Source organism: Malus domestica, chromosome 07 (genome assembly GCF_042453785.1).
Source record: "Malus domestica chromosome 07, GDT2T_hap1".
In the NCBI taxonomy this organism is placed as follows: domain Eukaryota; kingdom Viridiplantae; phylum Streptophyta; class Magnoliopsida; order Rosales; family Rosaceae; genus Malus; species Malus domestica.
In genome coordinates, this window is record NC_091667.1 from 6,432,003 (window position 1) to 6,541,891 (window position 109,889).

Below are 109,889 nucleotides of genomic sequence, written 5' to 3' on the forward strand. Positions count from 1 at the left end.
CCTCGTAAATTTCTCGGTGTCTTTATTTCTTGTATTTTATTCTGTTCAACTGAGTGTGATTTTGGTGAGGTTGTAATCTGAATCTCGTTTCCGCACTAATGAACGGATCAAGGCACAACAGAAATGTGTATCACGATTGGTAGGGTTCCATTGTTTTTCCACTGTCTACTAATGCATTAAACTGAAAATATGAGTTTAGCTTTTGAAATTTAATTTTCTCCACATCCGAAAATTCATTAATTATGTTTGACTTTACACAATTAAAAATTTTTGATGCCTAAAATACTCATATTTGAATGTTTGATGTACACAATTAATTCTACACCATGTTTGATATCACATGATGTGGGTTGCATGAAAGTTGCAGACAAAGTAAAAGCAAAAATTTGGTGGACATCATCATGAGTAAAAACATAATGATGATGTCTTACTTTTACTTTAATGATGATGTTTGTGGAAAAAGGGAAAGTTGATTCTTTTTTCTTTTGCTATTTATTTTTGTTAAGAAACGAATGGATAGTATTCGGCTCTCTCCTGAGAAAGCATCAGAGAGCATCCAAGGGGGAGAGCATTCGGCTCTCCCATGGGAAAGCATGGGCATGGGTGAGAGAAAATCAAGAGAGCTAGAGTGAAAAGTATTCTAGTGAAAGAACTCTTGGGGTAAAGTGAGGCTCTTGGGAAAATTCTATGAGTGGGTGTGCAAGGGATTTGGGATTGTGTTATATTGATTTAACTAATGTGTACTTGTACTGTTATTCTCATAGTGAAGAGCAATATCTCTCCGAGGACGTAGGCAGGATTTTTGCCGAACCTCGTAAATTTCTCGGTGTCTTTATTTCTTGTATTTTATTCTGTTCAACTGAGTGTGATTTTGGTGAGGTTGTAATCTGAATCTCGTTTCCGCACTAATGAACGGACCAAGGCACAACAGAAATGTGTATCACGATTGGTAGGGTTCCATTGTTTTTCCACTGTCTACTAATGCATTAAACTGAAAATATGAGTTTAGCTTTTGAAATTTAATTTTCTCCATATCCGAAAATTCATTAATTATGTTTGACTTTACACAATTAAAAATTTTTGATGCCTAAAATACTCCTATTTGAATGTTTAATGTACACAATTAATTCTACACCACGTTTGATATCACATGGTGTGGGTTGCATGAAAGTTGCAGACTAAGTAAAAGCAAAAGGTTGGTGGACATCATCATGAGTAAAAACATAATGATGATGTTTGTGGAAAAAGGGAAAGTTGATTCCTTTTTCTTTTGCTATTTATTTTTGTTAAGAACCGAAGGGAGAGTATTCGGCTCTCTCCTGAGAAAGCATCAGAGAGCATCCAAGGAGGAGAGCATTCGGCTCTCCCATGGGAAAACATGGGCATGGGTGAGAGAAAATCAAGAGAGCTAGAGTGAAAAGTATTCTAGTGAAAGAACTCTTGGGGTAAAATGAGGTTCTTGGGAAAATTCTATGAGTGGGTGTGCAAGGGATTTGGGATTAGGTTATGTTGATTTAACTCATGTGTACTTGTACTGTTATTCTCATAGTGAAGAGCAATATTTCTCCGGGGACGTAGGCAGGATTTTTGCCGAACCTCGTAAATTTCTCGGTGTCTTTTTTTCTTGTATTTTATTCTGTTCAACTGAGTGTGATTTTGATGAGATTGTAATCTGAATCTCGCTTCCGCACTAATGAACGGACCAAGGCACAACAGAAATGTGTATCACGATTGGTAGGGTTCCATTGTTTTTCCACTGTCTACTAATGCATTAAACTGAAAATATGAGTTTAGCTTTTGAAATTTAATTTTCTCCACATCCGAAAATTCATTAATTATATTTGACTTTACACATTTAAAATTTTTTGATGCCTAAAATACTTCTATTTGAATGTTTGATGTACACAATTAATTCTATACGAATTGTAACAGAGAATTAATGAATTTACAAAAATAAGAAAATAATAAATTCATTGCTTAATATATAATAACAATAAAACGTGCCTAATATATGTAATAATATATGCTTAGTTTTTTTTTTTGAACAAACGATGTGATTCAAATTCTTTTTTGGCGAGAATCGAACCTAAAACCTCTCACTTACAAGTGAAAAGAAATATCATTAGACCGTAGTACTAAATGACAATAATACATGCTTAGTTAAGTCAATAAATTATATTTTACATATAAATGTAGGTAATTATTTCACACACACACACACACACACACACACACATATATATATAACAAAAAAATTAGACCTGACATTCGTGTCGTGTTTTCCGTGTTCATGTTGTTTTCATGTCATACCCGATATCTTAACAGGTCATGTCGTGTAACACCCGTTAAAATAAACGGGTAAAATGACCCGATCAGAAATCGACCCGATAATATTAATAGGTAATATGACCCGACCCGTTACCCGTTAAGGAAAATATATTTTAAACCAATAAATAATCAAATGAAAAACATAATACTAAATAAGTATATACATAACATATTGTCACATCCAAAACATAAAAACGTATTTTTCTTTTAAGTATATTTTTACTTACCTAAAGTCTTTAATAGTTTTTTAATTAATGTAAAAGTGTAAAAAAAATATATAAACGCTCGTAATGACAAGCTTTACAACTTTCCTGAAGAGCTTAACTTCGAAATTCGCCACTATAATCATATAAATCATAGATCAAAATTTAACCGTTGATTGTTGTTTATATTTACACTTCATTGTTCTCATCAAATTTTGTTTTTTTTCAGATTTTGTTTTTTGAAAACTTGATCTATTAGAGGATGCAAGAAGATGAACGATTTGGATCGTTGATATTATATTCAGAGTTTTATGGTTAGTGAAAATATTGCTTGATGTTTATAAAGTTTCTACAAACTATATGACATCGACTCATATTTCAGTTAATTGAAAATATCGAAACGTGATATCAAAGATCTAAACCGTTCATCTTCTTACATCCACCAGATGATCATGTTTTCAAAAAAGAAAATTTTAAAAATGAAATTCAGTAAGAAAAATAAAGCGTAAATGACAATCGACGGTTAAATATAAATTTAAGGTTTATGAAATATAGTGTTGGATTTCGAAGCTGACCCCTTCATGAAAGTTGTAAAGTTTGTCACTATGAGTGATTGTATAGTTTTTTTTTTTACATTTTTTACACTTCTACAATAATTATTATTAATTTTTCCCTCAAATAAAAAACATTATTCATGAAGGATTGGAGGATTTTTAAAATATAAACGATAATGTAAATGTAACCATTATGATTATCTACTCGTAGAGGAATAATGATGAATCACGAGTGTTTATATATTCTTTCACATTTTTCATACTTGTATGTATGTCTTCTTAGTTCTTGCCTATACAAATATTATATTAGTTTATTTTAATTTTGGACAACATGTTAAGTAAAATTTGTCCTAGTAATGATAATAAGGAACTCTCATAATAAAAATAAATAATGACTAATTTTTTTTTAAACTTATATAGAATAATAATACAAAACTATATATTTAATATAGAATATATTGTATATATTAATATGGCTATTGTATTTTATAATAAATCTTTTAGTAATTAAACTTTAAAATTATCAAAATAATTTTTTTCTTAACGGGTCGAAACAGGTTATCCTTGTGTTGCGCGTGCGTACACCCTTTAAGAACCCGTTAATAACAGGTTCTCACACGTAGACCCATCTCAATTTCTCTTATCATTCGCCCCTCAAAACCCAAATCCCAAAAATACCCAAAAGATTTGTGGTATTTGCGAACAACGGCAACGGGTTGGAGCAGGATTCGAATTCCAAGGAGAGGGTAGAAGAGACGGCAAAGATGAAGGAACTGGATCTGACGGTGGTGGCAGTGACGATGATTTGGGGAAGAATCAACGGCCTTTATTCGGCAACATCAGATGGGGTGATCTCCTACTGGACCCAGATCCTAACAACGTCTTGGCCGTCGGATTGACTGGGCTGCTGACGTGGGCGAGTGTGCAGGTGCTGTCCATCACATTGTCTATGCTTGTTGCTGCTGGTAAGTATTCCTTCATTGCTGCTGTTCTTCTCTTCATTCTCATTACCCTTCTTTGGCTCAGTCTTCTTCCAATTTTACTCCCAAACTTCTGGAAAAACAAATGAAGGGATTTTGAACTTTAATTCTTAAAAAAGATTAAACTTTAATAAAAATCTAATGTTAAATTACATATTTATTTTAATCTTTTAATGGGTACATAATTCAAATTTATATTGTATTTTTTAAATATTTAATAGATATCTTATTTAATGTCGTCACATAAATTTCAAATTTGTTATTATACGTTTTTTAATTTTGTTTAACTTCTTTTAATCAGTGAACCTAAACGTTTGTATCATAATTTACTGAATTAATATACTAAAATGTCCGTACTTAAATATATTGTAATGAATTAGTGGCACATAAGAAAATATGCAAAAACATAATTGCAATGAAAAGTTCATATCTAAACATATTATACTAATGTATCGAAATATCCGTAACTAAATATATTGTACCAAACTAATGTACAAAAATGTCCGTATCTAAACATATTACACTAAACTAGTGTATCAAAATATCTGTACATATAAAAATGGCAATTCAAACCGTTAAACTCGATAATTGTGGATAACCGTTTTAATGGAGCAGATTTGGGTATGAAAATTCCAGTATATTATGGATATGGGGAAAAACCATGAGCTTTATTTGGTTATGGTTTTAGATTTGGTTATTGGGATTCCCAATCTGTATTTGTCTCCGAATTCGAACCGAATAATATATATATATATATATATATATATATTTATATAATATAATTTATAAATAATATATAGTATTATAATATATATATATATATTTATTTATATTTGAGTTAACCTATACCATTATTACATATTCATTATTCACAGCATAATATATTTAGTATAGTATAATAGTATTCACCGAACCCTATACTATATTCATTATGCACCAAACATCATGTTTATAGGAGACATCAACAACCAACATCATCAATATTTTATTCAATACTCTTATTTTTGAACTCTACAAAATTCATTTATTGTTATGTTTTGTATTATTGGATGTGGTTATTTAATGACAAAATTAGTATCTATTAAATTATTGTGCATCAATTGGATGAATATAAATTTTTGTTTTTGACGAAAATGGATATAACAGTTAACTGATGGGAAATTCGTTACTCGGTTGATATGGTTATGGATACTCCTCAATGGTTAATTTGCAATTATGAATACGGTTAATTTTCGTGGTTATGAGGATGGATACAACATTTCCGTCTCCAAATCGAACCGTTGTCATCTCTATATACATAAGAAAATAAGCAAAAACATAAGTGTACTAAAACATTTACCAAAATATTTTCTTTATTGTATAAGATACTCATAAAAAAATTGGTGATGGTAAATGCCTACAAATAAAGCTAATTGATTTGAATTTCAAATGATATTAAAATGGGTAAATTACATAGAAATCCCTCAAGTTTGAGGTCTATTACAAACCCATACAACATCTTTAAAACATTTCACTTTCATACCTCACATACTATTTTATTTCAAAATAACACATCCGTTAGATTTTCCATCCAATGGTCTCTTAAATGCTGACGTGGTTGCCACATTTGTGCTGATGTGGCTGCCACGTGGAAAAAATAATAATTTTTTATACATTAACAATATTATAATATTAACCCTATTATTAAAAAAAAAAAAACCACAAAAACCCGAACCCAGATCCCCTTCCCCTTCCCCACATCCCACCCCTTCATCTCTCTGCAACTCACATTTACAAAATCCCTTCCCCCCACCCCTACACACGACTTACCTGAATACCCACATGACCTACTACCCTCTCCCCCCCCACCTGCCTTCCCCCCTCCCCGGCGCGCGACGACCCACCTGCCTTCTCCACCCAGGAGCACGACGGTGCTCGGCGACTGGGTCAGTTTCATCACGGGAGCCCTTCTCTCTCTCTCTCTCTCTCTCTTCCTCTCTCTACTTTCTCTCTCTATCAAATGCACGCCTGTTTGAATTGGGTTTATGAATTGTATGTGAAATTGATCGAATTTATGGTTTTTTTGGTAAATTGGGGGTTTGAAAATTGTCTTTGTAGGTGGTAAAGGTGCAATACTGACAGCTCTGTGTGTTGGTGAAGAGGAGAAAGGGCTTGGGGAAGGTGAGGTGGGGTGGGGGGGTTGCGGGGGAGGTGGGGGTGGGGTGGGATGAAGGGTGTGGATGGGATGGATGGAGGGGTGGAGGGGACGAACAGACGGATGGGAAGGAAGAGATGGGTGAGGGGGTGGGGGTGGGATGTGGGGAAAGGGAAGGGGATCTGGGTTCGGGTTTTTGTGGGTTTTTATTTTGTATTTTGTATTTTTTTAATAATAGGGTTAATATTATAATATTGTTATGTATAAATTTTTTTATTATTTTTGCCACGTGGCAGCCACATCAGCACAAATGTGGCAGCCACGTCAGCATTTAACAGACCATTGGATGGAAAATCTAACGAAGGTGTTATTTTGAAATAAAATAGTACGTGAGGTATGAAAATGAAATGTTTTAAAGATGTATGAGGTTGTAATAGACCTCAAACCTAAGGGGTTTCTATGTAATTTACCCTATTAAAATTTACAATATTTTACATAAAATGTAATTCTGGACACCATAATATTTTTTTTAAAATGGGACATTAAATGCATATGCTAAATTAAATATAATCTAAGGATTAAAATCAGTTTTTGATCTTGTATAAGACATTTTTCTAAACTTCATCTTATTCAAAGATTAAAATCTAGTCTTCTAAACAAATTATATACTCTGTCGTTTATTGTTTTAGTCAATTAAAGGGTCAAGGTTGTTGTAACTCAAGCAATTAAGAACGTCATTCTATATGCGAACTGTGTATCAAAAAAGAAAAATATAGGGGTTTTTAGTGTTGTATAAATGCAATTTGTGCTGCTGAAGAAAGATGAATGCAAATTTGTGCCGAAAAGCAATTATTTATTTGATTACTTCTAGTGCTGAACATAATAATTCACAATTTATGGTATCTTTAATAGTTTAGAACTATTCTAATTTGAAATGACGTTATCATGCCACTCAGTCACTATAGAAAATGTTTAGTTGTTGAGCTAATGCTGGGTTATGCCAGTTGGCGAAGCCATAACACCTGCCCTTTGCGTCCAAGTTCAAATAGCCTGTGTAATTTGGGGATGATAGAAGATAGTCGGAAACTTAAGTTTCCGTTCACCGAAATTGTAGCGCGTGGCGGTGCGTGGGGGATTTTGGCGAATTGGATTTTTGGACAGCAAGATGTCCTCAATGTTCTGGATTTGGTTCCAAGGTCTGTTTGTTGATCATTATACAACGGTTCGATTACTTTGATTGAAAGGAAATCGTACCGGCATTCGAATTTCGTAGTTGATGTCGATCCAACCGTTGGATCGCTATGACATTTTAATATATTATCATGCAAGACTTACGGATGGGAAATCCGATGTACGAATCTTTTGCATTGAAGAATCTTAGATTGTAGACTCTTGTATGGTAGTCGATAATCCAACTATTGGATCATCATCAAATTTTAGTATGTTATTGTACGTATTAGTTAAGGACCTTAGAATCTACGGATCGGAAATCCGATATACGGATTTTCCGGATTGAAGGAAATCATAGATCATTGACCTTTGTAGTAGACGAAGATCTGACCGTTCGATCATTATGAATTATAATATGTTGTTGTAGGTATCATTTGAGAACCTTATAAATTTACAAATCGAAAATCCAACGTCCGGATCTTCCCGAATTGAATTTGTAAGTTTGTAGAATTTATAAAATAAAAATGACTAAATGTGACATGGAAGACTATTTTTAGTTTTTAATCTTATATACAGTATTATTGCAAAAATTATCTTATTTAGGGATTAAAATAATGTTCTTTTATTTATCAAATCATTTCCTAGGCTTGAAGAATTTCAAAGTTGAACAAAAGTACAAGTTGCTCCTTTTGGACAAAGATTTAGGATTTGAGCTAGTGTATGCGTATGACTTTGTATGAACTTGCTCCTGGAAGTTCTTCTGGTTTTTCACCCAGTTAAATAGGGGTTTTCGGGCTCGTGTGTGAATTTTGTTTTTATGGACCCTTATTTATTGTTGTGTGAACGAACTTCATGTATGATTGTTTCAACCTTGGATTGCATCTAATACATATTAGATAACTCGGATATTTCATATGTGAGTTGCTGTGTTTTTGCTTGACTAGCATCTTTGGCAGTTAAACTGTTTCTAATATCTATCTGTTGTTAAATTTGGGTTTACTTTCGATAGAATTATGAATTCTTGTTCTATTATTCCATACATAGCAAATGATTCTGCCCGGTACCAGTTTCATTTCATCTTACAGTACAATGCCGCCTCTCAGCTGGGTTTGTACCTTTTGTGGAACTAATATACCATATTACAAAAGGAAGACATAACATTAAAAAGGAGTACAAAGAAATAACATAAAACAAGCAAAAAACAACACCAAATGCATAACCTGATAGTGGACTTATGAATTTCCTATCATCAGCTTGATGGTTTTAACAATCTCAACAAACCATTCATGCTTCTTTGTGATCACCACATCAGAAAGAACAACTCCCACTACCAAACCACTTCCGAGACCAGCCAATACAAATTTCCAATCAAATTCAAACGAGCCTGAATCATTTTCTTCGGTTTTTGAAGGTGACAGGTGAGGAGCCTTAGGATCTCCGCATTTCTTTGGCAAAGGATCACCACACAATCCAGGATTTCCTTCATATGAACTGCTACCAAATGAAATAAGTTGGGTTCCATGTGGTATTGGACCTGTCAAATTGTTGTTAGAGACAATGAATATTGCAAGGAATGTAAGCTGCGTGAGGCTTTGAGGGATTTGTCCTGAAAGCTTGTTTTGTGAAAGGTCAAGTGATTCAAGCCATCTTAAATTCCCGAAAGATGATGGGATGGGACCAGTTAGGAGGTTACCAGATATATTGAATGAGATCAACCCTTCTAGGTTCCCAATAAATTCAGGAATCCTCCCTTCAAATTTGTTGCTAGAGATGTCAATCACTGCAAAGGCTTCGTGAATCTTCGGATAATGTCTCTCCACACTTTTGCTAGTTATCGTGATTGAGTAATATGTATGAAAGATTAGCTGAAGAGTAGGAGCATCGATAAATGTGTGTGCCTTCATATATGTCGACTGGTTTCGAGTGACACCCCTCATGACATTCCCGGAAAAGATGTTTTGAGATGGAAACTTGCCTCTGAAACTATTAGAAGATAGATCCAGAATTCGCAACTCAGGGAAATATTCAACATTGTCCCGAGCAGGTTCCTCTATCAGACCGTAGAACGCATTCTGGTGCATTGCCAAAAGTTTTAACTCTGGAAGAGCCCCCAACCAAAAGGGAAAAACATCGCTGAATTTATTGTATGACAGATCAATAAACTCAAGTCTTATGCAGTTCCCCAAAGACCTTGGTAGTTGCCCTCGCAATTGGTTATGACTAACATCAATCAACATCAGACTGCTTGTGTTGGTGTATGTTTCAGGAAGAAAGCCGCTGAAAGAGTTGTTTCCAATTCTTAAAACTCGCAGATCAGCGCTGAAGTTTCCGAGACAGGGGGGAAGCATTCCACTCATATTGTTGTTGGAGAGATCAAGGTGCTGAAGAGAAGTCAGACTACAGATCAGTGGTGAAATTGTTCCATTTAGATTGTTGTTTGCAACATGATAGCGAACTGTGTGTGGTGGAGGCATCAGTAGCGGCCCATGTAGCATGTTATGCTGGAGCTCTAAAACTTGTAGATTAACCCAAGGAAAGGCATTTGAATGCTGGACAATGCTTGAAAGGGAGTTGTGAGAAATGTCCATGTACGTCAAAGTCTTTGTGCTTGTGTTCAACATCCATTTTGGCACTTCACCATGCAAATGGTTGTTGGAAAGGTCCAAGTACACCAATCCTTCTTGATACTGCAGGAAACTTGGGAACTCTCTTATGTTGCACGAACCCAATCCTAGAAAGTTTAACTTTGGAAGTAGGCTTGCATTCATACTTTCTGTTTCTGTCAAAATTTTCAAACTGTTACGAGATAGTTTTAATTCGGTGAGCCCTTGTAACTTATGAAACATGTGGAACTCCACTGTACCAGTCAGATTATTATCAGTTAGATCTAACGCCTCGAGACTGATGAGATCGAATAAGGAATTAGGAATTGGACCGGTTAACTGATTCGAAGACAGAGAAAGTTTGGAGAGGTGGGTGAGATTTCCTAGAGAAGGAATTTGACCGGTTAACTGATTCGAAGACAGCGAAAGTTTTGTGAGGTGGGTTAGATTTCGTAGAGAAGGAATTTGACCAGTTAACTGATTCGAAGACAGCGAAAGTTTTGTGAGGTGGGTGAGATTTCCTAAATAATGAATTGGACCAGTTAACTTATTTGAAAATAGAGAAAGTTTTGTGAGGTGGGTGAGATTTCCTAGAGAAGAAATTGGACCGGTTAACTGATTCGAAGACAGAGAAAGTTTCGTGAGGTGGGTGAGATTTCCTAGAGAAGGAATTGGACCGGTTAACTGATTGGAAAACAGAGAAAGTTTCGTGAGGTGGGTGAGATTTTCTAGAGAAGGAATTGGACCAGTTAACTGATTTGAAGACAGAGAAAGTATTGTGAGGTGGATGAGATTTCCTAGAGAAGGAATTGGACCAGTTAACTGATTTGAAGATAGAAATAGTTTTGTGAGGTGGGTAAGATTTCCTAGAAAAGGAATTGGACCTGTTAACTGATTCGAAGACATAGAAAGTTCTGTGAGGTGGATGAGATTTCGTAGAGAAGGAATTTGACCGGTTAACTGATTCGAAGATAGAGAAAGTTTCGTGAGGTGGGTGAGATTTCTTAGAGAAGGAATTGGACCGGTTAACTGATTTGAAGACAGAGAAAGTTTTGTGAGGTGAGTGAGATTTTCTAGAGAAGGAATTGGACCGGTTAACTGATTTGAAGACAGAGAAAGTACTGTGAGGTGGATGAGATTTCCCAGAGAAGGAATTGGACTAGTTAACTGATTCGAAGATAGAAATAGTTTTGTGAGGTGGGTGAGATTTCCTAGAGAAGGAATTGGACCAGTTAAATGATTCAAAGACAGATCAAGGGACGACAATTTGGTCAACTGTGAAATTTGGTATGGGATTTGGCCAGAAAATAAAGAATCAGAGAGATTAAGATAGATGAGCCTTGGCAAATTCCTAATGCTAGTAGGAATTCGAGAGGAGCTGAAGTTGTTACCAGCAAGGTTCAGCACTTGAAGCTGATCAAGCCGGAAAAGGCTGCTGTTGGAGTTGATAGAGCCCAGGAGACAGCTGCTACTAAGATCAAGGCCAATCACATGACCCGTCCTCTCGTCACACACAATGCCATCCCATGCACAGCAGTTGCCATTTTGTCCCTCAGCTGGTTTCCATTGCAAAATCTTTGGATAAGCGTCATCAGAATACAAGGCAGATCTGTTAATGATGAAGCTTTCCTTGAATTGCAGCAAGGCAGACCTCTCCTCGTCACGACAAGATTGCTGCAATGAGGAAACTGATGAGCTAACAACCATGAGATGAAACAACACAGCTTTTGAAAGTATATAACACATATTGGACACAAACAAGCACCGGCGGGATCCCATTGTGTTTTGTTCTGCACTCTTTGATATTAGCAATTTAGCATGGGAGTGAGGTTGTGAGAGAGGTTTTTTATAGACTGGTGGTAGGGGTTCCGCACCTTAGTGTGTAAAACTTTTCTAACATGAAATGTGTATCACGATTAGTAGGGTCCATTGTTTTTCCACTATCTACTACGTTGAGAAAAAAAGTTTGTACACAAGATGTAAATAAATAATTCACTTGAAAGTTTAAGTGGTATTGGCGCACATGCTTTTAAGTTCAAATGGTAATTGCGCAAAATTCCCTAAATAAAATTGATGGATATTTTTTATAAACCACCCATTAAACTTTGAGTTTTGACCCTCTTCCCCTTTTTCTAGCGGCTCGTCTCTTCTTCGAATGGGACTCTTGTCCGTGTGAATTAACCATACGATAACTCCGTAATAGGGGTTGACAATTGACTTGACTTGGGGAGGAGGAGCCGTTTGGCTGCTTCTTTGCTCCTCTGTGTTCAACTTCAGAATGCTTGCGTTCACTTCTATATATGGAAGCACTTTAGTTAGTCATCTTCATCCATTAGCTAACATGTAATTGAAGAAAGTTGAAGTTCCGCTATAAAATCAATTGGTAATAAGGGGAGTAGCCCAACCTCTTATAAGCTTATGCAAGGTCTCTCCTCCCAATAATGTGGAAAATCATTCTCAACATGCCTCCTCACGTATGACAAATTTCAAGCCTAATGCGTAGACAACAGAACCGGGTGACGTGAAGCGCGTGTGGCCGTTTGACTTCACATGTGGAATAACCTGCTTTGATACCATGAAGAAAGTTGAAGTTCCACTATAAAACCAATTGCCAATATAGGGAGTAACCTCCTCCCATCAATGTGAGACTCATTCTCAATAGTAATTACTACAAAATGAAGACATCGTTTTCTTTAAACATAGCTGCACCATCTTTCAAACATAGTTGCTGCTTTTGACATATAGTTAAGCATAGCTGCTGTGCAGCATCCTTAGATTCCTTCCATAACTGTTGCCTCACGAGAATTTTCACACGGAGGAGGGACCAACGATTTCTTGTTGCTTCTGCTTTCTGTTTCCTTTTGAATTTCAGAAAAGCCTTTTCCATGGGATTAGAATCCCACTCCAATGCTTTTTCTTTTTCTTTTAAATTCAATGAACTATTTTGAAATCCCATACAAATGCATCTTTTTGGGATGGAATCCACAAATGCATTTTTTGGGATGGATGAGTTTCACCTTTTTGGGATGGAATCCCATACAAATGCATCTTTTTCTTTCACCAAGAGTTTTAATGCTTTTAACCACCTTGGCAGCGCATCTGTGAAATTTGGTCCCGGAATTTCGTTATTTAATTACGTATCTAATTTTTTTAATTTTGTATTTCGTATTTATGTTATTTTAATTTTAATTTCCGTTAAATTTAGATTTTGAATCGTATAGTTACAAGATATGAATTTTCGTAATTAATCTTTTAAAATCTGTATACGTTTCGAGGTCACAATTAATATTTTTGAATAGAGCTCGATTCCACGAGTGCATAGCCAAAAGGCGTTTGCGAATCGGAGATATAACGAAAAGTTACGTTGAAGTCAAATATAAATAGTAATTTAGGAATTTCTATAAATGGGATTGGAAATGACCAATCAGAGAGGGGATGGTCCTATTTATTAGGGGAAAGAACCAATGAGAAGGGGAAGAGTAGCCCAGTTGGTGGATCCCACATTATCCACGTGCAACCCAGTCTCTAACCCGGTTCTTGCACCAAATTTCCAACCCTATTTCGGTGAACCAAGATGGCCCATTACCAACAAACGGCTTAGCGGCTTACCATCTTGCAACTCCATATCAACTCAAGTCGATTTGGCCCTGGTTCACGATAAACAGAGTCATTGGGCTTCCACGAGCGCATGGCTATGATCTCACTATTGCCATGACTTTCGTCGTCATCCACCACCATCATCTAACTCATCTCGACGTCAGAAGCAAGACTTAAGCAAGGATCGAAGCATTGGAGGTCAGGGGACGTCAAATCGAAGATCACACATTTCTAGGGTTTCTGATGAACTATGTTGGAATTCAGGTGTTTCCCAGCCGAATTGGACCTCGTCCCAGGTATGAAATTCATCCTTGTGACTTATTGTACCAGCCTGTGCAATTTGGGGATGATCAGAGATAGTCGGAAACTCAGGTTTTCGTTCACCGAAACCACTAAGCGTGACAACACGTGGGGGACTTTGGTGTATTGGATTTTTGGACAGCCAGACGTCCTCAATGTCTTGGGTTTGGTTCTAAGTCCGTTTGTTGAATATTATACGATGGTTCGATTATTTTGATGTAAGGGAAATCGTACCGCCATTCAAATTTCGTTGTTGATGTCGATCTGACCCTTGAATTGCTATGAAATTTAAATATTTTATCGTGTGTAGTATATGAGGACCATAGAGACTTTGATGGTCTTGTGTTGTAAAGAAACGAGTCAAAACCTTCATGTCTCCCGTTTTTTAGTTAACGAGAACTATGCCCAAAGTATCACGGAGGAAAAGCAAGTCTTATGGAATGCTTTGTTCTTCTTCCAACAGCTCCTCGATGCTTGGTTTGGTGTTATGTTAAGTGTTTCTAGTGCTGATAAGATGCTTCCCTAGGTGCTAAGTGTTTCCCTGGGCGCTGACGAGTGTTTCCATAGGCGCTGACGATTGTTTTCCCTTGGCGTTGATGAACTGTTTTCCTCGACGTTGACGAGTGTTTCCCTAGGTGATGATGGGTGTTTTCTGCCCTGATTCTGGGGGATTTGAGGAGTATTTGTTAAACTAACAAACATAGGAAACAGCTGAGTAATCACAATAAGTTATGACTTGCACAAATGATGCATGGTGTGGAAGCTAATAGCTCAATAGTTTGGCATGAGAGAGAGGTTGTTCTTGGCTGTATGGTATCGAAGTAGCTAATCTAGGGTTCTAATGGTTTGGTGGTCTTACAGGAGTTAAAGAAGATTATTGGAAGGCTGAGGATGAAATGAAGAATTCTCTACAAAGAATTAGTGTTTCCTACACTTTGAGGAAGCTTGCTCTGCATGGTGCATTATTTCCCTTGTTGTTCTTCTTCCATCACGTGGTTCTGTCTTTCTCCCCTTTACAACGTGATGTATTGTATTTATAGAAATATGGATCCTTCTAGGCTCCAGCTGGAGAACTCTTAGTTTCTTCACCTCTTCTAAATCAACTAAGTATTCCTTCATCTTTCCATGGCTGCAGCTACAAGTTTTCTTTTTGGTATAACATTGCAGGGACTAGCAGCCCCGTGAAGCCTATTTGAGCACACTTGTCCAAAGTTTCTCCTTTTCTAGACCAAGTCTCATAACACATTTCATAGACCAAGTCCCACAACATGAGTCCATCTTTAGTAACGATCTTCCCTACTTTCTCTCTTCCTTTTCCTATGTGAGCTTGGAAATAAAGGATTCCTTTCTGCACAATAAAAAGGGTTTGCAACTCTAGATAAGCATGTGATTTGGTTAGCATGGCTTTGGGTTTTGGTTATTTCTTAAGTACTCTAGTTGGTTTGCAAGGGAAAAGGTATGGCTAAAGCTGTTCTCTCTCAAGCCTTCCCACGTGAAGCCAAAATCATGGGCTTGGGCATTTGGTGCTCCCAAGTAGCCAAAAAGTCTTCCATAATTTTGATTCAAAGTAGGCCCAATGAACTTCTGTAACCATCCACACCACAAACCACTCGATAAGCCCTGTTAAGTGGCTTGGGCTTATTTAAGTAGGGCATGACTCGTATTCTAATATTAATGAATTAATATACAATACGGCTTAGCATGATAAATATGAAGTCCAATAAACTATTATTTTATTAACGTGGCATGATCGTAAATTTGCTTACTCTTCATTTTGTATTTATGCATGGATCTAAGCTTGGCTTGTGACGCTTCCACAATGATTGGGTTTTGAGACATGCTTGGGCTTGTAGGTGACATTTTTGGGCCCCAACATTAGCCCCTTAGAATATTTAGGCTATGAAAGAATTGAATTAGGCCAAATAGTCAAACCCTGGCCCAAAACTCCAAAGCATGTTCTGCTCGGTAGGACTCTTTTGTTGCGTGCAAACTGACGATAGCATGATGATCTCTTTCATAGTTTCCCGTGCTTAGCTTATTATCCTAGTGAAACTTTGGGTATCCCTGTTGATTGATATGTAGCAGTTTATGTTCTTCTTTTCTTAAGGCAGATCCCCGTTCTTTCCCAACTTCCTCTTGTTGGTTTCCTTAGGGAAATTAGGCTTGTGCTTCCTGCAGTGGAGTTTGTATAGGTATAATGACTAGCTCGGCATGATTGTAGTTAGCTTGACATGATTAATTCTTCATGTGTTTATTAGCTTGCTTTTGACAAGGCCATCCGTAAGGCATGCTTCATGTTCCCTTCAATGGTTGTTTAAGTGCTTATGGACATGGCAGGAAATGAGAATTATAGGATGGATGCATGTAAGTTCCCTTGATACCATCTTTGTAGGCATGGCACTCTAGCAAAAGTCAGTAGAGCTTTCACGCTATAACAATTTCCTCCCTTCTATGCTTGGTTGTCATAAAATCCTTGGCATGTCAAGCTTTGGCTATAGTAAAGCAAGTTTGGGTCATAACGATCAAGTTTGCTCATGCAAAAAGTTTACATTGTTATTGTAAATATTTGCTTGGACTATCTTAGGAAAGCATAATTTTGAATTTTGAATATGATTTCTGGTGAAAATGGCAGGTAGAAAAGGTAGTCACATAAAGTAATTGGTGGAAATGGTTGCTTTAGATATGAAGGCATGAGGCTGCTTAGCATGTAAAATGAGTGGAATCAGTTGGATAGGGAAACAACTAAATATAGGCAGGGAAATGACAGTTATAGTAAACAATCGACATATGAGTTCACTACATCACGTACCAAGTGGGCATGGTAAGCATTGAAACCATGAAATAAAAATGTGTGATCATTTATAGAGCGAACAATGCAAGTCTTAATTATTCAACGATAATTAGACATGATAAGTATGCGTGGAGAATGAATTTACGCAGGCTTCTGCACTTTCTTGACAAAACAAACTAATACACTCTGTTGATGCACAAAATCAGTGAGGACTTTGGTACAACAGAAAGTGTCAAGTTTGTGATCTTCGCTAGATTGCTCCGGTCACTAGTGTGGATAAGTATGTAAATGGATAGAGACAGGGAAGCAAACACAAGATGTACGTGGTTCACCCAGATTGGCTACGTCCACGGAGTAGAGGAGTTCTCATTAATTGTGAAGGGTTTACACAAGTACATAGGTTCAAGCTCTCCTTTTGTGAGTACTAGTGAATGATTTAGTACAAATGACATTAGGAAACATTGTGGGAGAATGATCTCCTTTTATAAAAGAGAGTTTCTAGCTTTGTTCTGACATTGACATGTGTCGTGTTGTGATTGGCTTTTGATGTTGACACGTGTCGCGCTATGATTGGCTTCTGATGTCGACACGTGTCGTACTATGATTGACCTCCTAGTTAGAGGGAAACTCTTCTAGGTCTTTGACGGTATAACGTTGACCGGTGCTCAGTAGTTTCGGAATTGGTCAAGTATGGTACAAAGAGTGCTCCCCTAAGTTCCTGAGTGAGGGAAGCTCATCGGTTGGTGACTTGCAAGATCTAAGCCGCTGAGTAATCACGAAACTTTTAAGTACCGAAGTATGGTATCGTCTTTACTTGCTTTATCTGTCTCATAGGTAGATGTGGCATCTTTTTTGGAAGTACTTTTCCTCATCCAAGGGTGGTATCTTTACCCGGTGGAGATGCGAAAGGTAATGTATCAATTTGACTTGAAGCTTACTTGTAGTTTCAGGCTTGGTCAAACGCGATACAAACTATGTAGTAGGAGTCCCCCAAGTCGCTGAGCTAGGAGATCCGCCGAAAGAGGTGACATACAAGGTAAGTAATCAGAGCTCCCAGCAATCAGTCCCAGGTCAGAAGTTTGATTTTGAGTTCCGGATGATTGTTCTCATTCTCCCTATCTTGCAAGCAGCAGGAATGATAAAGAGAAGAAAAAGGAGAAGAGCTGATATAAGATACTTTTGCTTTTGAAGAAGTAACTTTCCACAAGCTTATTCTTGAACTGAGCTGGAAGGTTTTCTGGTTTCCTCCAGAGTATAAGGTCGACTCAAGAATTTGAGGGTCAAAATAAGTCCATCAAATCAAAAGTGTGTTCGACCTTGATGATATAAGATAATTTTGCTGTTGACAAAGTAATAGATGAATCGGCATGTGTTCTGTTGCGCTTGTCTCCACATGCTTCCTTGTATCCTTCTTACTTGCCCTCTTTGTTCCTCAGGCAGATGTGGTATCTTTTCTGGAAACATAAGATGTTGAAGATAAGTACTCGAGAGCAATGCTAGGTAAGTAATCAGGCAAGGAGTTACAGGTAGTCAATTCCTGACTGGAAGCTTGATTCTAAGTGTTGACTGATTGCTCTCTTTCTCCGTGTCTTGCAGGTAAGAACAAGGCCAAAGGAAAAGACAGGGAAAAAACATGATATGGGATACTTTTACTTTTAACCCTGATGATATGAGATACTCTGGTTCTGGTGTGGCTTGTTTGCAGAGGTATTATCGGGGGAAAATAAGCTGAGTATTTCGAGAGACTCTGCTGAGAGTGCCCTCTTGGATGTGAAGAAAAGTTGAGCATTTTTTTTATTTGTAGCTTTGCCTGGCTGTGGAGGATAAAGGTCGACATATATAGGAATTGTCCCAACATTGAGTAGTAACGTTGTTCATTTACCCTTCTCGGTTATAGCAATGTGGGAGCTGTAAGATTCACATGTTTTAACTTTGTCAGAGCACTTTGAAAAAGTGGTATGTGGTATCTGGAAAGCTGATGTTGCGTGTGAAGATTCCAGATAAGCTTTATCTAAGGAAATATGGTTCTCGAAGTTCAGAGAGCGGTGCCTCTTCTGTTTTCGAACAAGCAATCCTGTCGGGGACCTGGCTCTCGAGATTTGGAGAACGGTGCCTCTTCGATTTTTGAGAAAGCAATCCTGTTGGGAGTCTAGCTTTCGAGATTCGGAGAGCGGTGCCTCTTCGATTTTTGAGAAAGCAATCCTGTTGTGAGTCTGGCTCTCGAGAGTCGGATAGCGGTGCCTCTTCGATTTTTGAGAAAACAATCCTTGTGGGAGTTTGGCTTTCGAGATTCGGGAAGTGGTGCCTCTTGGATTTTTGAGCAAGTAATCCTGTTGGGAGTGTTTTCTCGATGTGAGTAAAGGTTGGGTATTTTTGCCAATCTGCCTTGCCACAGAGCACGGAAGTTGACACACACAAGGACTTTCCAGTTATCAAGCAATGGTGTTGTTCCTTTACCCTTGTGGGTAATGGTAGGGTAGCTGGACCTTCAAAATTTATGTGTCTAAACTTTGTCAGAGATCTTTGACAAAGTTATATGTGGTACCCGAGGAGCTGATGTTGTGTGTGAGGATTGTCGACATATTTTACTTAGGAAAATCTGCTTCTCAAAATCTAGAGAGTGGTGCATCTTCGATTTTTGAACCAACGCCCATGTTGCCTTTTCTTTTATAGGGGCATCAATTGTATGCAAGAAGTACGTTCAGAGAGTTATTGCTTGCAGGAATTTTCCCCTTATTTTTGTACTTCCGAGATTTATTGCACCTCATTTCTCCTTCATCATTTCTGAGAATGTTTGGCCCATCCGACCGTCGTTTTGACTTGAACTTTGGTGAAGAGGCAACCATGCCTTCTTAAGACAACACATGGCGCCTATCATTCTTATCCCTTACTGGTCCTCTTACCGTTGGGGACTCTGTGACGAAGAATGATATAACCGCTGCGGTGGTGGCCAGGAACCTTCTCACTCCCAAAGATAACAGACTACTTTCCAAACAGTCTGATGAGTTGGCTGTTAAGGATTCTCAGGCTCTCAGTGTTCAGTGTGCAGGTTCTGTGTCTAATATGGCCCAACGCCTATTTGCTCGAACCCGCCAAGTTGAATCATTGGCGGCTGAAGTGATAAGTCTCAAACAGGAGATCAGATGGCTCAAGCATGAGAATAAACAGTTGCACATGCTCGCACATGACTTTGCTACAAACATGAAGATGAAGCTCGACCAACTGTAGGAATCTGATGGTCAGATTTTACTTGATCATCAGAGGTTTGTGGGTTTGTTCCAAAGGCATTTATTGCCTTCGTCTTATGGGGTTGTACCGCATAATGAAACTCCAAATGATCAACCTTCGGTGCCTCATCCTTCTAGGGTTCTGCCCAGTACTGAGGCTCCGAATAATCACCCTCCGGTGCCTCCTCTTTCTGGGGCTCTGCCGATTGCTGAGACTTCTCCTGAGCAACATTTGTGAAGGCTCCCTCTTGTTTGTTTATTTTGATTCATGTATATGTACATATTTGTAACTTATCGGAGATATCAATAAAGAAGCTTTGCTTCATTTCAACGTATTGTGTTAAATACACCAAAGCCTTCTTCACTAAGTTCTTTGAATTTTTTCTTTTGTTGAAGCTTGTATGTTGAAGCTTTGTGAGTGAAGCATGTATGTTGAGGTAGTGCTCCCTTAATTTCTCGAGTGAGGAAAACTTCTCAGTTGGAGACTTGAAAAATCCAAGTCACTGAGTGGTCGTGAGACTTCCGAGTATCAAGGTGTAGTAGCATATGGTAGGAGTCCCCCAAGCCTCTGGTCGAGGGGGTTGACGAATGAGGCATTTCCTTTCTAAGTGGTAGCCTAAAACTCCTCCTTCATATATATTTGTTATGAAAGTTGTTAGACCTAAATAAGAGGAGGCCTAGGCAATTTATTTTTTTTTTCTAATTTTTTTTTTGATTTTTTTTTCGAATTTTTGAATTTTTGAATTTCCGAAAAATATATATATATTTAAGCTTTGTGGGTGAAGCTTTGGTGTTAAAGCTTTGTAGGTGAAGCTTTGAGGTTGAAGCTTTGTTGGGTACCATGAATTGATTTTACTTCACACTATCTTGATCAAGATAGTGTGAAGCTTTTGTAGGTGAAGCTTTTGTGGGTGAAGCTTTTGTGGTGGGTGAAGCTTTTGTTGGTGAAGCTTTTGTGGGTGAAGCTTTTGTGGTGGGTGAAGCTGTTTTGGGTGAAAGTTTTGTTGGTGAAGCTTTTGTAGGTGAAGCTTTTGTGGTGGGTGAAGCTTTTGTTGGTGAAGCTTTTATAGGTGAAGCTTTTGTGGGTAAAGTTTTTGTAGGTAAAGCTTTTGTGGTGGGTTAAGCTTTTGTGGGTGAAGCTTTTGTAGGTGAAGCTATTGTGGGTGAAGCTTTGGAGTTGAAGCTTTGTAGGTTGATAGGAGCATATTTATGCGACTTAGTGAGCTTGTTCTTGTGCATTTACGTTGTGTTTTCTTAGTTAAGTTAGTCTTTTAAGCCACTTTCATGTGTTTTCAGGTTTTAAGGGCAAAGTATGTAAAGAAGTGTATTTTTGGAGCCTTTTGGAGCAAAATTGAGCTTGGAATGAATGGCACGTGTTTGGAGCAAAAAGAATGGACGAAATTGAAGAGTTGAAGATGTGAGGAGTCCTAATTGAAGAAGGATTCCTAATCAACGAAGGACTCCTAATTGAAGAAGGATTCCTAGTCAAAGAAAGAGTCCTAATTGAATATGGATTCCTAGAAGAATGAGGATTCCTACTCAAACAAGGTTTCCTACTTGTAGTAGGAAAGTTAAGCCTAAAGTTTCCTATTTTGGGTTAATCTTTCCTAAACCTAAATGGCCTTAAGTTCTAGCAACTTTGAAGGTTCCTAAGCATTGAAAGACACAAAACAAAGGTTCTAGAACACCTAGGACCCTTTGCCGCACATATCCCCTTCTAGAAACCCTTTTCCTTGCCTTGCAAGGCTTTCTAGAAGCCATATCCATATTTGCCGCACCTCCTATACCTTTTCCCTTTTGGATTTTGATTGTTTGGGCCCTAATCCTTATTTTTTGCTAAGTCCAAGTCCTAACCTGATTTCCTTAGGGTTTTATGTGCCTATATATACTCATATTTCATTCCTTGCCGCACCATCACCTCCCATATTCACAATTCAACCCAGAAATCATTCTCCCATCTTTGCCGCAACCATCCTTCACCATTCTCCATAGTTTCTGACCTAAAACACCTCTTGCCGCACCTCTCATCCATCCTAAACACTATCCTAGCCTTAACCCCATCCTTCTACACCATTCACAATCCCCACAACCTGAACCTTGTGACGCAACAAAGAGGAAGGAAGGAAGTTTGTAGACGTACTTGCTGTTCAGTGTGGATCGCTGGAGTGTCTAGGTGTTTTCTTTCTTTTGTTTTCAATGTCTAAATTTGTTTATCTTTGCTTTGTGAGTATGAGGAACTAAACCCCTTTTAGCTAGGGGGAATTCGAAACCATGTTCATGCTTGCAATATGATTTGATTACTTTCAGTTGTGATTCATAAGTTGTGAATTCAATTTACTTATCCGTTTGAATTAAAACTGATTTGTGTGTGTTGGTTGAAAGTGCACGCTTAATTTTCATGCATAAATCTGATGCTAGGATATAAGGGAGTTTCACCTAATCGTTATGAACTTATATTCACAAATAGTGAAGGTTGTTAATCACAATCGCGTTAAGTAAATTCTTGGCATAAGTTTCATACAATTCATAGTTACAAGTGTTTCGTCAATGCTTATGATTTTCATAGAACTTAATGATTCTTGCTTGTATCTCTATTATGCAATTCATGTAGGGAACTTGTGAGGAATGCTTTGGGTTGTTGTAGGCAATCATCCAATTCAATAAAATTAGGAAAATCTAAGGGTTAATTAGTGCAATTCACGGTTAATCTGGGGCGTTGGGAATTCATGGTTTATTGAAAAGCAACTGAAAATCGTTTTGTTTGTAAGTGTGTCATGTGTGGAGAAGAACCTCCTAGCTAGCCTATCATCCATAGTTTTACCTAAATTTGTGCAAATTTCATTAGTTCTTTAATTTACTTGTTTTGTTTTCAAATTCGTCAAAACCAAACCCCCCTTTACTTTAGAGTGTCTAATTAGTTAGAATATGTTTTAGATTGTGTTTTTAAGTGTCTTGAGTCAAAGGAAAACCAAAATTCGTCCAAAATTGTGTTTAGAGTCCAAATCTGCCCAGTTTGTGTTTTTAGCCAGATTTGAGCGTTTTTAGCTTGTTTTGAGTCTTTTGAGTTGTTTTAGTGTTTTGTAGTTTAGTTTTGTATTCTTTGAGTCTAGCTTAGTGTTTTAAACTTTGTTTTACGTTTTTGAGTCAGTTTTAAGTGTTTTAGCAATCCCTCCTAATCCCCGGCCTAGAACAATCCATACTTACATTCTTTACTACAATTGATAAAAAGAGGGTTTAATTTGTGTGCTTATATATTTCGCATCATAGGTGAAGCTTTTGTGTTGAAGCTTTTGTAGGTGAAGCTTTGGAGTTGAAGCTTTTGTTGGGTACCATGAATTGATTTTGCTTCACACTATCTTGATTAAGATAGTGTGAAGCTTTTGAGAATTCGTAGTTATCCTTCATTGATGAAGCTTTTGTTGGTGAAGCTTTTGTGGTGAAGCTTTGTTGGGTACCATGAATTGATTTTGCTTCACACTATCTTGATCAAGATAGTGTGAAGCTTTTGAGAATTTGTAGTTGTCCTCCATTGATGAAGCTTTGTTGAATTTCCCTTTTTTTTTTTTTTTGGGAAACTAGAAATTTGAAAATGTGGGAGAGATAACATATACAAATTTTGCTTCCACACTGTTGAGCAAGAGATTGTGATGCAAGCCACACCTTGTAGTAGTCGAAGGTTTGGATGAACCATATAAATTGAATTTGCTTCGAACAGTCTTGATCAAGAGTGTGTGAAGCTTTCTGCAAGTTGTAGTTGCCCGTCATTGATGAAGCTTTTGTTGGCACTATAAATTGGTTTTGCTTCACACTGTCTTGATCAAGAGTGTGTGAAGCTTTTGAGAATTGTGGTTGAACTCCTTTGATGAAGCTCTTGTTGGCACCATAAATTGGTTTTGTTTCACACTGTCTTAATCAAGAGTGTGTGAAGCTTTTGAGAATTGTGGTCACCCTCCATTGATGAAACTCTTGTTGGCACCATAAATTGGTTTTGCTTCACACTGTCTTGATCAAGAGTGTGAAGCTTTTGAGAATTGTGGTTCCCCTCCATTGATGAAGCTCTTGTTGGCACCATAAATTGGTTTTGTTTCACACTGTCTTGATCAAGAGTGTGTGAAGCTTTTGAGAATTATGGTTGAACTCCTTTGATGAAACTCTTGTTGGCACCCTAAATTGGTTTTGCTTAACACTGTCTTGATCATGAGTGTGTGAAGCTTTTGAGAATTATGGTTGCCCTCCATTGATGAAGCTCTTGTTGGCACCATAAATTGGTTTTGCTTCACACTGTCTTGATCAAAAGTGTGTGAAGCTTTTGAGAATTGTGGTTGAACTCCTTTGATGAAGCTCTTATTGGCACCATAAATTGGTTTTGCTTCATACTGTCTTAATTAAGAGTGTGTGAAGCTTTCTACGAGTTGTAGTGTTTGCATTGTTACAAAGGAGAAATGTCTGAAGCAGATGCAAGAGGGCTGAATAGCTTGATCTTCGTATGCCATACACTGAAGTTGTTGTTGGCTTGCAATAAGACTTTGTTGGTGACTATAACTCTTGTTGGGCATAAGTGCTCCCCTAGTTGAGTTGTCAAGCTTGAGGGTTTTTGATTATTTGTGAATGTTAGGAGTTCACATGTACAAGTTGTACCACTCGTCTTCTGGTAGGTGGAATGAATGGTGAGTTGCTTTCATCACTTGGTTGGTGGTACAAAGGTGAGTTCCTTCATCACCTTTCATCATATTTCATCACCTGGTTGGTGGCACGAAGATGAGTTCCTTCTTCACTTGGTTGGTGGCATGAATGGCAAGTTGCCAAATGATATTAGAGTACGGGTTGTACATTTCATCACCTGGTTGGTGGCATGAGTGCCAAGTTGCCAAATGATATTAGAGTACGGGTTGTACATTTCATCACCTGGTTGGTGGCATGAAGATGAGTTCCTTCTTTACATTTCATCACCTGGTTAGTGAGAATAAGGGCAAGGCGTCGAGGCATATTGTAGCAAGTGTCGAATGACACAAAGTATGTTGAACCCTTTCGAAGCACAGTTGACTTATGTATGAATGTGTTAGAATACATGATTGAACGAATATACTGTGAAGCTGTTCGTTTATTTGTATAGTCTTGTTGACATATACTTAGACTTTGTTTCATGTTGGAAACATTCATTTTGAAGCTTTGAACCCGAGTGTTTCATTGCTAGGAATGTAAGAGGATTAGGACTGAGTAGTCTAAATCACCTTTTTATTGAATGCATGCCAAATAGTCTTCGTTACATAGAATGTCGAACGGCTGAAGCTTAACACTTGTACAATGTGAGTTTACTTGTAATAGTACTTCAAGTATCATCGTTCTATGGATGGCCAATGGTCTTGCCATCGGAGCTTCTAAGCTTGCAGGAGCCAGGGCGACTGATGCCAACAACTTCAAACGGTCAATCCCAGTTTGGACTAAATGTTCCTTCACTCGGGATTCTGTCATAGAGTAATATTTTATTCAATACCCAGTCCCCCACTTTGAAAGAACGAGGTTTGACCCTTGAGTCATAGTAGTTGGAGATGCGCTGCTTGTAGGCGACATTCCTCAAGTGAGCCTGGTTTTTGTGTTCCTCGACTAGATCTAAGTTGAGGGTAAGTTGTTTGTCATTTTCACTTTGCACGTAGTTCTGGACTCGGAACGTTGCTTGCTCAAGCTTAACTGGGACAACTGTCTCTGTACCAAAGGCAAGTGAGAACGGGGTTTCTTATGTTAACGTCCGATACAAAGTACGGTATAACCAAAGAACTTGGGGTTCTACTTCAGCCCACTTTGTGAAGTGGTCAATTGCAATGATTGCATAGCGGACCTTGCCCTTCTCTGCAGGCATTGGGCCGATCAAATCAAGTCCCCATTGGGCCAAGGGCTAAGGGCTGATCATAGGAGTGAGATGCTCGGGATGGGAGTGGGGAATAGTTGCGTAGCGTTGACACTTATCACATGAACGGGATATTTTGATGGCATCTTGGTAGAGTGTTGGCCAGTAATATCCTTGGCAAAAAGCCTTGTGTGCTAGGGATCGAGATCCAGCATGATCTCCGCAGACTCCTTCATGTATTTCCCGAAAGACAATTTCCTCCTCCGCGGGCGTAAGGCATCTTAGGTATGGTAGGTTAAAACCCCGCTTGTAGAGTTAGTCATTGATGATCAAGTAACGGGTAGCCTTGTATTGAATCTGCTTAGCTTGGACTTTATCATTTGGAAGGGTGCCATAAGCAAGGAATCTATAAATCGGGGTAATCCAACTATCCCCCTGTTGTAAGTTGCACACTTCCGCAGCCATGGTGCTTGGTGCTGCCAACAATTCGACCTGAATTTTTCTCCCAATCTTGTCTTCCACCTTTGAGGCGAGGCAAGCCAAAGCATCTACATGACTGTTTGCCACTCGAGGAATTTGGGTGATCTGGTAGTGGAAGTGCTTGAGCAACAATTGTGTTTGTGCCAGATATGCTGCCATGGAGCTATCTTTAGCGTCAAAGTTGTTGGTGACCTGGTTAACCAACAATTAGGAGTCACTAAAGATATCAATTCGTTTAACCCCAAGGTGTTTAGCTAAACGTAAGCCTGCTAGGAGGGCTTCATATTTGGCCCCATTGTTCGACGCCTTGAATTTGAAACGAAGAGCATACTCATTCGATACCTCTTCAGAATGGTGAAAGTTTCAGATAGGTTGGTGATATGTTGGTCAGCATGTTTTCTCTTGACTAGAATATCATCAACGTAAACTTCCATGCTCTTCCCAATCTGTTCTATGAACATCGAATTGACTAGTCTTTAATAAGTCGCCCCTGCATTCTTTAGGCCGAAGAGCATGACTTTATAGCAATATAGTCCCCTGTCAGTAGTGAAGGCTGTGTGTTCTTGGTCATGAGGGTTCATGAGGATTTGGTTGTATCCAGAGTAAGCATCTATGAAGCTCAGGAGTTCACACCCTGCCGTAGAATCTATAAGTTTGTTAATGAGAAAAAGTGGAAAGCTATCCTGTGGGCATCATTTGTTTAGGTCGGTGTAGTCGACACACATTCTCCACAAGACCTTTTGGAGCAGGAGACTTTCTTTGGCCCGATTTTTCTTAACAAGGACCACATTTGCCACCCATGTTGGGTAATTGAGTTTTTCAACTTCTACCTTCATTGCTTCGTATCGTTCAGCGTCATAAGATCTTCGCTTTTGTCTCATTGGCTTGGTCTTGGGGTCAATACTCAAGCGATGACATATGATATCGGGAGAGATGCCTGACATGTCCTCGTATGACCAAGCGAAGATCTCAGTGTTCTGTTGTAAAAAAGAGATCAATGCCAACCGAATGGGTGGTGACAAAGTGGTGCCAATCTTCACCATGCGATCTGGATAATCTTTTGATATAGAAACCTTCTCCAGCTCTTCAGCGGGTTGTGCTTGCTGGGTGAAAGAGTCATCTCGAGGATCGTCAGGTTGACTGTTGCCACCGTGAAGATCCAAGTTGGCTTCATCCGGGCTGGTCTTTATGACTTGGTCATGTATAGAAAATGTTTCCTTGGGCACAGACAAGTGTTGTTGCTTGACCGAAGTGTTCTAACATGACCGTGCACTAAGCTGATCTTTTCTGATGTAACCATTGCCATAGGGGGTTGGAAATTTCATCAACAACATATGTGTGGATACCATGGCCTCGAGATCATTGATGCCTATGCATCCAAAGATGACATTGTATGTTGTTGGGCAATCAACTACCAGGAAGTTAGTCGTAATGGTAGCTGTGTAAGGGCATGTACCAATGGTGAAAGGTAAATGTATGCTCCCTATAGGTTGCACGATATCACCAGAGAAGCTTATCAGAGGAGAAATCGAGCGATCGAGCAAGTGTTCAGCTACATTAAGTGCCCTGAAAGCTTCAGAAAACATGATATTGATCGAAGCCCCCGTGTTTACCAAGATTCGTCGTACTTCAAAGTTTGCTATGTGAGCCTTCACGATCAGTGGGTCGTTGTGAGGGTAGATGATACCTCTTTCTTCCTCGGGGTAGAAACATATTGGATCCCAGTTAGGCTTTTGACATTTGCCTCCCCTGATGTCTTCCACGTGAAACACTTGGTGGCCAGGCCTTAAATCTCGTTCGTTGTTTTTCATGGCCCTATTGGAAGATTCAGATTAGGGTGTGCCGCCACTTATGGAATATATCACATTCACTTGGCGTTGGTTACGGTTATCCCTTGAAGGGTGAAAGAGGAATTGATCAATTTTTCCTTCACGCGCCAAAGCTTCAATATGATCACGAAGGGTGATACACTTCTCGCCGTCATGGACGTTATGCTCGTGATAGCAGCAAAACGTACCCATGTTCTTCGTAGGCTTGTAACCCGACTGCCTCGGCATTGGCTTCGGTATCAGGTATGCAATGCTGGGGTAAATGGCCACGCATGTGGCGTTCAAAGGTGTGTATGTCTCATACCTCAGGGTAGGGCTTGTCCTGACACGTGCTTGGCCCACTGTGTTGACTGCCTGGGGGCGAGCATTATCGTTGCGATACCCTTAGTTATCGCGATAGTGTCCCTTACTCATTTTACTAAAATGAGACTGGTTTTGCCCTGAGATTTATATGTCTGTTGACTTGGCGAAGTATTAAGTAAGGCAGGGGGAGGCACCGTTGCCGTTTGGAAGGTCGAGGTTTTCTTATTTGGTTGGATCTGACTTCCACTCTCTACTTGCTGATAAAGGGTGGCTGTGAGAGGTTTCCCTTGATATGTCCTTGCCTCAGCGGAGGCATGGTTGTAAGCTTGTGCCATCACCTCAAAGTAAGTCTTCCAAGTGTTGGCATTGATCATGTACTTGAAGAAACAATCACGTAGCCCTGCCGTGAAGGCTTTGAGGGCAATCTTGTCGTCTACCTCGGCACAACGGGAATTCTCATGGCTGAAGAGGCCAGCATACATACGTAATGACTTGTCTGGCTTCTGGCGAATAGTGTACAAGTCATCCGCAGAGTGCAAGCGATCAATCTGGAAAATGTGTTGAGAAATAAACAGTTTCCTCAATTCCTCAAATAAGTCTACCGTCTTAGGTGGAAGACGGCAATACCAGTTTAGAGCTCCGCCAGAGAGGGTGGAGGGGAAGAGAAGACATCGCTCTTCATCGGTGTACATCTGGTATGCCATGGTGGATTCAAAGAGGTTAAGGTGTTTAATCGGGGTCCTCTTTTCCAGTATAGAGTTACAAGCCAAGCTTCTGCTTTGTTTTTGCTTTGACGGGGGTGTCGAGGATCCTCCTTGTAAGAGGGCCAGGCCTAGGTTGGTTCCAATCAGGTATCTCAGCTTGTCGTTCGTCCTTCAACTTGTTTACTTTCTTAAGGAGTTGTAGGACAAGAGGGTCCTGAGTGGAGTCATATACCACTGGAGCTTTCTTTCGTAAATCTCTATCTCCTCTTGGAAGTAGGAATGTTTAATCAAGAGCATGTGATTTTTCCCTGGACTCATCGTACTGAATTTTAAGGTATGTCTGTTGGAACATCTCTGAGTCCCCTATACCTTCATGTTTCTCTAGGACTTGTTGTCCCTTCCCCAAATTGGTAGCCAGCCCGGGACATGAGAGGGGACCGAATCTTTCAGAGACCCTTGGGTCATTGATCTTCGAGCTTACATGGATGAGATTGTCTCGACGTTGCTTTAAAAAGTCTCGATAGTCGCGAAAGACGGTTTTCGATCCTTCCACTCCTTCTGTAAAGAGGTGCCTTCCTCCACTCCTCATGCTTCGGGTCGAAGCAGCTGGGTTGAGAAAAGTCTCATGTTGGTCGCCATTTCAATGAGTAGCTCGCTCCTCAATAGGAATACCCATGTCGAGGGCAAATGACCCTTCGTGTTAGGGGGTACCCAGTTGATGGTTGACTTCCACAGGGGTGATAAGCTCGTGTGTTTTAGTATATCTAGCCTCGTGGAGCATCTCGAAAACCTTCTCATACTGCTCTTGGAGGATCTCATTCTTCATCGCTATCTTGTTGTTCTTAGCCTCTATCTCATCGACTTTAACCTGAAGAGCAAACTTCTTTTGTTCCTTCTTTCGTTGCTTCGCACCAGGTGCAAGAGAGGTGTCATTCTGTGGGTTGTGGCTTCCTTCGCTCCCCATGTTGGAAATGGATGCCTGGTCAAAAGAGAGTGTACGAATGGTGAAAACCAGCTTAACAAAGCTGAAGAGAGTGGGAATAAGTGTCGTTCCCACAGACGGCGCCAAATGTTGATGCACAAAATCAGTGAGGACTTTGGTACAACAGAAAATGTCAAGTTTGTGACCTTTGCTAGATTGCTCCGGTCATTAGTGTGGATAAGTATGTAAATGGATAGAGACAGGAAAGCAAACACAAGATGTACGTTGTTCTCCCAGATTGTCTACGTCCACGGAGTAGAGGAGTTCTCATTAATTGTGAAGGGTTTACACAAGTACATAGGTTTAAGCTCTCCTTTTGTGAGTACTAGTGAATGATTTAGTACAAATGACATTAGGAAACATTGTGGGAGAATGATCTCCTTTTATAGAAGATAATTTCTAGCTTTGTTCTGACATTGACACGTGTCGTGTTGTGATTGGCTTCTGATGTTGACATGTGTCGCGCTATGATTGGCTTCTGATGTCGACACGTGTCGCGCTGTGATTGGCCTCCTGGTTAGAGGGAAACTCTTCTGGGTCCTTGACGGTATAACGTTGACCGGTGCTCAATAGTTTCGGGATTGGTCAAGTATGGTACAAACACACTCCAAATTAGAACTTAGGTGAATTAATGGCATGGCATGGCATATATAAACTCGATTGTACCTTGTATTAGAAGCATGCTCTATGTGTATAACGAGCAATTCATGCATTAAAGATAGGCATGTGATTGACTTCGTAAGCATATGGTAATGAAATGAAATCAATGGAAGATAAGGTTTAAGGATTTTATTTAGGGAACTTTAACGAAAAGCTCCAGGTACTGTTCACTTTAACGAAAAACCACATTTTTACACTAAAAAATCAATCCTGGTACTATTTATTTTACCCTTTATTTTGTCCTTATCGTTAAAACTCAAAGTTTTCAAGCCATTTTCATTAGTTTTCCTTTTTTTTATCTCTTGGGGTAAACATAGGTGATGCGACTGAGGTCTACCAGTGACAGCGGCCAACATGAATAACTTCCTATCAAGATTATCTTCTGGACAATCGGCTTGTTTTCCTGAGATGGTGGCCATGGGGCCTTTTGCTTTTCTAGTGCTAGGAAGAACATAGATAGCCTTGATGCCTTATTTTCTTTTCTTCACTTTGTTTTAACTTCAAATTTGATGATGAACTTGGCTTAATGATTGAGATTCTTGTTTGTGCAATGATGCAATGATATATTGCATGAGTGATGTGTTCTCTTTAGGCTTTGAAATGCAGTTTGACCCTTTGCTTGTTTTCCTAGGCAAGGCTAGCCGATTCTGTTACCTTGCACCTTGCTTGTGAGTTTCCCTAGGGAAAAGAGGGAATGATATATGCTAGTTTCCCTAGGGAAATATAGTGTGCTAGGAACCACACTATTAGGGACATGTCTATGGTCCGGCCTGGTTAATTCGTGTTGGGGTATCTCTCTCACATTTGTGGTAGTAATCAGATCTGATAATTTGGTAGACTTTCGCTTTCTATTTGCTGCTCCAGGAGCAAGTCAGAGACATGGAAGGACGAGAAAATTCTTCTCCAGTCAAAATTCGATCGAATTTTATAAACTTCAAAATTGTACCTATTCATGGACTTAAATGTTTCAATCATAGTTTGCTTTAGGCAAGATCATTCTTCATGATTAAACAGTCCACAGAACGAGCAAAAATGTCATGGAATCCTCGTTAAGGAGGTATTTCCGTTTGTAATGGTTTGAGCATAAGTCTTCATATGAAGATCATGGTAAAGGCTTATTCAGCTCTTCCATACCATTATTGGTGTCAATAATTTCTTAACTTATTGATAGTCAAGTGGAGTTACAGGTCTTGTGCCCACATAAAGTAGTTTATGAGAGAAACGTCCAAATTAGCAAAATCAAACTTGTGATGGTTCGTCAATCCACTAAATAAGGGGACAAGATTGTGATTGGTGTTATGGGAAATAAAACCTCTATAAGCATCACAGTTAGAACATTCGGGTTCTAAGACATGGTTTACATGAAAAAATTCAGGTTTCCATGGGTGTATTGTTTTATGAAAACTTCGGGTTTCAAAGACACTAAATTCGAACCCACAGTTTCGAGTTTAGTGTGAACTTCCGAATCATAAAAGGAGGTATTTGTAAGAACCAGGGCCGTCTCTGAGATTTTGGGGGCCGTGTGCGAAATTTATAAAAGCGCCTCTCCTTAAGATAAGTCTTAAAAAATGTAGAACAATGTATTGACGTTAGAAAACAATCACTTAAATCAAACAAAGTTTAGTACTCACTGATTGCAAGTTTTAAAATGTCATTAATAATAAGTAAAAAGAGCTACAAACATAACGTTCACTAAATAATCAAAAGCAGTTCAATCTTAAACAACCAAACAAGAAAACAAACTTCAAAAACTCTAACTTTAAAGTTTCACTTGAATATGTAACATTATTATATAATAATATTGAAAAAATACCGTCTTTTATTGTGTATTATTAACACTCAAAATATCTTATTGTCCTCTAATTTTTTGTATTTAGAAAGAAAAAAAATTACGCTTATAAGAAGTGTAAGACGAGATTTTAAAGTGCTAACAAAATCAATTTTTGAATATAGAACATTATGTCATAACAAAAGCAATTTTAAATATAGAATATTATTACATATAAATGTTAGGTGACAAAAATTTTGAAGGCCCCTTCAAATTTAGGGCCCTGTGCGACTGCACCTTTCACACCCCCTCAACACCCCCTCTGGTAAAAACACATAATACAATATACAACTAAATTGCAGTAAATTTGGATTGCTTCAGAAACTCAAGTGTGAGTCGCTTCGGGACTACGAAAGGATGTCAACAGTTCAAAGAAAAGAAAAAAAAAATATTGAATCATTAATTTTCAAAAGTGGACTTTAGGCCAATAATTTTGAATTTTTATTAATGGACTGATGGTTACTTTTAATTAATTCAATAGATCGGAACCTTTCGGGTTCGATAATGAAAGTAAAATAATGACATGCAGGTCATAATAGCTTTGGTTGTCTTCTGACCTAGAAGCCCCCAAAAATATTTGGGTATGGCTAAGAAGCGGGGGTCACCAAAAGGTGGCGTTGGGTAGAAAAAATATCGCAACCCAGCAAAAGTTGCCAGTGCACGGCCCTGCAGGAAGCGTTGCATACCCTTGATCTCTCGGGACGGGGGCTAGAACAGCCAGCAGGCTGTAGAAACAGAGGGCCGAGATAGGCAAAGCGCATCAAGTATCAGGCTTGCTGGCAGGGTGAGACGCAAGGCGGGCTTAGCAAGCAGTAGTCTTGTTAAAGCGGGTCAGGGCATTAGGGTAAGCCCAGCAGCGCAAGGCTGTCCGAATGGGCAGAGCGAGGACGAAGCCCAGCAAGGTTTGTTGGCTTCTGGTGTGGGCTGAAGGTTGTAAGCCCAGCAAACTAGAACCTAGGCCTTCGGCTTGGTTCGTCACACACGCAGCATAGTCGAGAGGGCTGCTGCACCAGGCCTCAGCTCAGCCGCAGAAAAAAAAATTAGGGTTTTTTTTCTTTTCGAATTCTAGGGTTTTAGAGAAAACCCTAAAGTGCTTCTATTTTATTTCGATTTTTTTACTCATAAATTCCACATAGCAAATTTATAATTGCGTTATGCATGAACATATATATATATACTAACAAATATATGAAATATACAATATATACATATATATATATATATATTATATATAAAGATAAATATAAATGTACGGGGTTTATGCATCATGAATATTGTTTTCATGCATCATGGTCGTTGAAAATATCAAAATTGCATTTTAGGAGAACCTAATTGGCAAAAAACAGATTGAGCCTTTAAACTTGTAGAAGATCATTCTCGGAAAGCCGGAGTTTCATCTCCATTACGTTGTATCACATTCAACACAGAAAAAAAAATTAAATTTTATCACTAACATGTAGATCAATTTAATAAATAATAATTTAATCATAAAAAGAATGATTAAAAAGTAATACTCCCCTGATTGAAGATGGAAAAACTCTCATTAGCACAACATCAAGAGTGTGTTGATAACGTGTTGTAGGCCTATTTGACTGTAGAATTATAGAGAGAGTGAGAGAGAGGGTGCACCAAACATAGAGATAATTGGGTGAATTATGCGGTGTGATTTCTCACCCTATTGTGTCTTTATTTATAGTAGTATGGAAGATTAATTCCTTACCCCAATAGGATTACAACTTTATTAGGATAATATCTAAAGATAAGATATGGTAGAATCTCATAAGGACATCCCAATATATAATAGGATTTATAAGATCACAGTCCTAAACTGTTAGGACTGCAACATAATTTTGATTTTACTTTTTATTTTTTTAATAAATACTAGTTAAATACTTAAATAAACACACATTATATGATTATTCCCCATATTTTCATGAAATTATGTATTTTTTCAGTATAAGCAAACACTTATTTATATGATATATAGTAAATTTACTTAATCCACCTAAACCGCCTAAGCCCTGCCTAGTCGTCTAGGTGCTAGGCCCTAGTCTGCTGTCAGACTACCGCCTAGCGTCTTTTCAAACCTTGGCTACTCTATCTTTTATTTTATATTAGTTTGTAACATAACTTCATTGATTTTTCGTACAAGTTAAGATTAATTATAAAAATGAAATTTGCTTTGTCTATATATTAAAAAAGAAACTTGTGTGGGCCTTAGCTTACCACTGAACTTAGCTGAGTGGTGCTCCACCATCACTAAGAACTTGGCATATATTAAGTCAAATTAATATAAATTTCTCTTTATTATCTCAAACTCACCTCATCCCTCTCTCCCTCCTCCCATCCCCACTAACCCAACCCATTCATTAAATCAATGATCAATTCATCATTGCCCAAAGGCTTAATTGGATTAAGTCCCCACGGTGATAGGGTGGTTATAGTTGGAAGATAGCCCCTATAGTAAAAAATTAGGATTTAAGCTTTTGTGGTGAAATCTGTTAGGATTTATACCCAAAATTGAAAATTCCGTCAACTTTATGTAATTATTAGCACGTGTGCCAAATAAATAATAAATCACAATGATTCTAACTCTTATTCTTAGTAAGTAAACATGTAAATCTTAACTCACAATTACCTTGTGATATTTCAGCTTTTATAAAATTAATTATAAGTTGTTTAATAAAAATATTATAAGTTTAAAACTTATTTTTATTTTAATATCTGTGCTAGAGAATTTGTCTGCTACAGGGAAAGATATCAATGGAAACACATGAAAAAGGAAGGAAATAATCTACTACGAACCTCTCCCAAAGTAAACAAGATCTTGTTTCCTCCTCCTCAGTGTCCTCATTGATATTGGAATGCAAACAAGTAAGTTTACATGCTCCTACTTAAGCAAGTAGTCCATCTTACTAGTATAAATACTTCCTTCATGAACAATACAGCACGCAATACTTTGAACTCTAAGTCGAATTTTTTGGTCCAAAATTATACGAGTTTACTTTGGTCTTTAGCCGGTACCATATTATTGTCTTTTTGCCTTTAAGAATTCCACGGTTAGTTTGTCAATTAAAATCGTAATTTAAAGAAGTGGAAAATTTTGACTACAAAAAATATGAGCCCTGCGCACAAAAAATTATATGTGCCTATAAGGCCTAAGGCACCAATATATGTGCTCTTAGACCAATAGCAACAGTGTAGCAACCAAAATCTTATGGGAACTTAAACGAAAAGCTCCTGGTACTGTTCACTTTAACGAAAAACCACATTTTTACACTAAAAATTCAATCATGGTACTATTCATTTTACCCTTTATTTTGTCCTTATCGTTAAAACTCAAAGTTTTCAAGCCATTTTCATTACTTTTCCTAAATCGTTATATGTGCCCTCTCCAAATGTGCCCTTTGATCATAGGGCACAATACTATGTTTGGTGCTCAATGATGTAAGCACAAATGAAGGGCTTTTTGTGCCTCCATTCTGACAAGTTGCCAGATTACTTTCCCATCCATGTTAACACAATTTTTATTATTGTGTCCAATAGGTTAAATATTAAAAATAAACATAAAATTCAAATATTACAAAATAAAATCAAATAGTAATACCATTGGTAAGAAATATTCAGCTTGGTTTTACATGCACGTCCAAGATACCAATAAAACTATGAGTCGGGCTAAAACGAACAGGAATTCAAAGAATATCTCAAAATAGGCAATTTCCTACAACGTTTAGCAAACAGGAATTCAAAGAACTTAGGAGATTAGTAGTTGGTCTGGACTTTAATTGATAGAACACATAAGTGTAATGGAAAAAAAATGTACACCTCGCATGGGCATGACAATTAACTGTAAGACATAATCAAACCTTAAATCTGAAAGCGGAAAGCTTTTTATAATACCCAAGCCTGCAAAGTAATCCCAAACCATGTAAGCACCATGTAAGCACACATCAAGAAATACCCAAACTTTAGAAAGCTACAAAAAGGTCTACACATATGGACATGCACTGGGGAATAAAAAAAAAAGAAGAGATTTGGTACAACTATCAAGCCCCAAACCATTACTGTGGACGTTTACAAATTTAAGATGCAGGCGCTGTTCAATAATTAAAACTCAAAAATTAATGTTTCACATGTTCCAGATTTAGTGTAGTATCGAAAAGGTAGTGCAATATCTTTAATTTGGCAACTCAACATAACAAAGTCAAATATAATTGAGGAAATAAAGATGCATAGATGTACTTACACTGAGAGAGCAGAGCAATTGGAGACATGCACTTTACATATTCAAATCTCCTCTTCTTAGAATTAAGATGCATGCACTGTACCCAAAGAATCAACGACCTCAAAAAAATAAAAAAAAATAAACTACATGTTCAAAAATACAATAGAAGAAATTCGAAATCGGAATTGCAAAATTCACTAACCCATCTTCCTTTCGAAATTACTACATATTTCTCTCAGACCCTGTTTCCTATAACACCACAAACACGCCAAATAAGTAAGAGTAAGGTAATAGGACGCAAATAATTAAAACTCAAACCCTGTTTAACCCATTAAAAATAAAACTTAAATTAAGAAACAAATGAAGAGATCCGATATCAACACCCTTACCAAGAGTAAGGTAATAGGAGGCAAATAATTAAATCAAAAATTAAAAAAAAAACAAATTAAACTAAAAATTACCCATTAACAAAATGGAAAAAACCAACCCATCTCTCTCGGAGTGACCACAACAAAAGCTCAGGTCAAGTATGGATTGTGTGCCGTCAGCTAGTCAAGCAAGTGGAGGTCAAGCTATTGATGGAAGCGGCGTTGAGACGAAGAAGGAAGATCCATCCACTATAAGAGAAGGAGAAGGGGAGAGAGAGAGAGAGAGAGAGAGAGAGAGAGAGAGAGAGAGAGAGAGAGAGAGAGATGCTGGGGTTGAATTAGATAGGGGAGAGGGACATAGAGAGAGAAAGGAAAGGCGAAGAGAGTGAGGTGTTAAGATTGACACAAATAAATTAATAAACAACTGTGGGATTGGAAAAGTAAATATGTAAAGGACACGAAAATCTACTTTTATTTAAATATATTAAATTAAAGGGCACATAAGCATTTATTGTGTCTTTGCAAATTAATAATAAATTTCTGAAAGGCCACATGCAAGCTGGACGGACATTAAAGGCACAAAAGTCATGGTTTCAGTGCCTACTAATGTGTTTGTGTCCAATTTTTTTTTTATATTGGGCACAATACATGGGGCTCATCATTGAATGAGCACTGTTCTACCCTAGATAGGCACAAACTTCTCATTAGTGTCCTTTATTTTGTACCTAAAGCCCATTTTTCTTGTAATGTTTACTGTAACAATGGCGTCGGAATCGAATTACAACATTCCACGGGAAATTCCTGACACTGTGTCATTGTATACATTTGACAATGGACCCTAAGAGAAGAAGCAATGAAAAAGCAAAGAGTAGTAAAACAGAAAATAACAAGGAAGCGAGCTCCTCGTCAGCCAAGGAAAAGAAGAGCAGATCTAATAAACGACGACCCACAACTACAAAATGAACGTACGAATCTTTTAGCAAGGAAAAAATGACATCAAAACCCTTGAGTTTATTTTTAGATATAATAAAATTGTACGACCAGTTTTATGCATTGACATGTTGAAGTACGTATTATAAACTTCGACAGATTTTTATTTTCTCTTTGCCAAGTGTTTCAACTAGTAAATGTTTAGTTTGAAGTTTTAAGAATGTTTGGTTTAATTCAATAAACAGTTTCCATTTCTTGTGTAATCAGTTCATTTTTATGTTCAAAAAGGTCATTACATAGAGTAGAGCTCTCTCTCTCTCTCTCTCTCTCTCTCTTAAATAGGTCTTGATTAGTTCAGATGTTGCGACATCTACCGTAATCCGTTCGCTAGTTCACACAAATCCAAAGAAGTTATCATGGACGATCCACAACCATGCAAATTCTTCAGGTTTTTATTTTCTGTTTTTTATAGTAAACCGGACAAAACCAAACCATGCCCACCCATAAAACTCACTAACAGGCTCTTGACTTTGCATGATAACTTACACTGATGTTCACTGTTAGGATGCCATACCAGATGGCACAGTATGGTGATGACAAGTGTACAAGAGGCTGTTATTAGTTAGTTGGGATTTGGAGTTAGCTATAAGATAGTGGTTTGTAAGAGAAGAAGGCAGTTAATGAAATGATATTGTTGTTCTGTTACTATCTCTCTGTGCAATTGTAGAAGATGTGGAACTAGGTTCTAACATTCACTAGGTGAATGGACCAAACCGTCATTCTCTAAAAAAAAAACCAAAAACTAATCTGCATATGCATCCTTCGAATGTATTTACTTTTATCATACGTGACACACGGGGTCCTTGTTGCTGCTGTTAAATATTCCTTCCTTGCTGCTTCATTCTCATTTCCCTTCTTTGACTCCACTCTTCTTCCAATTTTACTCCAAACTTCTGGGGAAATAAATCCTATACTCTGCCATTTATTTTTTTAGTCAATTAAAAGGTCCAAGGTTTTTTATAACTTAAGCGGTTAAGAGCGTTTTTCTGTATTCGAACCGTGTATCAAAAAAGAAAGATATAGGTTGGCTTAGTGTTGTACAAATGCAATTTGTTCTGCTAAAGAAAGACGAATGCAAATTTGTGCCGGAGAGCAATTATTTATGTAATTAGTGCAGAATAAATAATTCACAATTTCTGATATCTTTATTGGCTTTGAACTATTCTAATTTGAAATGACTTTATCATGCCACTCGCAGTCACTACATTAAATGTTAAGTTAGGCTAATGCAAACTTGGGTTATGCTAGTTGGCAAAGGCATAGTACCCGCCCTTTGCGTCCAAGCTCAAATACCTATACCCATATGTTAAAGTTGTTTTAAGTATCACCTTGTCAAAAGAAAATTGTTGGGATAGAAACCTTAATGTGCATAATTTTTATCCTGAAAAGAAATTACTTGAGCTTCTGTACTTTCCAAATTGAGTTCAACTGTATATGCCCTAGTCGCTCAACAAAATAGCCAAAACATTATGACATTACAAAAGGATAAATGTCGTATCCAGTGCACAAGGCTCCCGCTTTACGCAGGGTCTGGGAGAGGTGAATGTCGGCTAGCCTTACTCCCATTTTATGGAGAGGCTGCTCCCAAGTCTCGAACCCGAGACCTACCGCTCATGGGCTAAGGCACTTGCCATCGCACCAAGTGCGACCTCTACATTACAAAAGGATGCATAGCAAAAAAAAAAAAACGAAATATAAGGTCAGTAGCAACTACATCAACCGCAAAGCGATGCAGGACCGCTGCCCGAATAGATTGGTATAATTCTGGGCATTCAGACTCGATGTACCAGCAGCCTCAGTACTCTTTCGACCGTTCAGATCTCTCTTCTTAATTTACTTGGGCAACTCCCTGCACTCTTTCAATGTTGTTTCATATCAATATCATCAAACCATGAAAAATTTAGGGATGGCCATCCAAATTAGATGGGAGATAAAACCAAATGAGTAAACCTGCGAAAGGTTGTTTTTCATATCTGCACGGATGCCCTGTCATGCTTCCTTTGGGCACAAGGCAGGTTAATTTTTAGCACAAAAAGAAAAACAGAGGGAAGCTAGAGAAAAGAACATGCTTCCAGTTTTTTATTTTATTTTAATATAAGCAAGAATCATAAGGAGTCTTAGACATGTTTACTTAATTGGAATATGAGAAGTCGTGAATTAAGTTTTAGGGAAAAAAGAATGGGAATGTAATCAACTAGTTACACAATTTATCTTATTCTTAAAACCTCTCCTAAAGTAAACCAGATCTTGTTTCCTCCCCTCATTGATGTTGGAATGCAACCGGGAAAATTTACATGCTCCCACTTAAACAAGGAGTTGGAGTCCGTCTTACCAGTATAAATAGCTCCTTCTTGAACAATACAAGGCACGCAATACTTTGAGCTCTAAGTCGAATTATTTGGTTCAAAATTGTACGAGTTTACTGTGACTATTGGAGGGGCTCTAGCTGATACCACATCATTGTCTTTTCGCCTATAAGGACTTCGCGGTTAGTTTGTCGATTACGATTGTAATTCAAAGGAGTGGAAAATTTTGCTATAACAATGGCATCGGAATCGAATTACAGTATTCTAGAGGACATTCCTGATATTGTGTCCTTGTATACATTTGACAATGGACCTAAGAGAAGAAGCAGTGAAAAAGCAAAGAGCAATAAAACAGAAAATAACAAGGCAGCGAGCTACTCGTCAGCCAAAGAAAAGAAGAGCAGCTCTACGTTCAAATCGTTAGCCTAAAACTTTTATTCAACATCAATAAGCTTATACTTTTATCCATAACCAGAAGTAGAAGGGAATGACCAGTCTGTCATACACCGAACAATAACATTGAAACAGATTAACTTTACTAACTTCTGCAGTCTCACCGGCACTCCGCAAGGAAAACAAGCGATCATTAGAAAATGTCACTTTGAAAATAATTTAATTTGTATAGGAAATAACAATAGAGGGGCCAAAAAGGTTAGCTCGTTGAAAACCATACTAAGCATCAACTCTAGTAAAGCACGAACTTGTACTAACAGAAAGTAGAGTCGTAAATTCCAACAGCAAACAGAAAGAGAACTATGGGAGGTTCTATCAGTCTGGGACTCTGGAAAAATTAAAAATTACGTAAACGAAAAACCAAGAGCAGATTACATCGAATTGCGAAAGCAGCAAATTAACAAGATTAAGCAAAACAGATCAGAGAGGACAGAGGGAAATAGATAAGGATAGAGAAATACACTATGTTTTAATTCTAAGTCCAGCTTCTGATATTGCAAATATTGTTCATCTTCACATGATAATTAACACTATTCCTAGACACAGCGTTGCCCCGTTAAAATATATAGTGTAATATATCAATGCATTCCTCTGTTATCAAATGGTAAACATGAGCAATTAATGCAACCTTCACTAAGAAGGTCAAAACACTAGCCACTGAATCTCGGAACTCAATCTCCTTATTGCGTACTGAATTTACAGATATGAAAATTATACACCTAAGTAATTATTTCTGGATATGAGCAACCAAAGAAAAAATGATTTATGCTTAAAATAGATCATCTATGGATAAAAAGTAAGGCTGACCAAACGGAAGTCATCTAACAGCACTCAGCACATCAGCCGCCATAACATTATAAAGCCACTGTCGAATTCTAGAGACTTCTTCAAGGTAATTCTTGGAGCCAGAGATAAAAAGAATCAAAAGGGGCAAGGGGACAAGAATTCCTTCATTTCTAAACGAAATTTGAGTAACGTTGACACTACTAAATGATTCAAGAAAACTGAGTTCTAGTGTAAACAGGAAATTGTCTTTCAAAAGGTCCACCAAGGTGCCATTGAATAGACAAACCAATAAGTTCAACCTTTGTTTCGTCCAAGCACAAAAATTCTCTCTAGAAATACATCGCCTATATTCTTAATGATCCACGGAAACTATGAGTTGTTGGTACAGGGACGTTTTTTCCTAAATCCACAGAATTAAATTCCTCCTCTCCTCTTCATAACCTTTCTCCTTTGAAAAATTCCATACAGATTGCTAAGTCTAGTGTTTTTGGAAGCAGAAGCCATTTTATTGTTTTAAAAGAAGCATTTGCAAAAGAAACTTATTTATCACATTCGCATACAGTTTCTTCCTCTATTTTTCCTGAAAGTTAATTATTGAGCTTCAAGGCTCTTCTCTGTTTCGGGCCACTATTTCCTTTCTTCTAATTAGAACATATTTCCAATTCCATCGTTTTCAAACACCACAACAAACTTCTAGAAATGGTGACAACTGCCATCCAAGACGGCCAATTTTCGAGCTTGTATACACAAGCTCTCGACATTGCTGGCAACAGGCTTAGCAAAGAATTCTAAGCTGTTGTATCAAACAATACCGTATAATCTCATCCACATTGACATTTTTAAGACTCTGACACTCACAACCGAAACTTCTACAACTCAAAAACTTAGCTTCTTGATAATTACCAAGGTTTTCATTTCCCAGTTAAATATTTTCGCCATTTCCTCAGAGCATCAAATCTCTTGCACAGCACTCACGTTCCAATTCCGTAAGAAACCCATTTCGGTAACGAAGAAATGACACATAAATATTCAAAAAAATTGAAAAAACATAAAAATTAATAGACATGAATTACGGAATACGCACAATTTCGATTTCATGACGATACCCATTTCTGAAAGCGAAGAAATTGCAAACAAAAAAAGAGAAAACAATGGAAACGAAGAGCTTGGAGGCGCACCGTTTTGGGAGGCTACCAAGACGCTTTCTTCACGCCATTGAGCATGCCTTTGGAGGCAAGAGAACGGAAAACGATACGGGACATACGGAAGGTCTCGTAGACGGCGCGTGCGCGGCCAGAGAAGATGCAGCGGTTCCGGTGTTAGGACCTTACTGTTGGGCCTTACCCTCTTCTTCAGTCCCAGTCCTTTTTGTTAATATTTACTTAGTCTTGGCTTCAAGCCCAATCCCCGTAGCTAGGGTTTTCCTTTATTGGCTTGATATATATATATATGTTAAACTCAGCCCAGGGGGGTATGCAATGAAAAGGAACCTTTCTCTTTCCTATCTTTGACTTCTCTCTTTCTCTTCCTTTTAAATTCCTGCATTGTTCTTTTATTTCTATCAATATCAGCTTCTGAGCCGATTGGGGCGTACCAATTGGTATCAGAGCCCGTCGACCGATGGGAAAGAACACACAATCAGCCAGCTCTGACCCCGATGTTGTGGCTGCGGCAGTGGATGTTCGCCATGAACACCTCCGAAACCAAGTCGAGGATGTCTGTGACACCATCAACCTCTTGGAAAACCAGCAAGCTTCTTTTCAGAAATCTCTTGACCTCCTCAACGAATCCAACACAGCATTTCAACAGACCATGAACTCCCAGATCACATCCTTCCAGACCCTAGTCATCGAAGAGCTCCGCCACCTAAAATCCGCCCTTCCACCGATTCCATCCATCCCGGCGACCACCGTTCCACCCACCGTTACACCCAACCCACGAACATCCTCCACTCCCATTCTCCAACACTCCTTCCGCTCCCTCTTCCCTACACCTACCACATCCTACACGGGCTTGGGTCTTTCCCACCCACCCACTTTACACCCACACCCTACTTACACCCTCTCAACCCGGCCCACTACCAGCCCTAATACCATCACACCCAGGCCCATTACCCACCCTCAAACCCACCATGCCTCTTCCTCAAATTACTCACCTCACTCTTTCACACCCGGCCCACCCCTATCCCACTCTTTCCATCTCGCACCCACCCCTAATTCTACTAACCACACCCACCCACCACCTTATACACCCCCACATCCTTCCCACACCCTCAAACCCATCAAACTGGACCTCCCTCGTTTCAATGGAGAGGACCCCTATGGATGGTTGGCCATGGCTGAACGTTATCTCGACTATTACGAGGTCCCCCCTCAACAATGGGTCCTTGTAGCAGCATGTAATTTTGGTGCAGATGCCTTTATTTGGATGAGGGGTTTCGAACAAAGACATGGCAGAGATAATTGGAGTCTATTTGTTGACCTGTTGCTCCAACGTTTTGGCGGTGGTGATCGAGCTAATATTGAATCCCAGCTCACCCACATACAACAAATAGGCACTGTGGATGACTATATACCAGAGTTTACTAAACTCTCCTGTCGGGTGATTGATTGGACAGAAAATCTGCTCAAACATGTTTTCTTGGGGGGACTGAAAGAGGATATCAGACATGATGTCCTAGCCCTCGAACCTGATTCCTTACACCAAGCTCAAAAATTGGCCAAAATTTTTTAAACCAAAAATCATTCCAAAAGAACTTCTCGCCCAAATTACTCGCGGCCATACCTTCCTCAGAACTTTCCCAAACCAGCCAACCCCAACTCCATCCCTGCCATCTCCTCCCCCAAACCCCATCAAACCCAAACCCCCCATTTCAAACGATTAACCCCAGCCAAGGTTCAGGAAAAAAATCGCAAACGCGAATGCTTCCATTGCACAGAACCCCATGTCTCAGGACACAAGTGCAAAGTTCCTATGATTGTAATGCTTGATTCTCCTACCACTGAGGATGAATCTCCTGAATTTCATGACTGCCAATTGGAGGAAGAGATCCCTCCCGATCCTCCATGCCACATGCTAGAGCTCTTTCAGCTCCCTGGACTTAACATGGGTCAACCCATGCGATTGCAAGGCTCCATCAACTCCCGTCCGGTTACGGTCTTAATCGATTCCGGAGCTGCTTGCAATTTGCTCCATACAGATATTGCACACCACCTAGGCCTGACAATTCAACATATTGCCCCAGTCCATTTCACCACTGCCTCTCACACTCGAGTTGCTACTTCCTCACAAGTTCATGATGTGGCTGTGAACATGCAAGGCTACACCCTTCGCGGTTCATTCCTCATTTTGCCCATACCTGGCTATGACCTTATTTTGGGGTCTGAGTGGTTGAAGTCTCTCGGTTGGATAGGGTGGCACTTCAAACATAAAACTATGATATTCAATGTCCAGGGCCATACCCACACTCTTCAAGGATTAGTCAAAGCCACCCCACCTTTTCGCACCTGTCACTCATTGCAACCCATGTACCCACCCCACCATCCCCATTCCCAACCAATCCCACCTACGAGCCCCTCTATCTCTCCTCCACCCAATACCCCCCCCAGCCATTCTTTCCCTCCTGACACAATACCACCACCTTTTTGACATACCATTGGGCCTCCCACCCCAACGCCACATAGACCATAAAATTCCACTATTCCCCAACTCTACACCTACCTCGGTCCGTCCCTATCGGTATCCACACTCCCAAAAAGCTGAAATTGAAAAACAAGTGCAGGAACTCCTACAATCCGGAGTAATTCGAAATAGCAATAGTCCATTTTCCTCCCCTGTTATCCTTGTCAAAAAGAAGGATCACTCATGGCGACTTTGTATTGACTATCGCTCTTTGAATGCAGCAATCATCAAGGACCGTTTCCCAATACCAATTGCGGATGAGTTATTCGACGAATTACATGGGGCAGCTATATTTTCTAAGCTTGACCTTCGGTCTGGTTACCACCAGATCCGAATGTGTGATGAGGATATCCCCAAAACAGCATTTCGAACACACGACGACCATTTCGAATTCTTGGTGATGCCATTCGGCTTATCCAATGCTCCATCAACCCTTCAAGCTTTGATGAATTCCATTTTTAGGCCATACTTACGTAAGTTTGTCTTGGTTTTTTTTTTTATGATATCCTTATCTATAGTCCCTCATTGGCTACTCACCTCTCCCATTTGGAGAATGTTTTTCAAGTTTTGTCCACTCACAGCTTGCGGCTCAAACTTAGCAAATTTTCCTTCGGGCAAACTAAGATTGACTATTTGGGGCACTCTATCTCGGGCCAAGGTGTAGCCGTGGACAATTCTAAAGTTCATGCTATCACAAAGTGGTCTCAACCGCAGTCTCTCAAAGGCCTCCGTGGGTTCTTGGGTCTCACAGGTTATTATTGGAAGTTCGTACGTCATTATGGCTTGATTGCCAAGCCCTTGACTGAGATGTTAAAACAGGGCAATTTCTCTTGGACACCCGACTCCATTGTTGCATTTAATAAGCTCAAGCAGGCTCTCGTAACCACACCCGTGCTTGCTCTCCCCGATTTCACCAAACAGTTTACAGTGGAAACAGATGCCTCTGGTATGGGTATAGGTGCTGTCTTATGCCAAGAAGGTCATCTCATAGCTTACCTTAGTAAGGCATTGTCCGGTCGGAATCTCGATCTCTCTACGTATGACAAGGAAATGCTTGCCATCGTCTTTGCTGTGCAACATTGGCGCCATTATCTCTTGGGTCAACATTTTCGAATTGTCACTGACCACAAACCCATCAAATTCTTCCTTGAACAACGGATCACAACTCCACAACAACACAAATGTCTTGTTAAGTTGCTTGGTTATAATTACACAGTGGACTACCGACCGGGATCTCAAAATGGAGCTCCAGATGCACTATCTCGCCAACATGAGCTGCTGCCTCTTATGGGGTTGTCTTCTCCAGTGTTTGATTGTATACCGGAACTGCAACAATCCTATGCTACAGACCCCCAGGTTCAAACACTTTGGCCTTCACTGCTCCAAACACCAAACAGTAGTGTGCACATCTTCACACTTGTCAATGGTGTCCTTCATTACAAACAGCGAATTTTTGTTCCTCTTACATCCCAATGGAGTCCAAAGATCCTTGAAGAATTCCACTCCTCGCTGCAAGGTGGCCACTCTGGCTTTCTCCGTACTTACAACCGAGTCTTTCGCAATTTTCTTTGGCCAGGCATTCGTAAGGATGTAAAGACTTTTGTCGCCACATGCTCGGAATGCCAACGCCAAAATCATGAGACTATTCACCCACCAGGTCTCCTGCAATCGCTTCCCATTCCCGCTGGCATATGGCAGGATATCGCTCTTGACTTCGTCGAAGGCTTACCGTCTTCACATGGCTACACAGTCATTTTGGTCGTTGTAGACCGCCTCACCAAATATGGCCATTTCATCCCACTGAAACATCCATACACGGCTGCAACAGTTGCTGACACATTCATCAAGGAAATCTTTCGTCTCCATGGCATGCCAAAATCGATTGTCTCGGATCGTGACCTAACTTTTCTAAGTCACTTTTGGCAAGAGTTTTTCAGCAAACAGGGCACCAAACTGTGTCGTAGCTCCGCATACCACCCGCAATCTGATGGCCAATCAGAAGTCCTCAACCGCACACTCAAGCATTTCCTCCGCTGTTTTTCAGCAGATCGTCCTCACAAGTGGGTTGCTCTTCTTCCATGGGCTGAGTGGTGGTACAACACCACTTTTCAATCTTCCATAAAAATGTCTCCCTTCCAAGCACTATATGGACTACCACCCCCAACCATTACGTCCTACCTCCCTGGCACTACGGCTGTTCACTCGGTTGATGTGGCGTTGCAGGACCGTGACAAGCTACTCCGTCTCTTGCGTGCTAATTTGCAACTGGCACAGAATAGAATGAAACAAGTTTACGATAAAGGATGAACTGAACGCCAATTCAATGTAGGTGATTGGGTCTATCTCAAGCTCCAGCCCTATCGCCAGCAATCTGTGGCCACTTGACACTTCAACAAACTTGCACCCAAGTTTTATGGGCTGTTCCAGGTGAAAGCTCGTATAGGTCAGGTGGCTTACCATTTGCAATTGCCTCCTGACTCCAAAATACATCCAGTCTTCCATGTCTCTCTGCTCAAGCAGAAGATAGGCGCTGCCATCTCTCCTACTCCAATCCTGCCACCTCTTGACTCTACAGGCCACTTGCATTGGCAACCTGAGAAGGTTTTGGACAGAGAGATGTTCAAGAGGAAGAACGTTGCAGTCACCAAATGGCTCATACAGTGGTCCGGCCTTCCTGTAGAAGACGCCACATGGGAGGAAGCCGACGAGATCATCGCCCACTATCCCGCCTTTCGAACCTGAGGACAGGTTCCTTCTCAAGAAGGGGGGAGTTGTTAGGACCTTACTGTTGGGCCTTACCCTCTTCTTCAGTCCCAGGCCTTTTTGTTAATATTTACTTAGTCTTGGCTTCAAGCCCAATCCCCGTAGCTAGGGTTTCCCTTTATTGGCTTGATATATATATATGTTAAACTCAGCCCCAGGGGGGTATGCAATGAAAAAGAACCTTTCTCTTCCCTATCTTCGACTTCTCTCTTTCTCTCCCTTTTAAATTCATGCATTGTTCTTTTATTTCTATCAATATCAGCTTCTGAGCCGATTGGGGCGTACCATCCGGACGCGTGTGAATGAGCTGTTCCGGGGCAGTTTGGAGAGCTTGAAGCGATTCTCCTCGCGCAGATCGCTGGGAAGGCTTGGGTCCTTGTAGAGGGCCTTGTACAGGTTCCGTCTCAGCTCGTATTTCGCCGCCAGCAAGAGGCGGTGGTGGTCCCGTATGTTGGCATTTTCCTCAGACACTGACATCGCTTTTTTGGGTCGAATACTTACCCGCACTCTCTCTGATTTTGGTTAATGTCGGGTCCTAGGGTTTTAAGCTTTGGAGACCCGTTTAACCGGGTCGGATTTTGACGACTGGCTTTTTCTGAAACGAATAGTAGCAGCCCGGGTAAAAAGATTGAGAAATGCTAGCAGCACTCGCCTAAAAAGCGAGTCCGCAAGACTCTCCCTACAGCACCTCCACGTGTATTTCCACTTCCTCGGTTAAGCTTTATATTAGTTCCATAATTTTTCTTTTTTAAAATGATATTATTTACCTTAAAAGAAGTGGGATTAAGCTTCACAATGAGTTAGTAATAATATGATTAGAATTCGTTTTTAGTTAATATCGAACATAAAATCTCTCACTTCCAACTAAAGAGAAATATCACTAGACTGTATACTAAATTGCATGTTGATTTCACAATTAAATAACAACTATAAATAATATCCCTCTCTCTCTCTCTTACTCTGAGACCACAAAATTGATATTCGTGGATCATAGGAAAACTAGATTAAACTAAAAAGCAACTTACGTTTTTAGACTCGAATCTAATTGCCTAAAAAATAATGTACAATTTAAAATGAATAGTTGTTTCCACTCGTAATTGCACTGTGTTTATTATAAAACTTCCACACATGTCGTGATGTGCAAAACTCCAAGATTTCCATCAGCAACTCCAGTCACTTCTGCATGCACATAATAGAGTATGAGTTATGCCTTGTACACTCCGTTGAATTAGGCTAATGAGAATATGAGATTGTTGAGATGATAACCCACACCACCTCGTTTAGGATTTGTTGAACTAAATCCTCTCTAAGTTCAAAGTGGAGTTGTGCTTCACGTGTGGTTGGGAGAAATTAGAAAAACTCAAGTATCCCACAGGCCTTTAGCTTCACACCGAAAGTTCTTTGGATGATATTATGTATTTGCACATAAGATGTAAAGAGTGGAATATTATGTATTATTAATATACCAAGTCATCAAATAATATGTTACCAATAGAAAATAAGCATATTAATAACACTTAAGTATCAATCCAATTATCAACAATCATATCATTTGGTTTTGATTTCCCTAATATTACCCTATTTTTTAGCAAAATCTTTATTAAAAAACAAAATATAATTATTACCTAACCGTAGGAAAATAAAACTTAATAATAGTTTGATGAATCTTTTACCATCTTGATGACCACCGATTCACCTAGCTGACAAACTCCACGTTATCTCGCTGTTAGAAGATTTTGGGTTCAAACTACCTTGAATATCGACTCCCGGCATTTCTTGTTGGTTAAGAAAAGGTTTAGGGGGCAATTTTAGGTTTTCAACATCTCCTCCAAGCATTTGTATGACTTTGTCCATCGAAGGGCGATCACTTGGCTTCATTTGAATATACCAGAAAGCAGTCATAACCATCTTTTTTATCATTATATTTTCCTCCTCTGTAACTATGCCCCATCTCCAAGAGATCATTTCCTTCACTATATTGATCGTAAGCCCATAACGGGAAGCAATGTTGGCTCGACTGCTCTGCGACTGTACTAAAATTCTTCCTTCTACTTGCCATTTCCATCAACAACATTCCAAAACTATAGACATCAGCTTTGTATGAGACCCCTCCAATATTTTTGTAGAGCAACTTTGGAGCAATATATCCAATCGTCCCTTTTGCTGCCGTCAAAGTAACAATGCTATTGTCTACGGGATATAATTTTGCAAGCCCAAAATCGGAGATCTTCGGGTTAAAGTTCTCGTCAAGAAGAATGTTATGAGGCTTGATATAAAAATGTAGAATTTGCATGTCACAACCTTGATGTAGATATTTGATCCCTCGAGCAACTCCAAAAGCAATCTCATACATCTTCTTGCAACTTAAAGGGATACTTCCTTCTGTGGAATAAATGTATTTATCAAGAGAGCTATTAGGCATGAAATCGTACACTAGAGCGCGCTTTGATCCTTCAACACAATAACCAACAGGTTGCACCATATTAACATGGTGAATTCTTCCAATAGTAGCTACCTCACTAGTGAAGTCCTGCCCATTGTTTTTAGGCTTGCCCAAAAGTTTAATTGCCTCAAAATGACCATTGCGTAACTTTCCTTTAAATGCAGTACCATAACCGCCCTGGCCCAGCTTGTCCTTGAATTTATTAGTCATTCTCTTAATGTCCGAGTAAGAGTACCTTATTGGCATGAAGTTGTTTTCGGTTTGCAGAAAATCTTCGATGATGCTAAACCCTGACAAATGTCTTCTTCGCCATCTATAGATCAGAAATGCAATCAGAAATGGAACCCCTAAAAGTAGTCTTCCTACTAAATATAAACCTGCACAAGAGAATTATCATCCGAGTCCAGATAAAGGAAATTGAAAGAGAGAACAATTACAAGCTTACCGAGGCAAATGAGTATCGCCCATCCAGGTCCTGCAACAAATATGGCAATAGTATGAATTGTCAAAAGCTTGAGCATAAGTTATAAAAGTGTTTCAAATGAATAATATCAAGGACTTGTATTGATTTTTTTATGTATATTTCATATATAAAACAGTTACAAGATCAAACATATATAGAAGAAGAAACGGGAAAGAAAATGGAGGACAAAAGGTAGAGGACAATGGCAGCTAAGCAAGCATAATGATGACCTCCACTCTCTCTAACTTAAGCCACTAACTAGCTTTACAATGATGAGGGAATATTATCACTTAACTATGCCTAAAGTAAACATTAAATAAGAGATGCACCATGTCTAAAACAAACAGCTAACACTAGCACTAAGACTAGCCGAAAGCTGCCAAAAGTTGAGTTGTTCTCCATCAAAACTAGACAAAAGCTTGCATTATTTTTCCAACACTCCCCCTTAAGCTGGATCTAGGGGATCCTTTGAGCCAAGCTTGGACAGAATGCACAGAAACGGAACTGTAGGAAGAGATTTGGTAAAAATGTCAGCCAACTAATCATGACTGCGAGTATAGTAGGTGGTTATGATTTTGGATTGAAACTGTGCTCGAACATAATGACAATCCACTTCAATATGCTTCGTTCTCTCGTGGAAGACTGGATTGGAAGCAATATGCATGGCAGCTTGATTGTCACAGAACATAGACATAGGTTCATTGCTGGGAAAGCCTAGATCCAACATAAGGCTTTTCAGCCAAATAAGTTCACATGCAATGGAGGCCATAGCTTGCTACTCGGCCTCTGCACTAGATCGAGCTACGACAATTTGCTTCTTGTTGCGCCATGTTACCAAATTGCCACCTACAAAGGTGCAAAAACCTGTTGTTGACTTGCGATCAAGAAAATTCCCAGCCCAATCAGCATCTGTATATCCCATGATGGCAGTGCTATCATTTTTTGTCATAAGGAGTCCTCGACCAATAGACCCTTTTAGATAACGAAGAATTCTCTTCACAATTTGCATATGAGCTAATGTAGGAGCATGCATAAATTGACTCACAATACTCACGACATAAGAGATATCAGGACGTGTGATTATGAGATAAATAAGCTTTCCTACAAGTCTTTGATACTTAGTAATATCAGAGAGAGCTTCACTGTGAGTACTAAGTTGTAGCTTGCTATCCAAAGAAGTACGTGCATGTTTACTATTTATTAAGCCAGAGTCCTTCAAAAGATCAAGAATGTATTTCCTTTGATTGAGAAATAGGCCTTCCTGTGAATTTGCAAGCTTAATACCTAGGAAATATTTGAGACGTCCCAAATCTTTGATTGCAAATTTGTTTTGAAGAGCAAGCTTGAGAGAGTGAATTTCTTCAGTATTGTCACCAATCACTATAAGATCATCAACGTAGATTAAAACGATTACTTTTCCAACTAAGCCATCACGAACAAATAGTGAGGAATCAACACTCCTTCTTTGAAAGCCAAACTCTTCAAGAATGGAGCTCAGTTTTGCATACCATGCACGTGGAGACTATTTCAATCCATAAATGGATTTGTGCAGTTTACAAACCATGTCAGGGTCATCTGATTGAGGATGTCCGGGTGGTAGTTTCATGTACACTTCCTCCTCTAATTCCCCATGCAAAAAAACATTCTTCACATCCATTTGATAAAGAGGCCAAGACTTATTTACGGCAACTGATAATAGAACCCTTACAGTGTTCATTTTGGCTACGGGAGCAAATGTTTCCTTGTAATCTAAGCCATAAGTCTGAGTAAATCCACGAGCCACCAAACGAGGTTTATGCCTTTCAATCGTCCTATCTGAGTTGAACTTAGTCTTGTACACCCAACGGCTGCCAACTGATTTCTTCCCTTCGGGAAGTTTAACTACACTCCAGGTTCAGTTGTCATGAAGAGTTTGTAGTTCATCCCTCATAGCTTTTTGCCAAATTTCAAGTTCATTTGCTTCTTGAAATGTTTGTGGTTCATGAGTATTGTCCAAGGTACTAAGAAAAGAAGTATGAGAGGGGGAAAACTGCTTATAGGAAACAAAGTTTGTAAGAGGATACCTAGAAGTGTAGGTGACATAATCATGTAGTTGAAGTGGAGGCTGTCGAACCCTATAAGGGTTTCGACGAATTGGAACTTGAGGTTCAATATCTGTGGTTTGAGATGAAGGTAGCTCATGCAATAGAGTTGGTGGGTTACGTGAAATGAGACTTTCTTGATAGAGAGGAACACTAGGTAATGGAAACATGTCACTAAAAAACTCCCCCTAATCTGCATCACTTAGTTTCTTGGAGAAGTAGGGCATGTTTTCATCAAATCTCACATCCCTTGAAACCATTATTTTCTTTGTGATTGGATTGTAACACTTGTAGCCCTTTTGGGTAGATAAAGGTCGTACCCAGTGCACAAGGCTCCCGCTTTACGCAGGGTCTGGGAGAGGTGAATGTCGGCTAGCCTTACCCCCATTTATGGAGAGGCTGCTCCCAAGTCTCGAACCCGAGACCTACCGCTCATGGGCGAAGGCACTTGCCATCGCACCAAGTGCGACCTCTAAGTGGACCCAAAAAAACATTTGGTTAGATGAGTAACAAAAAAAAAACACATTTGGTTGCTCGAGGATCCAGTTTATCATGGTGGAGAGATTGGTTGTGAAAAAAGCAAGTGGACCCAAAAACTCTCAAGTGTGAGAGATCATTATGTTTGTCCTTCAACACTTCATATGGAGACTTGAAACTGAGTACTTTACTAGGCAACCTACTGATTAGGTAGGCAACTATAAGTACTCATTGTGACCAAAATTTCTTTGGCACATTCATATGAAACATGATTGATCTTGTCTTCTCAAGAAGGTCTCTTCTCTTTCTTTCAGCAATCCCATTTTGTTGGGGTGTGCCAACATATGTTGTTTGGTGCAGTATGCCATGAATACTAAGATATTGAGACATGTTATGGGACATGTATTCAGTGTCATTGTCGGATCTTAATATATGAATTTTTTATGCAAATTGAGTACCAACTAGTTTGTGAAAATCTTGAAAAACATTTGAAAGTTCACTCTTAAATTTCAAAAGATACAACCAAGTCATCATTGTAAAATCATCAACAAAGGTTACAAAGTATTTATATCCATCAAAGGACTCTAGTATTGGACCCCAAATGTCTGAATGAATGATTTCGAAATGATGGCTAGCTCTAGAAGTGGAAGAATCAAAAGGCAACCTAGAAAACTTAGACAAGTGACAAACATCACACTTTAACTTGTCCTTACATATTTTTGGAAACAAAAAAGACATTACTTTATCATAAGGATGTGCCAAACGTTGATGCCAAAGTTGTTGGTCTTGAAAAACACTTGAACTGACTTGAAAAAACTTGGGATTCTTAGTGTCTTTAGCCAAGTAGTAAGGCCCATTCAACAAGAAACCTTCACCAATCGTTCTCTTGGTGATGATATTCTGAAAAATGACATTGTGAGGGGAGAAAATGACTAGACAATTTAGAGAATTGGTGATAGCTCCTACTAATAGAAGTTGAAAAGGAAAAGAAGGTATGTAAAGGGCTACTGACTCTATGTGTTTTGACAATAAGTTGATTTTTCCTTTTCCTACAATTGTGGCACCCTTCCTATTAGCTACTGACACTTGAGAAAAATTTGTCATTTTTGTAAAATCATGTAAGTTATTAATTTTATTTGTCATGTGATCCGTGGCTCCTGAGTCAATGATCCAATAATCATGTTCATTACTAGCATTTAGGGCAGTAGAGAAGGCACTGAAAATACCTGGGATATCTTTCTATGAAACATGGTCATGTTTAGCCAGAAAACCAGCAAATTTTCCAAGTAAAGCTGTGTGATCCTTCTCTTCAGCTACGAGAGCTTCATCTATATTGTTAAGCACTGTTTGCTGTGGAGATATGCTGCAAAATCATTGATTAATGCAGCAGGATTAGTAGTGAAATTCACCATTCCTTCTGTCGACAAGGTAGCTGCATGGTTGGCCTTGTAGCTATTGTTGTTCAGATATTTTTGTGTACCCTTTATCTTTGGACCTTTTGTCTCCTTCAAGAACTTAGGTTTCAATTCCGGATGAAGAATCCAACATCTGTCTTTTATATGGCCAATAGAATCACAGTAGTTGTGCTTTAAATCTGGTCTTTTTCCCTTGTAAACTTTGCCTTTAGGACGTTTGTTGCTAAAGACATAAGCCCTAGTCTCAGAAACGTTGTCTTTAGTCTCTTGATTCATGACTTTCCTCCTTACTTCTTCCCTTTGGATTATGGCACACACACCAGTGAAGGAAGGGAGTTCAACATTCATTAAGATGTAACTTCTGAGGTCTTCGAACTCTGGACCTAAACTTGCCAAGAGTTGAAAAATCTTGTCTTCTTCTGCTCTCTTGATTAACACAGTGGCATCAGTGGTATGAGGACGATAAACATCGAGCTCATTCCACATGTTTGTAAGACTACCAAGGTGTTGAACAAATTCTTTGCTTCCTTGTTATAGACTTGCCAGATTCTTCTTAAGCTAAAAGACACGGGCATCATTATTTTGATTTCCATACATCTCTTTTACTTGCTTCCAAAGATGCATGGGTGACTCGGAATAACTGAAAATTTCAGCAATCCTTCGCTCCATTAAATTGAGCAACCAAGACATGACCAACTGATCTTTGCACAGCCACGACTCGTATGTAGAAGAAGTGGCTATTGGAGCTTCAATAACACTATTTACATAGCCAAGCTTTGATCTTCCTCCAAGTGCAAGAGATACTGCACGACTCCAGGGAAGGTAGTTGAATTCATTCAACAAAACAGAACTGAGACGTTGATTAGGATTGACCTCAACGTCAGAAAATGCTGGAGCATCCATCGAGCTTTCAGTTTCAGAGAGTTCTTCAGCCATCTTGGCTTAGAGCAAAAGAAACTTAGCGGAAACGATTACGAAAGTCAGGAATTTAGAGTTCCTGCTCTGATACCATATTGAATTTTTTTATGTATATTTCGTATATAAAACAATTACAAGATTAAACATATATAGAAGAAGAAACGGGACAGAAAATAGAGGACAAAAGGTAGAGGACAATGGCAGCTAAGCAAGCATAATGATGACCTCCACTCTCTCTAACTTAAGCCACTAACTAGCTTTACAATGATGAGGGAATATTATCACTTAACTATGCCTAAAGTAAACATTAAATAAGAGATGCACCATGACTAAAACAAACAGCTAACACTAGCACTAAGACTAGCCGAAAGTTGCCGAAAGCTGAGCTGTTATCCATCAAAACTAGACAAAAGCTTGCATTATTCTTCCAACAACTTGAGATATTATATGCAAGAAATACAAGTTCTTATTGAAGATATCCCCGGAAACCATAGAGGATTATCTGCAAGAAATGTAAAATCCAAAGTTTGAGATGTGCAAGCCCAAATAAATGATGGTGAAAACGAGCAAAAAACAAAGAAAAACTGAGTTTAATGGGACTGCTCTAGCGAAAGACTTGTAGCTTAGTTGGTTGAGAACATTTATCATTTCGCTAGAGATAGCGAGTATGATTTTTTCCTCTCCCAAATATTATTTGTGTAAAAGAATAGAAAATTGTGACTGTTCCTTGGATTGACAATTGTTGTTTAAACAAAAAGAAGAAAAGAAACAAGAAATGAAAAAACTTTTGGAGAGAACGTTCTTACTAACGTATAATCTTCCATGAGCAAAGAAACCTATTACTAACGTATAATCTTCCACGAGCAAAGAAACCTACATAGATGAAATCATGAAAAAAAAAGGCTTTTTATATTAGGAAAACTAATGAAAAGGGCTTGAAAACTTTGAGTTTTAATGATAAGGACAAAATAAAGGGTAAAGTGAATAGTATCAGGTTTGACTTTTTAGTGTAAAAATGTAGTTTTTCGTTAAAGTAAACAGTACTGCGAACTTTTCGTTAAAACTCACTTTTATATTAGCACCTCACAAAATATTGAATGCACCCCACATAAAAAATTAATATTAAATGACTTATTTACCTCACTATGCAATGATAATTTTGACCTTATTAGATTTTAAAAAAAAAAAATTCTAAATACACCCCAAATCACTTTTAGCGTATTATTTATCTTCTCAACTATCAAAACCCAGCTTCACATGAGGTAAGACTTCATATTTTTCATTGTTGTAGTGATTTTGATGACATCGATAATTATTTAATCTTGCGTTTGCTGCGTTATTTAAACTTCTATATTCATATTCATCTTTTAGGGATCACAATGAGAGTTTACATGAAATCTCCTTACCTTTGTCCGTCCAAGAAATTTTTTCTCCAATTTCTCAGTGTTTGGAAGTAATGGATACCAATGTTTTCCAAGTGCCCCACACTGCAGAAATGAAGTTCGTGAAAGTCAAAAATTGCATACCTCAAAGTTAAACCTAACAATGAAGCCATCTGTTACCCTACCTAGCAAATCATCATTTTGAAATCATTCGGCAAACTAAACGTTTAGATGATTTAAAATCTTTCGGCAAACTAAACATTCAAATAGTTAGATTCAGTCCCTAAAAATAAAAAATCAGTGTTATAAGATTTGAGAAACGTGGGATGTATATACAAAATATAAGGTGTATATTGAGAATGTGGGATGTGGGGGTATTATGGAAAAGTATGTGGGGTGTATTAAGATAATTTTTAAGTGAAAAAGCAAATGTGGGGTGTATTAAAGATGTGGGGTTTATTCAACAATTTGTGGGGTGTTAATATAATGAGCCAAAAGAAAACATTAGTCCACATTTAAAATCAAGTTTTGACACATACTCACCAAGAAATGGTGTTTGGTGCATTTTACATTTTTATTGTCCAGATTTTTGTATGATATGTACAGAAAATCCAAAAGGGTTGTTTAATTTACACCCGCCACATTGTTGAATACACCCTACATACAAGGGAGGAAGGGAAAGTTTTCAGGTGAAAAAAGGCGATATATGGTCTCAAGCAGTCTCCTCGGGCTTGGTTCGAGATATGAAGTTACCTCACATTTACTTTTTCAACTACAACTTATCTTAGTGCACCTCACGTACTTTCCTATAATACCCTCAAACCCCACATTCTCTACATACACCTCACACTCCCTACACCCCACATATCCACATCCTAGGTGCAGCCTCAGTGTCCCATGGAGAAGCATCGCCTTACGATCCTATTTAAGTAAACAAATAAATTTGGAAAACTAGACAAAAATTGGTACCCGTCAACCAGAAGCCGCACAGATTATCTTCGAATAACATGAATTTATTACCTCCGAATAACAAAAACTTGCCGCAATCGAGTTTGTGATTTGTAATACATTCATTTTGTGATCAGGTGTTTTTTTTTTTGAATGGGTGGTTCTTACTGCCTTAGCAATGATAAAGGTAAGCAGGATTAGTTTTCCATAACTAGTCAAAGAAGTACTGAACTAAACCAAATAGGTTCCATAACCAGTCAAATTAAAACTATTTTCTTTGATAAGGAAAATCTGCACTCACCAATATTTGGTTACATATATAGAAGGCCCTAATTTGCATAACGATGTCGATGAAATCACTAAAACAATGAAAAATTATAAGGACTTACTTTATGTCGATAGGGGTATATTTAGAAGTTTCATTTAAAATTAAAAAAAAAACTTATGAGCCCTAAATAGTCATTGCATATTAGAGTACATAGTTATTTAATAATGAATCTTAATATGGGGTTTCTAGTTGTGTTTGGCTAAAAACTTAAAAAGTGTTTTTGACTCATAGAAGCACAATTTGAAGAAACATTGCTTCTTAAAAATTGCACTTGGATTTTAATTAAAATTTCAACATGTTTATAATAACAAAAAAATTTAGCAGAAGTTATTATGAAAGAAATCAATACCAACGTTATTTTTATATTAAGTCATGTAACCAGTAATGATCTATTTGGTATTGCTTTCTTTCAAAAGCATTTCTGCTCAACTTGTGCAAAAAAATGTTTTTCGTTATAAACATGTTGAAAATTTTCTGACCAATCCAATTGATTTTTCGAAGAAGAGGTTAAAGTGCTTTCTGAAGATGCATTGATAGATTTATCGATGCTTCTCCAACTAGGGCTTATATGAGCGAAAAGAACTTTAATTTTTCTGTCAAAGGCAATTGGAAGTGATTTTTACCTTTCAAGAGCAATCCAAATATGCCCTTGTCCAAATATAATTAACTAATTCCTAAAAGGGTTACCTGTTGTTGTGAACTCAGAAGCTATAACAGAATAACATTGGATTAAAAAAAATAATAAATACAAAAAAAAGGGAGATTAATTTTTGAGACGAACTCCCTTACCGTAAATCACCTCCCACCGATATCGAAAGAAACCTACAGGGACAAAGAAGAAGACAACGTGTTTGGGTTAGAACTTGAACTTTGAGCTCAAAAGGAAGTTAGCCCAAAAGAAGGTCTAGAAGGAAAGAAGCCCGAGGCTCAGTCGAAGCCCAGAAGGCAGGAGAGGCCCTTTTTCCGACTAAGTGCAAATCACTTAAGTCACTTGCTCACCTACCTAGAGGTCAAGTGGTATAGACCAGCCAGCTAATTAGCCCAAAAGTACTTTACAATGGTAGTACAAGTAAAAAGTTGATGAGTCACTACCCTTCAGCTGCATTTGGGCAAGATTGATGTTGCAGGCAGCCAAGCCAAATTGTCTATAAAAGAGGAAGGAGCAATCAGAGATAGGGACACTCAATCAAATAAACAAATACACAAACTCTGCTCAAGCTAGATTTGCATACGAAGCTGTAGTCAGCACCAAGCCTTCATCATTTTCAGGATCAACCTTCACCAGAAGTCTTTGTAAAAGCTCTGCTACCTTGTCTGAATCTCGATGTAGTATCGATTCCCTCCTATAAACTCATCTCCCAATCTCCCTTTCTAGCACTCAAACCCTCTATAAATTAGAAAGAGAGGAAGTTGCAAGACAATCAACCTTACTCGACAAGGTGAAACCTTGCCCAACCCTCTTTGTCCTATCTTTCCATTCATAAAACTAGTAATATAATGTATACTTCCATCTGTATCCAAGTTATTTCTAGCAAGTTTATGATTAAAAGACTTCTTGGTTCTTGGATCTGGCCGGTTTAATGGTGCCCAATCATGCTTGACTAGATCTAAGTTCTAACCTTTCGGGCATATAAGATTGATCAACCAAAAGTCCTTGGTCTCAAGGCATAAAAAAAGAACTTTATGTGGACTTAACCCATCCACGACAATCCTTGATAACAAGAAGTCCGAAGTTACTTGGGGCGCAAGTAATCAGCCTATTTCTTAGTTTTGCTCCTGTTATATTATGATGTCATAGAACGCTTGAGTATAGAATTAATTCTGATATGAAGCCTCAAGGCCTATATTTAAGGCCCTACAAAGGCACCTATCTGGGTTCGTTCTGCTTTGCGGGCTCGGGTGATTAAAGTATAACAGTTGTAAAATTTCTGCAACAATGAAACAACCACTATATGTTCAAGTATTAGGTTAGTTTTGATTATGAGCCTCAAGGCTTACACCTAAGGCCCTACAAAGGCACCTTTCATAGCTAACTTGGTCTCTCGGGCATATACGATTAAACTAAACATCTGTTTTACATCTGTCATGCTAAAGATGGCAGTGGCATGTCTGAATACCTAAAGTTAATTTTGATTGTGAGCCTTAAGGCCTACATCTAAGGCCCCTGCAAAGGCACATTTAAGGATTAACTCTGTCCTTCTCTTACAGCCCGCCAATAAGCAGAAGCCCGACAGACAATATCAACCGGCGCCAACCTCTTGGGGAGCTGTGTGCTTGTCGGCCAGGAAACGTCCCCATCAGAAATTCCTCAAGACGAACATAGTTTTGGCACGCCCGGTGAGATTTCTTGATCAAATCTTACTTGTCAAAGCAATATGTCAAAAACATCTGAAAATTTAAAAAGGGCAGCTGTTCCAAAAAAAATCATTAATGAAGACGTGCAAACTAACTTGTTGCAAATGTTGCAAAGATTGGAAAACGCCTCCGCAGACTTCAGAAGGAAAACAGACCTGGTGATGGGACTAACTATTCTCATATCTTTACCTCTACTTGGGGGAAAAGATGATGGGGAAGAAGAAAGGAAAAAGCTTGAGGACAACCAGCCAGATGAAGAAATGACCTTGGCAAATAATCCACCTAGCCCATCAATATTCTTACAGAATAATCAGGGGCAAGTCGAAATAATGGTGGACAAGCATCCAGATCCATTTTCAGAGGCCCCAGTCAATATGATTAATTTAGCATAGGCCGAGAAGGGGAAAAAAGGTTGCAAGGGATACAGAAGAAGAAAGGCCGGCTGACAAATCCACAAAAGGGGTGATCAAATTGCCCGAACATCCAAAAGCAGCCATAATCAAAGGGATGGTTCTGTGCAGTAGATGCCAATGCGAGTGTGAGCTCGAAATACCGCCAGCAGGAGTTCTCATTGATCATGAGTTGATCAGGAGGAAAGAAGAAAAAGAAAGAAAAGAAGCTCGCGATAAGGCTAGGAGGATAACAGGAAAAGATACTTCCCGAAGTGTTTTTCAACGGTAAGGATGGGATTCCCAACCTAGAGCTTTATCAGAAATATTACGAAATCATGAAGCTTCTGAGGAAGCGGAAGACAAAGAGGCCAAAGGTTCAAAAGAGAGGGAGATAAGGCATCCCCAATATAGCCATACAAAAAGAGAACTTAAAAGGAATGATAGGATTGTCAAAAAGGATAATCCTGCTCGTCTCGGGCGAAAATGGTACGTGGTCAGAAAGAATGGGTAACCCGCCAAACAAAGGGGAGCTTCCATGATTAGAAGGGTCCAGAGGCAGCACAAAGCCTACATGAACTCTTTAAAGACTCATGCGACGTCTGAAGCCTCCAAGAATCCAAAGTTTGAAAAAACATCATCTGAGGGAAGTAGTTAGTTCCACTGGAGGAGTAAAAAAGAGGTGGAGATGGCTAATAGCAAAACAGAAGGTGAAGGAAACTATGTACCATAAAGCCTACACCTTGGGAAGTACATGATCTTGAGGAGAGCTCAAGAAGATATGATAATGATGCCAACTCCTGGATAGAAGACAGGGCCTATTTGTTTTGGAACTGTTTCGCCCGAAATGAGACTCTCTTCTATATCATTGGTGGATCTTTTTTGAGGAAGTGCCAAAACAGATACTAGATTCAGGCATAAATTAACAGGATGGGGCACCATAACCACTACTCCCAGAAGATGCGATGACCTGGTTAAATGAGTTTATGGGCCAAATCGGGAGCAAGAAAGAAGACTTTCCAGAACCTAGCAATTTTCATGTCAACCTGACGTATATGTTATCTGTCATGTTTGGTGCCGGGCCGGATCAGCCCGCCACTATGGAAGGTGACTATTTGACAACGGAGCCAATGATGGCCCATGTCAGTGTTGAAGTAGCTAAAGATGGAGAGTTGGGAAAAGTTGAATCATCTAAGACATCCAAGGATGGTCTATTAAGGATCTATACGGATAAAATGGTGTTCAGCCGCCCAAATATGTTGTTAGCCAACCATCTTAAGCCAATATATGTTGCAGCTCATTTAAAGGGGGTGCCCTTCAAAAGGGTTTTGATTGATGGTGGAGCGGTTGTTAATGTACTACCAACCAAGCAAATGAAGAAGATAGGGAGAGGTGTAGAAGATTTCATTCCCACGGACTTCACAGTTTTGAGCTTCTCGGGTGTTATCACCAAAACTCATGGGATTTTTCCCTTAGAAGTGGACTTGGGGTCTAAACAAATCATGTTGGCATTCTTTGTGGTGGATTGCGCTTCAACCTATGAAGCATTACTCGGAAGAAACTGGATCCATCAAAGTCTCGCCATACCCTCCACTCTATATCAGCAAGTTATTGTTTACCATGAGGCAAGGACGAAGGGAACATGCTTTCGGGAGATGGTGGAGGCCGAATCACGACCATTTTTCCCTACAGCTAATGTTGCGGAGGCAAGTTTCTACAATCCCAATGTAGGAATTTTGCAATGTTCAGGAGCAGATGAGAACGACTGCCCTACCAAGGTACGGGCCAAAAGCTCTTAGAATAAGGAATGCTCCTCACTAGAGAAGAATGGGATAAACCCTGCATCGTCCCAACATCCCAATACCATTAATGACAAAACAAAAGAGAAAGGATCAGGTAATGGTAGTCAGGTCCCTGATCAAAAGACTATTGGTGTGGGAGATGAAAAAAGCAAGAAATGGAGCTCTTAGAAAAAGAAGAGCAGGAATGGCAGCTAAGAACTCCGACCAGCCAGGATAAAAGCAGATAAGAGCTTTGCGGAGAAGAACTGAATGCGGCCATACGAATGGCCGATTGCATATATGACTTGGATGGGCCAGACGACTTGCCCGAAAACCCGAAGTTAGTCGAATTTTTTTGTGCGCAGAGCTTGACAAGCCACCACTAGAAGTTCAGGATCCTTTGGAAGTCATTGACTTGGGGACAGAAGGAGATCCAAGACCTATACAAATTAGTGGTTTGTTAGACACTAATGATCGGGCAAAGATTGTCTATCTTTTGCAAGAATTTAAAGATTGTTTTGCTTGGCATTATACTGAGATGCCAGGTTTAAATTCAACCTTGGTGGAACACAGAATGCCCATCAAGGAGGGATATAAACCTATTAAGCAAGCGCCACGAAGGATGTCAAAAGAAATAGAAGAAAAGGTCAAAGAATAAATTGAAAGACTAGTAAAAGCTGGATTTATTAGGCCTGCCAAATATGTAGAGTGGTTGGCCAACATTGTACCCGTTTTAAAAGCCATAACAAAAGCAGTACGATGTTGCGTTGATTACAGAAATATTAATGGCGCTACACCAAAAGATGAATATCCCATGCCCATGGCTGATCTACTTATAGATGCAGTGGCAAAACACAAAGTCTTATCTTTTATGGATGGAAATGTCGAGTATAATCAGATAAAGATGGCACAGGAAGATATACACAAAACAACTTTTAGGTGTCCCAGGCATGTGGGGGCATATGAATACCTAGTTATGCCATTCGGGCTCAAGAATGCTGGTGCAACCTATTAAAGGGCAATGAATGCCATCTTTCATGATCTGATTGGCCATAACATGGAGGTGTATATCGATGACATCATGGTGAAATCCAAAACAAAAAAGCAGCATCTGACAGACCTCAGACAAGCTTTGACAAGGATGAGGATCCATAAACTAAAGATGAATCCAAAGAAGTGTGCGTTTGGAGTGAGAGCGGGCAACTTCTTGGGATTCCTGGTTCATCAAAGAGGTGTAGAAGTGGACAAGAGCAAGTTTCGGGCAATAATGGAGTCACCTTCGCCCAACAACAAGGTGCAACTTCTGAGACTACTAAGCAAAATTAATTTCGTAAGGAAATTCATTGCCAATTTAGCGGGCAAGATCCAGCCGCTGACTCCTCTGCTGAGACTAAAGGATAAAGAAAATTTTGAGTGGGGACCACCACACCAAAAGGCTTTCGACAACATCAAAGCCTATTTGACTTCTCCACCAGTGTTAGTACCACCTCAAAGGGGAAAACCCTTAAAGCTAAATATTTCTACTTCAGAGAAATCAATTGGGAGTTTACTAGCCCAAAACAATGAAGGCGGGAAGGAGCAGGCGGTGTACTACCACAGTAGAATTCTGACTGTGTAGAAACAAGATACTCCCCAATAGAAAGATTGTGCCTAGCTATGTATTTCACTGCTAGTAAGTTGAGGCATTACATGTTACCTTGTCACATGCACATCATCGCCAAAATAGATGTGATAAAGTATATGTTGTCAAAACTAATGCTAACAGGAAGGATTGGGAAGTGGATTCTTGCATTATCAAAGTTTAGCTTGCAATATGAACCCCAAAGGGCGGTCAAGGGCCAAGCAATTACCGACTTCTTGACAGAGCATCAAGAGTCTCAAGATGAGATTGTCAATATACCGGGGACCCTGGAAGTGACTAGCATTTGGATCCCACCAGGCAAGAACATCTCGGGCAAAAAAGAGTGGGTACAACAAGAAATAAAAAGAGTAACTGGCCTATGAATTACTCCTTGGAAGCTGTATTTTGATGGTTCTTGCACTCAGAAGGCTTCTGGAGCTGGGATTGTCATCATAAATCCCCAATGCGTTCACCATTATTACTCGTTCCTCCTAAATTACCAAGGGAACACCAACAATCAGGCAGAGTATGAAGCCTTGATAATTGGTTTAGAAATCTTGATAGAGCTGGGGGCAATGGAGGTAGATGTGTTTGGTGATTCAAAGTTAGTAATAAATCAGCTAAATGGAGAATACAAGTGCAAACATATCACCATGGCTGGGTATTACTTGGCGGCCACGCAATTATTGAGCTATTGGGATTCTGAGATATTAGTTAATTATGTCCCCAGGGGATTCAATTTGGCGGCCAACGAGATGGCATAAGTAGCCTCAGGAGTACCAATCCAGGAAAGGAAATATGGAGTAGATGTTGAGATTAAAAGAAGAAATCTTCCTTCTATCCTAGAAAGGGGATTCAGTTTAGATATAATGGTTCCAGAAAGAGAAATGGAAGACTGAAGATCGCCTATCATTCATTATTTGAAAGATCCTTCTTCACCCACAAGCAAGAATAATAGACAGCAAGCAACCAAGTATGTCTTATGGGTGGGGAGCCTGCTAAGGAAAACTCCAGATGGACTACTGTTGAAATTCCTAGGCCAAGAGGAATCTATGAGAGTAATGGCCGAAGTACATGAAGGAATATGCGGGGCACATCAAGCTAGAACGAAGATAAGATGGTTGTTTAGGAGGTATGGGTATTTCTGGCCCGACGTAGAAAAAGATTGCAAGTCTTATCCCCGAGGTTGTGAAGAATGTCAAAGGCATGAACCCCTCCAACATGTGCCTTCAGTACCTTTAAATCCAATGGTCAAGCCTTGGCCCTTCAGAGAATGGGCAATGGACTTCATCGAGCAGATTTATCCAGCTTCTAGCAAAGAGCATACTTTCATAATTGTGGCGACGGATTACTTCACCAAATAGGTAGAAGCTTCGGCCGTAAAGACCATAACCTCACTTGCAGTCAAGAAATTTATTGAGACCAAGATTCTGCACAGGTTTGGGGTGCCCGAAACCATAGTCACGAATCGCGGGCCATCTTTTATATCAAAAGAAGTTGAAGAGTTTGCAAACAAATACAAGGAAGGTAAAGCTGAAGTCTTTCAAGGAAGGAGATTTAGTATGGAAAACAGTCATCCTTTTAGGAGCTCAGCTGAGGGGTTTTGGGAAATGGAGCCCAACATGGGAAGGTCCTTTCATTGTTAGTCAAGTATTAGACAAATGAGGATACTACTTGGCGGATATCGAAGGAAATTGGCAGAAACATCCCATCAATGTCAAATTCTTAAAAAAAGTATTGTCCTACATTATGGGATGTTAGGGATTGTTATATTGAAGAAGATGTAAGATAAAGTAGGCTTCGGGGTGCCAGAGTGCAGTGTTCGTTCATCGACCATTCAAGAAAACAGAAAGATAAAAGTTGTTAAAATGATGTTTTATTCATTTCGAAAAATTCGTGAAATTTACATCAGATTCAGCTCTAATGTGATATGCTCAGTTCCTTCTAGTTGCAGTGATGTCTCGACCAGTTTTCTGATGTCTTCATGGACAAAACCCGATTAGGTGATCTGGTTGTGAGGCCAAGATGAGCTTGGTAAAGGACCCTCAATGCGAACCTTCACCAGGTATGATGGTAAAGTCTGACTTATCGGGGCAACTACCAGAATGGTGATCCTTCGACCAAACTTGTAAAAGTTCAAAGCTCAGAACGAGGAAACCGCCTCACCAAAGGTGTTGGGGATAGCGGGGTGTTTGACCAAAGGTGTTGGAGATGGTAGTTACTTGATGAAAATCCTTTTTCTCTCGAAAAGGGAGTTTTAGGAAACTCCACGTGAATTCTGAGGAACCCATTTCCCTAGTTTTAGAAGAAAACTTAGAAGGTAGAAACGCCCGATGGTGATAAAGTGGAAGGTTGAAGATGATCTGTTGGCTGGGCATAAGAAGCTTTTGGCTTAAGTTATTTGTTCAAAAATGAAGATTTGAGCCGGAATTTATAAGAACATTAGAGGATAGCTCAAAGGTCATAGGAAGAGCAAGAGACGCGTGATCGCAATAAACCCGTCTAGAAGACACAAGTTCCTCAAGCAGGCGTAACATGCGCAGGCGACTATTCAGTCAATATTGGCGCCTGGAATTCCAGCCTAAATATTAATTGAAGGGGGCACTATTTGGGTTAAAACTTGAACTTTGGGCTCAAAAGGAAGTTAGCCCAAAAGAAGGTCTAGAAGGAAAGAAGCCCGAGGCTCAGTCGAAGCCCAGAAGGCAGAAGAGGCCCTTTTTCTGACTAAGTGCAAACCACTTAAGCCACTTGCTCACCTACCTAAAGGTCAAGTGCTATAGACCAGCCAGCTAATCAGCCCAAAAGTACTTCACAATGGCAGTACAAGTAAAAAGCTGATGAGTTACTACCCTTCAACTGCATTTGGGCAAGATTGATGTTACAAGCAGCCAAGCCAAATCGTCTATAAAAGAGGAAGGAGAAATCAGAGATAGGGACACTCAATCAAACAAACAAATACACAAACTCTGCTCAAGCTAGATTTGCATACGAAGCTGTGGTCAGCACCAAGTCTTCATCATTTTCAGGATCAACCTTCACCAGAAGTCTTTGTAAAGGCTCTGCTACCTTGTCTGAATCTCGATGTAGTATCGATTTCCTCCTATAAACTCATCTCCCAATCTCCCTTTCTAGCACTCAAACCCTATGTAAATCAGAAAGAGAGGAAGTTGCAAGACAATCAGCCTTACCCGACAAGGTGAAACCTTGCCAACCCTCTTTGTCCTGTCTTTCCATTCATAAAACTAGTAATATAATGTATACTTCCATCTGTATCCAAGTTATTTCTAGCAAGTTTATGATTAAAAGACTTCTTGGTTCTTGGATCTGGCCGGTTTAATGGTGCCCAATCATGCTTGACTATATATAAGTTTTAACCTTTCAGGCATATAAGATTGATCAACCAAAAGTCCTTGGTCTTAAGGCATAAAAAAAGAACTTTATGTGGTTAACCCATCCATGACAATCCTTGATAACAAGAAGTCTGAAGTTACTTGGGGCGCAAGTAATCAGCCTATTTCTTAGTTTTACTCTTGTTATATTATGATTGCCATAGAACGCTTGAGTATAGAATTAATTCTGATAGGAAGCCTCAAGGCTTATATTTAAGGCCCTACAAAGGCACCTATCTGGGTTTGTTCTGCTCTGCGAGCTCGGGTGATTAAAGTATAACAGTTGTAAAATTTCTGCAACAATGAAACAACCACTATATGTTCAAGTACTAGGTTAGTTTTGATTGTGAGCCTCAAGACCTACACCTAAGGCCCTACAAAGGCACCTTTCATAGCTAACTTGGTCTCTCGGGCATATACGATTAAACTAAACATCTGTTTTACATCTGTCATGCTAAAGATGGCAGTGGCACGCCTGAATACCTAAAGTTAATTTTGATTGTGAGCCTCAATGCCTACATCTAAGGCCCCCACAAAGGCACTTTTCAGGATTAACTCTGTCCTTCTCTACAGCCCGCCAATAAGTAGAAGCCCGACAAACAATATCAACCTGCGCCAACCTCTCGGGGAGTTGTGTGCTCGTTGACTAGGAAACCTCCCCATCAGAAATTCCTCGAGACGAACACAACGTTAGCAATTCAGCATACAAAGTTGGAAAAGATTTTTTTAAATTGTAAAGGTTGTTTTTATGTTGTCATTGTGCACTCCCAAGTCCTGTGTTTGTCTGCATTTTTAAATCAAACATTGCCTTTGTGCCTGTTGATCGATATTTCTACGTAGTTCCATTTGTGTGTGTGTGTATGTGTGTTTAGAGACAAAAATTTAAAACTAATGAGTGAAGTTAGATACCCAATTTGTTCTACCTAGAAGTGGGCAAACGGGTAGAGAAACCGCGGCCCTGGAAAGGCTGATATCATTAATTTGTGGGGCAGGCCAAGTCCAGATACATAGAAAAACGGGTACCCAGACTAATCCGTTTCTAATTATAATGAACGGCCGAGATTGAATGATAACCTATCATCCAATCTCAACCGTTAGTTTCTACCCTCGTTTCTACCCGAGTCGAAGGTCCCAGAATCACTCTTTCAGCTGCCTCTCTCTCCCTCTATCTCGCTCCGCTCTTTCCCTCTCCTCCATCTCTCCTTTCTTGCCGTAACTGATAGGGTTTCCATGTCCGTATAGCTCCAACCTCTCATGCATCAGTGCCTTCAACCTTTACTGATCGTTGTTGCAGCCTTAATCATTTCTGGGTCTCTCTCTTTCGAGGGTTTTTTGGCAGAAAGCTTTGCACTTTCAGCCTCCCGGAGGTTTTTGAGTTGCACCCATGTCAAAGCAACTTGGTTTCTCCGGTAAGTCTTGAGATTTTTCATGTTTTTTTTGTTGAATTTATTGTTTTTGGGCTTAAATAGTTGTCCGCTTGTTTGGAATTTGTGATTTGAATGATGTTTAGCTGTTAAATTTGTACATCAGAGATGAAATATTTGGAATTTTGATGAGCTAGCTTGGTGATCTGTTGGGTTTTGTTGTTTTAGTGAATTTTGATGATTTTAGTTTCATTTTTTGAATAATATTTTGGATTTAGAATAATAATTTAGGGTGCTTAGATGACATAGTTTTGGATTTGAAACCCTAAGATCTGATCAGCCTTTTGGTTCATGTATTCAATTTTGGGGTTATTGTATTTGTTTTCATTTTTAGGTGAATTAATTGCTTTCTGAAATTAGATGAGGATTAATTAACCATGGTTTTAGAAAGCATCAGGACTCAGGAGTTTAGTACTTGTTTCTTTCATGGTCCATATTTGCATGTTGACAACTCAGAGTTGGGCTTCGATTTGATCACATTGGTTTTCTTTTCTAATTTGTTGTTCTTATGAGATCTTTATGATTTTCTTTTCTTTTTTTAGTTTATAAATTTGCTCTATGTTTGAGAGTACTTTTTGTATGCAGAGACATCCCAACTTTTGTCTGGGTTCAACTTTGTTGAAGGGGAGCATACTGCTTTTTGAAGGGGTTTGGGTTCTTGGCTTATGATTTGGTTTCGTATTGCTTGGGGATTGTTTAACGTGCAGATTTTTTTAGCTTGGATTCTTTCATATGTCTACATTATGGAACCATCCTCACATTTGGTTTGCTATTCATCTGTTATCCTTCACTGTTTTCATTGAAAGTTTGTCTTTGGTTTACGCTTCTTTGCTTCATTGTCTTCTGGCATTGGTTTTACGCATATTGGCTTGGTTTATGTACAAAAACTGCAGCCAGATGTAGGAATGATGAGATTCACTACTATTTGACAGATGCTAAAGTTTGTTTGGCGACTTTAAAATTAAGGAATTTTCCTTGGATAAGATCCGACATTTTCATTTCAGATGCAGTTGTCTTTAAACACAGTTACAGAGGAGGGCACTATGTGGTTTGATCTCAAGAGGGAGTATGATGCTTCTTTTGTTGTGATTAGTTTTTTCCTTAAAGCGTTGTTAGATGTGATTCTAAATGTATGCAGTGAATGGTGGATCCTTATTTCATTGGATCCTAGAGGAGTATGGACTGCTTCTAAAATGGAGCCTTATTTCATGTAATGTGTGAAACTGAATCTGTGCAGCTGTGCTGCTATAATTTTTTTTTTCCAAAAAAAAAAAAATGGGGACCCGTGGACCTGTCACGGACCGGCCTGTTTCAAACAAGCTGGATTACGTTCGATTCTTGTATTGAAATATGATGTGCCCGGCCCGTTTCTTATAAACCCGAGTCCAGTCTTGTTCCTTCAAAATTGGGCCCAGCCCGACCTGTGCCGAGCCCTAGTTCTACCCCAAGTGGAAATTTAGTATTAGAAATGGGAAATAAAACATCCTCATACTTTTGGATTGGAGTCGAAAGGTAAATGCTCTCTTATACTAGACTATTTGACAACAATTATCAAACTGTAAATTTAAACCATTGATTTGAGAGAAATGCTAAGAGACTCTTTGTGACTCTCCTTGGATTCTCCGCCACCTAATCTTTTTTGGCACATTGTTTTATAATGTTAGCACGGGAATTGTGCTACAAAGAGGAGGTGGCGGAGAGTTCATGAAGAGTCTCACTTTTGAGAGAATGTCTTTAGCATTTCGCTTGATTTGAATGTTTGGTTTAGAAGGATTGCACAGTTTGACAATACAAGTATTTAATTTATTGAAAAACATAAGTTTGACAACGTAACATTATGCGTGGGGAAACGAGTTAAACATAGTGATCAGTAGCCATGGCCTTTATATTCTATGAGAATTCACGCACCTGGGATGCTGTGTGGAAAACATTTAAGATTACTTCTCCATTGGCCTGGGCAGAGTGGACCCAGATATTCATCAATACCGACTACTCGAAGCTCAAATCCATACATGAGCGCCTTGTGTATGTTTTCATAAGAGGTGTTGTAGTCGTTGACGTAGCTCGAGAGCGCCCAAGTCATCCACTCTGCACTGCAACCCTCATCCAAATCCCTTACTTCCATCAAACCGACCTTGACGTAGCTATACTTTTTTGGTTGGCTCGAAGAAGAAGCACTTGCATCGAAGCATGGAGCAGTGTCCACATACAGAGAAGAATTCATTGGATTCGAACACTTCAAGTAAAATACAACTGTTGAAAGCGGTGAATCCCTTGTATCTTTACCATACAAAGCATATGGTAAATTCAATGTATCAGGCTCAAGCGGAAAGTTTCTCGACATGGAGGAGCAATTGTTGTTCTGAAGGCCAGGATCTATGATGCGGATTGTGTGGTTATCATAGTTGATTGCCTGGAAATAACATTTTCCGGAAGACGGTAGGTCTACTACTGTAGTGTCGTTCTCACAAGACAGCGTATACGGAACGTGGCTGCAGTGCTTTGGACTATCTTTTAGTCGAAAAGGGTAGCTTATGTTGTGAATATTGCCCAGGAGAAGGTACAGTTTGTGTTGTGCCTTGGCCATTCATTAGTGCGGAAACGAGATTCAAATTACAACCTCACTAAATCACACTCAGTTAAACATAATAAAATACAAGAAATAAAGACACCGAGAAATTTACGAGGTTGGGCAAAAATCCTGCCTACGTCCCCGGAGAGATATTACTCTTTACTATGAGAATAACAGTACAAGATACACATGAGTTAAATCGACATAACCCAATCCCAAATCCCTTGCACACCCACTCATAGAATTTTCCCAAGAGCCTCACTCTACCCCAAGAGTTCTTTCACTAGAATATTTTTCACTCTAGCTCTCTTGATTTTCTCTCAACCCATGTTCAACATTTCCCATGGTAGAGCCAAATGCTCTCACCATCTCCTTGGATGCTTCCCTTGATGCCCCTTTCTCACTCGGCAAGCCTTTTCAATATAAGGCCAAGCCATCAACATTAAGGCCAAGATCATTGTGTCTTGCATCATCATTAAAGCAAAAAGCAAGTATCATCATTATATCTTTACTCATGATCATATCCACCAAACTTTTGCTTTTACTTTGTAGCACTTGTCTGCAATTTTCATGCAACCCACATCATGTGATATTTACACCGAAAACAAACACAGGTTACTTCATTGTTGTTAACACATGACTCATAATTACTCACAAATGTATGAGTCAAACACAACAGTTTGTACTATCATCCCTTGCTCTACAAGTTTCACCGGATAAGCCAAAGACAAGAAAAGCCATAATCAATAGCCAAGCAGACCAAGTGAAGGACCTACTTCCCCTTATTCCCACGGAGAGAGAAAGAGAGAGAACAGAGAGAGAGAGAGAGGGTTTGATAATCAAACTAGCTTTCCTACATAAGTGGTGGTAATTGGAGAAGATGTAAGAGCACCTTCCCTGAATTTTCAAATTTCATATTGAATGACATATAAAAAATATCCAAAATAGAAGTCACTAGAAAATCAACAAAATCACATAATTACAAAAAATGAAAAGGATTATCCATCAAACAAGTTCCCTGAAAATGCATTGCAATGGGGTTGTTATGGGTTCTATGGTGGTGGCGTGGAGAAAAGAAGGGGAATAAGAACCTCTGTAGCCCAAGTCAGCAGCTTTTTTAATAGTTTTAAAGTGACTTAGCAATGATGTGGCAGATATACAAGTAGGTAAGTCGACCCCACTAACGTCATGTCAGAGTACTAACAAAATTATTTACATAATTGACGGAAAATGGCAAACGAAGATGAAAGTTGAATTCTAAGGGATTAGGTGGGGAAATTTAAGTTTTATATAGCAAAAGTGAGATTGAAATAGAATTCTAAAAATACAATCTAAAAATACAATCTGAAAAAAAGTTTCCGTCAATACAGTAAGAACAAAGCGCACACGTACATTGTAATTCACTTATTTCCAACAACAACAAAATAATATAATTCACTTATTGTAGTCGTCACACTTGCGTACAGTAGAAAGGACTGTTGAGAAACTATGACTTGTGAAAAACTGCAGAGGTAGCAGGCAGTTGATATGTACTCGAATCTCTCAGCCGGGGTGTGTTTTCAGGTACTTGCATACGGCATCACATGGAGAGGGATCGGAAAAGGCTGCATACCACGTCTGCATACCGCTCAAGCCAAGTCCTAGTAGAACGCCAATGAAACCCAAGAAAGTCCAGGGACTATTGAAATGGTCATGAAAGAATTGAGCCATCCATGTCTTCCACTTGGTTTTGTAGTGATCTTCTATCTGTGCTGTAACATATCGGTAAATCGCATTGTTAGGGACCAAGTCAGTGCTTATCTCGTTGAAGAGTTCAGCCACCTCCTGATCACTCCCAAGCAAGTTTTGAACTATGCCCTTTTTCCTCAAGTGCTTCACATCGTCTGCATGATCAATGAGCGAATCGAGGAAGCCTATGTAAGAGGTGACCACAAAATCGTTCTGGAAATCAGGACACATTTCGTAGGCTATCATGTTCATGAACTTAGGCCCCATCGAGTCGTCAACTTTTATTATGGGAAGATAAAGGAATCCACAGCATAGAAACAGAGGCTTAAAATATATGTCCATCAATGAGTTTTTCTCACTAGGCCTAAAATGGATACCGGCTGCCTGAAGCTCTTGTACGTTGCGAAAAGAATGAGGCAAGGTGCTAGGTCGAGGTACTACCATTGTCTGAAGAAGGTCAAGAAGACGGTGAGTACATCCTGGTTTTGTACTCTGGCTAGGTCGAGGTCCTACCATTGGCCGAAGGTCAAGAATATGATGAGTACATCCTGGTTCTGTACTCAGGCTAGGTGGACCTGGTTCTGTACTCAGGCTAGGTGGACGTCCTACCATTCTTGTCCGAAGAAGGTCAAGAAGATGAGTTGGCTTTCTTTCCACGGCAGGGCCTTGAACTACTGGTGCTCCACCATGTTTCTTGACAAATTCCTCGATTGAGGCTTCCAAGTCCACACGTTTGTTGCTTGAGCTGATCAGCAACTCGAGGAGTTGATAGGGGAGTTGGTTTTCTAGCAAGAACATGTCCTGTTCTACAAATGCCACTTGGTCTCTCTTGATCTTAAAAACTTCCAACTCCTCATATTTGTGCATGAATTCCAACGTCGAACACCCATCAACGAACAGCATCCACGCGAGGGCCTCATCATCGTGGTCCTTTGTTGCTTCTTCATCATAGCACTCCCTTAGCTCCTTAATCTTGTCCTCAACGTTCTTGAGCAACGTTTCATCGTTATTAGTCTGCTCACTATCTTTGATAAAGTGTTCTGTCAATTGAAGCTTGACTTTCTCTGCCTGCTTGTACTTTTCTTTACCATGGTGGCGAGGACCGAGTGCTACCACCCTTGGCTCGTAGTACTTGTCTAAATTTTTGTGATCACGGAGCATGAAGGGAACCCTTTGGATCTTTGGTTTGGCATTTTGCTTTTGAGCTGCTTCTGCCAATGCTTCCCTCATTTTCTTTAGTTTCTCCCCCCTACTGGTTCTTATTACCTCCTCATGGATTGTAATCACCTCCTCTGAAGTTTGCTCCGTGGTGGTGATTTCTGCAGGTTGGCCTTGGTCTCCTCCGCTTGCTTGTCCACCTCCTCTTTTCGCAACTTTCGTCACGGACAGCTCCTTCTTCATGGAAACTACATTTTCATCTTTTTGGGACATTATTAAAGTGCTTGTCTAAACTAATTAACAAGGGAATTCAATGTGGTTTTAAGTGTTTTGGCCCTAGCGAGCTGTGTCATGCTATACAATATTTCTAGTTTGTATGCATTATATAATACGTATAATATGGCACAGCAGTGCATCACTTGAGCTCCAAGAAAATAGAAGCTTGATGATGAAGAAGAGATGTTAATTTGTTAAAGGACAGTAGTATAGATGCATGACTTTATCTGCATGGAAGCATGACTTTATCTGCATGGAAAGGTTGGTATATATGTGGTACACGATTTATGTGGTAGAAGCTGTCGTCTCTATCAAGGAAAACTAAAGGTCATGTTGTTGCCTGTAGCATACTTTATTTATGGAAAAATGCTAAGAGTACATTTTTTTTCAGATCATATTTTGTAATTACATTATGTGACGGTTAATGGTTAGATTTTTCATTTAAATTATTAAAAAAAAAATCAACCATGAACCGGCACATGTGATGTACAAAATATAATTTAAATAAATAGCCTTTCAAACATAGTATATCACCCTTATCTAGGAAACTACATCTTAGCATTTACATATGTTTGGAACACATTCTAGTTAAAGTAAGAAAGTAGTACTACTGGTCATGATTGCCTTACTGACCTAAAATATTATTCCTGACTTGCTTATAGTTGGGAGTCTCGGACAAGAATGAAAAGAATGATCTAAAAGCCATTGTCCTACTTACGACAAGAATATCAAATGTGATACACATGACAAGTTTAGTTTCATGAAGAGCTTGTCCAACATGCTAATACATAGATTTATGATTTAATGATATTTTCTTGCACTCGTACCATCGTACGTGAGGAGAGATTTTTCAGTGTGACCGGTACACAGGATGGTACACCACGTGTTACCATATAAATGGTGGAATATGTGTGTTAACAAATTAATAACTTAAAAAATAAAATTTATCACCACTTAACATAAAAATACGTAGTGTACCACTCGTGTTCCTGTTACAATGAAAAATTTCATGTACGTGAGAGGTTTTGAATGCATCACCTTGAATTGCATTGTATATTTAACAGGACGAAACGGAACTTTTGGTTCCCTAATATATAGAAGAAACAGAAGTAACATATAGTTCACAGACATGTTGCCCTTGTAGCCAAGGTGGTAAAATACATATATTCTAGGTTAGGTACATGTTTGAGTAGTTGACAAAAAAGATAAAGACTGTTTTGTTCTCATTCTAGCATCTAAGTTTCCAAGCACAAACGTGCAAAGCAAAGAACATGCAAGTGTTGAAGCAAAAATGTTGATAGCTGAAAACATGTAGAACGGCTTGCAGCAGTCGATTACGGAGATTGCATTGTTCACTTTTTTTTAGAGTGGACATCTTCCGCACTATAGCAAAAATATATAAATCATAGTTTAAGAAACGCTACTATAATGTTTGTTATATAGGCGTGTGCGTGAAAAATAAATTGTAAGTTAGCTATCTTTGGGTTTTTTGCTTTGAGATTTTGTTCTGAGTGCGGCTAACGGAACTTTGTCAGCTGGTTCAATTTTGGGGACAACTAGATTGTGGATTTCTCTAGCAATTCTGGCAAAATTGGTTGTCTCTGTTTGGTCATCGCGAGGTCTTTTGCTGTGAGTCAAGGTACAAATTTAAAAGGTTAGAGATGAATGTGAGAGTGACAAAAGAGTGTGAAAGAGTGGTGTGAAGCTTTTTCATGTGTAGGAAAACATATTCATATACCTAAGAGAAGCATGGTTTGCAAGATTTACACATGAGATGATTAAGCAAGAAGTCTACTTTACCTGTCAGATTTCTCTGTTTGATCAGGAAACAACGCTCTCTTTGAAGTCTTTGTGGGTGTAGTTGGTTGGGGTTGTTGATGCAGTTGTTGGGAGGGCGTAAATGGGCTTTGGGACGCTTCAATTAAAATTTGTTTTCCTGTAGTGGTAACAGATGTTTGCGGTGTGACTAAGGCAATTGTTGGGTTCGAATGCAGTTGATCTTGTAGTAGTCCATGAAGATGAAGTCTGTTTTCCCAAAGTCAGTATTTTGGTTTCCAAAAGATAGCTGAAATTGTTTTGTCTCGTTGACCAAATTTTTTCGAGTTGGCAGAACTATGAAAGGATCCTCATATCCATCCTCTATCACCAAAGTGTGGCAAGAAACACGAAGTATTTTTTCAGCATGTTTTCCTATTGTTGTAAACTGAAATAGAAAGGAACGAAGTTACCCGAAAAATTTAGAAGCCTTAAGTGGTGAATGATTCTTGGGATAAGTAGCGAACTAAGTCACTCTCTTTAAAACGTTTCGCGGCTCTGCCCAAAGTGTGCAAGCAGTTCACAAACACCACGTCGTCCCCAGAATAAAACAGCCCAAAACCTTCTTCTAATAAAATTCTTCCTTGCACACCGGAAGAACCTTCGAACTAAACCTTTTCGATATGTTGCTTTTTAAATTAATATATTTAAAACTTTTTTTTTCTTCTACTATTTCTACTCTACGCCTAACTGACATATCTTTTTGTATCCTTATATATATATATATAAAGAAATAGATGTTAGGGGGGGGGGGTGTAAAACCATAAGGATATAAAGAGAGTTTATGGGGCGCAAAACGGTCGGTTGCAATCAAAAGCAAAGCCGTAGGGAATCAAATGCAAAACTATCTGCAATCAAAGGAGTTATTAACATCACATTAATTTACTTCTTAAATTGCTTTAAGAAATTTCAGTTATAGACTTTGAAATGAAAAAATACGCGGTGCAAACTTTACCAATTGATGCAGATCAAATCAAAACGTAATTCAAATTCAAACAAGAAACAAAACGGTTTGATTGCATAACTCCTTAAGCTAAAATCAATTGACTTTCAATATTGGTAATAAAGCAAAACGTTGTGTATATAATATTGGTAGTAAAACAAAACATAAATATATTTAAATATTTAAATAAAAACATATTTGCTCCAACAATCCCCCACTTGTTTTTATTTAAAAAAAATATATATCAAGTAACATATCATAAAGCTATGCATAAGTAAAGGTGTTTCTCAACTTGAACCTGTACATAGTGTTAGTGATCCATATTATACTAGAGTAACTTATAGTTTTGAACTCTATCTCTAACAACACCACACACATAACTTTATTAAGGTGAAGTTCAAAAAGTCAGCACATTACGGCCATGTGCTTGTATCCTAGTATAGTGAACGCTCTAGAAACTTGCCCAAGATTTCATAGGAAGCGGCCTCACTTCCACATTCACATAGGTAAGACTATCAAGGATATTCCTGTAGCTAGATATCCCACTCAACATAGAGTATAGACCTTATTAAGAGAAAAAATCTCAACCTAAAACCGCTTCAGGATGTCATGCTTCTTAGGGATGGACATGGAATAATATTCCAAATTAAAATTAGCAAGACTTCACTTATATCACTTGTGCCTTGTTATTACCCTTTGAACCTATTTCTTGGGATCTCCAGTCTATAGGTTGGGTTGCTATCACCAATGACTCAATTTTCTACGGGCTTTAGTCCCATCCCTTTCGAGGTTTTCCAAACCTTTTCTCATGTTAGTCCTTTCGTCAAAAGATTTTTCCAAACTTTTTCTCATGTTAGTCCTTTCGTGAAATGATCAACTAAATTTTCTTCAGACCGTATATGACTGGAATCATTTTCTCCCATAAAGGGGTATCTGATAATAGGTTTTTCAACCATCTTGCTTCTTCTCCCATAAAGGGGTACGTATCTAACAGAAGGTTTCTCAACCATCTTGCTTCTTCTCCCATAAAGAGATATCTGATAGTAGGCTCATAATTTTTCGAAGAATTAGAACCCCTACTATTTCGAAGATTAAAAGAATCAACCGATTACAAAAATCACAAGACACATTTTCATAATTGATATCAAATTAAATATAAAACATAAATTGTTATCAAATTAAAGAACATGAAAAATCAGTGATTAAAAATTAAATAAACTCTCTCTTTAAAAACACTAAGCAATAAAACTACTGATTTTTCTGAAATGAAAGTAGCTCTCTGTGCACTTGGGGATGCTAACATACTTTTGAGCTCCAATGATATTTCATGCAGCGATAGAAAGTATAATACAAATATCAATGCATAAGGCAGCAAAAACCAAAACCCAAAAGCATGTTAATTCGAATACATGCAGCAGCAGCCAAAACCAAAGTCTATTCTAATGCATGCAACGCATCAGAGAAACATATGACTTGTAAAAATAAACCTAACGCATGCAGCAACACTCTTAAACAAACAATGAAGAAAATATGATTTTCTTTTCTTCCTAATGCATGGCAGATTGAATACCGTCTTAAAATTGTCGTAAATTGAAATAGAAAGGAACGAAGTTACCTGAAAAATGTAGAAGCCTTAAGTCGTTTTCTTGGGATGAGTTGCGGACTAAGTCGCTCTCTTTAAGACGTTTCGCAGCTCTACCCAAATTGTGCAAGGAGTTCACAAGCACCACGTCGTCCCCAGGATAAAACAACTCAGAACCTTCTTCTGATAAGATTCTTCCTTGCACATCGGAAGAACCTTCGAACTAAACCTTTTCGATATGTTGCTTTTTAAATTAATATATTTAAAACTTTTTTTTTTCTTCTACTATTTCTACTCTTTGGAAAAAACGTATGATAGGGTCCCAAGAGACATTCTCTGGAGGATTTTGGAGAAGAAAAGAGTACGAGTAGCATATATCCAAGCTATAAAGGAGATGTATGAAGGAGCAAAGACTACCGTAAGAACTCATGAATGACAAACCGAAAGCTTCCCCATAACTGTAGGATTACATCAAGGCTCATCCTTAAGTCCTTACCTTTTTGCATTGGTAATGGATGAGTTAACATGACATATTCAAGATGATATTCCTTGGTGTATGCTTTTCGCAGACGATATAGTGTTGATAGATGAAACTCAGGAATGGGTAAATGTGAAGCTTAACCTTTGAAGATAAGTGTTGGAATCTAAAGGTCTTCGCCTAAGCCGATCAAAGACAGAATATATGGAGTGTAAGTTCAGTGCAAATGGAGGCCAAAATGAGTTAGGGGTGAGGATCGGAGATCAGGAAACACCAAATAGCGACTGCTTTCGCTACCTAGGATCTATCTTGCAAAAGAACGGAGAATTAGATGGAGATCTCAACCATAGAATACAAGCTGGATGGATGAAGTGGAAGAGTGCATCTGGCGTGTTGTGTGACCGCCGTATGCCACTGAAGCTCAATAGAAAATTTTATAGGATGGCAATAAGGCCGGCGATGCTGTATGGCACAGAATGTTGGGCGGTGAAGCATCAACACGTACACAAAATGGGTGTAGCGGAGATGATGATGCTTCGTTGGATGTGTGGGCACACGAGAAATGATAAGATTAGGAATGAGGATATCCGAGGTAAAGTAGGAGTAGCCGAAATTGTAGGAAAGCTGAGAGAAAATCGGTTACAGTGGTTTGGACATGTGCAAAGAAGGCCTACTGACGCTCCGGTTAGAAGATGCGATTACGGGATAGAGGTTCAGGGCTGAAGGGGTAAAGGAAGACCTAGGAAAACTTTGGAATAGACTCTAAGAAAAGACTTAGAGTACTTGGATATAACGGAGGACATGACACAGGACCGAGCACAATGTCGTTCTAAGATTCATATAGCCGACCTCACTCAGTGACTTGGATTTTTCAAGTCTCCAACCGAGAAGTTTTTCTCACTCGGGAAATTAAGGGAACACTACCTCAACCTACATGCTCCACTCACAAAGCTCTCAAGCCAAGCAGATATTCATATGCAGATATTAAGAGGATTACAAATCAATTCAAGTACAAATTAGGCCAAGGAGCCTACGGAACTGTTTTTAAAGGAAAACTTTCTTCTGAATGCTTTATTGCTGTGAAGGTACTTAACAATTCTAAGGGTGATGGGGAAGAGTTCATAAATGAAGTGGGAGCAATGGGTCATATTCACCACGTCAATGTGGTTCGCTTGGTTGGTTTTTGTGCAAATGGATTTAGACGAGCTCTGGTTTATGAGTTCTTTTCCAATGGTTCGTTCCAGGATTATATTTCATCAGTAGATAGAAGGAACTCTTTCCTTGGTTGGGACAAGTTGCAAGATATTGCTATCGGCATAGCCAAAGGAATAGAATATCTTCATCTGGGATGCGAACTACGAATCCTCCATTTCGATATCAAACCCCACAATATTTTGCTAGACCAAAACTTCAGACCAAAAATCTCTGATTTTGGTATGGCCAAATTATGTTCCAAGGATCAAAGCATAGTGTCAATGACTACAGCGAGGGGGACCATGGGCTACATTGCACCAGAAGTATTTTCCAGGAATTTTGGAAATGTGTCTTACAAGGCAAATGTCTATAGTTTTGGAATGCTGCTGCTTGAGATGATAGGAGGAAGGAAGAATGCTGGTTCAACCACAGAGAACACGACCAATGAAGTTTACTATCCAAAATGGATTTATAACCTTCTAGAGGAATGAGATGACCTACGAATCCATATCGGGGGAGAAGGGGATGGTAAGATTCCAAAGCAACTTGCAATTGTAGGGCTCTGGTGCATCTAGTGGCACCCAGTGGATCGTCCTTCCATGAAAACGGTAGTTCAGATGCTAGAAGGAGGAGAAAACTTGACAATGCCTCCTAATCCTTTTGTTTCTGCAGGTCCTATAAAAACATCACAGGCATGCATCCCCAAAATACGCCTCCTAGAGTTAGAAGCAATTGCTAAATTAGAGTAACATGTAGATGTATACCACCAACCAGTAGTTCATAGATGAATTCAAGTGCAAACATTTGTTAGTCTATAAGCCATGAGCTGATTACATTAGTAATAATGTCTTGTATTTACTTGTGTATTCACTTGAGTTATAAATTACCAAGTGTAGGGCTCATATTGCAATTGTCTAGTGTATTCGTCGACATGATTCCCAGTAGCAAATAAGCAAACCAAAACCATTTGTCTAGTGCAAGAACGCATCTACAACTACAAGAAGCAATTTGGTAGAGATCCGATCCTATTTGCGTTTTTCACATGTTTACATAAAAAAGTTTCATTCATAAATATGGAAATTAATCATCAATGAAAAAAGGCAGCACAGACACGATATGAGCAAAAAATGACACACATTCAGACAGACTAAATGGAATTCAAATTTATCCATCAATGTCTAAAAGAACTTGCCATGAAGAACACCAATAATCTAAGCAAAGCGATTCACACAAAAGTTATGTACAATATCATTATTCATGATTACTAGACAAAGGAAATGTTTATCAATATCAGTCCTCACTCTGCAAAAGAGATACGAGACAGTATATAGAGTTAAATGTAACCCGATTGTGGTTGTGGGTTACGTTCTTACGAATATAGTTTGGTTGTAGAGTTCATACCGCATGTAGAAGCATGACTCCTTAAATTGATCAATTGTTTTCAACATATCGGGTTAAACGTAACCTACCTTTCCCTTGCTGTTTTTTGTTTGCTTATCTCGTATTTTATTTTACTTTTTTACTGGTGTGATGAAATGTATGTCAAAACAAGAAGAAATCAAACTATTCTATTCCTGTAAAAATACCCAAATGTCAATGAAATCAATTACAACCGAAGACTCATATATAACCAAAACATTGCTTTTATACTAAAGAATATTTGTGTCCTACCTATGACATTTTTTTTTATATAAAAACTGATACTATTAAAATTACGGGTCGATTTTTTGCCATATTTGATAAATACTTGTGTACATGTGCCATGATCATCTTTCTCATACGTTGGGAGTCACCGGATATGCGGAACCAATTAGGAAACGTTTAATTAGGAAGATATAGAGGTCCCATAATTAAATCTGAAGTATTGAGCAGCTCATGTGCAAGAAAAGTTTGGGTTTTCCATGTGCAGGAGGTGGAATTTGCCCATGTGTCACGTCATTGCAACGAGTAGCCTTAATAAACAGAAATTTTGTTCCTACTTAGTGCTTGTAGTTCTACGGACGTTTGCTTCACCAGAATTCAACGATCAAATTAGAATTCCAGCACCGAAAAACTTAACTTCTGACGAATTTTTATGTGGTTCTCTCAGTAAGAAGGTTTAGAAATGTAGAAGAAGAATTAGATATTTTATGTGTTCCAAATACCATGCAGATGGATTAATATATAATATGATTATGCATGTTCACAACAGGTATGAGTAGGGGTGGTTCGGTATGGGTTACCATACCGAAACTAGTATCCCGAATCCCAAACCGAAATTTTTCGGGAAGGGAATTTAAAGACCAATCCCAAACCAAATTTTCAGGAATTCCAAAATATTTTTGGGATTTTGGGACAAATCGAGAATCCCAAATTGAAATATGAAATTATGAATTGTTTTTCAAATATATAATTCAAGATCTAGGAATGTCATTTCATTCACACTACCATTTAATCTAAAACTGGCACCAGAGTCAAAATTCAAATTAATTAAACCCTTTTTGCAATCTGTTGAGAGACAAAAGAATCAAACCTTCTGAAATCATCAGTCATGGCAACAACAATAATAAAATCCAAATGAATATCAAACATAACATGAAAAATATGCAAGGTGTAGGGCATTCCAGGTTGCATAGCATCCTGAAAATTTCGGGAATTTTGGTTTGGGATCGGGATTTTTTCGGTTCGGTTCGGGATTTTCGGGAATTATTTCCACCCCTAGGTACGAGGAAGGGATGCATCTGTTGGGAGACATCTTCTCATATGGGTGTTTTCTTTCTGCGTTCTTTCACACTTCAAACTTCATCTAAAATGATGAGTCTGTTGATAAAATAAAAATAAAAATAATTAAATCCAAAAATAATTAATTAAAGTATTTAATTATTAGAGTCCGAATGCCCATCTTTTGATAATTAATTATTTATTAATTAGCACATCCCAAAGCTCAACCCCAAGGGTAAGTCCAATTTTATTTTCCAAAGTTCATCACTCCAATCACTATCACTTTCTATAAGGACAAAGCCTCACAAACTAAACAAATCCAAAGCCACGTGGCTCCCTGCACCATATTTAGCATTAAGTATAACAAGAAAATAAGCTACACAAGAAGGAAACCCATATAATTGCACTAACTATACTAATGTTACCGAAACTACATCTTGTATTCTGGAAAATTCATACATGGTCGAAGCTCTAGTCAGCATGATAGGCACAAATAATTGCCACACACTTTATACAATTCAAGTGAAAACATCAATGGCTGCTAACCTTGTTGGAGTCAAAGATAAAATTGAGTTGAAATTCTTAACACTTCAACTTCTTCTCAATGTTTTCAACCCAACTTTCTTCAAAATCTTTGTGTACACTAAGAACAACTTTCTTCAAAATCTTCGTGTACACTAAGACCTTCTTCAAAATATTCGCGTATACTAAAACCATCTTCAACAATTACTTACTTCATTGATCTCTTGAATAAACACTCTTGTTACTTCATTCTTATCTTCAACACAGTACTCTTATTACTTCATGGGTGTCTTCAACACTTTCAATAAAACAACCAAATTCCAATAAAGCAGAAGATAATTAATTAAAAAAAACAAAAACAAGTGCACTTCAACAAACACTCGGGATCAAAACCAAAACAACCGACAAAATTCACACGCGTGGAACTTCTAGCTCAAATCAAGAACAATACAACCTCAAACATTCCTTACAAATCTTTAATAACAAAAACCCATAGTTTTACACCTTGAAATTTGAATACTTGTTTGGTATGACTGTTTTCAAAAACTGGATCCAAAACTAACTCAAAATTGGCCTACTTCTTGAAAACACAAAATTGAACTTTTAGGGTTTTTGAACTCAAAGCCAACTGCTTTCTCTCTCCTCTCCCCTCACTCCGGATCTTCTCTGCTAGCTCTCTGTTTCTATCTTCTCTGTGTCCTCCCCTCAGTTCTTCTCTCTCCTCCAATGCTCTCTCTCATATGTCAGCTACCCTATCCTCCGACCCCTCTATTTGGATCCATTTGTCCGTCCGATTGAACCTACAAGTTCCCGACTCCACCGGGGTGCTGTAGGGTTTTTTTCTTTTCTTTTTTTATTGTTGAGATGAAGGAAAGCTTTCCTCAATACGTTGAAATGAAGGAAAGCTTATTTATTGATATCCCCGATAAGCTACAAATATGTACATATACATGAGTCAAAATAAACACACAAGAGGGAGCCTTCACAAAGGTTGCTTAGGAGAAGTCTCAGCAGTCGGTAGAGCCCCAGAAAGAGAAGGCACCACAGGGGGATCATTTGGAGCCTCAGTACTGGACAGAACCCTAGAAGGAGGAGGCATCAGAGGTTGATCATTTGAAGCTTCATTACGCGGTACAGCCCCAGAAGACGAAGGCAATAAATGCCTTTGGAACAAACCCACAAATCTCTGATGATCAAGTAAAACCTGACCATCAGTTTCCTTCATCTGGTCAAGCTTCCTCTTCATGTTTGTAGCATAGTCATGTGCGAGCCGGTGCAACTGTTTATTCTCATGCTTAAGCCCTCTAATCTCCTGTTTGAGACTCATCACTTCAGCCGCCAATGATTCAACTTGGCAGGCTCGAGCAAATAGGCGTTGGGCCATATTAGACACAAAACCTGCACACTAAACACTGAGAGCCAGCGAATCCTTAACAGCTAACTTATCAGACCGTTTGGAAAGTAGTCTGTTATCTTTGGGAGTGAGAAGGTTCATGGCCACCACCGCAGCGGTCATATCATTCTTCATCACGGAATCCCCAATGGTAAGAGGACCAGTAGGGGAAACGAAGGATGGGCGCCATATGTTGTCTGGAGAAGGCGGGGCTGCCTCTTCAACAAGGTTCAAGTCAAAACGACGGTCGGAGGGGCCAGACATTTTCAAAGGTGTTGAAGAGAGAAGAGGTCGAACAAATCAAGATCTTAGAAGTGCAAGAATGAAGCTTCTACTGGTGGAGATTCAAGTGTGCTTTGGAACTTAATGCCAGCCCCTATAAAAATCTGCACTCGACGGAGCTTCAAAAATCGAAAAGGCGCCTGCTCAAAAATCGAAGAGGCGTTTGCTTTCTCAAAAGCTGGGCTGCTTAGAGATCACGAGCGTTGATCTCAGAAATCGAAGAGGCGTTTGCTTTCTCAAAAGTTGGGCTGCTCAAAGACCACGAAGGCCGATCTCAGAAATCGAAGAGGCGCTCGCTTTCTCAAAAGCTGGGCTCCCCAGAGACCACGAGGGCCGATATCAGAAATCGAAGAGGCACCTACTTTTCCAGCCTTGTCAGCACCTGTCACACGCACACTCAGCTTTGCGAAAATTATGGGCATTCTGTCGAAGACTTCTGGGGAAGTAGAAAACACATGAATCTTACTGTTCAATCACCCACTTCCCACACGCAACAATAACTCATGGGTACCACAGATAACTTTGCCAAAGTTCTCTACCAAAGTTGAGCACGTGAAGCTTGCAGCTCCCACTACATCGCTCTGACCAAGAAGGGTAAAAGAATAGCAAAGAAACAGCACTAACAAAGTTTAGACCCATAAATTTTGAAGGTCTAGCTACCATATTATTACCCACAAGGGTAAAGGAACAGTACCACTGCTGGATAATTGGAAAGTCCTTGTGTGTCAACCTCTGTGCTTCGTGGCAAGGTAGACTAGCAAACATGCCCAACCTTTACTCACATTCGAGAAAACACTCCCAATAAGATTGCTTGCTCCAAAATCGAAAAGGCACCGTCCTCCGAATCTCGATAGCCAGACTCCCAACATGACTACTTTCTTAAAATCGAAGAGAGGGTCAAGGAACAGTACCATTGCTGGATAATTGGAAAGTCCCTGTGTGTCAACCTCTGTGCTTCGTGGCAAGGTAGACTAGCAAACATGCCCAACCTTTACTCACATTCGAGAAAACACTCCCAACAAGATTGCTTGCTCCAAAATTGAAGAGGCACCGCCCTCCGAATCTCGAGAGCCAGACTCCCATCATGATTACTTTCTCAAAAATCGAAGAGACACTGCTCCCCGAATCTTCGAGAGCCAGACCCCCAGCATGATTGCTTTCTCAAAAATCGATGAGGCATCGTTCTCCGAATCAATCGAAAAGGCGCTCGCTTTCTCAAAAGCTGGGCTGCTCAGAGACCACGAGGGCCGATCTCAGAAATCGAAGAGGCACCTACTTTTCTAGCCTTGTCAGCACCTGTCACACGCACACTCAGCTTTGAAGAAATTATGGGCATTCTGTCGAAGACTTCTGGTGAAGTAGAAAGCACATGAATCTTACTGTTCAATCACCCACTTCCCACACGCAACAATAGCTCATGGGTACCACAGATAACTTTGCCAAAGTTCTCTGCCAAAGTTAAGCACGTGAAGCTTGCAGCTCCCACTACATCGCTCTAACCAAGAAAGGTAAAAGAATAGCAAAGAAACAGCACTAACAAAGTTTAGACACATAAATTTTGAAGGTCTAGCTACCATATTATTACCCACAAGGGTAAAGGAACAGTACCACTGCTGGATAATTGGAAAGTCCCTGTGTGTCAACCTCTGTGCTTCGCGGCAAGGTAGACTAGCAAACATGCCCAACCTTTACTCACATTCGAGAAAACATTCCCAACAAGATTGCTTGCTCCAAAATCGAAGAGGCACCGTCCTCCGAATCTCGAGAGCCAGACTCCCAACATGACTACTTTCTCAAAATCGAAGAGAGGGTAAAGGAACAGTACCATTGCTGGATAATTGGAAAGTCCCTGTGTGTCAACCTTTGTGCTTCGTGGCAAGGTAGACTAGCAAACATGCCCAACCTTTACTCACATTCGAGACAACACTCCCAACAAGATTGCTTGCTTCAAAATCGAAGAGGCACCGCCCTCCGAATCTCGAGAGCCAGACTCCCAACATGATTACTTCCTCAAAAATCGAAGAGACACTGCTCTCCGAATCTCGAGAGCCAGACCCCCAGCATGATTGCTTTCTCAAAAATCGAAGATGTATCGTTCTTCGAATCTCGAGAGCCAGATACCACAGACCACTGTTTCAAAGTGCTCTGACAGAGTTAAAACATGTGAAACTGGCAGCTCCTACTACCGTGCTATGACCAAGCAGGGTAAAGGAATAGCATTACTACTTGTTGTTAGGGAGACTCCTATATATGTCGACCTCCATCCCCAACGGACAGGCAGACCTGCAAAAATGCTCAACCCTTCATCATATCTGAGAGGGCACTCCCAACGAAGCCTTTCGAAATATTCAGCTTTCTTTCCCCCCGATAATACCTCTGCAAACAAGCTATACTAGAGCAAGAATATCTCATATCATCAGGGTTAAAAGCAAGAGTATCCCATATCATGCTTTTTCCCTGTCTTTTCCTTTGGCCTTGTTTTTACCTGCAAGAAAAGGAGAAAGAGAGCAATCAGTCAGCACTTGGAATCAAGCTTCCAGCCAGGAACTGACTGCCTGGAACCTCTTACCTGATTACTTACCTGGCATTGCTATCAAGTACTCATCTTCAACATCTTATGTTTCCAGGGAAGATTCCGCATCTGCTTGAGGAACAGATAGGGCAAGTGCGAAGGATACAAGGAAGCATGTGGAGACAAGCGTAACAGCACACGTGCCGATACATCCATTACTCTGTCAAAAGCAAAAGTATCCCATATCAGCAGGGTGGAACGTACTCTAGATTTGATGGACTTGTTTTGACCCTCAAATTCTTCAGTCGGCCTTATACTCTGGAGGAAACCAGAAAACCCTCCAGCTCAGTTCAAGAATAAGCCTGTGGAAAGTTACTTCTTCAAAAGCAAAAGTATCTCATATCATCTCTTCTCAGTTTTCTTCTCTTTATCCTTCATGCTGCTGCAAGATGGGGAGAAGGTGAACAATCAGTCGGAGCTCTGATTGCTTACCTTGTCTGTCACCTCTTTCAGCAGACCCCCTAGCTCGGCGACTTGGGGGACTCCTACTACATGGTTTGTATCGCGCTTGACCAAGCTTGAAACTACAAGTAAGCTTCAAGTGAAATTGATACATTACCTTGTGCATCTCCACCAGTTAAAGATACCACCCCTGGATGGAGGAAGAGTACTTCCAGAGAAGATGCCACATCTACCTATGAGACAGATAAGGCAAGTCAAGACGACACCACACTCCAATACTTAGAAGTTTCGTGATTACGAGATCATTCTCCCACAATATTTCCTAATGTCATTTGTACTAAATCACTCACTTGTACTCACTAAAGGAGAGCTTGAACCTATATACTTGTGTAAACCCTTCACAATTAATGGGAACTCTTCTATTCCGTGGACGTAGCCAATCTGGGTGAACCACGTACATCTTGTGTTTGCTTTTCTATCTCTATCCATTTATATACTTATCCACACTAATGACCGGAGCAATCTAGCGAAGATCACAAAAAGCAACCGTTTTCGCTACCTAGGATCTATCTTGCAAGAGAACGGAGAATTAGATGGAGATCTCAACCATAGAATACGAGCTGGATGGATGAAGTGTAAGAGTGCATCCGGCGTGTTGTGTGACCGTCGTAGGCCACTGAAGCTCAAGGGAAAATTTTATAGGACGGCAATAAGGCCAGCGATGTTGTATGGCACAGAATGTTGGGCAGTGAAGCATCAACACGTACACAAAATGGGTGTAGCGGAGATGAGGATGCTTCGTGGGATGTGTGGGCACATGAGAAAGGATAAGATTGGGAATGAGGATATCCGAGGTAAAGTAGGAGTAGCCGAAATTGTAGGAAAGAGGAGAGAAAATCGGCTCCGGTGATTTGGACATGTGCAAAGAAGGCCGACTGACGCTCCGGTTTGAAGATGTGACTACGGGACAGAGGTTCAGAGCCGAAGGGGTAGAGGAAGACCTAGGAAAACTTTGGAAGAGACTCTAAGAAAAGACTTAGAGTACTTGGATCTAACGGAGGACATGACACAAAACCGAGCGCAATGGCGTTCTAGGATTCATATAGCCGACCCCACTTAATGGGAAAAGGCTTTGTTGTTGTTGTTGTTGTTGTGTTTTTTTATTGTTGAGATTTGAAAACAACTTTGAATCTCATACCAAACAAGTTCTTAAGACATGTTTTGAGAAATGATGAAAACTTCTAACAACGTAAACAATAAACATCTAAATCCACAATCTTAATCTATCAGTCATAAATTTTAAGAATTTACAATTATTTTCAGCCAATCCATATCTTTCAAGAAACAAAATTAATTACACATAAGTTACGAAATACTTATAAATTACAACTTAATAAAGAATTAGATATAAAATACCTGCAGTCATGGCGAAGATTGCGGACCAAGAGACTGGTGGGAAGATCCCTACCACGACCTCCATAGCGACCTCTCGGGCTAGGGCTACGGCGTCGCCTGCCGTAACCCCTCGGCGGCAAAGGGCTATAACTATAGCTCCTACCCCTCATTTTCTTTCACCTGCAATAATCCCCATCACGAATTACAAACCGAAATTGAAATCGAAAACCCTAATTTCACTGTAACAAATCACAAACCCAATATTGAAGACCAGCACATAATTATTTATGTAATACATCGCTCTTTTGGGTCGAATACTTACCCGTAATCTCTCTGATTTGGTAGATGTCGGGTCCTAGGGTTTTAAGCTTTGGAGACCCGTCTAACCGGGTCGGATTTTGACGACTGGCTTTTTCTGAAACGAATCGTAGCAGCCCGGGTAAAAAGATTGGAGAAATGCTAGCAGCACTCGCCTAAAAAGCGAGTCCGCAAGACTCTCCCTCCATCACCTCCACATGTATTTCCTCTTCCTCGGTTAAGCTTTATATTAGTTCCATAATTTTTTTTATTTTTTAAAAACGATATTATTTACCTTAACAGGTAAGAAGTGGGACTAAACTTCATAATGAGTTAATAATAATGTGATTAGAATTTGTTTTTAGTGAATATCGAACATAAAGCCTCTCACGTCAACTGAAGAGAAATATCACTAAACTATATACTAATTGCATATTGATTTCACAATTAAATAACAACTAAAAATAATATCCCTCTCTCTCCCTTACTCTTAGACCACGAAATTGGTATTCGTGGATCATAGGAAAACTGGATTAAACTAAAAAGCAGCTTACGTTTTTAGACTCGGATCATAGGAAAATTGGTTATATACAAGTTTTCCATAGGAATTACAGAGCTTAGGTAGTACAACTTTTCCATAGGAATTACACCGAATTCCTTTTTTAGTTACTGTTGATTATACAATGTGATTCCGTTTTTACCCCTTCTTTGTTTCTCTGGTCTTTTCGCCCTTCAGTCTTTTGCTTGGTTTTTGTCTATCTGAGAAGGGAATAATCTAGATGTACACGTGTGGATCATCTGGGAAGGGAAAGAGGTAGAATATACACGTGTTCATTTATCTTCCGTTAAAGATTTGATTGTTTATTTAATCTAGGAAGGGTATAATCTAGATGTTCATTTATCTCAGAAGGGAATGATAACAACCACCACTGATACATCTCACAATACATAAAGATTTGATTGTTTATTTAAAGTATTTGTTGGCTTTTAAAAATGTGTGTGAGAATGTGAAAAGTTTGTCTCTTTATGTGATTTAAATGTTTTTTCTTGGTAGGCTTATATCAAAAAATATTAACAAATAGACATTTGTCGTATTAAATGGGATGGTCGGTATTGGTCTCCTTGCCTTTTTTGTGTGTATTTTATATTGGCAAATAAAAACAATGGGGTTGTATGAAGAAAAGATAGATGGTCAACAGTATACCCGGTTTTAGTATAGAAATAATAAATAAATATAAATATGCACTTTTGTTATATGTTATGATTTGTTGTATAGAGAATTGAGAAAAAAGTTAAAGACTAATCCGTGTTTTTGAGTTACAGCAATTAGTAAATATATAATGACATTGATTAGTTCACTTAAAGAGTTTAATCCTTCGTTGGTTTATTTGTATTGTGTGCTTGAGAATGAAAGCAATGGATAAGGAATTGTTCCTTTTATTAGCAATTATATGAAGTAGGCATATTATGCAATACAAGTTCTACATTCATTTAGTAAATATTGAGTTTATTTTTATCGAATAGTGACATTTGATTCTTCTTAAATGTTTGTATTTTGAAAATTGATTTCAATAGTCTTTTATGAATTTTTTTTTTTGCTTACATAATTATGTGCTGCTTCAGGGACACCTACTGCATTGGGCACAACTTATTACGTTATTAGACCAGGATCTAATTGCCTAAAAAATAATGAATAGCTGTTTCCACTCTAATTGCACCGTTTTTATTATAAAACTTCCACACATGTCGTGATGTACAAAACAACAAATAATCAGATGTAAATTAGGTGATAATATTATTGTTATTGACAGTGAGCTGATGAGTCACTTTAAATCAGATGGGGTATCATTAGTTGACTTGGAACTAGTTGAAATAAAAAGCGGCAGATCTCTCTACCACCAATTAGCACACACCTAGTATCCCTGTACAGCAAACGAGCCAACTAAGAATAAGGCTCATTTGTCGAAAGATTTTTCAATGTTTTCGAAACACATGCATATATCTTATATGTTATTATACAAATAGATGGATATTTGAAGAAAAAAATTATCTCTAATATAATGTCATATAGCGTACGGCGTGCATATATCTTATATGTTATTATACAAATAGATGGATATTTGAAGAAAAAAATTATCTCTAATATAATGTCATATAGCGTACGGCGTGGGGTTTCAAGTACATTGAAAAATTTCTTCCATTTGTCATATTGTTGAAGCTTTCATTAAGGACTTGTTCCCCTCATAAGTCTCTCCCACATTTTAGGTCTAAACCGAATGTCCCCCACCAAAAAGTAATCTAGCATGTAAAAGTGCATGTGATTTACATTTAAGAAAGAGTGGTGTTATTCACAAATGTTTTTTTTTTATCTTTTATGCATTTTTTTTTCAATTGTTGATTGTTGGATAAAAGAAATTAAAGAAGATTAAATAACAAAAATTAACAGGACGTGTGCATATAGCACCACCGTCTGGAAATATATAGCACTACTTAAATGCTATGCTCTCTAAGGTGGGATCTCAACTCTCAAGTGATGAAGAATTGTGGAGTCACCGAGTGGAGTTACCGAGATGACTCAAGTAGAAGCTCATCTCCAAAATAGAAGGAAAAAAATGTTAATTTTTTGGATAATGCTAGGAAGATCAAGTTTTTAAACTAAATTTGCAAATCAAATAGGCTTTTTTTATTAGCATCCTATATAATGTTGAATACACCTCCACATTAAAATTTAATATTAAATGACTTATATACCCTACTATCCTATGACAACTTCGACCTTATTAGGTTATAAAAAAAAAACAAGAAATTTCGAAATACACTCCGAATCATTTTTAACTTATTATTTATCTTCTTCAACTCTCATAACCTGTCTCGCCCTCAATTGTAGAAAAAAACCTTAAGCAATGAAACTACAAACACACTAATATTGAGAACAATTATTTTTGACAAATGGGACGTTTCGGAAAGCTTCAAGATTTCTTGTTCATGTGAAGTTTTGTTTACGTGAAGTTTTGGTTATGTGACAGACATCGAACGATCATTGTTGTTGATGACCAACAGGTTAAACTAGTTGACGGACAGAATCAAGGAGAGTAGAAGAGCAATGCTGGAAATGGAGTAGCTTCAGGTCTCAATCCTCCAAGATTTCCATCAGCATGCACGTAATAGTGTATGAGTTATGCCTTGTACACTCCGTTGAATTAGGCTAATGAGAATATGAGATTGTTGAGGTGGTAACCCACAACACCTCGTTCAGGATTTGCTGAACTAAATCCCCTCAAGTTCAAAGTGGAGTTGTGCTTCACGTGTAGTTGGGAGAATTTAGAAAAATTCTGGTATCCCACATGCCTTCAGCTTCACACCGAAAGTGCTTTGGATGATATTATGTATTAATTGCACATGAGATGTAAAGAGTGGAGTGTAAGTAGGAAATGTGGGGTGTATATAGAAAATGTAAAGTGTATTTTAAGAGTGGGGTGTGAGGGTACTATGGAGAAACAAGTGGGGTGTATTAAGATAATTTTTAACTAAAAAAACAAATGTGTGATGTATTAAGTATGTGCGGTGTGTTCAACAATATGTGTGGTGTTAATATAACAACCATCAAATAATGTGTTACCAATAGAAAATAAGCACATTAATAACACTTTAAGTATCAATCCAATTATCAACAACCATATCATTTGATTTAAAATTTTGATCTTCCTAACATTACCCTATTCTTTAGCAAAAACTTTTTACAAAAACAAATTATAATTATTACCTAACAGTAGGAAAATAAAACTTAATAGTAGTTTGATGAATCTTTTACCATCTTGATGATCACCGTTTGTTTGTACCATACTTAGGGCCTCTGTATTTAGATCTCGTATAAATAGTTGGGGGACTTAAATACTTAAATGTAATTATATAATAAATGAATGGGCAAATATATAAAAAGGGGAGGAGCCCTTAGTCTATAAAAGGGCTTCCTCACCCTCACAATAGGGACAAGCTCTCATATTCAGAGCAAGCCCCCTCACCCTCTCAAAACCTCACTCTCACATTATAGAGGCTCTCTCCCTCACAATCCTCTCAGAGAAATACAATATCAGTGTGGACGTAGCTCAAACATTGGGGTGAACCACGATACATCTTGTGTTATTTACTTTCTTGCAGATTCACGGTCGGATTTACGTTGTTCCAAGACCCCTCCGGTTTTGTGCATCAATATTTGGCGCTGTCTGTGGGAATCGATACGAAAAGTTGTGTCGGTTCTCTTTCATTTTTTCACTTCGACCGTGAATCTGCAAAATCACAAAAACCTAGAAACAGAAAAGATCAAAATCTCAAACACTCATCACAAGCCCACAAGGAAGATAAAGGTCGTTGCTTTTTGGGTTTTGGGTTCGTATTCAGGAAACCCAGGGAATCAAATCTCTCTCTTCCTCTTCTTTGTGATCTTGTTATCTTCTTTTTTCCTTTGTTCTATCATATTTCTTTGTAGAGGCAGGAGTTAAAAAGGCATCAAGCCCAAACGGATCAGACGACTCATTATTATTTTCTGCTGGTGCAGCTGAAGTCACATCCTGCTTCGTTTGATCATCTTCATCTGCTATCTTTGTTCCATCTTCTAGCACAACTACTTCCTTTCCCTCACGGTCGCCGGCCGACAAATCCCGACGATATCATCCTCCTGGAAATGAGCAAAAGCAGACTTGAAGCTTGTAGATTTCTTCATCTTCTGCGGGAACTTGACGGGCACCTCGCCGGACGCTGGCTTGGTATCCGACCTGACCCGGTTTATGAAATGGCCCAAGGTGTTTCAGATTCAGAGGAAGAAAAGGATCCTGAAGCAGAGGTTGAAGGTTCCTCCAGCTTTGAACTAGTTCGCCACCGAAGAGGGATTCGACCCGGTTCGTGAAATGGCCCAAGGTGGTTTAGATTCAGAGGAAGAAGAGGATCCTGAAGCAGAGGTTGAAGGTTCCTCCAACGCCAGGAAGATCGGGCCTAAGGAATTCGTTGCACTGTTCTACAGTCTTCAAAGTTGGAGGGGAATATTTGAGAGTTTCGACCGGGACAGAAGTGGGTTCATTGATGCAAATGAGTTGAGAGATGCACTGCTGAGTCTGGGATATTCTGTGTCACCTGTAGTTTTGGAACTGCTAGTCTCTAAATTCGACAAGTCTGGAGGCAAAAAGAGGGCCTTTGAATATGAAAATTTCATCGAGTACTGTCTGACTGTTAAGGCAGCTGTCACTTTAGAGAAAAGCAAGAAAAGCAAGTGGGTGGTGTCAAGGTTGTCCAGGCAACTGTTACGTTTTACAGGAGAACATGTAGGAAGTGGAGAGACAAAAGCAAAAGCAGAAACAAAAGCAAAAGTAGAAAGCAAAAGCAGAAACAAAAGAAAAAAGCAAAAGCAAAAGGCAAAAAAAGATAATAAAAAAAAAAGCAGACATAATTGCGGTGGTGATGGCATGCAGAAAAAGGAATTATGGGCGTGACCTATTGAACTGAGGGTCGGATTTATTTTTGAATGATGTGATTTATTTTTCTTATCTTTCAGAGACATCTGTATAAACCCCACCAAAGGGTAATCATAAAAAAAAAAAAAAAAAAACAGCAAGCCTAAAATAATGGGCTAAAATGTTTTGTAAAAGGCCAAGGCCCATATGCCCAAAAGAGCCGACCTTATGACTCCAAATTTATTCGGCACCTTGCCACTATTATCATCAACCAGGTGATCAAAAGTACGCTGAGTACTTCAAAATTATTCGGCAACCTGCCGCTATTATCACCAACCATGTGATCAAAAGTACGTCCAATACTTCAAAAATTATACATGAGCATCACTCATGTCAATCATACATAAACATTCATGAGCATCACTCATGTCAATCATACATAAACATTCATGAACATCATTCATGTCAACATTCATGAGCATTACTCATGTCAACATTCATGAGCATCACTCATGTCAATCAGCTTCGAAAGCTTCAGTTACAGAGCTCCAGCTTCGGGAGCTCCAACTTCGAAAGCTTCATTTACAGAGCTCCAGCTTCGAGAGCTCCAGCTTCAAAAGCTTCATTTACAAAAGCTCCAGCTTCAAAGCTTCACTTGCAAAGCTTCACCTACAAAGCTTCAGTGCAGGGTATACAAATACCGCCTTCGAACAACCGTCACTACGGCCCATACATGGATTAAATTTGAAGTCTCCAGCCAACAACCTATGTTGACTGAAGACTTGGGCGACTACACTATGTACCATATATTGGGTTTCCACAACTGGGCCTCATGAAAAATACTTGGGGGACTTAGCCCATCATTTATATATCGAGGAGCGAGCCCTTTTTTTTATAAAAGGGACTCCCTCACTTTCATTAGAGAGCACCTATTATTTATGTACTGAGGAGCAATCCCTTATTTTATAAAATGGACTCCCTCACCTTCATTAGAGAGCATCGCCGTCAGTTGAGTAACCGTCTCGCCGCGAGCATCACTCTTAACCCATTATTCATGTACTGAGGAGTGAGCCCTTATTTTATAAAAGGGACTCCCTCACCTTCATTAGAGAGCATCGCCACCAGCTGCGCAACCGCCTCGCCGCAAACATCACTCTTAACCCATCACTTATGTATTGAGGAGCGAGCCTTTATTCTATAAAAGGGACTCCCTCACCTTCAAACGCTACAAGCCAAGCCAACCAAGGCAACATAAGCCACAAACCGAGCAGCCTCGCAACATGTGCTACTTCTACTTGAGCATCATTTCACTTTGAGCACCGCTTCATATCAAGTATCAGTTCTAGACGACATCTAGTTACTTCGGCCCACACATGGACTGAATTTCAAGTCTCCAGCCAAAAGACTTTCTTGACTGAAGACTTGGGGGACTACTGTTTGTACCATACTTAGGGCCTCCGTATTTAGATCTCGTATAAATACTCAGGGGACTCAAACGTAATTATATAATAAATGAAGGGGCAAATATGTAAAAAGGGGAGGAGCCCTTAGTCTATAAAAGGGCCTCCTCACCCTCACAATAGGGACAAGCTCTCATATTCTAAGCAAGCCCCCTCACCCTCTCAAAGCCCCACTCTCACATTACAGAGGCTCTCTCCCTCACAATCATCTCAGAGAAATACAATATCAGTGTGGACATAGCCCAAACATTGGGGTGAACCACGATACATCTTGTGTTATTTACTTTCTTGCAGATTCACAGTCGGATTTACGCTGTTCCAAGACCCCTCCGGTTTTGTGCATCAACACCGTTTCACCTAGCTGACAAACTCCACGTTATCTCGCCGTTAGAAGATTTTGGGTTCAAACTACCTTGAATATTGACTCCCGGCATTTCTTGTTGGTTAAGAAAAGGTTTGGGGGGCAATTTTAGGTTTTCAACATCTCCTCCAAGCATTTGTATGACTTTGTCCATCGAAGGGCGATCACTTGGCTTCATTTGAATACACCAAAAAGCAGTCATAACCATCTTTTTTATCATTATCTTTTCCTCCTCTGTAACATTGCCCATCTCCAAGAGATCATTTCCCTCACTATATTGATCGTAAGCCCATAACGGGAAGTAATCTTGGCTCGAATGCTGTGCGATTGTACTAAAATTCTTCCTTCTACTTGCCATTTCCATCAACAACATTCCAAAACTATAGACATCAGCTTTGTATGAGACCCCTCCAATATTTTTGTAGAACAACTCTGGAGCAATATATCCCATCGTCCCTCTTGCTGCCGTCAAAGTAACAATGCTATTGTCTACGGGATATAATTTTGCAAGCCCAAAATCGGAGATCTTCGGGTTAAAGTTCTCGTCAAGAAGAATGTTATGAGGCTTGATATCAAAATGTAGAATTTGCATGTCACAACCTTGATGTAGATATTCGATCCCTCGAGCAACTCCAAAAGCAATCTCATACATCTTCTTGCAACTTAAGGGGATACTTCTTTTTTTGGAATAAATGTATTTATCAAGAGAACTATTAGGCATGAAGTCGTATACTAGAGCGCGCTTTGATCCTTCAACACAATAACCAACAAGTTGCACAACATTAACATGGTGAATCCTTCCAATAGTAGCTACCTCACTAGTGAAGTCCTGCCCATTGTTTTTAGGCTTGCCCAAAAGTTTAATCGCCACAAAACGACCGCTGCGTAACTTTCCTTTAAATACAGAACCGTAACCGCCTTGGCCCAGCTTGTCCTTAAATTTATTAGTCATTCTCTTAACGTCCGAGTAAGAGTACCTTATTGGCATGAAGTTGTTTTCGGTTTGCAGAAAATCTTCGATGATGCTAAACCCTGACAAATGTCTTCTTCGCCATCTATAGATCAGAAATGCAATCACAAATGGAACCCCTAAAAGTAGTCTTACTGCTAAAAATAAACCTGCACAAGAGATTTATCATCACCAAAAGAGTGCCAGAGAAAGGAAACTGAAAGTGAGAACAATTAAAAGCTCTTACCGAGGCAAATCAATGGCAACCATCCATTTTCTGCAACAAATATGGCAACAGTACGAATTGTCAAAAGCTTAAGTATAAGTTATAAAAGTGAATCAAACGAATAAAATCAAAGACTCGAGATATAATATATATGCAAGAAATACAAGTTCTTACTGAAGGATATCGCCTGAAACCAAAGAAACTTATCTGCAACAAATGTAAAACGCAAAGTTTGAGATTGCAAGTCCAAACATATGATAGTAAAAACTAGTGAAAAACAAAGTAAAACTGAGTTTAATGTGACTGCTCTAGCAAAATACTTGTAGCTCAATTGGCTACGCACATTCATCATTTCGCTAGAGGTCGGCGAGTATAATTTTCCCTCTCCTATATATCATTTGTATAAAAGAAAAGAAAATTGCGACTGTTCTTTGAATTGACAATTGTCGTCTAAACAAAAAGAAGAAAGAAAGAAGAAATGAAAGAAACTTTTGGATAGAAAGTTCTTACCAATGTAGAAGCTTCCACGAGCAAAGAAAACTGCAGGGATGAATCATGAAAAGAAAACATTAGTCCACATTTAAAATCAAGTTTTAGCACATGTACTCGCCAAGAAATGATGTTTGATTCATTTTACTCTCTTTTTTGTCAAGATTTTTGTATGACATGTACAGAAAATCCATATTTATTTTTGATTTATCATATTTTACTTTTTTTTAATAATCTATACTATTCAAGGGCAATGTTTCGAATGCATTTGGAAGGGGAAAAATCACTTCTGAATTCTGATTGTGTTTGGCTAAAAACTTGAATGTGTTTTTTGATCATAGAAGCGCAATTTAGAGAGGCATCTTTGAGAGGTAGTGCTTCTTGGAAATGCACTCGGGTTTTTAATTAAAATTTCAATATTTATATAAATAAAAAGCACTTTTAGTAGAAGTGCTTCTGAAAGAAATCAATACCAACATTATTTTTATATTAACTCATGTAGCCAGTAAAGATTTGTTTGGTTTGCTTTCTTTCAAAAAACATTTCTGCTCAACTTGTGCAAGAAAAATGTTTTCCGTTGTAAACATGTTGAAATTTTCTTACAAATCCAATTGATTTTTGACAAAGAGCTTTAAAGTGCTTTCTGAAGATGCAATGATAGATGTTTCTAAAAGGAAAAACGCTTATACGAGCGAAAAAGAAACTTTTATGTCTTTACCAAACGCAATTGGAAGTGATTTTTTACCTTTCAAGAGCAATCCAAATATGCCATTCTTCAAATATAATTAACTAGAGTTTGAAACTATTTCCTAGAAGGGTTAAACCTCTTGTTGTGAACCAAGAAGCTGTAACAGAATAACATTGGAATAAAAAAAGAAGAAGAGAGAGATTAATTAATGAGACGAACTCCCTTACCGTAAGTCGCCTCCCCCAGAAATCGAAAAAAACCTACAGTGACAAAGAAGTAGACAACATTAGCAATTCAGCACACAGAGTTGGAAGAGTTTTTCTAAAATTGTATACGTTGTTTTTCTGTTGTCATTGTGCACTCCCAAGTCCCACCCAAAATCTGTGTTCGTCTGCATTTCTAAATCAAACATTGCCTTCGTGCCTGTTGATCGATATTTCTACGTAGTTCCAATTGTGTGTGTGTGTGTGTTTAGAGACAAAAATTTAAAACTAATGCATGAAGTCAGATACCCAATTTGTTCTACCTAAAGTGGAAATTTAGTATTAGGAAATGGGAAATAAAACATCCTGAACTAAGTAAAAGCTTTTTAGCTTCGTTTTCAGTTTTTGTTTTCATTTTTTTTGAAATGGAAAACTGAAAACAGTTACTGGTTATCAATCGTATTAACAACCTAGATATAGTAATAAGGTTGGAACTAATTTTAATAACAACTCAAACTTTTGGATTGGTCTTTATATTCTATGAGAATTCACGCACCTGGGATGCTGTGTGGGAAACATTTAAGATTAATCCACCATTGACACGTTGGACCCATTTCATCAACACTATATACTCGAAGCTCAAATCCATACATGAGCGCCTTGTGTATGTTTTCATAAGAGGTGTTGTAGTCCTTGACGAAGCTCGAGAGCGCGAAAGTCATCCACTCTGCACTGCAACCCTCATCCAAATCCCCTACTTCCATCCAACCGACCTTGACGTAGCTATACGTTTTTGGTTGGCTCGAAGAAGAAGCACTTGCATCGAAGCATGGAGCAGTGTCCACATACACAGAAGAATTCATTGGATTCGAACACTTCAAGTAAAATATAACTGTTGAAAGCTGTGAATCCTCTGTGTAATTACCATGAAAATTATATGGAGTAGACGTAAAAGGCAAAAGCGGAAAATTTCGAGACATGGAGGAGCAATTGTTGTTCTGAAGGCCAGGATCTATGATGCGGATTGTTTGGTTATCATAGTTGATTGCCTGGACAAGGTATTTTCCGGAGGAAGGTAGGTCTACTACAGTAATGTTGTTCTCACAAGACAGCGTATACAGAACGTGGCCGCAGTGCTTTGGACCATCTTTTAGTCGAAAAGGGTGGCTTATGTTGTGAATATTGCCGCAGGAGAAGGTACAGTTTGTACTACCATCCTTTGCGCTACAAGTTTCACAGGATAAGCCAACGACAAGAAAAGCTATAATCAATAGCCAAGCAGACCAAGTGAAGGACCTGCTTCCCCTTATTCCCATGGAGAGAGAAAGAGAGAGATCAGAGAGAGAGAGAGAGAGAAAGAGGGTTTGATAATCAAACTAGCTTTTCAAATTTCATATTGAATGACATTTAAAAAAATATCCAAAACAGAAGTCATGCGTTTACTAATTAAGCTTTGAAAGTCGTCTGAATACGTAAGCGATGACGATTAGAGAGTCAATCAATGTAGATAATACTGCCATTTCAGTCTGTTAAATTTGACTTAATTGTCGAGTGTGATTTTCTTTCTGTATTTTAGTCCCGACTTTTCAAATGAAATGATGCACACTTTTCGTTTTCTACTTAATTGATTTATTTTCTTTCAACAAAACACGTAACCACTGTCAAGGCTCCAATCTTATGCACGAGTTCATGTTTATCGGTCCATTAAACATCCCTCAATCCTAGCTCTGCTTAGAGAAAAATAAAATCTCTGTAGGCATTGTAAGCTCAGAGATGCAGCAATTGACCATCTCTTCCTTTTGCGTATTATTGTTATTGGCCTTCATCGAAGGGGTCGGGGGAAGCCAACATGCGTGCACAGAGTCCAAGTGCGGCGATGATCATGGCCTGGCTATCCATTTCCCATTGCGCCGCTGGCATCATTGTGGGGGTAATAAGATTGAATGCAATGGGAGACATGAGACGGTACTAATAAAATTCTTTGTCAAACACATAGATTACAAGTATCAGGAAATCCAAGTATATAATTATAACCAAGTTAATTGCCTGCTGTTGAAGCCTTTGGAAATCACCAATACGGTAATCTCTCCCTTCTACTTCCTAAATGGCGTACTTAATGTCACCTTATTCCGTTGCCCTACTCTTGTTGAAAGAGATACATATGGTGGCTTTCAAGTCCCCTGCCTTGGTGGCCACGGAGACAGAATTTATGGCGTCTTTTCTTTCTTTGGATTATTTGAAAGCTTCACAGGCCTACAGTCTTGTACAAGGATGTATGATGTTTTATCAGTTCCAGTTGGCGATTGGGTAAATGGCAGTCTTATTCTTCAATTCAAATGGTCAAAACCGAATTGTACAGAATGTGAAGCAGAGGGCAAGAGGTGTAGATTGATGAACAATGGCACCACGAGCGAAATTGGATGTGTTCCCCATACGAAACCAAGTAAGCATAACATGTAAATCTATATTTCGCATAAATTCTGCTCATGATTTATTATTATTTTTTTTTTCAAAGATGATGATCAATATACTCTGCTACCTGCTGTGATTTTTCTCCCTTCATGTAATTAGTGGCTTATATATGTGGTGACGAAATTAATTAATTTCGATAACTGACAGTCTAATTTTCACAACTATTTTTTGCAGGCAAAACAAAGACGTTTGTGGCCACAGGTGAGTTGTGTAAGAGTGGTGTTTATCTTTGTTTCATGTCCAAAGGACACTCGAGAATAAATGTTTACTCATGGATTGAATCTATCTATTTGCAGGAGCAACCCTGGGTTCATTTGTTCTGTTACTAGGGATCTTTGTAGCATATCATGTCTATAGCGCTGATCAAAAGGAAAAAGAGAATCGATTAAAACTTGAAACATTTTTAGCGGACTACAAAGCTCTCAAGCCAAGCAGATATTCATATGCAGATATTAAGAGGATTACAAATCAATTCAAGTACAAATTAGGCCAAGGAGCCTACGGAACTGTTTTTAAAGGAAAACTTTCTTCTGAATGCTTTGTTGCTGTGAAGGTACTTAACAATTCTAAGGGCGATGGGGAAGAGTTCGTAAATGAAGTGGGAGTAATGGGCCATGTTCACCACATCAATGTGGTTCGCTTGGTTGGTTTTTGTGCAGATGGATTTAGACGAGCTCTGGTTTATGAGTTCTTTCCCAATGGTTCACTCCAGGATTATATTTCATCAGTAGATAGAAAGAACTCTTTCCTTGGTTGGGATAAGTTGCAAGATATTGCTATCGGCATTGCCAAAGGAATAGAATATCTTCACCTGGGATGCGATCTACGAATCCTCCATTTCGATATCAAACCCCACAATATTTTGCTAGACCAAAACTTCACACCAAAAATCTCAGATTTTGGTCTGGCCAAGTTATGTTCCAAGGATCAAAGCATAGTGTCAATGACTACAGCGAGGGGGACCATGGGCTACATTGCACCCGAAGTGTTTTCCAGGAATTTTGGAAATGTGTCTTACAAGGCAGATGTCTATAGTTTTGGAATGCTGCTGCTTGAGATGATAGGAGGAAGGAAGAATATTGGTTCAACCACAGAGAGCACGACCAATGAAATTTACTATCCAGAATGGATTTATAACATTCTAGAGGAAGGAGATGACCTACGAATCCATATCGGGGAAGAAGGGGATGGTAAGATTCCAAAGCAACTTGCAATTGTAGGGCTCTGGTGCATCCAGTGGCACCCGGTGGATCGTCCTTCCATGACAACTGTTGTTCAGATGCTAGGAGGAGGAGAAAACTTGAGGATGCCTCCTAATCCTCTTGTTTCTGCAGGTCCTACACAAACATCACAGGCAGGCATCCCCAAAAGGCACCTCCTAGAGTTAGAAGCAATTGCTGAATTAGAGTAACATGTAGATGTATACCGCAAACCAGTAGTTCATAGATGAATTCAAGCACAAACATTTGTTAGTGTATAAGCCATGAACTGATTACATTAGTAATAATGTCTTGTATTTAGTTGTGTATTCACTTGAGTTATAAATTACTAAGTGTAGGGCTCATATTGTAATTGTCTAGTGACATGTATTTGAATCCTAGAATCCAGCTAGATGTGTGGCTGAGATCTATTTGATGTAATGGTGAGAATCCAGCTGCATAACTAGCCGTTATGCCGTGCACAATTTCGCGTGCAAGAGAGAAAAATAGAAGTATATTCCTGTTTGTATTTTGCAGAGAGAACTATCCATCCTTCTCTCAAATCCTTCGGTGATTGTTCTTCATTCTTTCAGTTTTTTATACACACACACATCCAAACTTTAACAACATTTACAGACGACAGTTCTTTACTAATTAAATCACTTTAAAGTAAGAATTTAATTATTATAACATTATTGCACTTTCTTAACAATTTGATATTCACCAAGTTGACGATGAACATGTTAGCTCCATGTTAGAACACATTGGGTTCGATTTATTTTCTTGAATATCACCCAGTCACAGACGTCTCTTGTGGGCACAGAGAAGGCCTGAGAAGCAATTGCAGACATTCAACATCTCTTCAAGCATTTCGATGACTTTGTACATCGAAGGGCGATCACTTGGTTTCATTTGAATACACCACAATGTGGTTATAATTAACCTTCTTTCTCTTCCTCCTCTGTAACTCATTTTCAGACACCAACCGTTAGATTTCACTTCATATTTATACGACTTTAGGCCTTAACGACTATACATAGCACTGCCATTGTTGAAAAGGTCTTGCGGTTTTATCTATTTTGCTGTAACATGTTTTGTGAGGTTGAATTCTGTAACACTATATTTTTTACCTGGAAACTATGTATACGTATCACTTATCTTGCTGTATAGCATGTCATCCCCACCCAAGTTTTTCTCTTCACATTTAGTATGGAATACCAAAATTTTCCTAACAAAGCCAATTAATTCATATGCAAAAATAATTATTCGGCCGCCCTTTACTTCGAATGTTAGTCAGATGAAGCAATATGAATCATAAACTAAACACAATAGTTTGGGATGTAGATGGACGTGCATGGGTGCTTGGTGAATCAAGAAACTTAATGGATCTGGGATACCAATGGTCAACACGCATACAATATAAGTTAGGAATGAAAGACTGTCGTATCAGTTGGCTATACCAAAAGAGTTTTTGGTATCTTCAGGATTATTCTTTCATAGAAATTTGCAAAGATGAGAAAGTTGAACTAATCAAATTTTAACAAGTTTGAACAATCAACTATTTATATATAAGAGGTCATGATTGATGTGTTACGTTGATTTGAAGAACGGTCTTAAAGTTATGGAGTGAGACATTCATTTAAAATCAACTATTTATATATAAGAGGATCCTGATTGATGTGTTACGTTGATTTGAAGAACGGTCTTGAAGTTATGGAGTGAGACATTCATTTAAAATTAGTAAAAGAATGTAACAATTAGAAAAGGGGTTGTCTAAATGGTGGGGTACTTTTACTTTTTAAGTTTTTAAGGAACAAGAGTGACAGATTCCAAGTTGAAATAATGCAATTTTCACACAATTAGGACAAAGAAAGAAGTTTTACTTTGTAAGCGATAGAGATTCTTACGTATGACTTATGACACCCCACACTTTTTCTACGACAAGTGGGCCTTGGTGGTACAAAATTACAAGTGGGATTTGTGTGTGTAGCCGATCTAGAGGTCATACACCAGATTAAGATTTCCTCCGTTACGTAACTCCATGAGTCCCATAAATTCATATTGGTTTGTACCAGTTCAATGACACTTCAACGTCTGACTAATGTTGTAAGAGGTTTGCGACAGCCAAATGTCACCAGTCTAAGATAACTTAAAACACATATGAAAGAAATTTTTTATATTTTATTTTACTTTTTTACTGGTGTGACGAAATGTATGTCAAAACAACGAGAAATCAAACTATTCTATTTCTGTAAAAATACCCAAATATGAATGAAATCAATTACAATCGAAGACTCATATATAACCAAAACATTGCTTTTATACTAAAAGGTATGTGTCGATTGAAATGACTTTTTGGCGACATATGATATTTTTTTTTATAAAAACTGATATTTTTAAAATTACGCGTCGATTTTTTCCTATATTTGATAAATACTTGAGTACATGTGCCATGAACATCTTTCTCATATGTTGGGATTCACCGGATATGCGGAATCAATTAGGAAACGTTTAATTAAGAAGATAAAGAGGTCCCATAATTAATTCCGAAGTATTGAGCAGCTCACGTGCAAGAAAAGTTTGGGTTTTCCATGTGCAGGAGGTGGAATTTGCCTATGTGTCCCGTGCAACGGAGTAACCTTGACATCCTGAACGACATCAAAAGGGTACTCGTTTAAAAAAATGTACTTTGAGTCGAGGACCCTCCAAATATCGTTCAGGATGTTTTCCTACAAGATCTTAAGTATATTCCTTCTAAGTTCCTATTATCATTTCCACTTAATAAAAAAAATAAAAACTTCTTAAATGACCTAATGAAGGTACTCAACAGGAGAAAATTGAAGCAATAATCCCCGAACTCAAAACTCGTGAGTATTAATTTCTAAACTTATTATAATGTGGAACAATGATCATTTTAGCTAGTCCCTCTAAACCCTTTATTTTGAAAGGAAGTTCTAACATAGTTAGCAAAAAGAATCATTACTTCACATTACCTCACGGATTGTTAGTTTAGGAACTAAAGCTCTGATTAAGCTAAAGTTCAGGGACCACTACTTCAGTTACCTCGATGAACAAAATCATCCCAAAAATTCAAAACTTTATGCAGAAACCACAACAAAAAATTGATTAGGAGTCCAATACCAAGACAAACAATTCATCTATAAAATTTAAGGGAAGTGATTTTCACACAATTTTTCTTCCTTTGCACAACTATGTTTATTTCTAGTCGTAGAATCAATGGACATAAATAAACCGACTGCACAGAAGGATACGAGAGTGTGAAAATCATTTCCCAAGTTTAATCATTTAACAGAAACCCACTCCCACCCAAACACAGGACATGTATCACTACATCTAATACAACCATAGCACCAGTAACACATAAAATTCATAAGGATCAACTACGTTTAGTCAAAACTATCCAAAACTTAGCAGGCTTAAAACGTTTTATTACATACGAAACCATTAGGCAATTCGTCAATATTCATTCTAGCAGAAAATAAGCAAATCAACCAAAAGCAAACAAACAAATCACTAAGAAACAGTATGCGATGCAAGCTGAATTTTGAATGAGATCCTATTTACGTTACCCGCAGCATAACATATATAAGTTTCATCATAAATGTGGAACTTTATGAACCAAAGTAAGCCACGAACATGATACGAGCAGAAAAGACACTCTCAACAGACTCAATGGAACTGATTGGGATCTAGGAAACGGGTGGGGTGGGGTTCTGGATTTTGAGAGCACGGAGCTCTTCAAGCACTGTCTGTTGGAAGTCTTCCTGTCGAGAACGGTGGACTGACAGATCGGTGATAGTGTTGCAGGTCAGCTATGTGGTGTTGAAGATTGTCGTGGCGGAGATTCATCATAGTTAGTGTCTCATGGAATTCCTGGAGCTGTGTGAAAATTTGCTGCTGCTGAAATTCCCTTTCAAATTCCACCTCAGGGACGTCGGCCACCTGCACCGAGGCCTTGTTCTTGCCCATGGAAGCACAACCTGGCTCTTGATACCAAATGGTAGGTACCAATCACACAGAGGAAAGGGAAATAGGAATAAAAGAGAAAAGCAGAGAAAGATAAAAGACTAATTCATTTCATAAAACCAAAAGGGAGATACAGAAGAGGCATATATCTCCATTAGCCCCAAACAGACAAAAGAGAACAGTGCTGAGTCACCAGCCAACAACAACAACAACAACAACAACAAAGCCTTTTCCCACTAAGTAGGGTCGGCTATATGAATCCTAGAACGTCATTGCGCTCGGTTTTGTGTCATGTCCTCCGTTAGATCCAAGTACTCTAAGTCTTTTCTTAGAGTCTCTTCCAAAGTTTTCCTAGGTCTTCCTCTACCCCTTCGGCCCTGAACCTCTGTCCCGTAGTCACATCTTCGAACCGGAGCGTCAGTCGGCCTTCTTTGCACATGTCCAAATCACCGGAGCCGATTTTCTCTCATCTTTCCTACAATTTCGGCTACTCCTACTTTACCTCGGATATCCTCATTCCCAATCTTATCATTTCTCGTGTGCCCACACATCCCACGAAGCATCCTCATCTCCGCTACACCCATTTTGTGTACGTGTTGATGCTTCACCACCCAACATTCTGTGTCATACAACATCGCTGGCCTTATTGCCGTCCTATAAAATTTTCCCTTGAGCTTCAGTGGCCTACAACGGTCACACAACACGCCGAATGCACTCTTTCCATCCAGCTCGTATTCTATGGTTGAGATCTCCATCTAATTCTCCGTTCTCTTGCAAGATAGATCATAGGTAGCGAAAACGGTCACTTTTTGTGATCTTCGCTAGATTGCTCCGGTCATTAGTGTGGATAAGTATATAAATGGATAGAGATAGGAAAGCAAACACAAGATGTACGTGGTTCACCCAGATTGGCTACGTCCACGGAATAGAAGAGTTCTCATTAATTGTGAAGGGTTTACCCAAGTACATAGGTTCAAGCTCTCCTTTAGTGAGTACAAGTGAATGATTTAGTACAAATGACATTAGGAAATATTGTGGGAGAATGATCTCGTAATCACGAAACTTCTAAGTATCGGAGTGTGGTGTCGTCTTGACTTGCCTTATCTGTCTCATAGGTAGATGTGGCATCTTCTCTGGAAGTACTCTTCCTCCATCCAGGGGTGGTATCTTTAACTGGTGGAGATGCACAAGGTAATGTATCAATTTCACTTGAAGCTTACTTGTTGTTTCAGGCTTGGTCAAGCGCAATACAAACCATGTAGTAGGAGTCCCCCAAGTCGCCGAGCTAGGGGGTCTGCTGAAAGAGGTGACAGACAAAGTAAGCAATCAGAGCTCCGATTGATTGTTCACCTTCTCCCCATCTTGCAGCAGCATGAAGGATAAAGAGAAGAAAAATGAGAAGAGATGATATGAGATACTTTTGCTTTTGAAGAAGTAACTTTCCACAGGCTTATTCTTGAACTGAGCTGGAGGGTTTTCTGGTTTCCTCCAGAGTATAAGGCCGACTGAAGAATTTGAGGGTCAAAACAAGTCCATCAAATCTAGAGTACGTTCCACCCTGCTGATATGGGATACTTTTGCTTTTGACAGAGTAATGG

The 109,889-nt window shown here is 38.9% G+C and overlaps 7 protein-coding genes, 4 long non-coding RNA genes and 1 pseudogene across 12 annotated transcripts; 4 read left to right on the plus strand and 8 right to left on the minus strand.

Moving 5' to 3' along the window:
• Nucleotides 1-8,377: 8,377 nt before the first annotated feature.
• Nucleotides 8,378-11,959, minus strand: LOC103448586 (receptor-like protein 19). The gene has a single exon (XM_029104832.2). It carries the CDS (start codon nucleotides 11,749-11,751, stop codon nucleotides 8,602-8,604), a length of 3,150 nt encoding a protein of 1,049 aa, XP_028960665.2. The 5' UTR covers nucleotides 11,752-11,959; the 3' UTR covers nucleotides 8,378-8,601.
• A 24,192-nt stretch (nucleotides 11,960-36,151) lies between these two features.
• LOC114825766 (uncharacterized) lies at nucleotides 36,152-37,496 on the minus strand. The gene is made up of 4 exons (XR_011583279.1): nucleotides 37,205-37,496; nucleotides 36,946-36,992; nucleotides 36,765-36,840; nucleotides 36,152-36,424 (listed from the first exon to the last, which is right to left on the minus strand). It is a non-coding gene; the product is annotated as an uncharacterized lncRNA (long non-coding RNA).
• Nucleotides 37,497-39,474: 1,978 nt separating this feature from the next.
• On the minus strand, nucleotides 39,475-42,973 carry LOC139197534 (uncharacterized). Its single transcript, XR_011582998.1, has 2 exons — nucleotides 42,825-42,973; nucleotides 39,475-39,950 (listed from the first exon to the last, which is right to left on the minus strand). It is a non-coding gene; the product is annotated as an uncharacterized lncRNA (long non-coding RNA).
• A 6,679-nt stretch (nucleotides 42,974-49,652) lies between these two features.
• On the minus strand, nucleotides 49,653-51,066 carry LOC139187559 (rust resistance kinase Lr10-like). The gene is made up of 2 exons (XM_070824547.1): nucleotides 50,979-51,066; nucleotides 49,653-50,910 (listed from the first exon to the last, which is right to left on the minus strand). The coding sequence occupies exons 1-2, from the start codon at nucleotides 51,052-51,054 to the stop codon at nucleotides 49,955-49,957; spliced, it is 1,032 nt and encodes a 343-aa protein (XP_070680648.1). The 5' UTR covers nucleotides 51,055-51,066; the 3' UTR covers nucleotides 49,653-49,954.
• A 4,461-nt stretch (nucleotides 51,067-55,527) lies between these two features.
• Nucleotides 55,528-72,091, minus strand: LOC114825820 (uncharacterized). Its single transcript, XM_070825589.1, has 5 exons — nucleotides 71,413-72,091; nucleotides 59,335-59,367; nucleotides 56,694-56,723; nucleotides 56,348-56,389; nucleotides 55,528-55,910 (listed from the first exon to the last, which is right to left on the minus strand). Exons 1-5 carry the CDS (start codon nucleotides 72,089-72,091, stop codon nucleotides 55,528-55,530), a joined length of 1,167 nt encoding a protein of 388 aa, XP_070681690.1.
• LOC103438812 (uncharacterized) lies at nucleotides 69,118-70,882 on the plus strand. Its single transcript, XR_011582630.1, has 2 exons — nucleotides 69,118-69,489; nucleotides 70,090-70,882. It is a non-coding gene; the product is annotated as an uncharacterized lncRNA (long non-coding RNA).
• A 1,527-nt stretch (nucleotides 72,092-73,618) lies between the features above and the next one.
• On the minus strand, nucleotides 73,619-75,235 carry LOC103438813 (UPF0481 protein At3g47200-like). Its single transcript, XM_070825590.1, has one exon. The coding sequence runs from the start codon at nucleotides 75,233-75,235 to the stop codon at nucleotides 73,619-73,621; it is 1,617 nt and encodes a 538-aa protein (XP_070681691.1).
• Nucleotides 75,236-78,417: 3,182 nt separating this feature from the next.
• LOC108173677 (rust resistance kinase Lr10-like) lies at nucleotides 78,418-82,152 on the plus strand (annotated as a pseudogene).
• Nucleotides 82,153-84,327: 2,175 nt separating this feature from the next.
• LOC103438811 (uncharacterized) lies at nucleotides 84,328-91,083 on the minus strand. Of its 2 annotated transcripts, none has more exons than XR_011582631.1 (4): nucleotides 90,839-91,083; nucleotides 90,538-90,696; nucleotides 84,665-84,770; nucleotides 84,328-84,634 (listed from the first exon to the last, which is right to left on the minus strand). It is a non-coding gene; the product is annotated as an uncharacterized lncRNA (long non-coding RNA). The 2 variants fall into 2 exon arrangements; XR_011582633.1 differs by lacking the exon at nucleotides 90,839-91,083 and adding an exon at nucleotides 90,774-90,833.
• Nucleotides 91,084-95,717: 4,634 nt separating this feature from the next.
• Nucleotides 95,718-96,389, plus strand: LOC139197652 (calcium-binding protein CBP-like). The gene is made up of 2 exons (XM_070825591.1): nucleotides 95,718-96,100; nucleotides 96,359-96,389. The coding sequence occupies exons 1-2, from the start codon at nucleotides 95,718-95,720 to the stop codon at nucleotides 96,387-96,389; spliced, it is 414 nt and encodes a 137-aa protein (XP_070681692.1).
• Nucleotides 96,390-97,745: 1,356 nt separating this feature from the next.
• Nucleotides 97,746-102,018, minus strand: LOC114825973 (LEAF RUST 10 DISEASE-RESISTANCE LOCUS RECEPTOR-LIKE PROTEIN KINASE-like 2.4). Its single transcript, XM_029105387.2, has 6 exons — nucleotides 101,190-102,018; nucleotides 100,658-100,690; nucleotides 99,764-99,793; nucleotides 99,428-99,460; nucleotides 99,275-99,304; nucleotides 97,746-99,197 (listed from the first exon to the last, which is right to left on the minus strand). Exons 1-6 carry the CDS (start codon nucleotides 101,947-101,949, stop codon nucleotides 98,071-98,073), a joined length of 2,013 nt encoding a protein of 670 aa, XP_028961220.2. The 5' UTR covers nucleotides 101,950-102,018; the 3' UTR covers nucleotides 97,746-98,070.
• Nucleotides 102,019-102,233: 215 nt separating this feature from the next.
• LOC103433880 (rust resistance kinase Lr10-like) lies at nucleotides 102,234-104,833 on the plus strand. The gene is made up of 3 exons (XM_029105390.2): nucleotides 102,234-103,076; nucleotides 103,280-103,306; nucleotides 103,402-104,833. Exons 1-3 carry the CDS (start codon nucleotides 102,407-102,409, stop codon nucleotides 104,514-104,516), a joined length of 1,812 nt encoding a protein of 603 aa, XP_028961223.2. The 5' UTR covers nucleotides 102,234-102,406; the 3' UTR covers nucleotides 104,517-104,833.
• The last annotated feature ends 5,056 nt before the right edge of the window (nucleotides 104,834-109,889 follow it).

Excerpts from the sequence above, each read along its gene's own strand:
- LOC103448586 (XM_029104832.2), bottom strand. The coding sequence starts at position 11,751 with ATGGGATCCCGCCGGTGCTTGTTTGTGTCCAATATGTGTTATATACTT.
- LOC139187559 (XM_070824547.1), bottom strand. The coding sequence starts at position 51,054 with ATGCTCAAGCTTTTGACAATTCATACTATTGCCATATTTGTTGCAGGA. Across the intron at positions 50,911-50,978 it reads GGCGATACTCATTTGCCTCG|GTTTATATTTAGTAGGAAGA; the intron begins GTAAGCTTGTAA and ends TCTCTTGTGCAG.
- LOC114825820 (XM_070825589.1), bottom strand. The coding sequence starts at position 72,091 with ATGGCCAAGGCACAACACAAACTGTACCTTCTCCTGGGCAATATTCAC. Across the intron at positions 59,368-71,412 it reads TTTTCCACACAGCATCCCAG|GTTTCTTTCGATATCGGTGG; the intron begins GTGCGTGAATTC and ends TTGTCCCTGTAG. Across the intron at positions 56,724-59,334 it reads TCGGTGGGAGGTGATTTACG|GTTTCTTTGCTCATGGAAGA; the intron begins GTAAGGGAGTTC and ends CGTTAGTAATAG.
- LOC103438813 (XM_070825590.1), bottom strand. The coding sequence starts at position 75,235 with ATGTCCCAAAAAGATGAAAATGTAGTTTCCATGAAGAAGGAGCTGTCC.
- LOC139197652 (XM_070825591.1), top strand. The coding sequence starts at position 95,718 with ATGGCCCAAGGTGGTTTAGATTCAGAGGAAGAAGAGGATCCTGAAGCA. Across the intron at positions 96,101-96,358 it reads GTGGTGTCAAGGTTGTCCAG|AGACATCTGTATAAACCCCA; the intron begins GCAACTGTTACG and ends CTTATCTTTCAG.
- LOC114825973 (XM_029105387.2), bottom strand. The coding sequence starts at position 101,949 with ATGGGAATAAGGGGAAGCAGGTCCTTCACTTGGTCTGCTTGGCTATTG. Across the intron at positions 99,461-99,763 it reads TCGTGGAAGCTTCTACATTG|ATAAGTTTCTTTGGTTTCAG; the intron begins GTAAGAACTTTC and ends CATTTGTTGCAG. Across the intron at positions 99,198-99,274 it reads GTTGCCATTGATTTGCCTCG|GTTTATTTTTAGCAGTAAGA; the intron begins GTAAGAGCTTTT and ends TCTCTTGTGCAG.
- LOC103433880 (XM_029105390.2), top strand. The coding sequence starts at position 102,407 with ATGCAGCAATTGACCATCTCTTCCTTTTGCGTATTATTGTTATTGGCC. Across the intron at positions 103,077-103,279 it reads TGTTCCCCATACGAAACCAA|GCAAAACAAAGACGTTTGTG; the intron begins GTAAGCATAACA and ends TATTTTTTGCAG. Across the intron at positions 103,307-103,401 it reads AAAGACGTTTGTGGCCACAG|GAGCAACCCTGGGTTCATTT; the intron begins GTGAGTTGTGTA and ends ATCTATTTGCAG.